The sequence below is a fragment of the Notolepis coatsorum genome (genome assembly GCF_963971535.1).
Source record: "Notolepis coatsorum genome assembly, chromosome: 13".
Classification (NCBI taxonomy): domain Eukaryota; kingdom Metazoa; phylum Chordata; class Actinopteri; order Aulopiformes; family Paralepididae; genus Notolepis; species Notolepis coatsorum.
The window spans coordinates 9485867-9630045 of record NC_140177.1 but is presented as its reverse complement, the minus strand read 5'-3'; the positions used below and the strand labels follow the sequence as shown (position 1 = coordinate 9630045).

General features: G+C 42.9%; 1 protein-coding gene, 1 long non-coding RNA gene and 2 pseudogenes across 4 annotated transcripts; 2 read left to right on the top strand and 2 right to left on the bottom strand.

Moving 5' to 3' along the window:
- Nucleotides 1-39501: 39501 nt before the first annotated feature.
- LOC311238895 (E3 ubiquitin/ISG15 ligase TRIM25-like) lies at nt 39502-41175 on the bottom strand (annotated as a pseudogene). The gene has a single exon. The product of its transcript is annotated as an E3 ubiquitin/ISG15 ligase TRIM25-like (transcript).
- Nucleotides 41176-47251: 6076 nt separating this feature from the next.
- Nucleotides 47252-114256, top strand: LOC311239610. Its single transcript, XR_014620437.1, has 3 exons — nt 47252-47303; nt 110816-110949; nt 114047-114256. It is a non-coding gene; the product is annotated as an uncharacterized lncRNA (long non-coding RNA).
- LOC311238830 (uncharacterized protein) lies at nt 78946-85202 on the top strand (the record flags this gene model as incomplete). Its single annotated transcript, XM_084327031.1, has 3 exons — nt 78946-79605; nt 80682-80878; nt 84948-85202. The coding sequence occupies exons 1-3, from the start codon at nt 78948-78950 to the stop codon at nt 85200-85202; spliced, it is 1110 nt and encodes a 369-aa protein (XP_084183157.1). The 5' UTR covers nt 78946-78947.
- A 24766-nt stretch (nt 114257-139022) lies between the features above and the next one.
- Nucleotides 139023-140702, bottom strand: LOC311238894 (tripartite motif-containing protein 16-like; annotated as a pseudogene). Its single transcript has one exon. The product of its transcript is annotated as a tripartite motif-containing protein 16-like (transcript).
- Nucleotides 140703-144179: the final 3477 nt, after the last annotated feature.

Sequence of the window (144179 nt, the reverse complement as noted above, 5' to 3'; positions counted from 1 at the left end):
AATATATAACATAGAGCTGTGCAAGCTAATTATCCTAGCGCCAGCCTTGAGTCCTAAACCAAAACAGTGGCGCATCTGGAGCTGTGGTGCGTAAGCACGTCACGTCATCACGTAACGTTGGTTGTTGTTAGTGAGTGTGTTGAGCCGAGGCTGAACGGAGCCAAACTTGGAAAATCGATATATCGAAACTTTGCGACCACGTTTCATGTTTATTTCGAGGAAATAATTTATCGCGATATTTATCGTTATCGTTTTATCGCCCAGCCCTAAGCTGGATAACCTAGAGGTGGTGGCTGACAGGAGGATGAGGAAAAAGCTAGAAGCCATCTTGGAGAACCCCTCTCACCCCCTCTACGAGGAGCGGCCCAGAATGAAGAGCACGTTCAGCCTAAGACTCACCCCCCCCCCCCCCCCCCCGACACACCACAAACCGCCTGGGCCGGTCCTTTATACCGGCAGCCATCAGGCTCCACAACCAAGGGCTCGGGCGGCCGGTTCTGCTGCAGAGTTATCACTGTCTCAACTCGGGACATGAGAACTAGAGACTCAACGACTACCTTGGTTCTATCTTGATTCTTTGCGCTAGAGACTCATAACACTGGTCTCTCTTGTGTTTGTACCTTTATATTACTATTTTATATTACTTTATTTATTACTTTTTATAGTACTTTATTATTATTATTATATTTTATATTACTATATTGTACTGTACTGTGAATCTGTACCCCCCCCCCCCCCATGCTGCTCTGACACCTGAATTTCCCCTAGGGGATCAATAAAGGATTATCTTATCTTACATATATTGAAGAGAAATAAACAACAGATTCAAAATATTAGACAGCATATTTAGACAGAAAATAAGAGAGACATGGAAACAATCAAATAAATAATTGTACTTACTGATGTTGTGGTGTCAAAACTCCCCTGGAGCCACAGCCAGCAGAGAAGCCTGTTTACTTTCAAACCAGCTGCAGCCTGAGAACTGGAGTGTGAGGGGCTGTAACACTAAAGATGGCGGCAACGACAAAGAATTGCTGAAAAAAAAACAAATAATTTAATTATTACATCTTTTGAATTAAAATGTTTAGATTTAAATTAGTTTAGGCCCGTCTTAAATACTTCGAAGCCTCGTTCGGTGGGCATGGGATTCGAATTAGTGCACTGCAACCTTTCCCAAGCCCGACGGGGCTCTACCCGACGGGTTCGGGCTGGGTAGGGCTTTGTTTTTAAATAAATAATTCGGGCTCGGCCGGGCCGGGCAGTGCCCTCTTTAAAGGTCAACCTCCACGTTGTATTTTTGTTCAATAAACAATGTGGACTAGGCCAACAGTGACTTTCATGAAGAATTGGAAAAAAAAGTATTGAAATTGACCCAGTTTTAGCGTTTATCAAAACATTTTGTCTGCCCAACACAATCACCACGCACGTGCATATTTTAATCAATGGTTCATAACGTGCGCGTGTAATGTCGTCACAACAGGTATTGGTCACCAGGGGGCTCTGTGACCCTACTCCTGTGCTCTGGGAGTCACAGGCAGTAGCAAGGAGGCAGAGCATTATTTCTGGCGCTGTGATCACACCAGGCAGCCAACGCCGGAAATAATGCCGTTTTGAGCAGTTTATAAAAAATATTTAAAATGTTTATTAGCAACGCAGAGCTTTCAAACCATCCCGTATCTCTGTCCGAAACCCTCGTGCAACTGTGAGTACATTTGAAATGTCTGTGATACTTGTATAACGAACGGTTCGGCCAGAACCAGTCCTTCATGGTAAATCTAGGTTGGTTTCCTATTAAGGAGCAAGTGACTGTGGATTCACTCGGTGCATCAGTCACGAAAGGGGCTATGATGAGCTTGGCAAGCCAGAGTAAAACACAGTTTTCATTCAATCAATAACAACATTAACCAGACTCTCGTTGTGTCCATTATGCTAACGCTAACGTTACCTCATTGTGTCTATTCTACAAGCTTTAACGTTACCTAGCCTCTCGTGTCTATCTGCTAACGTTAGCATTAGGCTAACTAACGTTACGTCCCTAACCCCAACAACGTAACTAATCAGCGATCTTTTTGTCAGACTAAACTCTCTGCTCGGTGGCAAATTGTGTTGATGTGATGTCGGTTTTGTTTCATCAATAAATGAGGCAGAATACACAGTGACTGTATCCTTTTTTATTGCACTTGTTTCTTGCTGCAAACATACATAAGACATCCTACGCGAGACATTAAAGATGGCAGCGTTCTGTTTTCGTTCAGACTCCCCAAACAGTGACGCGTCTCTCTTCTGACCAATCAGTGGTCTGCAGTTTTTCACGTGACATTTCTGGAGCTCTCATGCTGATCACCAGCAGCCCCGCCTCCCCACACGGAGACAAACTGAGTACTTTATTTTAGTGGAAAAGCAACATTAGATTCGGCTCATTAATATGCAAGCCACACCTGTTGTGACGTCGGCGTTTGATAAGCTTTTTTGATTCGCGCGTGCATGTCATTCGTGCGTGGACCTTTTTAACTCTTTCAGCGTGGCATTTCCGGTGTCAAATGGAAAAAAATAAATAATGAAATTATATACCAATGATGTAAACTACCCATAATTGATCCGTAGGGTTTAACCTGGAGGTTGGCCTTTAAAAAATAAATAAAAATTATTGCGTCTTTTTTTTTTTTTTTTGCTCGCTATACTCATATAACTAGGGTTATAGGATAACCTTAAGTTTCTGTTTCATTTTCGCATAACGTAGTGCTGTCATCAGAGCGTGAAAGCCTCGTGTCTGAGGAGTCAAGATGTATAGGTTAACAGATAAAATAGTCAAGGGAAAGTTGCATTTTTGGAAACATTTGGATGTCTCCCTCCGCAGCCTGCAGGGATAACTCGAGGGGAGCGCGCGGCTCAGGTGGATGATGAACAAATTAACCAGACCAGACCAGTTTTGTTAACGTTGTTCAACGCCTTGCTGACATCAACACAGCGAAGTGGTGAGTTTGATTATTATTATTTGCTGGTGTGTGGGGTGACGTCGCTGCTGCCCTGTTCTGTTGCGCTTTCATTATATAAATGTTGCTCTGCTCGAAATCTGATTTATGTTTTCTGTTTGTTTGTATAGTGACTGAGTAGGCTATTGTGTTGTGTGTGTGTGTGTGTGTCAAAGAAGATTCCATATAGCCTTCAAATTACGGGTTTTACGAGGCTGAAGCCCATCATCATATTTATATGTTGTGTCTGTCCATGTTTGTTACTTTGTTACCCCCCCCCCATCTATGTAAAGCGACCTTGGGTCTCTTGAAAGGCGCTATATAAAATGAAGCTATTATTATTAGGGATGCCCCGATCACGTTTTTTGCCACCGATACCGATCACCGTGAGCCATATCGGCCGATACCGATCATTTTTGATTAAAAAGAAATTAAAAATTATTTTATATAAATTTTTTTTTATATAAAATATATATATTATATAATTAGACTTGTACTTGTATTATCTGCGAGACATCGCCACCACGCAACAAGTCAAAATGCTTGCTATCTGCAAACAGCGCCACTGTCTGTGTACTCTAGTAGCCTCCGGCTCCAAAAAGGATTCTCCGGCGCTGCAGCTGGACCCTATTGGTATAACATTACTACTGTCACATTCAGCAAGCCCTCAGCTCGAATACGCATTCAATCAATGTTATAAGACATTGATATCAGGAGCCATCTGTAGCTACTGCTAGCCGGCTAGATGACATTAAGACAACTATTTAGTTCAATCGGACATTTCGTTTTGAACTGTGAACTAACGTCAGCTGACGCAAGCTAACGCAAGCTAACGGAGATATCAACATGGACTACTAGACTTCCTGGGGCATTTGTTGATATCCGGAGTTATCAGTAGCTAGCCGGCTAAATACCGTTAGACAATGCCTACTAAAAGTGAATAGTTGACTGGGTAATTTTGTTTAAACAGTAACGATAGCTAGGTAGCTAACGTTAGCTCAGGTCGAATGCACTATCTAGACTCAGCAGAGGAGCCGCCTCCTCTGTGTTTACAAACTCTACACGGGTGCGGGCGGGGCTAGGGAGGAGGAGCAGTTTGCAGGTCCTGTGCGTCTGAGACAAGCGAGTGAGATATCCACTTGATCAGTTTCCGCGATCGGCGAATATGACTCATTATCGGAATTCCCCGATCTCATATTTATACTCAATATCGGCCGATACCGATCGCTGGCCGATCGATCGGGGCATCCCTAATTATTATTATTGTTGTTATTATTATCACGTCTGTGCGCGGAGCTCACAAAAAAAACTGTCTTTTACTTTTAGTCTCAGTGAAGTTTCAACAGAGGTAATCTTCTATTCTAACCAAGAAATTGAAGTAGAAAGCATTTCGTTGTGGCCAATCTTATTTGGAAACATGACACACAAAATAATAGTATTTAGCTTTTTATTTGAAACAATATTTAATCAGGTTTGGAGGTGGGTGTTCTTCGTCTGCCCCCCCGTGCCAAACAAGCAGGCCAATCTCTTGTTCGCACGTGAGCCCGTTATTACACTACTGTCGCTATTTTACAATGAACTATAATGAATTACGGGTCATACAGAAGTTGAACACGCCAGTGTTGGAAGTAATGCACGGAAGCTTATTTCCGCGTTGCAGACTGAATAATATTCTACCACCGGGCGCCAGCTACGCATGCTCTCCGAGCTGTGCTTAGATATACGCACAAAGTCAAGCACAAGTTCAAATTGATAAGTACCACACTTTGCTTAGAAATGATCGTACGCACGGGTTACGCACATATCTGTGCGTACGCAACGTTGATATAGGGCCCTGGACTTTTACTTTATTCTTAAATCGACACTGTACAATTCCACACTCTTTACTGTACACTTACTGTATATTTTGACTGCATGTGTTATATTAGAATGTATATACATAACAGAAAATGTATATCCTAGACCGTATTTTATTCTTAGTCTTATTTCTATTCTTATTCGTGACTTTTGTTTTTGACTACCTAAATGTTTACCGTTTACTGTGAGCGATCTGTAGTGCCACATTTCCCTCGGCATGAATAAAGTATTTCTATTCTATTCTAAGAATGACCATTCTGCTCTTCCCAGTTCTCTCTCCCCTTACAGTATACAGTTATGGAATTCTGGATTAAATCCTATGTGATAACAAATATATTTTCAGATGAGGGTCCTTGGACGATTAACATTAACATTAGCTCAGCACAGCTGTACCCCTCCACACACTGAGCTAGCTAGCCTGCTAACGCCGGTTGGATGTCCATGCTCCATGTTTTTAAGCTGTGAGTTGTGAGATTTTATGTATTTTAAATGTGTTTTTTTATGGCTTTTTTTACTACACCTGCTTGACATTGCCTTCATTCAGATACTGGCTGGACATAATCTGAAAATCTGCTTGGATTAGCTGCTTTCTGTCCGGTTTGCTGACATGCTTTCCCTGAGCTGAGGCCTACTCCATCTGCTCTACAAGCTGTAGCCTCCATCTGCCCTGCTTTGTGGGCTACGGCCTACTAGCCTTCCAACTAGCCTCCACCAGCCCTACAGCAGCTGCTTGGATTACCTGCTTTCTGTCCTGTTTGCTGACATACCTTCTGTGAGCTGAGGCCTACTCCATCTGCTCTACAAGCTGTAGCCTCCATCTGCCCTGCTTTGTGGGCTACGGCCTACTAGCCTCCTTGCTGGCCTCCACCAGCCCTGCAGCAGCTAGCCTCCACCAGCTCTGCAGCAGCTAGCCTCCACCAGCCCTGCAGCAGCTAGCCTCCACCAGCCCTGCAGCAGCTAGCCTCCACCAGCCCTGCAGCAGCTAGCCTCCACCAGCTCTGCAGCAGGTAGCCTCCACCAGCCCTGCAGCAGCTAGCCTCCACCAGCCCTGCAGCAGGTAGCCTCCACCAGCTCTGCAGCAGCTAGCCTCCACCAGCCCTGCAGCAGCTAGCCTCCACCAGCTCTGCAGCAGCTAGCCTCCACCAGCCCTGCAGCAGCTAGCCTCCACCAGCTCTGCAGCAGCTAGCCTCCACCAGCTCTGCAGCAGCTAGCCTCCACCAGCTCTGCAGCAGCTAGCCTCCACCAGCCCTGCAGCAGGTAGCTCCTCCAGCACCTTAAGAGATCAGGAAGGCTGTTTGGAGTGATAGAACCTGAGGAGGATTTAACAAGTTTCCAAAACTTTGCAGGGTTATTCAAATTGTCATGAATTGCATTAAGATAGTAGGCACATTTAGAGTTTTTAATCAGCTTAGTGCATTTGTTTCTTAGTGTCCTATACAGATTCCAATCTAATGGAATATTCGATTTCTTTGCTTTAGCCCAGGCAGTGTCTCTCTGTCGAATGAGAGAGGACATATAATCATTAAACCAGGGGTTATCTTTACCGCTTATCCTAGATGTCCTAAAAGGAGCATGCTTGTCACATATAGCCAAGAAGGTGGATTTAAAATAATTCCATGCTAACTCAACATCGGTCATAAGTGAAACAATGTGTAAATCACTATTAAAAACATCATGTAGAAACGCTTGCTCATCGAAATGTTTGAATCGTCTCTTATGAATGAAACGTGGCTTTCCTTTAGGGACCTTACAGGTTCTCACACAAGCAATTGCGCAGTGGTCGCTTATATCATTACAAAACGTGCCTACTGCGGAGAAACGGTGAGGTGCGTTTGTAAGAATAACATCAATCAAAGTGGACTTCTCTAAATCTTTTTGGTTTAACCGAGTTGGCGAGTTAACTAGTTGCACCAAGCAGAGAGAGTCACAAGTGTCCTTGAAAGAGTTTTGTAAATCCGTTTGCCAGTCCCAGTTTAGGTCTCCGAGTAGAACCATCTCGGATTTAGTCCAGTTATGGAGAAGATTGGAGAGTATGTTCGTGGCTTCGCTTGTGGCAGCGGGCGGCCGGTAGCATCCGACCACTATAATGTCTGAACCATTTGGGAGCGATAGTTTAATTACAGAGAGTTCAAAGCATTTCGGTTTTGTTAGGGATTCGATGCAGGTGCAGTCTAAATGGTTTTTAACATAAATTGCAACCCCGCCCCCTTTTCCCACACGGTCTGTTTTAAAGACATTGTAATCTTTTATATTTATCATATCATTTGTAATCGACTTTTTGAGCCACGTCTCAGAAAGGACAATGATATCAGAGTCAGTCGAATCGGCCCATATTCTGATGGAGTCCATCTTATTAATCATGCTGCGAACATTAAGGTGAAAAAGACGTAATCCGTCTTTCGTTCTAAACTCCTCTGGCGTTTGCAGCTGACACAGTTCTGGGCCTGGATTCGGTTTCACGTTACCCGACATCAGGAGTAGGAGAATTAGGAGCCAGGTCTTCCTCGCTGGGCTGGTCGGCTTGCCGTCGCAAGTGCGCGCTGCATAGGGGGAAAGTCTCCCATTTCCCTGGGCCCATAGACAACGTATTCCTCGCAGCAGAACCCCGGGTAGATGAGACGTCCATGAGAGAAGGTCCTCCGCGAGCAGCGGGGTTGTCATCTTGGCAAAAACTCTTTCTGAATCCGGGGAAGCCATGGTGCCTGGGGTAGGCCACACATCAAACGCAGGTGTGTCTTGTGGGTGTTCAGCGTCGGGAGCGACACCGGTCCCGGAGATCCCCAGCACCAGGTAGAGTAGCAGGGGAGGTAGCCACATCATGGGATTTTCGTAATACAATGTTTAAAAAAATTAAATAAAATTAAGAGCCCCAAGATCAGAAGAAAAAAAAGTTAGTTATTAAAAAGGGTGTTGAAAGTTGTAAAAAATCCAATAGGATTGTAAAAATCTAATAAAAACTACTAAATGCTACCAAACACTGCAACACTCATCACTGAATAGAGGCCTTGCACAGAATGTTTGTGTAGTTCTGTTCCAAAAACGTGTAGTTCTGTTCCAAAAACGCTAGAAGAAAAACAAGTAGTCTCCTCAGTAGGGCTGACCTTCGAAGCTTTTTTTGGCAATCGAAGCTTCGGGGCCGAGCTTCGATTTTAATTCGAAGCTTCGAGAAAAAAAAAAATTAATTTTTTTTATTTTTTTATTTTATTTTTTTATCTTATGTTGTGGGACTTGTACAGCACTTTCGTAAACGTTGTTGTTTTTAAATGTGCTATATAAATAAAGTGGGTTGGATTAATTAATTAAGTAGCCCCTTTCGTGACTGACGCATCCAACAAGGTTTCACTCGGCTGTGTGATTTTAATTCAAGGTGGATCGCTGTTGTCGTTTGAACAACTTCAGATTTCATGGGAACTACCAATCCCCCAAATCAAGAGTGTTTAAGATGAATGAAGTAAGATTTTGATTATTTGAAATATGGCCTGTGTAGACTAAACTATGCACAGAATTATGTCAGTCTACAAGGTCCGGATTCTACATGGTCCGGCAATGTAGACCTTGTAGACTCCACTACAGACCAATTATCAGTGAATGTTCATGCATTTTTAAGAAGGGCAACTTCCACAAAAAAACAAAGAACTCACCAAAACATCTCAGTAGCACCTTATCTAAATGTTATATTTCATATATGGAGATTCATATTTATTTATGTATTGCATTTCTACATTTTATTTCCTATTTTGTTTATTCATCCCAGTATCTTTCTTTCTTATGTGTGGAATTCTACAAGGTGCGCGCACACACACACACACACACCTACACACACACCTCCACACACACACACACACACACACACACACACACACTTACATTTAGTCATTTAGCTGACGCTTTTATCCAAAGCGACTTACAAGTTCTGTACGACAAGACAGCAAGAAGGGTACAACTCTATCAGCTGAGTAACAATGTTCATCAAAGTGTTGCGTGTTACAGTGTAGGTTAGTTTATTAGGACAAGTGCATGACAGTAAGGTTAGTCACGGTTAGATTTTTTTTTTTTTTTTTTTATCATTTCAGATAATGGTTGAAGAAGTGAGTCTTTAGTCGACGGCGAAAGATTGGACGGGATTCGGCTGTCCTAACTGGGATGGGTAGTTCACACACACACACACACACACATACACACACACACCTACACACAAATCGAAGTAAAAAAAAAAAAATTAAAAAAAAAACCTTTTTTTTTTTTAACTTCGATTTTTTTTTAATGTTCGAAGCTTGTGCCATCGAATCGAACGTTCGAAGCTTCGAAGCATTTAAGACAGCCCTACTCCTCAGTAACAACAACAACAAGTTTGCAGGGCTGGAGGAGGTTAGCTGCTGGAGGAGCTACCTGCTGCAGGGCTGGTGGAGGCTAGCTGCTGCAGAGCTGGTGGAGGCTAGCTGCTGCAGAGCTGGTGGAGGCTAGCTGCTGCAGAGCTGGTGGAGGCTAGCTGCTGCAGGGCTGGTGGAGGCTAGCTGCTGCAGAGCTGGTGGAGGCTAGCTGCTGCAGGGCTGGTGGAGGCTAGCTGCTGCAGAGCTGGTGGAGGCTACCTGCTGCAGGGCTGGTGGAGGCTAGCTGCTGCAGGGCTGGTGGAGGCTACCTGCTGCAGAGCTGGTGGAGGCTAGCTGCTGCAGGGCTGGTGGAGGCTAGCTGCTGCAGGGCTGGTGGAGGCTAGCTGCTGCAGGGCTGGTGGAGGCTAGCTGCTGCAGAGCTGGTGGAGGCTAGCTGCTGCAGGGCTGGTGGAGGCCAGCAAGGAGGCTAGTAGGCCGTAGCCCACAAAGCAGGGCAGATGGAGGCTACAGCTTGTAGAGCAGATGGAGTAGGCCTCAGCTCACAGAAGGTATGTCAGCAAACAGGACAGAAAGCAGGTAATCCAAGCAGCTGCTGTAGGGCTGGTGGAGGCTAGTTGGAAGGCTAGTAGGCCGTAGCCCACAAAGCAGGGCAGATGGAGGCTACAGCTTGTAGAGCAGATGGAGTAGGCCTCAGCTCAGGGAAAGCATGTCAGCAAACCGGACAGAAAGCAGCTAATCCAAGCAGATTTTCAGATTATGTCCAGCCAGTATCTGAATGAAGGCAATGTCAAGCAGGTGTAGTAAAAAAAGCCATAAAAAAACACATTTAAAATACATAAAATCTCACAACTCACAGCTTAAAAACATGGAGCATGGACATCCAACCGGCGTTAGCAGGCTAGCTAGCTCAGTGTGTGGAGGGGTACAGCTGTGCTGAGCTAATGTTAATGTTAATCGTCCAAGGACCCTCATCTGAAAATATATTTGTTATCACATAGGATTTAATCCAGAATTCCATAACTGTATACTGTAAGGGGAGAGAGAACTGGGAAGAGCAGAATGGTCATTCTTAGAATAGAATAGAAATACTTTATTCATGCCGAGGGAAATGTGGCACTACAGATCGCTCACAGTAAACGGTAAACATTTAGGTAGTCAAAAACAAAAGTCACGAATAAGAATAGAAATAAGACTAAGAATAAAATACGGTCTAGGATATACATTTTCTGTTATGTATATACATTCTAATATAACACATGCAGTCAAAATATACAGTAAGTGTACAGTAAAGAGTGTGGAATTGTACAGTGTCGATTTAAGAATAAAGTAAAAGTCCAGGGCCCTATATCAACGTTGCGTACGCACAGATATGTGCGTAACCCGTGCGTACGATCATTTCTAAGCAAAGTGTGGTACTTATCAATTTGAACTTGTGCTTGACTTTGTGCGTATATCTAAGCACAGCTCGGAGAGCATGCGTAGCTGGCGCCCGGTGGTAGAATATTATTCAGTCTGCAACGCGGAAATAAGCTTCCGTGCATTACTTCCAACACTGGCGTGTTCAACTTCTGTATGACCCGTAATTCATTATAGTTCATTGTAAAATAGCGACAGTAGTGTAATAACGGGCTCACGTGCGAACAAGAGATTGGCCTGCTTGTTTGGCACGGGGGGGCAGACGAAGAACACCCACCTCCAAACCTGATTAAATATTGTTTCAAATAAAAAGCTAAATACTATTATTTTGTGTGTCATGTTTCCAAATAAGATTGGCCACAACGAAATGCTTTCTACTTCAATTTCTTGGTTAGAATAGAAGATTACCTCTGTTGAAACTTCACTGAGACTAAAAGTAAAAGACAGTTTTTTTTGTGAGCTCCGCGCACAGACGTGATAATAATAACAACAATAATAATAATTAGGGATGCCCCGATCGATCGGCCAGCGATCGGTATCGGCCGATATTGAGTATAAATATGAGATCGGGGAATTCCGATAATGAGTCATATTCGCCGATCGCGGAAACTGATCAAGTGGATATCTCACTCGCTTGTCTCAGACGCACAGGACCTGCAAACTGCTCCTCCTCCCTAGCCCCGCCCGCACCCGTGTAGAGTTTGTAAACACAGAGGAGGCGGCTCCTCTGCTGAGTCTAGATAGTGCATTCGACCTGAGCTAACGTTAGCTACCTAGCTATCGTTACTGTTTAAACAAAATTACCCAGTCAACTATTCACTTTTAGTAGGCATTGTCTAACGGTATTTAGCCGGCTAGCTACTGATAACTCCGGATATCAACAAATGCCCCAGGAAGTCTAGTAGTCCATGTTGATATCTCCGTTAGCTTGCGTTAGCTTGCGTCAGCTGACGTTAGTTCACAGTTCAAAACGAAATGTCCGATTGAACTAAATAGTTGTCTTAATGTCATCTAGCCGGCTAGCAGTAGCTACAGATGGCTCCTGATATCAATGTCTTATAACATTGATTGAATGCGTATTCGAGCTGAGGGCTTGCTGAATGTGACAGTAGTAATGTTATACCAATAGGGTCCAGCTGCAGCGCCGGAGAATCCTTTTTGGAGCCGGAGGCTACTAGAGTACACAGACAGTGGCGCTGTTTGCAGATAGCAAGCATTTTGACTTGTTGCGTGGTGGCGATGTCTCGCAGATAATACAAGTACAAGTCTAATTATATAATATATATATTTTATATAAAAAAAAATTTATATAAAATAATTTTTAATTTCTTTTTAATCAAAAATGATCGGTATCGGCCGATATGGCTCACGGTGATCGGTATCGGTGGCAAAAAACGTGATCGGGGCATCCCTAATAATAATAGCTTCATTTTATATAGCGCCTTTCAAGAGACCCAAGGTCGCTTTACATAGATGGGGGGGGGGTAACAAAGTAACAAACATGGACAGACACAACATATAAATATGATGATGGGCTTCAGCCTCGTAAAACCCGTAATTTGAAGGCTATATGGAATCTTCTTTGACACACACACACACACACAACACAATAGCCTACTCAGTCACTATACAAACAAACAGAAAACATAAATCAGATTTCGAGCAGAGCAACATTTATATAATGAAAGCGCAACAGAACAGGGCAGCAGCGACGTCACCCCACACACCAGCAAATAATAATAATCAAACTCACCACTTCGCTGTGTTGATGTCAGCAAGGCGTTGAACAACGTTAACAAAACTGGTCTGGTCTGGTTAATTTGTTCATCATCCACCTGAGCCGCGCGCTCCCCTCGAGTTATCCCTGCAGGCTGCGGAGGGAGACATCCAAATGTTTCCAAAAATGCAACTTTCCCTTGACTATTTTATCTGTTAACCTATACATCTTGACTCCTCAGACACGAGGCTTTCACGCTCTGATGACAGCACTACGTTATGCGAAAATGAAACAGAAACTTAAGGTTATCCTATAACCCTAGTTATATGAGTATAGCGAGCAAAAAAAAAAAAAAAAGACGCAATAATTTTTATTTATTTTTTAAAGGCCAACCTCCAGGTTAAACCCTACGGATCAATTATGGGTAGTTTACATCATTGGTATATAATTTCATTATTTATTTTTTTCCATTTGACACCGGAAATGCCACGCTGAAAGAGTTAAAAAGGTCCACGCACGAATGACATGCACGCGCGAATCAAAAAAGCTTATCAAACGCCGACGTCACAACAGGTGTGGCTTGCATATTAATGAGCCGAATCTAATGTTGCTTTTCCACTAAAATAAAGTACTCAGTTTGTCTCCGTGTGGGGAGGCGGGGCTGCTGGTGATCAGCATGAGAGCTCCAGAAATGTCACGTGAAAAACTGCAGACCACTGATTGGTCAGAAGAGAGACGCGTCACTGTTTGGGGAGTCTGAACGAAAACAGAACGCTGCCATCTTTAATGTCTCGCGTAGGATGTCTTATGTATGTTTGCAGCAAGAAACAAGTGCAATAAAAAAGGATACAGTCACTGTGTATTCTGCCTCATTTATTGATGAAACAAAACCGACATCACATCAACACAATTTGCCACCGAGCAGAGAGTTTAGTCTGACAAAAAGATCGCTGATTAGTTACGTTGTTGGGGTTAGGGACGTAACGTTAGTTAGCCTAATGCTAACGTTAGCAGATAGACACGAGAGGCTAGGTAACGTTAAAGCTTGTAGAATAGACACAATGAGGTAACGTTAGCGTTAGCATAATGGACACAACGAGAGTCTGGTTAATGTTGTTATTGATTGAATGAAAACTGTGTTTTACTCTGGCTTGCCAAGCTCATCATAGCCCCTTTCGTGACTGATGCACCGAGTGAATCCACAGTCACTTGCTCCTTAATAGGAAACCAACCTAGATTTACCATGAAGGACTGGTTCTGGCCGAACCGTTCGTTATACAAGTATCACAGACATTTCAAATGTACTCACAGTTGCACGAGGGTTTCGGACAGAGATACGGGATGGTTTGAAAGCTCTGCGTTGCTAATAAACATTTTAAATATTTTTTATAAACTGCTCAAAACGGCATTATTTCCGGCGTTGGCTGCCTGGTGTGATCACAGCGCCAGAAATAATGCTCTGCCTCCTTGCTACTGCCTGTGACTCCCAGAGCACAGGAGTAGGGTCACAGAGCCCCCTGGTGACCAATACCTGTTGTGACGACATTACACGCGCACGTTATGAACCATTGATTAAAATATGCACGTGCGTGGTGATTGTGTTGGGCAGACAAAATGTTTTGATAAACGCTAAAACTGGGTCAATTTCAATACTTTTTTTTCCAATTCTTCATGAAAGTCACTGTTGGCCTAGTCCACATTGTTTATTGAACAAAAATACAACGTGGAGGTTGACCTTTAAAGAGGGCACTGCCCGGCCCGGCCGAGCCCGAATTATTTATTTAAAAACAAAGCCCTACCCAGCCCGAACCCGTTGGGTAGGGCCCCGTCGGGCTTGGGAAAGGTTGCAGTGCACTAATTCGAATCCCATGCCCACCGAACGAGGCTTCGAAGTATTTAAGACGGGCCTAAACTAATTTAAATCTAAACATTTTAATTCAAAAGATGTAATAATTAAATTATTTGTTTTTTTTTCAGCAATTCTTTGTCGTTGCCGCCATCTTTAGTGTTACAGCCCCTCACACTCCAGTTCTCAGGCTGCAGCTGGCTGTGGCTCCAGGGGAGTTTTGACACCACAACATCAGTAAGTACAATTATTTATTTGATTGTTTCCATGTCTCTTATTTTCTGTCTAAATATGCTGTCTAATATTTTGAATCTGTTGTTTATTTCTCTTCAATATATGTAAGATAAGATAATCCTTTATTGATCCCCTAGGGGAAATTCAGGTGTCAGAGCAGCATGGGGGGGGGGGGGGTACAGATTCACAGTACAGTACAATATAGTAATATAAAATATAATAATAATAATAAAGTACTATAAAAAGTAATAAATAAAGTAATATAAAATAGTAATATAAAGGTACAAACACAAGAGAGACCAGTGTTATGAGTCTCTAGCGCAAAGAATCAAGATAGAACCAAGGTAGTCGTTGAGTCTCTAGTTCTCATGTCCCGAGTTGAGACAGTGATAACTCTGCAGCAGAACCGGCCGCCCGAGCCCTTGGTTGTGGAGCCTGATGGCTGCCGGTATAAAGGACCGGCCCAGGCGGTTTGTGGTGTGTCGGGGGGGGGGGGGGGGGGGGTGAGTCTTAGGCTGAACGTGCTCTTCATTCTGGGCCGCTCCTCGTAGAGGGGGTGAGAGGGGTTCTCCAAGATGGCTTCTAGCTTTTTCCTCATCCTCCTGTCAGCCACCACCTCTAGGTTATCCAGCTTAGGGCTGGGCGATAAAACGATAACGATAAATATCGCGATAAATTATTTCCTCGAAATAAACATGAAACGTGGTCGCAAAGTTTCGATATATCGATTTTCCAAGTTTGGCTCCGTTCAGCCTCGGCTCAACACACTCACTAACAACAACCAACGTTACGTGATGACGTGACGTGCTTACGCACCACAGCTCCAGATGCGCCACTGTTTTGGTTTAGGACTCAAGGCTGGCGCTAGGATAATTAGCTTGCACAGCTCTATGTTATATATTTACGTGCCGTGTATGCGTGTGACGTGAATTCTGATGCCACGGTTATAGTAGTGTGTGGTATACGGTGGACGTCGTTGCAATGTATTCTGGCGGAACAGAGTATTTTAGGGATATTTAGGACATTTGGATACATGCGTGGCTAGGATAATTAGCTTGCACGGCGCGATTTTATATATTTACGTGCAGAGTATGTGGCGTGAATTCTGATGCCACGGTTATAGTAGTGTGTGGTATACGTCGTTGCAATTTATTGGGGCGGAACAGAGTATTTTAGGGATATTTACTAGTACATTGTCATGGGATTGTCTCGCTCTGGCTAACTGCTAACGTGCGCGGACGACATCAACTCGAGACATTCGTAGCAGAAAAACAAGTCCATCGGCGCCGGGCATAATAAGTTAATTAAACTTGACAGACATTATATCGACGATAATTATCGATATCGAGTTATATGAAAATAATTTTATAATTTTATCGCGATAACGTTTTTGGCTATATCGCCCAGCCCTAATCCAGCTCACCACCCACTACTGAGCTAGCCTTCTCCACCAGCTTGTTCAGCTTGCTGGAGTCCCTCGAGTTGATGTTGCCCCCCCAGCACACCACAGCAAAAAAGAGGACGCCGGCTACAACCGACTGCTAGAACGATGGCAGGGCTCTACAGTGCCACCAAATTGCTTGCATATGCCCCTAAAAATATGTGTGCGAACCGTAAAACTCAATTACGCGCACGGTGTGCAAGTACAGATTACAGCCTCGTCTTTTTTTTCTCCGCCACGAGAAAAGTTATAAAACTACAAGTCCCACATTGCACTCAAGCCAACGGTCCAATCACAGTAGAGTGACTTGACTGGTTTCAAGAGAAAGAAAGCAAATTACCAAATGACCAATCGGAAGCTCTCATTTGGCTTGTTTACTTCCTGAAACGCCACCATTGCGATATGCGAGAGTTTCCCGAGACATGTAACTTCTAGTCTTACCAATAGCAATATATTTTAGAACACCTAGATTTAGCGATAACAATAGTAATATAACGTTAATGCAACAAAACTTACACATTCAAATTGCGATAATCGATTCTAACATTTTCAAATCGATGCAGTTGAATTCCCCCCTTAGGATCGATGCATTGTTACACCCCTACACCAAAGTCACTGGCCCACTGTGTATCTGTGTGTACAGCTAACTTGGCTAGCGTTATGAACAGCAGAGGTGGGCAATAGGGTCCAGCTGCAGCGCCGGACGGCCTGAGTGCAAGCGGTGTGACGTAATTGGCAGACTCGACTGTCAATCAATGGTCTACCTGACACGCAAACTCATAAACAATGTTTCTGTACTGGAGGTGTACAGTATTTCAATAGGCAACCCTGAATGGATTATTTCTCTAGAAGAGCAACACAGCCAAAACATAGGCATTGTATGCATAAAAGGGGAAAAAGCTAAAGTTAAGTGACTGTTACTTTTGTAGCAGTAGTTTGATTTGATAGTTTATTTGATAGGGACAGCACATGTTAATGAACATCAAGTACAAAATACAAAATGTAAACATGCAGGGTTGTAGCAAGAGCTAATTTACACGCATGCACGCACAGTACAAATATACATTTATTTTTGAAAAAAGAAAATAACTCTTTTACTTGAAATATTTTCACTGTGCTCCTAAATATTTTTGGGTGCTCCTAAATTTCTTTGTGTGCTCCTAACTTTTTTCATTTAGGAGCACCTGTGCCCCTAGTGAAAAAGGTTAGCGTAGAGCCCTGCACTGACAGATTTGTGTTCATTGTGCTGCTTTTATAAAGCCTCAAATGACATACAATATTTCATGAAAGCAAAGTGTTTTGTTTGTCTAAGATTTAAAAGGGTTTAAACTTTACAGCACTGACAAAGTTGAACAAAGTGCTGTACAAGTCCCACAACATAATTTTTCCCCCTTTTAATTCATATTTATATAAAAAAAAAATTATCTCGAAGCTTCGAATTAAAATCGAATCTCTGCTTCGAATTCCAAAAAAAAGCCCTACTGCTGGTAAAGCAATTTTACTATAGACTACCACCAAGGTTTATCCATTTATCCGCTTGTCCCACAAGAGGTTTCTCTAAGACTTCTGCTTGTATTGGTGTAAAATCCAGTGTTTCCCCTAGGATTTTTTTCAGGGGGGGGTGGTAGGGCCCCAAAGACTACTAGTGTTGTCGCGTGGTGCCCGTGTCACGGATACGTAGTGTCGTCATAGACGCGCGCAGTAAGGCGGTTGTTAGTATCGGTTCTCTACACTGAGCTGAAATGAAACAATTGCACATAAATTAGGTAAATAAATATTAACTATTTATTTACAACACATAAATTAACACTTTAATCGCCGAAGACGCTGTTCAGCGTCTTTCCCCGCCATGCTTATTCTGCCGAAGACGCTGGGCAGCGTCTTTGATATCAATATTTCAAAAATCTGTGATCGAAATCATATTTCTCCCCCGGAGACATATGTACTGGTGAGCCCCTGTCAATTCTCCAACGGTTCAAGAGCGCCATCTGGTGGCCGATCGGCCGCTCGCCCAAACAGGAAGTGATGCGGATGAAGTGGTGCTCACCCATATTTCGTCCGGGCACTCGCTATCATTAGCAGGACTCCATCTTGACACAATGGATGCCGATCGGTTACCAATAACTCGATAAACAACATGATTTGGACGTATATACTATTATACAACCTGGAAATGGATCGGATATTTCGACATCCCATAATAGAAAAATTTCTGTTCCACGCTCATCTCCCAACGGCGAGAGGAAGCTACGGTGAGTTTCAGCGTTATTTTTTAATGTCTTCGATACTAACTGCTCTAATGATCATATCACCCACACTAGATGAATGATATAACGTTGCCCACGGAATTATAAACGACCCCCCCCCCCCATCCGGTCATCATCAGATCATACGTAGTAACTCCTAGAAGCACGTCCAGTTGAAATTTTTTATCTCGCACAGATTCCTACCAAACTGTATTTGATCACCAATATAATGCATTTGGCGCTATAAATCAAGTTCTGGAGAAAGCTGCAGAAAACGATAAAAACATACTTATACTTTAGACCGTATTTTAGTATGAATATGTGAATGAAAAAGTATAACGTTGCTACACCCTGAACAATAGATATAGGACGTTGAATGGGCCATAGTAATGTCAATTTAGCAATACAATTTAAAAAGTTATAGCCCTGCAAAGAAGGGGAACTTCTCCATGTTAAATAGGGCTGGCGAGGGATGGTAAATTATGAATTTAACCCTGGCGATCAAAGTGTTAACTTATTTACAATTATACATACAGTAGTGACAACATGCATATGAACTATTTACAATACAGGGAGGCACATACAACACTCATAACTATTTACAACCAGTGTCCGAGCGAGCGCACTCAAGTTGTTCAGAAATTCTGAGTGCACACTGGACGCTCTGATCAAAGAGTCAGTTTATCAGAGCGGAGCAGATTTTCAGAGTGAATTTATTAACTCACCTTAACTAGGGCCCTATGAAATCCATTTAATCGTTTCCTGATTTCTTGGTTTAAAATGTTCGCGTTTTCGCATTTTTTCCCCTTTCAGGGCTCTACGCTAACCTTTTTCCCAAGGAGCACAGGTGCTCCTAAATGAGAAAATTTAGGAGCACACAAAGAAATTTAGGAGCACCCAAAAATATTTAGGAGCACAGTGAAAATATTTCAAGTAACAGTTTATTTAATTTTTTCCAGTAAGTACAATTATTTATTTGATTGTTTCCATGTCTCTCTTATTTTCTGTCTAAATATGCTTTCTAATATTTTGAATCTGTTGTTTATTTCTCTTCAATATATGTAAGATAAGATAATCCTTTATTGATCCCCTAGGGGAAATTCAGGTGTCAGAGCAGCATGGGGGGGGGGGGGGGGGGGGTACAGGGGGGGGTACAGGGTGGGGGATGCATATATTCACAGTACAGTACAATATAGTAATATAAAATATAATAATAATAATAATAATAATAATATAGTACTATAAAAAGTTATAAATAAGGGGGGCTCCAGTAGCTCACCGCATATCTCGACGCTATTTCACGGATCTGGTTGACTCCGAGTTCGATTCCCGGAGCCGCCATCATTTGCCGAATGTCTTCCCCTGCTCTATATCCCGTTTCACCCTGTATCTGTCGGTCATGCTTGACCAGAAAAGCGATAAACGCTAAAAAATGAAGTTTAAAAAAAAATAATAATAATTATAAATAAACAAATATTAAATAGTAATATAAAGGTAGAAACACAAGAGAGACCAGTGTTATGAGTCTCTAGCGCAAAGAATCAAGATAGAACCAAGGTAGTTGTTGAGTCTCTAGTTCTCATGTCCAAGAAACTTGTAGGACTCCACCATCTCTACCTCCTCCCCTCCAAGGATTATGGGAGAAGGGGGACCCTTCCTGCCTCTCCGATAGTCCACCACCAGCTCCTTTGTCTTGCTGACGTTGAGTTGGAGCTGGTTACTGTCCCAACATCCTACGAAGCTCTCCACCAGAGCCCTGTATTCAGCCTCATCGTCATCCACAATGTAGCTGACCATGGAGGAGTCATCGGAGAACTTCTGCAAGTGGCACGTCCTTGTGTTGTAGCGGAAGTCGGAGGTGTAGAGGGTAAACAAAAATGGTGACAGCACGGTACCCTGGGGAGCGCCGGTGTTGCTCACCAGCATCTCTGATTGGCTGCCCTGAAGTCTCACGTACTGAGGTCTGCTGGTGAGGTAGTCTGTGATCCAGGCCACCATTCCCCGGTCCAGCTGCATCCCAGTGAGCTTCTCCTCTAGCCGCAGTGGCCAGATGGTGTTGAATGCGCTGGAGAAGTCGAAGAACATGATCCTCACTGAGCTGCGCGGCCTCTCCAGGTGTGTATAGGCTCTGTGGAGCATGTAGGTGATGGTCTCTCCAGGTGTGTATAGGCTCTGTGGAGCATGTAGGTGATGGTCTCTCCAGGTGTGTATAGGCTCTGTGGAGCATGTAGGTGATGGTCTCTCCAGGTGTGTATAGGCTCTGTGGAGCATGTAGGTGATGGTCTCTCCAGGTGTGTATAGGCTCTGTGGAGCATGTAGGTGATGGTCTCTCCAGGTGTCTGTAGGCCCTGTGGAGCATGTAGGTGATGGTCTCTCCAGGTGTGTATAGGCCCTGTGGAGCATGTAGGTGATGGTCTCTCCAGGTGTGTATAGGCCCTGTGGAGCATGTAGGTGATGGTCTCTCCAGGTGTGTATAGCTCTGTGGAGCATGTAGGTGATGGTCTCTCCAGGTGTGTATAGGCTCTGTGGAGCATGTAGGTGATGGTCTCTCCAGGTGTGTATAGGCCCTGTGGAGCATGTAGGTGATGGTCTCTCCAGGTGTGTATAGGCCCTGTGGAGCATGTAGGTGATGGTCTCTCCAGGTGTGTATAGGCTCTGTGGAGCATGTAGGTGATGGTCTCTCCAGGTGTGTATAGGCTCTGTGGAGCATGTAGGTGATGGTCTCTCCAGGTGTGTATAGGCCCTGTGGAGCATGTAGGTGATGGTCTCTCCAGGTGTGTATAGGCCCTGTGGAGCATGTAGGTGATGGTCTCTCCAGGTGTGTGTAGGCTCTGTGGAGCATGTAGGTGATGGTCTCTCCAGGTGTGTATAGGCCCTGTGGAGCATGTAGGTGATGGTCTCTCCAGGTGTGTATAGGCCCTGTGGAGCATGTAGGTGATGGTCTCTCCAGGTGTGTATAGGCCCTGTGGAGCATGTAGGTGATGGTCTCTCCAGGTGTGTATAGGCCCTGTGGAGCATGTAGGTGATGGTCTCTCCAGGTGTGTGTAGGCCCTGTGGAGCATGTAGGTGATGGTCTCTCCAGGTGTGTATAGGCCCTGTGGAGCATGTAGGTGATGGTCTCTCCAGGTGTGTATAGGCCCTGTGGAGCATGTAGGTGATGGCGTCCTCCACACCAATGTTTGCCTGGTAAGCAAACTGCAGGGGGTCCAGGGAGTCACTCACCAGGGGCTTGAGGTGCTGCAGGACCAGCCGCTCAAAGGTCTTCATGACGTGTGACGTCAGAGCGACCGGCCTGTAGTCATTGAGGGCACTTGGGCGCCCCTTTTTTGGGCACCGGGACAATGCAGGAGGTTTTCCATAGCTGGGGCACCCTCTCCAGTCTCAGGGAGAGGTTGAAAATGTGCTGGAATGGTGCCTCCAGTTGTCCAGCGCACCCCTTGAGCACCTGGGGTTGGTGTCGTCAGGTCCTCTGGCTTTTTTCACGCTGATTTTGGAGAGCTGCCTTCGGACCTGGTCATTAGTGATAATCAGCGGGGGAGGGGGGGTGCGCCTGTCATCGCTGGTGGCGGTGGGGTGGGGGGGTGCGCCTGTCAACGCTGGTGGGGGGTGGGGGACACTGGTGCGGATGGGTGGGGGGGGTTTGTCAGGTCAAATCGGTTGAAAAACCGGTTCAGCTCATTTGCACGTTCAAGGGGCCCCTCCACGGCCGTGCTCTGTTGTCAGAAGCCTGTTATTTTCCTGACCCCTCCCCACACCTCTCTAGCGTTGTTTGCCTGTAGTTGGCCCTCCAGCTTGTCCTTATTGATGTGCTTGGCGGCTCTGAGTTCTTTTTTGAGCTCCTTCTGTACAATCTTGGCCCCCTCATTGTCCCCAGCCATGAAGGCTCTCTTCTTCCTGTTCAGGAGGTATTTGATGTCCCTATTGATCCAGGGTTTGTTATTAGGAAAGCAGCGTACCTTCTTAGTGGGTACGATGCTCTCCTCACAGAACCTGATATAATCAGTTCTACATTCGGTGAGTCCATTGATGTCCTCACCGTGGGTCCGTTGGAACAGGTCAGTCTGTGGAGCTGAAGCCCTCCCTTAGCTCTTCCTCAACATCCTCCGACCACTGTGGGACAAGCCTAGTTGTTGCTGGCTGTCGTTTGATCACAGGCTTATATATTGGATCAAGTCTGACCAGGTTGTGATCTGAGCTGCCAAGCGGGGGGAGGGCAGTGTGGCCGTATGCTTCCTTGATATTTGCATACAGTAAGTCCAGGGTCTTGTTGTCTCTTGTTTTGCAAGTGACATACTGCGTGAAATTGGTCAGGGATCTGGATATCCTGACATGGTTGAAGTCTCCGTTTATAATGATGAATGCCTCGGGGTGTTTTGTCTGTAACCCCGCGACAGTGGAGTGGATGACGTCACACGCCTGCGCCGCCGCTGCACTGGGTGGGATGTAAGCGGTGACTGAGATAACGTGTGAAGATTCCCTTGGTAGGTAATAGGGTCTCATGCTCAGGGCCAACAGCTCAATGTCCGGAGAACATATACGTTCTTTAACCGTGATGTGACCGTGGTTACACCGCTCTGTTTATTCCTGTCAGCTCGCACCACGGTGAACCCTGTTGTTCCACGCTGCTGTCCGGGATGTTGTCGTTCAGCCAGCACTCCGTGAAGCACAATAAACTAGCTTCTCTGTATTCCTGCTGGTTATTAACCAGGGCTGAGAGCTCATCTATTTTGTTGACCAGCGCCCGCACGTTACCCATAACAACGGAGGGCAGGTAAGGCTTGAATCTTCTCTTCTCCCTTGTCTTCCTCTCCTTTACGGTCACACCAGCTCTATTGCCCCGTCTGCGAATCCTGATTTTTTTTTAGGTAAATTCCTCTGTGGCTCTATCCTTGAAACAGAGTAGCTCCTCTCTCGAACACACAACAGTGTTGCTGGCTCTGTTGTCGTTGGCAACAACAACAACAACAATATCGTTGGCGTCGTCTTGTTGTTCCATTTTCTGGCTAGACCTAACTTAAACTAACTCTTAGCTGTCTAACTTCATGGAAGTGTTTAGCCTAAACAAACCAAGTACTGTTACAAAATGTAAGTATCGAAAAAATAAAGAGTATAATCAAAGATAAATGAGTTAAAAAAAAAAGTACCGATGGGGAGAGGAGAGGAGCTGCTCTAACAGGCTGCCACTCTCTCCAGGCGCCATGACAACGTAGATGTATGATGTATATGTAAAGGTATATTTGTACAGTAACAACCACAATGACAAATTGCAGATAACTGTCCATGCAGTTTTCAATATCCATCCATGGAGCAGATTCACTTTCAAAGGTAGAATCTGTAATGCCACCAAACGGTGACCTCTAGGTAACAGAGCCCTGCTTGATACTGCACTGCCCATTTAATGCTCTAAAAATAAAAGATCTCACAAACAATCTGATTATGTATAAAAACATAATTGCTGGACACACCTCAGGCTCTGTCAAGTTACTAAACTCCAACCCACACATCAGACCAAAACTAAATATATAAACAATACGGAATTACAGATCTGAAATCTTCAATGCAATGTTTCTCTCTATTCCAGATACAATTGTTCCCCAACAACAAATACAATAATGGCTGAGTCAAGGCCTCACTGCTGTGACCAATGTGGAAGTAGCTTCAGTCAGTCTGGACACTTAAAGACACACCAGCGTATTCATACAGGAGAGAAGCCCTACCACTGTGACCAGTGTGGAAGTAGCTTCAGTTGCTCTGGAACCTTAAAGGAACACCAGCGTATTCATACAGGAGAGAAGCCCTACCACTGTGACCAGTGTGGGGAAGACTTCAGTCGCTCTGGAACCTTAAAGGAACACCAGCGTATTCATACAGGAGAGAAGCCCTACCACTGTGACCAATGTGGGAAGAGCTTCAGAAACGTTGGTAACTTAAAGACGCACCAGAACATTCATACAGGAGAGAAGATCTATCCCTGTGACAAGTGTGGGAAGAGCTTCAGTCGCTCTGGAACCTTAAAGACACACCAGCGTATTCATAGAGGAGAGAAGCCCTACCACTGTGACCAGTGTGGGGAAGACTTCAGTCAGTCTGGAGCCTTAAAGGAACACCAGCGTATTCATACAGGAGAGAAGCCCTACCACTGTGACCAATGTGGGAAGAGCTTCAGAAACGTTGGTAACTTAAAGAGACACCAGCGTATTCATACAGGAGAGAAGCCGTACCACTGTGACCAGTGTGGGAAGAGCTTCAGTCTGTCTGGAGACTTAAAGAGACACCAGCGTATTCATACAGGAGAGAAGCCCTACCACTGTGACCAGTGTGGGGAAGACTTCAGAGAGTCTGGAAAGTTAAAGAGACACCAGCGTATTCATACAGGAGAGAAGCCGTACCACTGTGACCAATGTGGGAAGAGCTTCAGAGACTCTGGAGACTTAAAGATACACCAGCGTATTCATACAGGAGAGAAGCCCTACCACTGTGACCAGTGTGGGAAGAGCTTCAGTCACTCTGGAAACTTAAAGGAACACCAGCGTATTCATACAGGAGAGAAGCCGTACCACTGTGACCAGTGTGGGGAAGGCTTCAGTCAGTCTGGACACTTAAAGACACACCAGCGTATTCATACAGGAGAGAAGCCGTACCACTGTGACCAGTGTGGGGAAGACTTCAGAGTGTCTGGAGCCTTAAAGTCACACCAGCGTATTCATACAGGAGAGAAGCCCTACCACTGTGACCAGAAGCTTTGGTAACTTTAAGACGCACCAGAACATTCCATATCCTTGTGACCAGTGTGGGAAGAGCTTCAGTCGGTCTGGACACTTAAAGAGACACCAGCGTACTCATACAGGAGAGGAGCCAATGTGAGAAGAGCTTCAGTACATCTGGACACTTAAAGAGACACCAGAACATTCATTCTTTAGAGAAGCACTATCCCGTTGACCAGTGTGGGAAGAGCTTTGTTCACTCTGGAAACAAACAAAAAATCAACAGCGCATTCATACTGGACATAAATCAAACATTCCTCTGTCTATTGTATAAACCTATGCATTTAATTTTGTTTTATCTCTAAATAATCTCATAATTGCATGACTATTATGCTGTCAGAACAGTGTTATGTTTGTAGATTGAATATTTAATGTTCTCTTGGCCATTTTCATGTTTAACAACCAGGAAATGCATGAAAGAACATTGTATATACTTTATTTGAAATCTAGTAATCCATTCATGAAATTGGTATTTTCTGTTTTGTCCTCTAGTTATGGTTATACATGATACAATGATCCCTTTAGTGCAGGGGTGGCCAACCAGTCAGAGACTAAGAGCCACAAAAAAATGACTGTGGTACCACAAAGAGCCACACCATATACCAGCGTTTCTCAACCTTTTTTTCAGTCACGGCACCCTTCATGTGTTTATAGGTCTCACCCTCTCGCCTCTGAAGTTGCTAATGTCTTTTTTATTTGGGCCTCACAGGGTTAAAAGTACCCTGTGAGACCCACGGTTTCAAAATTACAAAATCACTTTTAGCCATTTAAAAAAAATAATGTTTATTTAAAAAAAAATTAAGGGGAACTATTTTACTATTTCTTTCACTATTTGGGCACTTTTACACAATTCCTGTGAGTCTATGGAACACCTAGGTTTTTTTTTTAAAAAATGCATTGTTTTGTATTTCTAATCAAGTACTAAAAACCGCATTTTTCTACCTTAAGATCTTAAGCCGTTTTGAGGCTGGGCTCCAACCACTGTGTGGCCTGGTGCCAACTGCCACATTATTATGCAGCTGAGAAATCTCTGACATCACAGATATGCACATTTTCAGATGACTCAGTTCAGTGAGGGTGAATATTGTGAGAGGAGAATTGGAAGAATTCGCCAATATGAGAATTAGAGACATATATCCTATTAATATAAGTCCACATAGCTAAGAAACAATGGTAAACACTGAAAAAAGCCATTTATAAGATAGTTCCCCTTTAAGCACATGTATAGTCAATTGGTCCTGTTGTTCAGCCTCACAATGCTATTTGATAGTAAATGTGTTTATATGTCCCACCCTCTGGCCTCTGAAGTTGCTAATTTCTTTTTAATTTGGGCCTCACAGGGTTAACCTCTTAAGCCCGAGATATACAGTAAAAGTGTATATTTTCAGCATTATGTTTGTTTACCAATTATTTGAACTGTTATTAGTGAAATATAAGATTATAGAAATTTCAGGGCATTGAGTCGGAAACCGGCGCATATTGACAGGAGGAAGTGGCACAGCCAAAAGTGAGTGTAGTCTTTTGAAGGAAGAGACTCAGGGCTTTCAAATTTCGAAAAACTACCCTACCCAGCTCACACCAGCCCCTGTCAATCATCTGACTTCTGGATTTACTTTTTAATTTCTCTTATTTTTTGGGATTATCTCCCACAAACCTGAACGTTATTGCCATAAAACAGAACGCAGTTAGTTTCTCTACCTTTCTGTGAACGTCTTGCAAAAAACGGTGTTGCAATATGATGAAAAATGGTGGAGAAATTTACATTATAAAAAAGATGGCAGAATTCAGTACTGTATCTACAAAACCTTCTGTTTAATCATCTTCCCTTTATTCATTTGCTTAGATTTTTCAGGTCTGGTCAATTTTAGCATGGTGTTATTTACAGTCAAAGATAATTTTTTTTTAAATAGAATTGATATTCTCCTTTGGTTCATTACAATTTACTCAAGCCTAGTAACAGACACACTATTTCTGACACTGATCCATATATGTCCCTAGATTCAGATACCAAGAACATGCAAATGGACCATTTAAAAGAAAATTGTAAATGTTTATTCTACGTCCTTATGGAATGAGTGACATAAAAAAAAAAGTAAAAAAAAAGTAAAAAAAAATAATTATTTTTTTTTAATTTTTTTTTATGGATGGAAGAGCCGCACATTGACGGGCAAAGAGCCGCATGCGGCTCGCGAGCCGCGGGTTGGCCACCCCTGCTTTAGTGAGACAAAACAAGGCTTTTGCTTTGGGAGAAAGAGAGGCAATACTTTGTTTACAATGGCTCCTTGCTGCCCTCTACTTGTCTGAAAATTATTATTCCAGCTTTCATATAATTTTGTAATGCACATTTCAAGAGGTTAATGCATGTACATATCCAACATTGATTTTCTTTTTGGATTTGTCAATAGTTCGATTAAATCTTTTTAAATGAACATTTCTTCCATTTGAAATGTTATTTTAAATGTGCACTATGCAGTTTCTGAGAAAGTGTTTTTTGTTTGCAGAGCCTGCAAAATACATTTACTGTTTTTCTTTATTTTTTCTCCCCATTTTCCCATTTTTTCTTTTTTAATTTTTTTCTCCCATCCCAATTGAGTCGTTATGCCAATTCCCTTCCTGGTCGTTGCACGCATTTGCCCTCTACTGTCTGTGGAGGGTGAAGACTACCACATGTCTTCCTCCGATACATCAGTCAGCCAGCCGCTTCTTTTCACCTGACAGCGTGGACTCTCACCGGGGGAGTGTAACGCGTGGGAGGATCACACTATCTCCCCCAGATCCCTTCCCTGCTGAACAGGCACCCCGACCGACCAGTAGGAGTCGCTGTTTACAACGGCCAGGACACATACCCCACCGGCTTCCTACCCGCTAACACTGCCAATTGTGTTAGTAGGGACGACTGACCAAGCCAGAGGTACCGCTGACAGCTGGATTCGATCCCAGAGTCTCTGCGGTGGTAGATGAACGCTTAGTCTGCTGCGCTACCCAGCTGTTTTTCTTCTCTCTTGTGTTATTATAAATGAAAACAAATCTCCATAGTGGACCTTTATGCCAAATAACCGTAAGATCACATATTTGAATATGGAAATAGTTTATACCCACAAGTTGTAAGCCTTGTAGATGTAAAATATGTATTTTACAATGGTTTCATTATGTTACTCAAAATATGATGCTTATCATGGGAGAGGCCCTACCACTGTGACCAATGTGGGAAGGGCTTCAGTCACTCTGGAAATGGTTCAAATGTACAGTATTTTTCAGACCATGTGCTATCAGAGGCCAGTCTTATTATTCCATTTATTTTTGTTGGGCCATGCTTTACCTCTGTCTATTTGATGACTGTATGCAAATAAAAAAGTATTACATCAATACTGTCCTGTCAGTGTTATTTTTAGATTAAGTATTTAACATTCTCTATTGGCCATTTTCACCAAATGCCTAAGAGAAGTTTGTATGTCTTCAGGTCTCAGGGTGAAGAGGGTTTGTCACTACAGAATGAGATGCACTCTGCCTTCCTAGGACAGGTGGAGGACTTGTTAAGCCTCACATTTATTCATTATGTAAAATTACATAATTGATTAATGATATGTTCTTGGTTCTTCCATTGAAAAGTCTCAACTCAGTGTTACTAGATTTAGGATGAAAAGATGTTAGTACTATGTTTAACAAGTTAAAGATTCCATTAGATTATTGATGTTTTTTTAAAGCATTTTTATTTGTTTTGGTTTTGTTGAGATGCTTGATGGGGACATGTTCAATCACATGTATTTCATTCTAAAAACACAACAATACTGATGACATACCAGAGCCAATGGCCCGGGCATAACGTAATAAGCATTTGTATAGCAGTGGGATACACTCCTCTTAATTTATTTGCAATTGAAAAGTCAATGGGAGCAGACTGGAGCCCCCTACAGATGGTTTAATGGCACTGAAACCAAACCAGGCTGAAATGGTGGTAGCATTGTTCTCACTGAAAAGCTACCCAAATACCTCTGATGGGCAATAGCTTAACGTTACGCCTCAATTTACATGACGGTCTGCCATCCTTTCCTTCCAATGCTCGCACTGCCTCTGATTGGCTCTGACCCTCATCCCCGGGTGGGATGACAATAGGGAACATATCACGTCCTGTATTGATTCTAAACGGAACTCAAGATTTAATTGGCAAAGACGGACAATTCTGTATTTTATGAGACGGGTGGAAACCCTAAACATCCTTCTCCTGTATTGCCACATGCTTCATTACAGAGTCTTTGGAGCAGAGTGTCCACATAGTTTGCAATAGCAGCTTTCATAAATCTTGAAATTAAATCTGCAACCAGATTACTCCCTGTTGTACTCCCTGGTAGACAATATCTTGGTCTGACAAATTCATTTTTTTTGTAATCTGATGCCATAATCCAAGAATCACAATTTCAGTCACCAGCCAACTGGATGGTCAGTAATGTAAGTAATGTCAGACTCAATGTTTATAAAAAAAAAAAAAAACATGGCATACATCAAATCAATACATTTCCTAAAGACACTTAAACATCCCACTGAGGATTATGTTTGATTTGGAACCTGAAATATGTCAATATTTAAGGATTTGGGCAACATTCTGATCATCCAGTATCTCGTAAGAGAGAATATTGAAATAATGAAAGTACAATAAGTACAAATAAAACAAAAATATATGCAGGTGTAATACTGATTGTACAAAGTGTAGCATAGTTGTCTTCCAAGATGATTATAACTTATAAGAGGACCTATCACCTTGTGTTTGATGGATGGGGTGTATTCTGATTGGCCAATCAGTTCAAAGCAGCTAACTGCTCAACTATTGGCTCAGCTGTATAAGAACAGGCTGTTTTCCAGACTGAAGTAACTCATTCAACCAAAAACACTGGATAGTCTGCTGGTTGACTTGAACCCCTCTCTGTGGCAGAACACATTCTCTACTGGAACAAGACTTTATACTAAAACCATCTGGATCCAAACTTGCTTCTGATAACATATATCAGACTTTTGACACCACAACATCAGTAAGTACAATTATTTATTTTCTTGTTTCCATGGCATTGCAGAGTCTCTTATTTTCTGTCTAAATATGCTGTCTAATATTTTGAATGTGTTGTTTATTTCTCTTCAATATACGTATATGTAAAGGTATATTTGTACAGTAACAACTGTAAAGATTGTAGTCTACTATCAACCAGACAGCCGGTTAGATATTTATGCTTCAGCCAGCTGTTTATTGTCTGCAGGTTGTACACAGGTGCCCTAATTATATAGCCCTACCAGTAACCATAGTAACAGCTTGCATGATGTTATACTGCCACTTAGTGTTAGCAGCTATGATAGCACCTATCATTACACTGTCTTCTTCTTGAAGAGGAGTTTGAGAGGAGCCAGGGCTGCACTTGAATCTGAGCACGATAACAACCGGTTTCATCTCCATTTCAACTGCATTAATACACTGATTATTCAAAAGTCCATTTAAATGTGCCTTTTATTAATTGCCATTAGAAGTTGTGTTATGCTGCCTGACAATGTAGGGTTCTGTGATAATCAGCAGGTAAAGGTCAACAGTTATGTTTTTGTTTCTTATATTTCCTCAATAATTATATTATCAAAGCTTAGCTCCTCTTACTGTAGCTCATCTTAGCTCCCCTTAAATAATCTTAGCTCTCCTTAGCTCCTCTTAACCCCTTAAAGTCCTGCACATTTTGCATAATTAAATCATCTTAACTCTCCTTAGCTCCTATTAACTCATCTTTAATCCTCTTAGCTCCCCATAGATCCGCTTAAATCCTCTTAGCTCCGCTTAAATCCTCTTAGCTCCCCTTAAATCCTCTTAATTTAGGCGGTCAGGTGGCGTAGCGGAGATTGCACTCGTCACCAATGAAGGAGACTGCGGTCTCGACTCCCGGAGTCAGCATTGCTTGGGGCTTGGGTTGATTGCTATACTAACCCGTTTGGCTGGGTTAGGGGGAGGGCAAGTCATGGGTGGTGATCTGGCGTTGTGGACAGCGACGCCTACAGGTCAGGTCTGGGCGCTTGCTCAGCGGAGGCAGGACTTGATGGAGGCAGCGTGCCCTCCCATGCGTTACACTTCACCAATGAGAGTCCTCGCTGCCAGGTGAAAGAAGAGTCACTGGCTGTCGCCGCGCGTATCGGAGGAAGCGTGCGGATGCCTTCAGGATTCCCTTGTACCACCAGTAGGAGAACATGCACACAACAAACAGGTAGGGGAGGGGGGGGGGAATTGGCACAACGACTAAATTGGGACGGGGAGAAAACAGAAAAATCTTAATTTTATGTTCTGTTTACTGCAGAGTGGAGGGACCGAGAGACCCGTGTTACTGACCAGACACTCTGTATCAGTGATGGCTGTCAGACCCATGTTACTGACCAGACATTTTGGCACAATACATTTTAAGTGTATTATAACATTCATACCCAGAACCAGACACTCTATACCAGTGATGGCTGTCAGACCCATGTTACTGCAACGCACTGCTTGCTGGCCTCCCGGCCACTGCCACCAAGCCTCTTCAACTCATTAAGAACGCAGCGGCCCGCCTGATCTCAAACCTACTGAAGTCGGCCCATGTCACCCCACTTCTTAGGGACCTGCACTGGCTCCGCAAGTTTCTACACTGGTTAAGCTTAGGCACTCTTTCGAAGTTGGTTAAGGTTAGAGTTTGTCTTAGAGCGTGGCGATAGAACGCCAGGTAGTTTGCAGGCTGTTAGACCCGGAAATAGGCGCAGAACTTGCTGTCCCACGATTGGCGCACATGTCACATGACCTGGCCAATTAGAGCGCAAAACTCGAAGGCGGAAACAAACATTTGTTGTCGAAAGTATTCACGCATCCCGGAACAGCGTATTGACCGTGCGGGACACTGTTTACATTTACATTTAGTCATTTAGCTGAACGCTTTTATCCAAAGCGACTTACAAGTTCTGTATGACAAGACAGCAGGAAGGGTACAACTCTATCAGCTGAGTAACAATGTTCATCAAAGTGTTGAGTGCTACAGTGTAGGTTAGTTTATTAGGACAAGTCCATGACAGTAAGGTTAGTTAGGGTTAAATTTAAAAAAAAAATCATTTCAGATAATGATTGAAGAAGTGCGTCTTTAGTCGACGGCGAAAGACTGGTCAGGTTTCGGCTGTCCGAACTGTGGTGGGAAGTTCGTTCCACCATTGTGGGGCAAGGACTGAGAATAGGCGACTTCTCTTTGATGACCCTCCCGGAGCTCGGATAGGAGTAGGTCTGAGGCGGCCAGAAGATGCAGAGTGTAGGGGTCTTGAGGGTGTGTAGTTAGAGACCATTGACCTGGATTCGTTTTGCATAAAACGCCTGTCGATTGCATAGCCAAAGTAATTTGCGATTTATTCTTGAACCACTTATAGCACAACAAATGGATGTAATGCATACAAACACCTGTACATAGCTCCTCATGACCATATTGTGGACATTGTGTCTGATGTGGTACAAAACATCTCACCATCTAGTGCAGCAATGTACAAGCATACTAGAGTGCTACCAGAATGGTTTGGTTTTACCAATGATGTCTTTGCTAACATCCCAAATACACCTGATGTTGTTTTTGTTGACACCAGCCACAAGGAGGTGCTGGTCATAGAAGTAGGCTGTGCCTTTGACCTGTACATGGACCAGGCTTTCCGGGACAAGTATATAAAATACCAACCATTGCTCGATGTGATAACCAGCCTTGGGTACAAGTGTTGATATAGTGTACTTGTGTTCTGAAGTCTTGGCCATGTATATAAATGCACCATGACCGGTCTGACAATTGCTGCAATGTCAAAGAGAAGAGTCGAACAAATGGCCAAATATTGCTCTGTCTCAGCTATTACTGGCAGCTTAGCCGCGTGGAGAAGGAGGTGCTATGTGTCCCTTAAGTGTTCAGTGCTGCTTGGCCCGATACATTTGATTCCCTGTTTATGTAATATAATTTGTGGAACCAAATAAAGTATTCAAATGTGTGTGTATGTATCTGTTTGTGCGTGTGTATGTATGCATGCGTGTGTCTGTGTGTGTGGTAATGCGTGCGTGTGTCTGTGTGTGCGTGCGTGTGTCTGTGTGTGTGTGGCTGTGTCTGGGTATGTATGAGTGTATGAGTGTGTGTGTGTGTGCGGTAATGTGTGCGTGCGTGTGTTTGTGTGTGTGGTTGTGTCTGGGTATATGTATGAGTGTGTATGTATGAGTGTGTCTGTGTGTGTGTGTGTGAGTGTATTCTGGTTGAGACAGCAGTATATCAGGAGTGGTGGCAGTCTGTCTGTCTCTGACTGTCACACTGAAAAATACACACTCTCTCTCTGTGTGTCTCTCTCTCTGTGTGTCTCTCTCTCTGTCTCTGTGTCTCTGTCTCTCTCTCTCCTTGTCTCTCTCTCTCCTCTCTCAAATTCAAATCCAAAATAGGCTTTATTGACATGAAATATCAACGTACTTATTGCCAAAGCAAGTCCAACATACAAACAATAACATATACACAATAAAAAATACCATAATCCATAACATTAGCAATAACAGTAAAACAATCAACAGAAACTCATTAAATTACAAAATAATCGTTCAATCAGGTAATAATTTTACAGATGTAGCCACCCAGAATCCATTGAATTGCAATTAAATAAAATTCAATTCAATAGTCTTTATTCTAGTCATGAATGTAATATATACAATGTTGCCAAAGCGTAATAATGACATAATAATGACTAATAACAACTAATAACTAACAATTCTGATGGTAATGAAGCCGCCTATTCTCAGTCCTTGCCCCACAATGGTGGAATGAACTACCCATCCCAGTTAGGACAGCCGAATCCCGTCCAATCTTTCGCCGTCGACTAAAGACTCACTTCTTCAACCATTATCTGAAATGAAAAAAAAAAAAAAAAACGACTAACCTTACTGTCATGCACTTGTCCTAATAAACTAACCTACACTGTAACACGCAACACTTTGATGAACATTGTTACTCAGCTGATAGAGTTATACCCTTCTTGCTGTCTTGTCGCACAGAACTTGTAAGTCGCTTTGGATAAAAGCGTCAGCTAAATGACTAAATGTAAATGTAAATGTAAATGTAATGATTATAATGCACTCATAATGTGTTCACACTGTAATTGAATGAGGAAGAGAAGGTTAAACAGGCTTTCTACTAGAAAGTATCTGTTTACATTATTATAAGTTGGTTGTAGAGCCCCCTCTAGTGGAGAGATGTTACTACTGCTGGGGCTGCATTATGGACCGTCCTGACGTCATCACAGAGGTAGCTTGGATGGGTTAGGGTTCATCACAGAATGAGGCAGCGCACGAACATGCTCAGGCGAATAAGATGAACTTTTAGCTCGACTTTGACAATCGCTCTTTTAATTTTGATCCTGAACTAATTTTTATTTCAATAGTCTTCCTTGTTGAGGCAAAACGGTGCTTTTCTCGCCTCGGACAGTGTTCTGACAGGTGTTCTGACAGGAGTGTCTTCTACACACCGGGCACACCTGCAATCAACCGGCATCATGGCGAGCCCGGTGGAGGTGGCGTTGCCGGTGCAAATCCACCTGGAGACACCGTGGAGGCTATCCAGGGGTTCAGCACTACATTGGATTCTAAGGTGGACCCCATATATACAACCAACTGGATGTAATCCAGACACAACTGGACAGTCTGGGGGATCACGTGTCCGAGCTGGAGACACGGGTCAGCGTCACTGAAGATAATAATGTACAGGATCATATGAATGAAGATAATGTACAGGGTCATATGAATGAAGATAATGTACAGGATCATATGAATGTAGATAATGTACAGGGTCACATGAATGTAGATAATGTACAGGGTCATATGAATGTAGATAATGTACAGGGTCATATGAATGAAGATAATGTACAGGGTCATATGAATGTAGATAATGTACAGGGTCATATGAATGTAGATAATGTACAGGGTCATATGAATGTAGATAATGTACAGGGTCATATGAATGTAGATAATGTACAGGGTCATATGAATGAAGATAATGTACAGGGTCATATGAATGAAGATAATGTACAGGGTCATATGAATGAAGATAATGTACAGGGTCATATGAATGAAGATAATGTACAGGGTCATATGAATGAAGATAATGTACAGGGTCATATGAATGAAGATAATGTACAGGATCATATGAATGTAGATAATGTACAGGGTCATGAATGAAGATAATGTACAGGGTCATATGAATGAAGATAATGTACAGGGTCATATGAATGAAGATAATGTACAGGGTCATATGAATGAAGATAATGTACAGGGTCATATGAATGAAGATAATGTACAGGGTCATATGAATGAAGATAATGTACAGGGTCATATGAATGAAGATAATGTACAGGGTCATATGAATGAAGATAATGTACAGGATCATATGAATGAAACGCTCACAGAGGGGCAGAACTCTGAGGACAGGAGCAGGGCTCTGACTCTGCGTTGTGTGAACATTACCGAGGGTAGAGAGACGTCACCCATCTTATGTCTCAACTGATTCCTGAGCTTCTGGGGAGAAAGAACTTCCCGGAGCCCCTGGCCATTGCAACGGCACACCGACCTGGTCCAAGGCTGGAGTCCAAAGATGACGACGACATGAATTGATGAATTGAAAATGGGGGACCCTGATGTAAACAAGACGAAAGTCTTTCTCTGGTCTGCATCCCCTTAACAATTGTGTGTATTGAGCCGTACTGTATTGTACCCATTCTGCAATTTGCTAATAAAATGTTCAATCAATCAATCAATCAATCAATCACAGGGCCGCAAGAGAGACGCCAACCCCAGACAGCGGCACAGCCTCATTACATCCTCCAGGTACCAGGACAGAGCCAGGAGCAGGAGTCTTGCCAGAGAAAAGAAGGAGTTGGGAAATCTTTCAGTATATTTTTTACTGTATATTTTATTCTATTCTATTCTTACATTTTATTCTATTCTTATTCTTAGGCAATTTGATTGGTTTTGTTATTCTTATTCGTGACCTCTTCTGTCTAAATGTTTAATGTTGAGCGATTTTGCATGCAGTGTCAAATTTCCCTCGGGATAATAAAAAGTATTTCTCTTCTATTCTGTCTATTCACCGTAGTTTCATCATCACTGTGAAGAAGAAACTGCAGGAAGGGGGTTTGAGTCGCCCTGCGTGGAGCACCCCTGAAGTGAAGACTGAGGGCAGCACCCCTGAAGTGAAGACTGAGGCCCTGCGTGGAGCACCCCTGAAGTGAAGACTGAGGCCCTGCCTGGCAGCACCCCTGAAGTGAAGACTGAGGCCCTGCGTGGAGCACCCCTGAAGTGAAGACTGAGGGCAGCACCCCTGAAGTGAAGACTGAGGGCAGCACCCCTGAAGTGAAGACTGAGGGCAGCACCCCTGAAGTGAAGACTGAGGGCAGCACCCCTGAAGTGAAGACTGAGGGCAGCACCCCTGAAGTGAAGACTGAGGGCAGCACCCCTGAAGTGAAGACTGAGGGCAGCACCCCTGAAGTGAAGACTGAGGGCAGCACCCCTGAAGTGAAGACTGAGTCGCCCTGCGTGGCAGCACCCCTGAAGTGAAGACTGAGGGCAGCACCCCTGAAGTGAAGACTGAGGGCAAATGGAAGAAGTCCAACTCTCACGAGGAGGCAGAGGCCGTCTGGATGCCATCATCAGTGAACGCTTCCTTGAATTCCACAGGATAATAATAATAATAATAATAATAATAATAATAATAATAATAATAATAATAATAATAATAATAATAATAATAATAATAATAATAATAATAATAATAATAATAATAATAATAATAATTGTAACTGAGGGGTACAATTCCCTGACTGTATTGATAAGTATGGTATCATTAAACCACTACCGCTTTATGTACTTTAATTACTGGCCATACAGTACACGATATATGAATATGATGAACACTTCCCACAATGAAATCGGTTCCAGTCAAAGGTATTAATCAAGTATTTAATGGAGCAAAAGGTACATAGGATACTTTACATTATTCTTTGAATGCACTTGTAAGGCAAAGGAATATGCGTAGGCAAATCAATAACGAATGTCCATTCTCTGTTTACGCAGGAGCGGAGATACTGGAAGGGGTTCCCCTGGTTGTAAGCCAGCGGGGGGGGTAGAAGATCTGTCGGTAGTAGGACGTCTGGTCAACGATGACTAGGGAGACTTCAGGTACAGAAGCCAGTGCAGTAGCCTCTTGATCCACAGATGAATACAGCTTGGTTCTCTTGTAGACTGTAGCTCCACAGGGAAGAAAGCTAGTCGGCCTCAGGCTCTGGGCGCCGACTCGACTTGACTCCTCTCGGGGTAAATCCAACACGTGCAGCGTTGGCTGGTTCTCCGCTCCATAAATCACAGGACCAAAGCAAATATATTCCAGCCGCAAAGGGCTATGTAGTCGTCGGGTAGATTAATCCAGTGTACATGTCCATACGGTTCTCGCCTAGGTCTCCTCGGGTGAAAGCGCCATGCGGTCGGCCCAGCCTGGATAAGAACTCTAGCTAATACGAGGAAGCGTTGGAGATGCTGGTCACTGTAGAATTCTAACCGCACAATACACTATACACAAATAGACTATTAAAGACTTAATAGAGATATGTCGCACTCGACGGTATAGCGCCAAACTCTGACAATTCAGTTATTAATTCGCACGCGGTCTCGATGCTCTATTCTGAGGCCAAACAGGCCATACTTCACAGCACGTTGTATCGTGGGTGAGGCTTCAACTTATCGGTAACATACTAAGGACGAAGGGTACGGAGGTAAGGGGCTTCTACATTCACCTGCGCCGTATTTATACGCACGGTGCACAAACTAGTTCCAATCTCATTTCTGTCGCGTATCCCTGGGCAAGGGCGGGCATGTTCAGACATGTCTTGACGGTGACTTTGAACCTGGCTCCGGAGGCCGGTCCCTGGCGCCGGTGGACCGCTGTCCAATAGGAGAATGAACTATTATGGTCTGGGCTAAAGGGATATTCCGTGTATATGTACAAGGAATATACAGGGGATATCAAACGATATACAAATACTATGCAATATATATCAATAAATAAATATATATATTCGGTTTAATCTGATCCTTTGTAACAATAATAATAATAATAACTTCGTTTTATATAGCGCCTTTCAGAGGACCCAAGGTCGCTTTACATAAGGGGGGGGGGGAGAGATGACAAATTAACAAACATAGTGGACAGACACGATATAACACTACCTAACTATTCCAATAGCAATGCTGGTTTAAGTATAGATATCCTCCCTCCAATTAGCAGCAATTAGCTTCTCAAATATCTGTTTACATGTTTAAGGAAAAATATGAAACGGTCATGAATTACCATTGAAATCCAATAGTGTTAAATGAAAATGACTTAGAGTTGAAAACGGTGCTGAAGTGTGCAGGTGGGAGGAGCTCCGAGACTCAGTTCTGAGTCCATTTATGAACCACATGAGAGAAAAGCTAGAGGTCACACAGGCTTAAGACAGCTGCCTGCTGTTTATTCTTTTGACTGTTTCTTTCTTTTCTTCTTGATGTTTTTATTATTTGTATATGTTGTTGTTGTTGTTGTTGTATATGTTGTTGTTTAAAAGAAGACTTGCTGAATCTATAATAAATGGTTAATAAAAAAAACATTTGAAACAATAACTTCTTTGAGCAAGGTACATCAATATTTTGTAAAAATATAAAAAAGAGAATATGAAAAGATTTTGTTTTTCAGTGTAACGTAACCTTCAAAATGACTATAGGGCTTAAACCATTACACCATGCATTCAACATCCTTATATTTAATGATTATCGTGTGCAGTATCACAATTAATACAACGATAACAACACATCATTCACCAGGCCAATATACAGATTACAAAACATACATTCAAAACTAAAGATCTCTAGAAAATCTAGTACATTTACAAACCAATGAGCTTCTAGATAGACACTAGAAAAGATATGCAGCCAGTATGAGCTTCTAGAGAGACAGTAGGATCTATCAAATATCAAATATCCACACGGGTCCTTCTGGGTTTAGATGTCCACGTTTATTTAGTAAGAATAAAAGAACAAAAGACAAAATGCACAATATTCAATGAATGGTCATTCTTCCTAAGCAAAGAGACGGAGCCGGTAATTTACTGTATTCTTATGGCATTTACACTTAAAGTAGAAAAACTAAAGTTATCTGTAAAATAGTTATAAAAAAGTTGAAATCCAAGGCAGCTCTACAAATATTAAAATGCCTTTATTTTATGGCTCACGTTATTTAGAGAATTTAAAATAAACAGACATGTTTCGGCTGCATAGGGCCTTCATCAGAGGAGAGACAGACCCAAATCCCACAGTAATGACCAAAATAACCAAAGGTGATCAAATACAAATACAATGGTTGCATATTGTTGTCCAACCTACCCAGAGTATGAAAATAAAGAGTTTGACTTCCCCACATGCAAAAGGAACAGAGGTATTGAAGATGGGAATCAAATATGTGAATATGCAAATATCCATAAACTGTGTCCCTCAGGACAATGATAGAGTGACTGAGTGAATGTAACTCCTAATGATCTCATCTTTCACAACTCAGCATCTTCAAGATCAATTTAAATCCAAAACCCTGGGTAGAGGAGCTGTGAATGTCACTGATCTCTACTTCAGCTCACAGAACTCAGCCTTCCCAGGGTAATATACGCAAAGTCCAGGATAGAGAGGCTGAGTGAATGTGGTGTTGACTCTGTGCAGGAGGGTCATGGTGTCAGAGACGCTGTAGAAGGACAGAGTACCTGCCCTGTGATCCAGGTACACTCCTATTCTGGAGGACCGGGGGCCCGGTACTGTTATGTAGTTGTAATTGTGCCAGAAGAGGTAATCACTTTGTGTGTACTGAGACTCTAAAGCCCAGGATTTAGAATTGTATCCAAATCCACAGTCCTCCCCAGTGCCTGTTCTACTAATGTCTTTGTAGGAGGCTGCTACAGAAACCCCTTCACTCCACTCCACCTCCCAGTAACAGTGTCCAGTCAGACCTTCTCTACCCAGAACCTGACACCATCCACTAAATCTTTCTGGGTGATTAGGATATGACTGCTTTAGCTGCATCCGTGTTGCTTTTCTGTTTCCCTCAGACAAAGACAGAAGTGTGTGTTGTGTTTGGGTCCAGTGTGATCTGAGAGGAATATTGTAAGAAGTCAGCTCTGGTCTTGTGCTCTGGTGGTGGCAGTAAAACATTAATAACTGCATTCACTGTTGTTGAGATTCTGGGCCACTGCTCTTTCAGAACGTCCTCTAGTTTGTCTCTCAGCTCAGACACGACCTCAGTCACATCTGCAAAGTACAGGAGAGGACGGACACTGATGCTGGGTGAGTCTGTAGACTCACTGGGACTGGAGAGGGGGGGGGGGTAACTCTGTAGAAAGTGGATGTGGTCCTCTGTGTGTGAGAGCTGCTCCAGCTCAGTGTCTCTCCTCCTCAGGTCCGCTATCTCCTGCTCCAGTCTCTTCTGCACTTCTTCAGCCTGAGTCACTGTGGTCCTCTGTTGGGCTCTGATGACCTTCTTCAGCTCAGAGCGCCTCGTCTCCAAGGAGCGTATCAGCTCAGTAAAGACTCTCCCACTGTCCTTCACTGCTTTATCAGCAGAGCGATTGAGAGAATCAACAGCCCGTTGGGCCTCTTTGAGTCGCTTCTCTCTCTCCTGGACTCTCTGGTGGACTTTCTGCTGACTCATGCCAAGCTCTTTCTGTCTCTCCGTCCTTTCTGCTGCAGCTGAGACTGTATCATGGCCTTTATGTTCATCCATGGAACATAAATAACAGATGCACTGCTGATCAGTACGACAGAAAACATCCAGAATCCTGTCATGACGAGAGCAGGTGTTCTCCTGAAGCCGTGTGGAGGCTTTGACCAGCTTGTGTTTCTTAAAGGTATCAGATTGATAGTGAGGCTGGAGGTGAGTTTCACAGTAAGAAGCCAGACATACCAGGCAGGACTTGAGGGCTTTCTGCTTTCTCCCAGTGCAGAAATCACAGGCCACGTGGGTCCAGCATAACAGTGATCAGGAGGAGCAGCTTGGAGTCCTGTCTTCATTAGTTGTTCTATCACTTCAGCCAGCATGTTGCTTTTCTTCAGAACAGGCCTCGGAGTAAAAGTCTCCCTGCACTGGGGACATGTGTAGATCCCCTTCTGATCACCGTGATCCCAGCAGTCTGTAATACAGCCCATACAGTAGCTGTGTCCACAGGGAATAGTTACCGGATCCTTCAGTACATCCAGACAGAGAGAACAGCAGAACTGGTCCCGGTACAGATCAACTCCTTGCTGCGCCATTGTATTCTACAAAGACAACGTTTTGTTTTCTCAGGAAGAGTGAACTCTGAACACGTATCGGGTATCGCGTGGGAGGTGCTTCCTGGTTGTAGAGTGAACTCTGAACACGTCACGGGGTGGGAGGTGCTTCCTGGTTATAGCTGCCCAGGGGAGGAGTCGCTTTAAAGAGGCAGTGTCTATTTTACTGTGATTCATAGATAGAATGATGAATGATGAATGAATGAAAACTTTATTTAACAGATTGCAGAATGGGTACAATACAGTACGGCTCAATACACACAATTGTTAAGGGGATGCAGACCAGAGAAAGACGTTTGTCTTGTTTACATCAGGGTCCCCCATTTTCATTTCATAGTGACATTTATGACATACACAACATACATGACATCATGACATTTATTATGACATAGGGACATACATGACATACAGGTATTTAGTACTGTTACATTTGTGACATATACGATATGCAAATATACAGTACTGTTACCCATAGATCCTGACAGAGTATATATAATGGGGAGGGGACTGTACATTAGGAGGGGGTGGGTGGGTGGGAGAGAAATATACATACGGTGGGGAGAGAATATATACATGCGGTGGAGAGGAGAGTGGAGACTGTCTATTAGGAAGGGGTGGGGGGGTTGGACATTTACGGTGGCCAGTTTCGAATTGCAGCCTTCCGTAGGTGCTCTTTAAGAGCGGTTTTGAATGGTGGGGTGGGGGAATGTACATTGGAGGGGGTTGGGTGGGTGGGGTGGGGGGTGATGGGTAGACGGGGTGGGGGTAACTGTACATTGGATTATCGACGAAACCTACTTGGTCCAAGAAAAGGGTCTTGTGTATTACTGGGTTTAAGTCAGTTGTTTATTTATTTATGTTTTACTGTTTGCATACGAGGTGGTCCGCAAATGTTCTTGATAACAATCTAGTGGTCCGCATAAAACAGAAGTTTGGGAACCACTGATATAGACGATCTCTAAATATGCGTTCTATGCTACGTATACAGTACTGCATATCTGTATGTCATGTCATAAATGTCATGATATATATCTGTATATCTGTATGTTGTGTATGTCATAAATGTCATTATGAATTGAAAATGGGGGACCCTGATGTAAACAAGACGAAAGTCTTTCTCTGGTCTGCCTCCTCTTAACAATTGTGTGTATTGAGCTGTACTGTATTGTACCCATTCTGCAATCTGTTAGTAAAATCTTCAATCAATGGCCTGGGCGGCCAGAGTATAACTGATATAATCCATTTCAGACAGAACGCATGCAATAAGTTATAATAATAATAATTATTATTATTATTGAAAAGTTCTGTATTTTTAAAGTCGTATTTGGGGGCAATTAACCAATGGTAAGCTTTTTTTTTATTAAATTTTTTGCGGGTAAGAATTTCTTATTTCGGTAAGAGTGCTCTCGACCACTCTTATAATTTGTTCTTGCCTGAGAAAAAAGCAACAATAAGAAAACTTTGCTGAATCCCAGGTAAGAACAAAGTAAGAGGAAATGCTAGTTAAGAACAAAATCTGTTCTTATATCGCTTCATGCATGAGGCCCATTGAATGGCAAAAGTGAATAAATAAAGTGAATACATAAACATGAAAGAAACATTTTAGAATACACATACCTGCAGTGCACACAATGAAAGGCAAAAGCACCACAAAAGACGGCATTACATTTGTTTCCAGTCCTGAGTCAAATCTGTCGACAAAGAACCATGAATGACTAACTGTATTTGATGGCAAATTTCACCCAAAACATCCAATTGTGCATAAAATTTACCCAAAACATTTGTAACAACAATACTGAGTCAACATTACTCAATTACTAACATAGAATTCTTATCTGAATATTTACAACATATGAATCCACAAAGTGCTACATGTTAATCAATATCGTTACCTCTTAGGTTGAGCGTTCTGGCGTGAAGTGACTTAGAACCGGGAAATTACTCTCTAGACTCTAGACAACAGTGATGCCAGTAACTAGTTACTCTAATCTGATTACTTTTTTCAGTAAATAGTAATCTAACTTGTTACTTTTTACAAGCCAGTAATCTGATTACAGTTACTTTTCCAAGTGGCTGTGCGTTACTATTTAGTTACTATCTCATAATGCTGATGATAAGAGAGCCAGGGGTACAGTCAGCTAGACCGGAGATGGGACGTCTCATGATGACCTGTCTGAGCAGCCAATCATGTTTTATGACATTATGCACTTTCAATAAAGCATTATTTAAAAAAAATAAAAACTGTTGTCATTCTTATGTTGTGGCAGCAGCAGGGGGACGACGACGACTTTGTAGCCTAGTTACTTTCAAAGTAACTAAGTTACTTTGATAATCAAGTAATCAGTAAAGTAACTAGATTACTTTTTAAAGGAGTAATCCGATTATTTTTACAAGTAATCTGTGGCATCACTGCTAGACAATGAGCTGGTCGAGTGAACCGGAAGCAAAGCTCTTGACCGTGAACTTTCTTAAAGTGACGGTTCATATAAAAGTGTCTTTGGTATAAATAAATCATAAACACAAGTGCAACCAACAGTATTCCTAACATTTGTAAACACAGGATTTGGTGACATTTCAATCCTACAAAATAATAAACAATGTACATTTAACACTTGTTACATTTACAAGAATGAGGTTGGGACATACAGGGTTGAACAGTACGTTAGTAAAGTTAAAAAAGCATACTAATGGAAGTATGTGAGTGCGGTGTTAGTCCAGAAACGGTAGAACTGTGTCCATTATATCAACGGCAAAGAACAGTTCTTATCAGGAAATTGCAGAGTGAAAAGATTGCACTTAAAATAACTGACATATTGCAAAGAAATTCTGGAGAAGTTTGTATGAAGAGTTTATTTTATTTTCTGAGAACAACAGGTTTATTTGATAGGATTTAGAACGTTCAGATCCACACTCCTTATCAGTAGATGGTGGTAATGCTCATGGTAAGTGATGCCAACCGCCAATAAAATATAAAAGAAGAAGGAGGTTGGAAGATTTCCATTGCCTCTCTGTTTTGCGACACAGATGTCGTAATTCAACCAAGGGGAGCAGTTTACGGGTTGATCGGAGCGAGTGACGTCATCTAAGATGGCCGCGCGTCGCTGTTAAAACTAGCAGCTAACGTTTCTGCAGCCAGACTGTTTCCATTGAGGAGCTTTTAACTCGCTTCTCTGCTACAAAACCCTGATCAAAGGACCAGTTAAACACAACACACGTGTGATCGGGTTGGGGTTAAGTGTGTTACTTTGTTGTGAGTCGGAGCAGAGACATCATCATGTTGGAGACAATGAAACACTGAGTTTGATTGATTGATTGAAAACTTTATTAACAGATTGCAGAATGGGTACAGTACAGTACAGCTCAATACACACAATTGTTAAGGGGATGCAGTTCACCAGTTCACAGCAGTCGCACCGCGCCACGCTTCAGAGTCCACTGCGCACTCACCCCATCCTGGACTGGGGCATTCTCCTTTGATCAGCGTGTGCTTTAAGGTTTCACAGCTTTACTAGAAGAACTAAACTGACTAGAAGTAATAGATGTGCAGCAACGTTGTACATCGTGATAATTGATTGGTAATTTTTTATTTTTTATTGATTGGAAAAGGTTCATCTAGTCTTAATAGTCTTAACTTAAATTACTATAAGGTGTTCATATGTATAGACGTTTCTTTACCTTAATGGTTCGACTGAAATCTACCGTCTTCCTCAGAAGCATTCCATAAGTGATGAAATATGAAAGTGTGTGTGTGTGTGTGTGTGTGTGTGTGTGTGTGTGTGTGTGTGTGTGTGTGTGTGTGTGTGTGTGTGTGTGTGTGTGTGTGTGTGCGTGTGTGTGTGCGTGTGTGTGTGTGCGTGTGTGTGTGTGTGTGTGTGTGTGTGTGTGTGTGTGTGTGTGTGTGTGTGTGTGTGTGTGTGTGTGAGATCAGGCAGGCCGTCCACAACAACTGATAAAAATAACATGTAAAGGGCTTCTCTTGTGTTGCATCATGTACAGGCCGCACAGTGGACTTCCACTGCATGATCTAATATCCTGCCTGACGCTGTCACAACAAATGTAAGACCATGTGAGACGTGAACGAGGGAGTGAGGGAGGTGGAGAGGGGAGACATATCTGTGATGTGAGACCATGTGAGACGTGAACGAGGGAGTGAGGGAGGTGGAGAGGGGAGACATATCTGTGATGTGAGACCATGTGAGACGTGAACGAGGGAGTGAGGGAGGTGGAGAGGGGAGACATATCTGTGATGTAAGACCATGTGAGACGTGAACAAGGGAGTGAGGGAGGTGGAGAGGGGAGACACATCTGTGATGCTCCACCATGTGAGACGTGAACGAGGGAGTGAGGGAGGTGGAGAGGGGAGACATATCTGTGATGTGAGACCATGTGAGACGTGAACGAGGGAGTGAGGGAGGTGGAGAGGGGAGACATATCTGTGATGTGAGACCATGTGAGACGTGAACGAGGGAGTGAGGGAGGTGGAGAGGGGAGACATATCTGTGATGCTCCACACAGCAGCTGTGCTGTGAGCGTCACCTTCAACCTCTGGAGACAATCAGTGCAAAGTCAAGTGATGCATTTTTTATAATATAATCCACTCTGTTTTTCAGTGATATACATGAAGAACAGTTACTTCTAACAGGGTCACCAGCCTGGCAGTGTTCCTCTCATATCAGTGTTGGTGTCTATATATATATATATATTAATCTCCTGTCAGTTCAAGTAATGTTTGTAACATAATGTCTATTTATTATATTTGTATTTATCTAATATTTGAATTAAATTGGCTCCAGCATTGTTCTGCCCCAGTGATTCCATGCTTTGAATGTCTGTATTGTCAATAATGCAGTTTAGTGAACATGCTGAGAGGTGATTTCTAATAATTAGTACTACTAATATTTGTTTTATACTTGAGGGTTTGTTTTTAGTTTTTTTGTACACATTATTATTATCATGACATATTGAAAAAATACATACAACGTGTTCATTATCTGGGGTGGTTTCGTTGTTCCTTCTGAATTGAAATAAGCGAATTATTTATTTTTTGCCGTTTATTTTATTTCTTGTCCATCTTTATCATATTATAATAGTAAATATATAATTGCAATATTGATATTTTGATGCACAATTTGAATGCAGTATTGTTACAGCTAAATCAAATTATCTATATACAATGGCACATTATTTTTCTTGTTTTTTTGCATTAATATCTATTGTTGTATAAACTTGTGCTAAAATTACTTGTGCTAAAATTACTACCGTATATGAATTTGATATTTTTTTGCCGGTGATCTGTGAAGCGGTAGGCTGTGACACATACAACACCCCCCCCCCCACATCCTATGTACAGTACCCCCCCAACCCCACCTCCTCCAATGTACTGTTTCTACGTCAAATGTGTATACTCTCTTTTTTTAGACTATTTTTGTATCACAAACAGTACTGTATTTGCAAATCTGGTATGTCATAAATGTATAGATGTAGCAGTACTGTCTGTATCTGTATGTCATGTATGTCATATATGTTATGATGAATTGAAAATGGGGGACCCTGATGTAAACAAGACGAAAGTGTTTCTCTGGTCTGCATCCCCTTACCCATTCTGTAATCTGTTAATAAAGTTTTCAATCAAACAATAGTGCTCCCTCTGGTGGCGCTGCGCTGCATGACAGCTCTCGGAATACTTTGGGCAGCCGAAGAGTGCTTCCGCGTTCGAGTTTTGCGCTCCGATTGGCCAGGTCATGTGACATGTGCGCCAATCGTGGGACAGCAAGTTCTGCTCCTATTTCCGGGTCTAACAGACTGCAAACTATAGATATCTATGCTGCAAACTACCTGGCGTTCTATCGCCCTGCTCTAAGACAAACTCTTTCCTTAACCAACTTCGAACGAGCGCCTAAGCTTAACCAGTGTAGACACTTGCGGTCCCACGATTGGGCGTACATGACACATGACCAGAAATGACCTGGCCAATCAGAGACGCGGAAACGCAGTTCTGTTGTAGAAGGCATTCAGGCCTCCGGCGTCACAGGAGACACGTCACGGCTGGAGGGAGAATCAGAAGCAGAAGATATCACATCGCCGCTAAACCTTACGCCAAAAGTACACAGGTAAATCAAACACTGTTATTTGTATTTCAGCTTATTGTTATTGTTTTGTTGGGAGACATGTCGCGGCCTTACAGTTAGCTGTGTGTCGAGGAGATTAGCTTTAGCTGCTAACTGTTAGCTCTGTTAGCTCTGCTGGCTAACTGTTAGCTCTGTTAGCTCTGTTATCTAACTGTTAGCTCTGTTAGCCGGGAGACCAGCAGACGGTGGGCTAAGTGAGATGGACCTGCCGGGTCAGGAATATACCAACACGCGTTCTCAGTTTATAGCTAACGTTACCTCAAGTCGGTTAAATGTTTGACGAATGCAAGCAAACCGTCATCTTAACAGCCGTTAGCACGTTAGCTGCTAGCTAAGTAAGCTAGCTAGCTAACACGAGCTAAATGTGTGCAGCTGGAGTGTAGCAGCTGATCGGGAAGTAAATACAACAGAGTGTTTAGAGTTCTGCCATGTTGTAGACAAGTCAGGTCGTTTACTTCTAACATATCCCTTTGATTGAAAAGTTTATTAACAGATTGCAGAATGGGTACAGTACAGTACAGCTCAATACATACAATTGTTAAGGGGATGCATGCAGACCAGAGAAAGACTTTAGTCTTGTTTACATCAGGGTCCCCCATTTTCAATTCATCATATGACACGCACGACATACAGATAGACAGTACTGCTACATCTATACATTCATGACATACCAGATTTGCAAATACAGTACTGTTTGTGATACAAAAAGAGTCCAGAAAAGGGAGTATATACATTTGACGTAAAAACTGTACATTGGAGGAGGTGGGGGGGGGGGGGGGGAGAAACACTGTACAAGCAAAACTGTACATTGGAATATTGACAACCATACTAGGTAAATTACTGTACATTGGAGAGGGTTGGGTTAGGACATTTACAGGGGCCAGTTTCGAATTGCAGTCTCCCGTAGGTGTTCCTTGAGAGTGGTTTTGAAAGTGGGTAGTAATTCACATTCCTTTACAGCTTTAGGTTGGGCGTTCCACATTGATGTGGCATAATTGCGAAAACGTGTTTAGTCCCTTGTTTGAGCCGAATCTGGGTTTAACATGATTTGTGGAGCAGGGCGGCTACGTGGCGTAGTGGGCAAGGCGCTCGCCACGAATGACGGAGACGCTGGGCTTGCCTGTTCGAGCCCAGCGCTCCACATTGCTTTCAGTTTAGCTGGTCATTCATACTAATACACATTGGCCGTATTAGGGGGTGGGAAACTGATGGGTGGGGATCGGGCATTGTGGACAGCGACTCCTACAGGTCGGTTGGTGCGCCTGCGCAGTAGAATCAGGAAGTGTCAGGGGCAGCGTGAGCCTCCCACGCGTTACTCCTCGCCACTGAGAGATCGAGCTGCGCAGGTGAAAAGATGCGACTGCTGTTACCTCGAGTACCGGAGGGGACATGTGCTATGTATGACTTAGTCCACATTGCAGTCGGCTTGTGGGAGGCAAAAAACAGCGTTCGTGACAGGGGAGGGTTGAATTGGATGATACGAAATTGGGATGGGAGAAAATATAGGAAAATGGGAGAAAAAGTTGATAAAAAAAAACATGGTTTGTGGAGCTCCCTCTGGTGTTGTGATCGTGGTATTCACTGACCTTGGGGAAGTATTTTGACATGTACATGGGTACCTTGGTCGTGTAGTGTATCTTGTAGACCAGGCCCATTGCAAGTTGCTGTACTCTGTCGTCTACTCTAAGCCATCCTAGGTTGTCAAAGTGGGCAGGGGTTAGGTGGGTTCTAGGAGTAAGGTCAAGCAGTAGTCTGACCAGTTTGTTTTGAGATGTTTGTAATTTTGTTTTTAGCGCCTTTGAGGTGCTTTGGTACCATGAGGTGCAAGCATAGTCGTAGTACCCTTGAATGAGTGCTCCTGCCAGAGTCTTCAGGGTATTCTTGTTTACCAGAGAGGAGATCCGGTACACGAATCGAGTTCGTTGGTTGACTTTTTTTATTACATTGGATGCCATTTTGTCACAGGAGAGATTAGCCTCTAGGATGGAACCCAGGTATGTAATTTCATCTTTCCTTGTGACAATATTGTCACCCACTGTAACTGAGAAGCCGTCGGTCTTGCTGGGTTTGTTGTTTGAACCGAAGAGAATGGACTCTGTTTTGCCCATGTGTAATGATAGTTTGTTATCAGCGAGCCATATGCAGATTTTGCCTAGTTCCGACTCAACTAAATTTACATGTTCGAAAAGGAGTAGGAAGAAGTACACTTATTTAATCCTACCCCTTTCCCACTACTCAAATGAGTGTACTAATTTAAAACAAATATATATATATATGCAAAAAAAAAAAACTATATGTAAAACATGAAAGAAATAAAATAGAAATGTAAACACCTGTGAATGTCAAGTCCCTTCCTCATCCCTGTACCTCGTGAACATCATTTCCGTATAAATCAGTTTGAATTGTCTCATATTTGGACATTGCTTTAGCACCACATTCAGACCTGATGTTACATTTTCCTGCTCGATACTGAATTAATTGATTGTTTTTGTTTAAAATCCAGACATCCAACCGGCGTTAGCAGGCTAGCTAGCTCAGTGTGTGGAGGGGTACAGCTGTGCTGAGCTAATGTTAATGTTAATCGTCCAAGGACCCTCATCTGAAAATCTATTTGTTCTGTTTCATTAGGGGCTCTGCTTGGCATCACTACTGCACTATCTCGCGTACGTGCACGCGTACTGAATAAACCACAAATGTACCTCTAATACCAGTATTAGTCTGACCACACCCCTCATCAGCTTACCTTCATAAGCAGGTGTGTGGTCACCTGCTCTCCTCCTTCTCGCTTTCACCACAAGGAAGAAGTGCCTCGGTAGATCCCCACACTTGACACCATGATGGAAGAAAGGTTTAGGAGCAGCTTTGGGAAACAAGGATACGTTGACATCATATCTTTATTTTCTCTCTCACTATTTTCGAGAAAATACGGCGATATTGTCTTCGTACTGGAGTGTCTGGAAGATGATGATCATTCTAAAAACCCTCCACCGGTTTTCGTATTGGGAGCACGCCGCTGCATGCTTCTCAACTGCAGTTCCTTGCTGTGTTTGTTGGGGTGAAACCTGTCAGGCCACGGCTGAACTGTCGGACATGCCGCTGTTGTGAGAAGCGGTGCGTTCCAGGTTGGGTGAGTAGTGTTTGCTGGCGGGCTCCACTTGTCTGTTAGTGCTATGGGGGCTACTTGACAAAGTTTATGGAAACCGGCCCCAGACTAGGGTCCTTTGTTCAGCCACCTAGGCGACAGAAGGCCTTGGTCTGGAGACCATTATAGTTTTAACTAGTGGGCCGCGACCATTGACACTGGTGATCCCTGTGTGTTCTGGACGAGTGGATTCTCTCTGTCACCGTGTTAAGGCCCCATCTTTCATATCCAAATGAGAGTATTCCTTCACGAGGGGATATGTGCATGTAATGTGCGATAGCGGCAGATTCATGTTCAAAGTCAGCTACACAGGCCAGTTGGTACTGTGCTGACTCCGTCGGATGTGGTAATGTCACCGTTGTGAAGCGGTGTTGACATCTTGTTTTCTCTTTTCTCTTAAAAAGTGAGGAGAGGTTCAGAACGGCGGCCTGTCTGGGTGAGTGTTATGTCATTGTTTACATGTTCATAGCTTACGGTTAGCCGGTCAGCTGTTAACTGCTGCGTTAGCCTGCTGGATCGCTGCATGGCCTGCTTAAGGCCTACTATTAGCCAGTCAGCTGTTAGCTGCGGGGCTAGCATGTCGTGGTCGCTAGGTAACGTTAGCTTGCTGCTATGGCCATGGCCTGGCGCGGGGTAGCTTAGCTTCTCGCGCGCCGACGTGAGCTCGCTTCTGATCGCGTGCGTCGTTAGATCGGCGTCTCGCGAGCAGAAGCAATAGCACCCGAACGGTTGGAGCAGCCGTTAGCTTGATGCTATTCTGTTGAACGTGCTTTGATTTTAACATGTTTTACACTCTTGACCACGACGTCATCCTTGACAGGGGATGTTCGTCGACCCTGCCCTGAGCCTGGACGGGGATTGCGTCAACAAAGAGGACTGTAGCGACTGGTTGGAGCGGCGGCGCTGCCCGGATCGAACAACACAGGACGGCTGTGTTCTACGGTGTCTTGTGACTGCACTTCGCTGATCTGCGTTCCGGGTAGGAACGGGGTTGACCAGACCTCATAACACGTCTTCTGGTTTTACTTTGCTAAATGTATTGTGAATAACGGTGTTTTTCCCAAAACGTGTGTTGCTACAATGCATTTAGGATACGTTGCGGGTTATGTGTGAGCTGTTTTTGTCACTGGCAGTTAGCTTCTCCGTGCAAACGGGATGTAATGATCTGGTTGTTGTGTGAGTAACACGGCCGTGTACTCACAACTAAGGTAACTAACCTATGAAGCTATGCTTGGTGACAAGTGAGTAAAAGAATGTTCTTTCTCAGACTGTAATGACAATGAACAGTGTGTTCACACATTAACAGGTTTTCCTGTTTTAACTGGCCGTATTGAGGGTAAAATAGGAGGATTGTGTTTTTCCCCCCCGGTTCCCTGGGGACTTTATCACCTCCTATCAGACATGTTGTGCATTAATTGTGTCTTTTGTGTGGTAGGGATACGATGTAACTCTTAGCTTGATTGCTGAGGTTGTGCTAAATCTGCTGGAGAAACTTATTTCCTAAAGGGAAATTGGTTTGGTTGCTGTCATGTGTGCTTAGCAAGGCCTGTGGTCGATACTAATCAAGAATGATGTATTCTCTCATTGTGAAAAAAACGGCGTTCCTCTGTTGAGTGTTTTTGCCATTTTTTGTAGGTGATGATGGGTTGTGTGTGTCATGTGACCTACAACTGGGTTGTACTGGCCACAGAAGCACATGTGTATGTTGGACCGGGGTTCTTAGAGCCCTCTCTATTCTGTGTTTTTCCTTAGTAAAAATCAGATAGCAGGTTAGCTCATGCGCTGTGTGGAGCTGTGAAACGCTTCATAGAGCTGACTATGACTGTGTCATATTCTCTTTTTGTCGTTACGTCGTATCATGGGTGTGGGGTCGTAAAGGGGTGAACTGGTAACCTTTCCTCTCCCCATTGTTCTGTCGGTCAGGGGTACACCCCCTGTCCTTCAAGGTTCCCGTCACGTGACGGTTCGGCACGTTACGGGGGGGGGGGGGAGTTCCTGGTCCCACGGCCTGCAATATATTCTTTTCAATCTGTACAGCTCGCGTGGGAAGTCTCTCTGGGGATCCCCGTCTCTTTCCTATGGGAGGGTGGTGGGATGTAAAAATGTGAACATTTTTTACCCCGGCTGTGTAGACTGGGATACATACTGTTGATGCTTCCTTCTTTCTATTCCAGAAGTGTTGGAGTTAGGGAGTGTCACACCCCTCTTGTCGTTCCCCTGGGCGCCTTGAGGATTCAATGACAGGTCTAAATAGCCTGTTCATTGATGGGGGTGTGTCCCGACGCACGTATAGTGCTAGCTCGCTGTAAACAGGCGATTGACTGGCACGCCTTGGTTGCTTGTGGTTGAAACAGCGTTTTTATAAAGCAACTGAGATGGGGGTTTTTCCTCTTCCGACGACCACATCCCATGACCTGGGTGGGTTGTCGACGGATTCTCGTTCATGTCTGGGGGATGATGACGGGATGGATCTGAACATATGTAGTGGGGTCTCACGCCCTTGGGGTGGGCCACCAGGCGCGGTTCGTCCGAACGTCTGGGTGGCGCCTTCTTTTCATGTTAAGATCAACACGCATATCTGCCCTTCTCCTGGAGTAGGCATGTCGGCGTGGTTAGGGCACGGGACTGGTTCTGGTCACGCTGGTCCAGATCAGTTGAACCCGTTGTCCGCCGGGGATGCAGATCTGCTGTTCTGGTACCCTGAGGGACTTGGGCTTTTTTCAGGGGGAAGAATGCCAGGTCGGTCTGGGTGTCACAGGGTTAAGCGCTATGGAGACCCTGGTTGGGTATGTTTTTACTCAGCACTGTCGTCATGGCTTACAGCCATGCCATTCTGTACGCGCTCGATCTCGTCGGATCTCGGCCGCTACACAGGTTGGTCCTGGTTAGTACTTGGTTGGGAGACCGCCGGGGAATACCAGGTACGGTGTGCTTAGGGGCTGGTTCTCCATTATTTTTCGCTCCTCTCTCACGCATGGCGAAGAGGGGCCTGTGGGGGTGGTTTTTTGACCTCCTCTGGTGACCCTGTGCTTCCCGTACCGCCAGGCCCGGTCCGAAGTGATGTTTGCGACCCGTAGGCCTGGGTTAACCCTTTTTGGAAACTGAAACACTTGTACTGCGGTATAGCCGGTGTATACCCGCAGGTGTGTTTTTGGAGTTTTTTCTTGAGGGGTTATAGGAACAACCACCGCATTGGGTAACACCGAGGTGGTTGATTCCCTGGTGTGTTGGAGCAGTGTCAACTCCCGGGTTCACCGTTTGAGGGTGCCCCTGCACGTTCATGACGTCTGCCAATCGTGTCAGCCTTCTCTGCCTCGACCCCTCTGGGTGGGGGTTTTTAAATGGAGGCTTGGTCATGCAACACCGCCAGCTTACGCTCCTTCCGCCGGGGCGGCTGTGTTCAGCTGTCCCCTCTGGCGCCTGTCTCGTCCGCAGTCTCCAGGCTAGGGTTAACAGCCTGTTGCCTGGTTTTTCCCCGGTGCGCTGCCTGCTTCCGTTGGTTAACCTTTTTTTTTGTGTGCTTACGGCCATGCTGACTGTCTGTTCTGCAGGGTTAGTGTGCCAGGCGGTGTACTGTTGGGGGGACGGGGCCCGCTCGGTTTACGGCCATACCGACCTGAACACGCCCGATCTCGTCCGATCTCGGAAGCTAAGCAGGTTCTGGCCTGGTTAGTACTTGGGATACCGCCTGGGATTACCAGGTGCAGTAACTGGGGGGCCTTTGTCCGAATACGCTGGCGATGTGGGGGGCGGGGCACTACGTGCCCACCTGGTGGGGTCTTGATGCTGGCATCATGGACTTCTCCGGGCCCCCATTCCAGGGAGTCCAGTCCTTTTGGTGGGTCTGGGTCTTCCTTCGCGCTCCGCTGCTACGGCCTTGCCACGGGGTTGGGTTTGCCCTTGACCCCGTGATTCTGGGGGCAGTAACGAGGTTGTTCCTCCGTTCGTTCCCGGGTGGCATGCGGGTTGTGCGTGTGTGTAGTCGTGGGGTCAAGCCACGGTCTGCTCACCCTGTGCGTTAAGTTGCTTGAGTGCCTCTTCGCACGGTCGGGTCCGTCGCCTTCCCGTGAAGCCTCTAATAGGGGGGATACCCTCCATTAGGGGGGGTCGGGGGGGCTCGGCCCTCCCTGTTCTGATGGTTTTGGGGGGCTGTCAGCGGGGTGTATTTGTCAGCCAGCGGCTCCGCTTGGCCTCCCTTTGTGCAGTAGTGATGCCAAGCAGAGCCCCTAATGAAACAGAACGTTAGGTTATGACTATAACCAAGTTCTGTTAATTAGGGGTGACGCTTGGCATCAGACGGCCGCTGCAGCCCTTGACCTCACCTTGTGGTGAAAGCTTGGGAAGGAGGAGAGCAGGTGACCACACACCTGCTTATGAAGGTAAGCTGATGAGGGGTGTGGTCAGACTAATACTGGTATTAGAGGTACATTTGTGGTTTATTCAGTACGCGTGCACGTACGCGAGATAGTGCAGTAGTGATGCCAAGCGTCACCCCTAATTAACAGAACTTGGTTATAGTCATAACCTAACGTTATCACATAGGATTTAATCCAGAATTCCATAACTGTATACTGTAAGGGGAGAGAGAACTGGGAAGAGCAGAATGGTCATTCTTAGAATAGAATAGAAATACTTTATTCATCCCGGGGGAAATGTGGCACTACAGATCGCTCACAGTAAACGGTAAACATTTAGGTAGTCAAAAACAAAAGCCACGAATAAGAATAGAAATAAGACTAAGAATAAAATACGGTCTGGGATATACATTTTCTATGTTATGTATATACATTCTAATATAACACATACAGTCAAAATATACAGTAAGTGTACAGTAAAAAGTGTGGAATTGTACAGTGTCTTTAAGAATAAAGTAAAAGTCCAGGGCCCTCATTTATCAACGTTGCGTACGCACAGATATGTGCGTAACCCGTGCGTATGATCATTTCTAAGCAAAGTGTGGTACTTATTAGGCTTGGGCGGTATGACGGTATATCAGGGTATTTAGAAATCCCGACGGTATTGAAAATCAATACCGTCCGTCATCGTCAAAATCACAGATGCGCTTCAGTTTCTATAACAGTGAAACAGAGTTTTGAGTGTAGTGCACACACGCGCCAGCAGAGGGCGAGACCAGTCTAGTGGAGCGAGTGGGTCACAACGGTATTCACGTTTTACGGTAATGTTGCAACAGTGCTGTGAAAATACCGTAAAGCGTTGCGACGAGAGTTGGTGTGTGTTGTTGTGGAGCAAGCAAATAATCCGTCTCTTATTATATGTGAACTAAAGAGTACAAGGTTTACACAAACAGCCCCCACCTGCCTTTTTATTGTATTTGTACCGTCCTGTACTATCCGCTGTCAGCTGTTTATCTCTCTCTGTGAGCTACTGAGCTTGAATAACTAGCGTTAGCTCACGTTAACTAGCGTTAGCTCTGCGGCTAATCTTAGATTTCCCTGAACTAAATCAATGACTAGGTTATAAAGCATTCAAGTAGTTTTCACTGCACATAGATAGAAGTAGCCAAACAACGGGAGCATTTCGGGAGCATATGACCAAAACCCATGCAATTTCTAGCCCTTAAGGAATCAAATAGTCTGCCATGGCTATAGGCTAGATGCTAACGCTAAAACGGTGCAGGCTTCTACCGGTGCGGGACTACCATTCTGAGAGCTGACGATGATTTGTTTACTTGGTAACACGGGTTGCCCCCCCCCCCCCCCGCTGATGAAAATGAAAGTCATACCGTCAAATACCGTAAACCGGGGTATTATTTCATATAGGGTTTGACGGTGTGAAAAAAAGGATACCGCCCGAGCCTAGTACTTATCAATTTGAACTTGTGCTTGACTTTGTGCGTATATCTAAGCACAGCTCGGAGAGCATGCGTAGCTGGCGCCCGGTGGTAGAATTATATTCAGTCTGCAACGCGGAAATAAGCTTCCGTGCATTACTTCCAACACTGGCGTGTTCAACTTCTGTATGACCCGTAATTCATTATAGTTCATTGTAAAATAGCGACAGTAGTGTAATAACGGGCTCACGTGCGAACAAGAGGTTGGCCTGCTTGTTTGGCACGGGGGGGGGGGGGGGGGGGGCAGACTAAGAACACCCACCTCCAAACCCGATTAAATATTGTTTCAAATAAAAAGCTAAATACTATTTTGTGTCATGTTTCCAAATAAGATTGGCCACAACGAAATGCTTTCTACTTCAATTTGTTGGTTAGAATAGAAGATTACCTCCCTTGAAACTTCACTGAGACTAAAAGTAAAAGACAGTATTTTTTTTTGTGAGCTCCGCGCACAGGCGTGATAATAATAACAATAATAATAATAGCTTCATTTTATATAGCGCCTTTCAAGAGACCCAAGGTCGCTTTACATAGATAGGGGGGGGGAATAACAAAGTAACAAACATGGACAGACACAACATATAAATATGATGATGGGATTCAAGTTCGTCTTTTTATTGATCACATAGGCAGGCTATACATAGGCTGCATGGCACGCGTAACGATATGTCCCAGTAGGGCTGTCAAAAATTGGCCAAAGTGACATTTGAATATTCCTTCTAAAAAAAATTAAAAAACATGGGTTCGAACTAGGGATGTCAGTTTATCGCGTTAATTAGATTAATTAATTACACAGCAAATTATCGCGTTATGAAAATTAACTAAAAATGTATTACAAAAAAAAATCTTTTTTAATCTCATTCATTCCATAAGAATGTAGAATACACATTTACAGACTTTTTTAATATGGTCCATTTGCATGTTCTTGGTATCTGATTCTAGGGACATCTATGGATCTCAGGGAATGTATTCCCAGTGTCAGAAATACTGTGTCTGTTACTAGGCTTGAGTAAATTGTAATGAACCAAATGAGAATATCAATAAAAAAATGTTATCTTTGACTGTGAATAACACCATGCTCAAATTGACCAGACCTGAAAAATCTAAGCAAATTAATAGATGGAAGATGATTAAACAGAAGATTTTGTAGATACAGTACTGAATTCTGCCATCCAGACACATGCAATTTGAAATATGATTATAGAATATCAGGCATAAAATGGTTATGCGATTAAAATGTGATTAATTAGATTAATTCATTACAAATCCTGTAATTAAAAGAAATTGGAAAGGCTCTTCCAGGAGGGCAAAGCCAGAGATGCCTGGAAAGGTGTCAAGACACTTGCTGGCCTGCAAAACAACAGACCCCCGTCCCATTTAAGAACAGAGGAACAGCTTCTACTGCAGGTTTGATACACACACCTTCACTCAGGAGAGGGAGGAACTGACCACCAATCTCCTGTGTAAAGCAGCGACTAGCACCAACCTAGAGTTTCACCCTAGGGAGGTGGAAAGGGTGCTCAAGAGAACAAACCGTCACAAGGCCCCAGGTCCTAACAACATCAGTGGGCGCTTGCTGAAGGTCTGTCATGAGCAGCTGGCTGAGGTCTTCTGTAACCTCTTTAACCGATCCTTGTCTGAACACTCCATACCAACCATATGGAAGTCCTCCATCATTTGCCCAGTCCCTAAGAAAACGAACCCCACCTGCAATAATGACTACCGCCCTGTAGCTTTAACATCTCTGGTGATGAAGAGCTTTGAAAGGCTCATTCTACCTCAGCTACAGAGGGAGGTTAGTGGGCACACAGACCCACTCCAGTTTGGATACAAGCAGCAGAGAGGTGTGGATGATGCAATGATAACCCTCCTGCATCACACCTACACACAGCTGGAGAAGCCCAAGCCCTTTGTCAGGATGGTATTCGTGGACTTAAGTGCATTCAACACTGTGCAACCTCATCTGATGGGACAGAAACTCCTCCGGATGAATGTCAACCCCCACCTCATACTGCTCATTCTCTCCTTCCTCACAAATAGACACCAGACTGTTAGATTCAACGGCAACTACAGCTCCAACAGAACGGTATCCACCGGGGCACCACAGGGAACTGTCATCTCACCAGTCCTGTTCACTCTGTACACCGACGACTGTAGCAGCTCAGACCCTGAGATGCTCTTCATCAAATACTCTGATGACAGTCATCGTTGACACCACCAACTCCAATGGCCGCATCATTGGAGAAATGAACAGGTTCGCAGAGTGGTGTAAGAACAATTTGCTGGACTTAAACCCCAGCAAAACAAAGGAACTGCTGGTGGACTTCAGGCGTGACCCCACAACTCCCCCAGCTCTGGAGATAAATGGCCAGAAAATAGAGCGCGTTGAGGAGTATAAATATCTTGGCACCACCATCGACCATAAGCTCACCTTCAAGACCAACGCAGATAACATCCACTAGGGCTGGGCGATATGGAAAAAAATCATATCGCGATAACGATATGATAATTTTATTTTATTTCTCGATATCGATAATTATCGAATTGTTATAAGTATATATATATATTTTTTTTTTTATATATATAAACAACAGATGTATGTTTATTTTGCAGCAATTCTTTGTCATTGCCGCCATCTTTAGTGTTACATCCCCTCACACTCCAGTTCTCAGGCTGCAGCTGGTTTAAAAGCTAAAGTAAACCGGCTTCTCTGCTGGCTGTGGCTCCAGAGGAGTTGAACAGTTCTGGCTCTGCTAGTTTATTTTCGATCTTTTGGCGCTTTTTTGGTGGACAAACCACCGCACATGTGCACTGTGCCTCGTGACTGGAGTCTAGTTCTGCTAGCACACATAGCCTACTGTGTACAGACGGTTTCAAAATGTATTTTAAATTAGAAAGCAAACAAAATAAATGGACAAGAGAAAAAGAAATCTGAATTTGGTCAGTATTGTCATTTGGACAAGCAAAGCCATTACTTTAAGTTGCAGGCAAGAAAGACAAGTCTGTCCACTGTCTCTGGTTTTAAAACTGCCCTGTTGCAGGTTAAAAAAAATCCGATTTTTTTTTATTCGATATCTATTATTAAAATATATCGCGATATTTATCGTTATCGTTATATCGCCCAGCCCTAACATCCACTCTAAGTGCCAACAGCGACTGTTCTTCCTCAGGAAGATGAGGAAGCTTCAGGTGCGACCATCAATCCTGCAGGCTTTCTACAACTCCTTTGTGGAATCGATAATGTCCTTTAACATCACATCATGGTTTGGAGTGATGCGTGCCATCAATCGGAAACCTCTCGACAGGGTCGTTAAGATCAGCGGCAAGATAATTGGGAAGGACCAGGAGCCACTCGGCAGCATCCACAAGAAACGCACAGTTAAAGAGGCCTCCCAAATAGTTGTAGATAACACTCACACCCTTCACACCCATTACAAACTAATGCCCTCAGGCCGTCGATACAGAGCTTCCTCACTGAACAAAAGGGGCTTAGGTAGCTTCGTGCCAACCTCCATCAGACTGCTGAACACCTAGGTCTGGTGGAGGCCGGACTGCCCCCCCCCCCCCCCCCCCACCCCCCAAGGACTTTGGACTATTTAAAATAGACTCCCCCTTCCACCTGATGGACACATACTATGTACCTGTACTACTATTATTTATTATTTATATACATACAGAACTGCTCCACATGGTTTTTAATAGTGATGCACCGATGTGAAAATTGTGGCCGATACCGATAACCGATATTAATATTGCTGTTCTGGCCGATACCGATATTTACCGATGTTGATATCTCTGTATAGAAAACACTTTTGTTATGATAATCAAATAAAGAGCTATTTTCCAAAACCCTTTTTCTTTTTTTTTCTTTTTTTTCTTATTTACTTTTGTAACTTATTTTCAGAAATGACTATTTTGAAACTATTTAATATTTTTTTTATATCTGCCCATATCGGCCCTATCTTGATATCGGACCGATACCGATGTGTAAAAAAACGGCCATATCGGCCGATATATCGTGCATCACTAGTTTTTAATATATCATGCTTTAAGTACTGTAGTTTTAATGTAGTTGGTGTTTTTTTATATAGTGGTCTTTTTATTGTAGTTTTAACTATAGTGGTGAGTGTCTGTCATAGGTGTCAAACTCACTGCCCGCGGGCCAAATGCTGCCCGCCACGTCATTTGATGTGGCCCCCCAAGAGCTCTAGGTAATTTTTTTTTTTTAACATTAATCTTGGGTTAAAAAATAGCTGTGTTAAAATAATTGTGGGTTAATGCGTTAATAAAGCTTTGACAGCCTTAGTTATTACACATTCTTACACATACATGTGTGTTGAACATCTGAGGTATTGATGAAGTAACAAAGGAAAAAAGCCAAAAGCACTTACTCCTCAGACATTCTTTGACAATTTTACAGCCCAAAATACAAAAGATCCAGGCGGAATAGGTAACAAAGGGTTGAAGAAATATTGTCTGAACTGTCGGATGCAAGCTGGCTGTGTGACATAACCGAGCATCTCGCTCAATTGAATAAGAAGCTGTAGGGACGCAAACAAGTCCCACCCAAAACTTGACCAATATAGTTGTGAACTGAGACAACCCTTATTTTGTTATTTTTGAGTACAGTTACAGTTGTGTGTTCATGCAGACACATAATAGCAATTTCATTACGAATTGAAAATGGGGGACCCTGATGTAAACAAGTCGAAAGTCTTTCTCTGGTCTGCATCCCCTTAACAATTGTGTGTATTGAGCTGTACTGTACCCATTCTGCAATCTGTTAATTAAAGTTAATTAAACTATCTTCCATTAGTTGGATGTATGGCCTCTGCAAGGTTGTGTGCAGCCATTTGTTTTTGTAACATCTGCTACATCTGTCCCACGTGTTCTTTGCAGCTCAGTTGTTAGTTCTGCCCCTCTTGACTATGACAAAAAGGTTTTGAACAAACTTAATGTCATAGCTTGTATTTGATGATATTCTTCTTTGTTATTTACTTGAATGGTTTGATCATTGATTGATGGAGTAATATGGGGTTCTGATAAACAAAAATTATTTGTTAAAATAACATAAGCTAACATATATTTTTACATCTATGCAAATGCAATATGTATAACTTGAATAAGTAATAAATACAGAAACAACATGTTTAACAATATGTAAATGAGTAGCTACATTTATTTTACATTACATTAACATTTATATGGTCTTTGGCCCTTTGAGGGCAACCATAATGCTGATGTGGCCCTCTGTGAAAATGAGTTTGACACCCCTGGTCTATGTATTGTGACTGTATGTTTGTCTTTCATCCACTGCACAAATGAAGTTCCGAAAGGAAAATAAAGTAATTTGAAGTTTTGATAATCTCAATCTCTGAGAACGGTCTGTCTCTCGGAGCAAGATTAAATTAATGAAAGTTCACGGCATATAGAACGGACATTTATACACAGCAGCGCATCTCCGAAAAAAGCTGTGATAAACAAACAATATATTTCTTGAAACGTGAAATAGTAATCAAAACATTGGGCATCCGTATGATGCTTCCGTCAATTAATTATTCAATATCTGTTCAGTAAGCCTACAGTAGCCTATATACTTGTTTCATGTTTTGTTTACATTTAGTCATTTAGCTGATGCTTTTATCCAAAGCAACTTACAAGTTCTGTACGACAAGTTATCAGGAAGAGGGCACAACTCTATCAGCTGAGTAACAATGTTCATCAAAGTGTTGCGTGTTACAGTGTAGGTTAGTTTATTAGGACAAGTGCATGACAGTAAGGTTAGTTAGGGTTAGATATTATTATTATTATTTTTTATTCAGATAATGGTTGAAGAAGTGCGTCTTTAGTCGACGGCGAAAGATTGGACGGGTTTCGGCTGTCCTAACTAGGGTGGGTAGTTCATTCCACCATTGTGGGGCAAGGACTGAGAATAGGCGACTTCTCTTTGATGACCCTCCCGGAGCTCGGATAGGAGTAGGTCTGAGGCGGCCAGAAGATGCAGAGCGTAGGGGTCTTGATGGTGTGTAGTTAGAGACCATTGACCGGAGGTAGGCGGGAGCGGTTCCCTTTGCCTTAACTTAACCAACAGGAACCAAAGAATATATTTTTTATGCCTATAGGCCGAGGCCGTTTAATATTCAGAATTCTGTATTTTGCCTTTTACGCCCATTTTACCATCAGAAATAGTGTCTAATAAGTGGGAATGAATAAATGTCCACAATTTAATAAGATATAACAGTCCATTTAATGTTTTTAAGTGCTGCAACTCAGAAATACAGTTCAATTTTATACAATATGCTTCAAATAATATTGTGACAAAATAAAAATACACATTTCAAGTGTAAACAAGATACAGCTAGCTACTTTTATCACAATGTCAGTAGCCTAGCTATATCTATTTATGCACCTTTAGTTTATTTAATTTATAAAGGACAGTGTGTAGGCCTACTGACAATCATTTGCAAATAGATGGGTGCACCAGATTTAGCAAGAAGCTATAATTTCCATAACGTTACATAGCTACTTAAATCACAATAGTGTCAGTTAGGGGTGGACGGTATAAACGGTATGAATTTGCTCTACGGTATGGATTTTGACTATACCGTGTAACCGGTAGAGCAGCTCTAAAATAGCAATGACGTCATGTAACCACAGCGCGACTATTTCACTCGCATTTGCCCCTAAAAATAGATAGAATTAGTCATAGATAATAGATATGTGCAAACTGGAAAAAGTTATTTAGGAGGCTTCGTGCAGTGGGCGTGTCAACACGCAATTGTCATTTCATAATAAACACATATCACTGCGGCGCACAGCAAGTTTCAAATTCAGTTCCTGGCATTTTTAACCAGTGGAGAAAGGCTCTTATATGAATTATTCTACGTTAATAAAACATACCTGGTGATCAACTACAGTTTGCTGTAAACATTATGATATGTGTGTAGTGTTATGATAACGACGGCTGCAGCGGGAGCTGGCTCATGCTGGATTTGCGAATAGCATGCAGCTGCAGAGCCAGGGGCGCTTTCAGGTCCGGTCACAGGCCCGCTCAACAGCGCCCCCCACCCAACGGCTGAATTGCCAATGGCTGAATTGGAGTATTGCACAGTGCAATACTCCAATTCAGCCATTGGCAATTCAGCCGTTGGGTGGGGGGCGCTGTTGGCCTGTCTGTCTGCCTGTGACCGGACCTGAAAGCGCCCCTACTCTGCGGCTCTGCAGCTGCATATGCTTCTAGAAAAATCCAGCATCCAGCCCCGCTGTTGGCAATGGTAGCAGCACGGAGTCTCGACTCGGGACTTATTTTATTTGGAATATAATGACTGTATACGCAAAAGTAGCCTAGTTTTAAGTTAAAATATTATAAATCTACGTCATGCCTTGAGGATGTCATTCTTTATATAGCCTGCCTATCGGGCAAAAAAAATTATTCTAACAGAAACACTGATACCTAGGGATGGGTACCTTCACATTTGAACCGGTACCTGTGAATCGATACCGGTACCCAACGGTACCTTTTTTCGGTACTTTAGTCTCAAGAAATTTTATTTACCTACCTCAGTCGTAAAAAAGAAAAATCCAAACTTCAAATAACTACAATTTCGACAGTTTTCGGCTTGTCATTGCTTTGACTGCTTTGTTGTTGAATCAAGTCAAATCCTAGGTAAGCATATATTGTGCGTGTAAACGTTGACATGAAAAGAAAAAATATATATATATTTTTTTCGGTTTCTCACTTGATTCGATACTCGGTAGTACTGACGTGTTTCCGTTCGGTACCTCAAAAGTACCGAATTCGGTACCCATCCCTAATGGGTACCTTTGAACCGATACGGTACCGGTGAATCGATACCGGTACCCAACGGTACCTTTTTTCGGTACTTTAGTCTAAAAAAAATTATTTACCTACCTCAGTCGCGAAAAAAAAATCCTAACTTCAAATTACTATTTAGACCGTTTTCGGCTTGCCATTGCTCCAACTGCTTTGTTGTTAAATCAAGTCAAATCCTAGGTAAGCATATATTGTGCGTGTGAACGTTGACAGGAAGAATTTTTTTTTTCTTCTTCTCGGTATCTCACTTGAATCGATACTCGGTAGTACCGACGTGTTTCGGTTCGGTACCTCAAAAGAACCGAATTCGGTACCCATCCCTACTGATACCGTGATATATACCATTACCGTCTATGCTTCAAATTATACCGTGATATACATTTTAGACCATACCGTCCACCCCTAGTGTCGGTGATTAGTAGGGATGCACCGAATGGGAAATTCTTGGCCGAAACCGATACCCAAAATAGAAAACAATTGGCCGAAAGGCCGAAAATGATTCATAGAATAGATTTTTTTACCAATGTTGTGGAACATTATGATTATGGAAAAATATATGATTATGGCAAAACTTAACTTAAATAATAAATCACTTATGGGTCCATAAAACATTTATTCAGCACTTCTGAATGCATACAGTACATTAATTCCATCTTTTCTCTGGCTGCGCAGCGGACATCTGTGCTCTACTGAGCGCACCTTTCTAGTCCCCAGCTCAATGTGCTCGCTTGACTCGGCACAGTAGACGCGTGACAGACAGACCGCGTCAATGTGAGAAACACAATCCCCCCCCCTCTCGCTCTGAATAATATGCATATTAGATCACTCAGTGATTAACCGCGACAGGCATATGGTTAATGGGGATGTAAAGGCATGTTGAAGACGCATTTGTTGGACGCGTTGCGCGCAGAGTTTACATGGAGGCGGCGTGACTCCCGACAGCGTGACATCATCACAACAACACGCGAATGATATGCATATTGGATCACTCCTACCGCGACGGGCATAATAGTGAATGAGGATATGGAAGCATGTTGGGGACGCATTTGTTGGACTCGTTACGCGCAGAGTTTACATAGGGGCAGCGCGACTCCCGACAGCGCGACATCATCACAACAACACGCAAGGTTGTTAGGTTGTTTCTTTTTCGGTGATATATTTTCGGTGAAAAAACTCTTTCGGCCGAAAGGCCATTTTTTGCCGAAAACTTTCGGTGCCGAAATTTCGGTGCATCCCTAGTGATTAGCCTCGCCCTCTAGCTGTATCTATTGTGATCACCGGAGATCATTGGTAGAGAGCTGGTGTGTTTTGGGAAGCACAGTCCTTGTTCCTGACATGGCTTTTGAAGTGATCTTCGCATGTGTTTTTGCGGGTCCAGGCCCCGCAGTATGTTGACAGAATTTGCAAAACACCTTATCGACTGAAGCATATAAGTCATAGGATACTGCTCTGCTCTGAATTTAGGGCTTATTGCGGAATTTCTTAGCTTCTTGACGACGTTAACACCGAAGCAGCCAGACGGCTGACGCTTGGTCACCGCTGTGTTGTGTGTAACACTCAGCGGTCCCCGCCTCCCCGGTCATGTTTGCTTTGCAACAAACGTTCCACCCAAAAACGGAATTTCAGTCCAGATTAGGCCAAATTCTGCAATATTCCACGTTTTGCAGTTGATTCCATTTTTATTGGTAAATTCCGTGATTCCGTCCACGATTCCGTGAACGCGGATTTCATATGGCTCTAGTCGAGGGCCTTGAAGCGGATTCGTGCCGCAATGGGGAGCCAGTGCAGGTCCCTAAGAAGTGGGGTGACATGGGCCGACTTCGGTAGGTTTGAGATGAGGCGGGCCTCTGCGTTCTGAATGAGTTGAAGAGGCTTGGTGGCAGTGGCCGGGAGGCCAGCGAGCAGTGCGTTGCAGTAGTCGAGGCGGGAGATGACTGTTGATTGGACGAGGAGTTGGGTGGCTTCTTTTGTCAGGAAGGGGCGGATCCTTCTGACGTTGCTCAGGAGGAATCTGCAGGTTCTGGTTGTCGCTGCGATGTGAGCAGAGAAGTTCAACTGGTTGTCGAGGACGACACCAAGGTTCTTGGCGGTCGGGGACGCGGTCACAGCTAGGGGTGCACCGATATATCGGTCGGGTATCGGTATCGGCCGATAAGCTCAAATTTGCCGACGGCAGTGGCCGATAAATATCCGTCAATTTGTGTCGTGTCAATCTGGTCCACACGTTCAAACTTTTAAACAGGTTTCAGTCAAGCGACCTGCACAACCCCGCCCCCACATACACACACATGCTACTGCATCAAAGTTACTTATGATTAACAAAGGCATTAGTTTTGTGGCATTAACGTTATAGTTACACGTTCAATAACATCAGCATATTTACCCGACCATATAGCATTGTTGTTGGTCATTCATATCTCAGTTCCTTCCTTTGCTCAGAGAGCCCGTACTGAATTGTACCCATTCTGCAATCTGTTAATAAAGTTTTCAATCAGACAAATGTATAGAAAAGCTTTTATTATAACATTCGTTTTGGTACTCTTGCGGAGCGCTGGTAGTCTACTCGTGGCCGGCGGGGAGCTAACGTTATTAGCTACGGTATGTTTGTTATTGATTAGGGGTGCACCGATATGCAAATTTGCCACCGATACCGATTGTTCAACTAACACAATCGGCCGATACCGATATTAGTGGCAACATTTTTTAATATATATATATATATATATAATTTTTTAAACTACTGTATATGTGCACGCGCGCCCTTTTGGTGGTGCGTGACATGAAAAGGCTAATGGCGGTGCTATGGTGTTATTTTACTAATAAATATAATCTGTTTCTGAGCATAATTCTCATTTTGTTCTTTCGTGTGGTGAAGTATTTTATTTGTTGCAATTTGAGTAAAATGACTGGAGTTACCAACATTTTCGTTAATAACTGCTGCTTATTGTTGATATAGCTGGTTAATTGTTGTGTGCTCGCTAAGGCGAGGATAATGTTTACTTGTATTCAGGGACCGAAACTAAAGCCTGCCGCCCGCCAGGGGCGGTCTGTTTTTACCTTTGGCGCATGACACTTAGAGGGCTGCCCGCCGTGTGGCGTGTAGACGTGTAGTTCATAAGCAGGCCCCTAAAAATATGTCTATGCGAACGGTAAAAATCAATTACGCGCACGCTGTGCGAATACAGATTATAGCCTCTCGTCTTTTTTTTCCTCCGCTGCGAGATCGTTAAAAAACGACAAGTCCCACATTGCACTCAAGCCAACGGTCCAATCACAGTAGAGTGAAGTGACTGGTTTCATGGGAAATAAAGCAAATGACCAATCGGAAGCTCTCATTTTTCTTGTTTACTTCCTGAAACTCCGCGATCAGGGCTCTCGTTTTCCGAGACACCAACTTATTATAGTCTCTCTTACCAATAGCAATAGATTTTAGAACACCTAGATTTATCGATAGCAATAGTAATATAACGTTAATGCAACAAAACGAATGCCTTGCTTTGTTAATCATAACGTTGATGCAGTAGCGTATGTCGGTGTGTTGGCTGTAACGGACATGACAATAACATAACGTGTACACATTAAAATTGCGATAATCTATTCTAACATTTTCAAATCGATGCAGTTGAATTTCCCCCTTAGGATCGATGCATTGTTACACCCCTACACCAAAGTCACTGGCCCACTGTGTATCTGTGTGTATAATAACTTGGCTAGCGTTATCAACAGCAGAGGTGGGCAATGGGTCCAGCTGCAGCACCGGAGTGCAAGCGATGTGATGTAATTGGCAGACTCGACTGTCAATCAATGGTCTACCTGACACGCAAACTCAAACAATGTTTCTGTACTGGAGGTGTGATTGATTGATTGATTGAAAACTTTATTAACAGATTGCAGAATGGGTACAATACAGTACAGCTCAATACACACAATTGTTAAGGGGATGCAGTAGGAAAGTGTACAGTATTTCAATAGGCAACCCTGAAAGGATTATGAATTATGTTCTCAGTGAGCATAATTTGGTGTAACACAAAAAGAGACGTGTATTATTATTTATTTAATATTTTATTTATTCATTTTATTATTATTTTATTTGTTGACATGCCTAAAAGTCAAGCATAGGGCTAAAACGTTCTTAAAAACAATAATATATTGTTTTGTTATATGAAAGAATGTTATAATAAAAGGAAAGCTTTTCTATACATGATTTGTCTGATTGATTGAAAACTTTATTAACAGATTGCAGAATGGGTAGAATACAGTACAGCTTAATACAACTGCTAAGACTATAAGACTGGAGGATGAAGACCAGCCAAATACTTTCAGCTTGTTTACATAAGGGTCCTCCATTTTCAATTCATCAAAACATTTAGAGCAGCGGTTCCCTAACTTTTTTTTTAATATACTCACTGGCTTTCATAACCTTACAGACTAACTTCTTGTCTTGCTCAAGACTTGTTTATGACTTGAGTTTTAATAAGCGAGAGCACCATCTCTCTCAACCAGAGCTCAGCCTCTCAGCCAATGCAATAGAACCATTTTGATTGACAGTCGATTCTGCCAATTACGCCCCCAACGCTAGCACCCACCTCCTGCTGTTCTTACCACCAATCGGCAAGCGTTTGATCTGCTTGCGAGAGGTAAACAAACTTACGTTAGCTGCCCGCCGACCAGCGCTCGACAGAATGACCAAACGAGAGACAATGATTTTATTTACTGCAACAAATGTTATAATAAAACAAAGCCTTTCTATACATTTGTCTCATTGAAAACTTTATTAACAGATTGCAGAATGGGTAGTTTGGTACGGAATGAGCAACGGAATGGAACAGAGCTATGAACGGACTCGGAGTAATGCCTTGCTGCTATGGGTAATAATAATATGCTGATGTTATTGTCCGTGTAACACTAACTATATAACGTTCGTTAATGCCACAAAACGAATGCCTTGTTAATCATAAGTAGTTACTTTGATGCAGTAGCTTGTGTGTGTGTGGGGGGGACGGCGGGCGTTGTGCAGGTAGGTCGCGAGTGAACTTTTTTTTTTGCCTTTTGACGCTACACAAATTGATGGTTATTTATCGGCGACTGCTATCGGCACATTTGAGCTTATCGGCCGATAGGTGTCAACAAGGCACTTATCGGCCGATACCGATACCCGACCGATATATCGGTGCACCCCTATTATTGATTCTCTCGTGTAAATCAATGGCGGACTTCCCCGAAGTAAAAAACGAATAAGCGCTTGCCGATTGGTGGTAAGAACAGCAGAGGCGGGTGCAAGCGGTGTGACGTAATTGGCAGAATCGACTGTCAATCAAAATTGTTCTGTTGCAGTCTACCTGCATTGCTTTGGTTGAGATAGATAGTGCTCTCTTATTAAAACTCATAAACAAATCTTGAGCAAGACAAGTTAGTCTGTTAGGTTATGAAAGCCAGTGAGTATTGTATGACTCAGACTTCAGCAATAATCATGACTCATGAGCATTATAAAATAAAAACACACATGGCATGGTGGAATACCATAAAGTACCATAAGTAAGTAAAGAGGCCTATGTTCATATCGGTGAGCATAATTTTATTTATTCATTTTATTATTATTATTTCATTTGTTGCCATGCCTAAAATAATAGTTAAGCATAGGGCTAAAACATTTTCATAAACAATAATATAATCTTTTGTTATATGCAGGGCTGTACGCTAAGCTTTTTCACTAGGGGCACACTTGCCCCTAAATGAGATTTAGGGGCAAAACATTTTTTAATAACAATTTTACCATTATTTATATCGATTGTTTTTGATTTAAAGAAAAAAAGAAAAAAAAATTATATATTTTTTTAATAAAATATATATATTATATAATTATACTTGTAGTTGTATTATCTGCAAGACATCGCCACCACGCAACAAGTCTAAATGCTCGCTATATGCAACCAGCTCCACTGTCTGTGTGTACTGAGTAGCCTCCAGCTACGGCCAGGATTCTCCGGAGCTGCAGCTGGGCCCTATACTGTAGCCTCCAGCTACGGCCAGGATTCTCCGGAGCTGCAGCTGGGCCCTATACTGTAGCCTCCAGCTACGGCCAGGATTCCCCGGAGCTGCAGCTGGACCCTATACTGTAGCCTCCAGCTACGGCCAGGATTCTCCGGAGCTGCAGCTGGGCCCTATACTGTAGCCTCCAGCTACGGCCAGGATTCTCCGGAGCTGCAGCTGGGCCCTATACTGTAGCCTCCAGCTACGGCCAGGATTCTCCGGAGCTGCAGCTGGGCCCTATACTGTAGCCTCCAGCTACGGCCAGGATTCTCTATCATGCACTACTAGACTTACTGGAGCATTTGTTGATAGCTATCAGTAGCTAGCCGGCTGGCAGGCTCACCGAGGTCCCAGTGTTTACAACAGCCACGGGTGCGAGAGGGCTGGAGGAGGAGCAGACGCCGCAGCTCGCTGATCATACCTGCTGAGTGCTCACTGCTCAGCTCGCGTGAGTGACGTCATCGCGTCATCACACGCCTTGGATAATTTAGGAGTGAAATGCGAATCCAAGGCTTGAAAGCACTACTCGCAAGCCCGCCCCCAGATAATATTTACCAATCGCAACGGCCAATTAAAGGGGCAATTCGCGACGATATCATCGCACTGTACAGCCCTGATATGGTTATAATATAAGCTTTTCTATACATTTGTCTGATTGATTGAACACTTTATTAACAGATTGCAGAATGGGTACAATACAGTACAGCTCAATACAACAACAGTGGACTGGAGGATGAAGACCAGAAAAAGACTTTGGGCTTTTTTACATAAGGGTCCTCGCGGCAAATGTTCATATGGGTGCATCCCTAGTCACAGCTGCATTCTCCACTGTGATGAAAGGTGGGTCAGGGGGGAGGATTTGGCCGCAGGTGGAGCAGTTCTGTTTAGCTTCTAGTTTGAGGTGGTTGGTCGTCATCCAGGCGGAGATGTCAGACAGACGGGCCGAGATCCGCTCGGAGACGTGGATATCTGAGGGAGGGAGGGAAGGAGAGGAAGAGTTGAGTATCATCGGCATAACAATGATACGAGAAGCCATGAGACGTGATAATGTTACCTAGTGATTTAGTTACGCCTCAATTTACATGACGGTCTGCCATCCTTTCCTTCCAATGCTCGCTCTGCCTCTGATTGGCTCTGACCCTCTGGAGGGGCACAGGTTCACCCACCACCACAGTCTCACTAAATCCTGTGGGAAACACTGAGGATTCACATTTAGTTACGGCTGTGGATAGGGCGTTCCACATTGTTGTGGCATAATTGCTAAACGTGTTTAGTCCCTTGTTTGTATGATAACAAGCCTTTTAGTTCATGGTTCAAAGTAATGGGAAAAGGGTGCTAGCTCGCCATCAATCAGAAGCTAGCCACAAGACTTGCATTCACGCTCTCCAGCACACAGCCTCCCTGCCTGGCACAACAACCACAACAGTAGGGTCTATAGTCACAGTCAGGACAGTAGGCTCTACAAGTAGGCTCCCTTAAAACACTAACGCTATTAAAAAAAATACAGTGGAGGTTAAAATAAGAACAGACTTGGCCACATAGAACTGCTCCTCTCCTTTACGGTCACACCAGCTCTATTGCCCCGTCTGAGAAATCTAAGTATCGAAATAAAGAGTATAATCAAAGATAAATAAAGGTAACCAGGTAACCACTCTCTCGGCGCCATGACAACGTACAACGTAGATGTATGATGTATATGTAAAGGTATATTTGTACAGTAACAACCACAATGACAAATTGCAGATAACTGTCCATGCATGAAATCTTCATTGCAATGTTTCTCTCTATTCCAGATACAATTGTTCCCCAACAACAAATACAGTAATGGCTGAGTCAAGGCCTCACTGCTGTGACCAATGTGGAAGTAGCTTCAGTCAGCCTAGTAACTTAAAGACACACCAGCGTATTCATACAGGAGAGAAGCCCTACCACTGTGACCTGTGTGGGAAGAGCTTCAGTGTGTCTGGGACCTTAAAGACACACCAGCGTATTCATACAGGAGAGAAGCCCTACCACTGTGACCAGTGTGGAAGTAGCTTCAGTCATTCTGGAGACTTAAAGACACACCAGCGTATTCATACAGGAGAGAAGCCCTACCACTGTGACCAGTGTGGGGAAGATTTCAGTCAGCCTGGAACCTTAAAGAGACACCAGCGTATTCATACAGGAGAGAAGCCCTACCACTGTGACCAGTGTGGGAAGAGCTTCAGAGACTTTGGTAACTTTAAGAAACACCAGAACCATCATACAGGAGCGAAGTTCTATCCTTGTGACAAGTGTGAGAAGAGCTTCAGTCAGTCTGGACACTTAAAGACACACCAGCGTATTCATACAGGAGAGAAGCCCTACCACTGTGACCAATGTGGGAAGAGCTTCAATCAATTGAGTAACTTAAAGACGCACCAGAACATTCATACAGGAGAGAAGATCTATCCCTGTGACAAGTGTGGGAAGAGCTTCAGAGAGTCTGGAACCTTAAAGACACACCAGCGTACTCATACATGAGAGAAGCCAATGTGACCAGTGTGGGAAGAGCTTCAGTACATCTGGACACTTAAGAGACACCAGAACATTCATTCTTGAGAGAAGCACTATCACGTTGACCAGTGTGGGAAGAGCTTTGTTCACTCTGGAAACTTAAACAAAAAATCACCAGCGTATTCATACAGGTGTCAAACACTCAAAACAAGTAGAAATCTGCTTAAAAACATTTACATATTCAACAGCGCATTCATACTGGACATAAATCAAACATTCTTCTGTCTATTGTATAAACCTATGCATTTAATTTTGTTTTATCTGTAAATAATCTCATGACTATTATGCTGTTAGAACAGTGTTATGTTTGTAGATTGAATATTTAATGTTCTCTTGGCCATTTTCATGTTTAACAACCAGGAAATGCATAAAATAACATTGTATATACTTTATTTGAAATCTAGTAATCCATTCATGAAATTGGTATTTTCTGTTTTGTTCTCTAGTTATGTTTATACATGATACAATGATCCCTTTAGTGAGACAAAACAAGGCTTTTGCTTTGGGAGAAAGAGAGGCAATACTTTGTTTACAATGGCTCCTTGCTGCCCTCTACTTGTCTGAAAATTATTATTGCAGCTTTCATATTATTTTGTAATGCACGCACTGTTTTTCTTCTCTCTTTTTTGATCTATTTTTTTCTCCCCATTTTCCCATTTTTTCTTTTATAATTTTTTTTTCTCCCATCCCAATTGAGTCGTTATGCCAATTCCCTTCCTGGTCGTTGCACGCCTTTGCCCCCTACTGTCGGCCTGGGGAGGGTGAAGACTACCACATGTCTTCCTCCGATACATCAGTCAGCCAGCCGCTTCTTTTCACCTGACAGCGAGGACTCTCACCGGGGGAGTGTAACGCGTGGGAGGATCACACTATCTCCCCCAGATCCCTTCCCTGCTGAACAGGCACCCTGACCGACCAGTAGGAGTCGCTGTTTACAACGGCCAGGACACATACCCCACCGGCTTCCTACCCGCTAACACTGCCAATTGTGTTAGTAGGGACGACTGACCAAGCCGGAGGTACCGCTGACAGCTGGTTTCGATCCCAGAGTCTCTGCGGTGGTAGATGAACGCTTAGTCCGCTGCGCTACCCAGCTGTTTTTCTTCTCTCGTGTTATTATAAATGAAAACAAATCTCCATAGTGGACCTTTATGCCAAATAACCGTAAGATCACATATTTGAATATGGAAATAGTTTATACCCACAAGTTGTAAGCCTTGTAGATGTAAAATATGTATTTTACAATGGTTTCATTATGTTACTCAAAATATGATGCTTATCATGAGAGAGGCCCTACCACTGTGACCAATGTAGGAAGGGCTTCAGTCACTCTGGAAATGGTTCAAATGTACAGTATTTTTCAGACCATGTGCTATCAGAGGCCAGTCTTATTATTCCATTTATTTTTGTTGGACCATGCTTTACCTCTGTCTATTTGATGACTGTATGCAAATAAAAAAGTATTAAATCAATACTGTCCTGTCAGTGTTATTTTTAGATTAAGTATTTAACATTCTCACCAAATGCCTAAGAGAAGTTTGTATGTCTTCAGGTCTCAGGGTGAAGAGGGTTTGTCACTACAGAATGAGATGCACTCTGCCTTCCTAGGACAGGTGGAGGACTTGTTAAGCCTCACATTTATTCATTATGTAAAATTACATAATTGATTAATGATATGTTCTTGGTTCTTCCATTGAAACGTCTCAACTCAGTGTTACTAGATTTAGGATGAAAAGATGTAAGTACTATGTTGAACAAGTTAAAGATTCCATTAGATTATTGTTTTTTTAAAGCATTTTTATTTGTTTTGGTTTTGTTGAGATGCTTGATGGGGACATGTTCAATCACATGTATTTCCTTCTAAAAACACAACAATACTGATGACATACCAGAGCCAATGGCCCGGGCATAACGTAATAAGCATTTGTATAGCAGTGGGATACACTCCTTAATTTATTTGCAATTGAAAAGTCAATGGGAGCAGACTGGAGCACCCTACAGATGGTTTAATGGCACTGAAACCAAACCAGGCTGAAATGGTGGTAGCATTGTTCTCACTGAAAAGCTACCCAAATACCTCTGATGGGCAATAGCTTAACGTTACGCCTCAATTTACATGACAGTCTGCCATCCTTTCCTTCCAATGCTCGGTGCTGCGCCCCGACTCTGCCTCTGATTGGCTCTGACCCTCATCCCCGGGTGGGATGACAATAGGGAACATATCACGTCCTGTATTGATTCTAAACGGAACTCCAGATTTAATTGTCAAAGACGGACAATTCTGTATTTTATGAGACGGGTGGAAACCCTAAACATCCTTCTCCTGTATTGCCACATGCTTCATTACAGAGTCTTTGGAGCAGAGTGTCCACATAGTTTGCAATAGCAGCAGCTTTCATAAATCTTGAAATTAAATCTGCAACCAGATTACTCCCTGTTGTACTCCCTGGTAGACAATATCTTGGTCTGACAAATTCATTTTTTTTGTAATCTGATGCCATCATCCAAGAATCACAATTTCAGTCACCAGCCAACTGGATGGTCAGTAATGTAAGTAATGTCAGACTCAGTGTTTATAAAAAAAAAAAACATGGCATACATCAAATCAATACATTTCCTAAAGACACTTAAATGTCCCACTGAGGATTATGTTTGATTTGGAACCTGAAATATGTCAATATTTAAGGATTTGGGCAACATTCTGATCATCCAGTATCTTGTAAGAGAGAATATTGAAATAATGAAAGTACAAAAATATATGCAGGTGTAATACTGATTGTACAAAGTGTACCATAGTTGTCTTCCAAGGTGATTATAAGAGGACCTATCACCTTGTGTTTGATGGATGGGGTGTCTATTCTGACTGCAGTGCTAACTGCTCAACTATTGGCTCAGCTGTATAAGAACAGACTGTTTTCCAGACTGAACTACTCATTCAACCAGAAACACTGGATAGTCTGCTGGTTGACTTGAACCCCTCTCTGTGGCAGAACACATTCTCTACTGGAACAAGACTTTATACTAAAACCATCTGGATCCAAACTTGCTTCTGATAACATATATCAGACTTTTGACACCACAACATCAGTAAGTACAATTATTTATTTGATTGTTTCCATGGCATTGCAGAGTCTCTTATTTTCTGTCTAAATATGCTGTCTAATATTTTGAATCTGTTGTTTATTTCTCTTCAATATACATATATGTAAAGGTATATTTGTACAGTAACAACTGTAAAGATTGTAGTCTACTATCAACCAGACAGACGTTAGATCTTTATGCTTCAGCCAGCTGTTTATTGTCTGCAGGTTGTACACAGGTGCCCTAATTATATAGCCCTACCAGTAACCATAGTAACAGCTTGCATGATGTTATACTGCCACTTAGTGGTAGCAGCTATGATAGCACTTATCATTACACCCTCTTTCCAAACAGGTGAGCATAACATTATTATTATTATTATTATTATTATTATTATTATTATTATTATTATTATTATTATTATTATTATTATTATTATTATTATTATTATTATTATTATTATTATTATATTATTATTATTATTATTATTATTATTATTATTATTATTATTAAAATAAACACCAACCACAATGTGTCCACCATACAAACCTTCTCCTTCAACACTATCAACAATTCAACAATGTTCTATGAGTCTCTCAGGTGGTTTCTTAGGTCTAGAAGACCTTCTCAATGTCTCAGCCATCGTGGAAGGTCTGCTGGTGAAGGAGGCTCAGTGTGTTGCATGTCTGCTGGTGAAGGAGGCTCAGTGTGTTGCATGTCTGCTGGTGAAGGAGGCTCAGTGTGTTGCATGTCTGCTGGTGAAGGAGGCTCAGTGTGTTGCACGTCTGCTGGTGAAGGAGGCTCAGTGTGTTGCATGTCTGCTGGTGAAGGAGGCTCAGTGTGTTGCACGTCTGCTGGTGAAGGAGGCTCAGTGTGTTGCATGTCTGCTGGTGAAGGAGGCTCAGTGTGTTGCATGTCTGCTGGTGAAGGAGGCTCAGTGTGTTGCACGTCTGCTGGTGAAGGAGGCTCAGTGTGTTGCATGTCTGCTGGTGAAGGAGGCTCAGTGTGTTGCATGTCTGCTGGTGAAGGAGGGTCAGTGTGTTGCACGTCTGCTGCATCACCACCGTGTTGTGATGGTTCAGATTCCGTGTCCTCGCTTGGTTTCTCTGTGTCCTCCTGAGTCTTCAACAGACTCCTCCCATTTCTCCTAAACACTTGTCCGTTCTCAGTCTCTACGGCGAATGACCTGGGACCTACTTCCCTGAGGACTGTTGCTTTCCTGGTCCAGAAATCAGGACCCTCGATCCTCACAACATCGTTTTTCTGCAGGGGCTCTAGTCCCCTTGTTGTTTTGTCATAGTTCAGTTTCTGTCTGTGCTTGAGTCTCATCCTCTTGTGGGACAGTTCTTTGGTGTCCCTGCCCATGTCCTTTTCATCTGGAATGTGTGGAAGCGTGGTGCGCAGCTTGCACTGCATGATGAGCTCAGCAGGGGGCGCTCCACACTCCAGAGGTGTTGCTCTGTAGCTTAGCAAAGCCAGGCATGGGTCAGTGTTACGGTCTCTTGCCTTTTTAAAGAGCCTCTTAAACAATCTGGACCCCCTTTTCAGCCTGTCCATTAGCCTGTGGATACAAGGGGCTAGAGGTAATGTGTTTAAACCCATACTGCTTTGCAAAGTCTCTGAACTCCCCACAGTCATATTGTGGACCATTGTCACTGTATTTGTAAATCTGATATGTCATAAATGTATAGATGTAGCAGTACTGTCTATCTGTATGTCATGTATGTCATATATGTTATGATGAATTGAAAATGGGGGACCCTGATGTAAACAAGACGAAAGTCTTTCTCTGGTCTGCATCCCCTTAACAATTGTATGTATTGAGCCGTACTGTATTGTACCCAGTTTACAATCTGTTAATAAACATTTCAATCAATCAATCACTTGGTATAATCACCTGGCCCATTCATTGCGTACATAGAAATAGATACATTAGATTACATTACATTACATTACATTCAAAATAATGTATTATGTCATTATACAGCACAAGTACATTACAACGAAAATAAGTTTGGCAGTTTGGCACCAACCAGAGGTGTGAGTGTGAAGCAGGGCGTTCCTGAAAAAGAGCACCAGCTCAGCGAACCTACCCTGGGTAAATAAAGGTTAAACAATAAATGAGTACTACTGAGTAATAGTGCTAATCAGAAGTATGTGTACAGAGTTGTAGTATTAATATGTACAGTGATACTACCATAGTGTCTTTATACCTGTAAGTCATACTGACCAGCAGTGTAACTAGTAAGAGTAGGTAAGGGATATGTACAGATATAGAATCTACAGTTATGTCAAAAGGGTTATATGCAGGTATACATATTATGTGAATAGATATAATTACAGTAAGAATAAATATATATATATATGTGGTCTAAACAGCATTATTGCACATGCTATCATACAGAGTTATGGGTTATATGCAGGTGTAAAAGTATGTATAGAAGGATTATATGCAGGTATATTACGAGAATCTATGCACAGCACAGACCTCGTACGAAACACACACATGTTAATAATGTTAATTATGTAGCGTACTGCTTGGACCCACAAGTCTGTGTTAAAAATTCCTTGCTGTTTGAATGAAAAGTCCCAGCTGGAAAAAGCAAGGGCAAAATGGTGTTTGTCTTGATGTAAACAAGACAAATGTCTTTCTCTGGTCTGCATCCCCTTAACAATTGTGTGTATTGAGCCGTACTGTATTGTACCCATTCTGCAATCTGTTAATAAAGTTTTCATTCATTCATTCATTCGTTCAAAATGTAGCTCAATGACCAGAAGTTAATAGAGTCAACGGAGTATTGACGTTTCATCAAATGGTAGAGACAATGACTCACTGTATGTATAATCCGTGCCACCTGGCTCTAACGTAAAAACACATTTCAATATTAAATCCAGCCAGTTTGTTTCCACACTCTGCTCTCTCCACCATCATTTAAGACTAAATTTCTTGCTCATTTGATGTAGATTTGAAACAATCAACCCTAACCCAAGTGGAGCAATCTTCCATTTACTTAGGTATGTATTTTTAGGCGGATTTTCAGAAAATAGTGCTCCGGGCTCAAGAGGTTGTTAACCCACCAACCATACAATGTTTGTGTTTCTTTATTCCTCAACAGTCTCTCCCTCTCTCTCTCCCTCTCAGGGGCCGAGATGACCCATGTACGTCTGCTGCTCACGTCTGCAGTGTTGCTGCTTGCTGTCGCTCACAGCCATTCCCATGGCGACCACGGCCACCATCATCACGGCCACGCCCACTCCCATGGCGAAGGCGGTTGCCACGGCCACGGTCCTCAGGTAAAAATGCACCACGGAGCAAGTAAGTGGAGCGTGGAGGCCAACCTGCCTGATGAGGCCAACCTGCCTGATGAGGGACACCACGCCCACGGACACGCCCACGGACACGCCCACGGACACGCCCACGGACACGCCCACGATGAGGAACACCACGGACACGCCCACGATGAGGAACACCACGGACACGCCCACGATGAGGAACACCACGGACACGCCCACGATGAGGAACACCACGGACACGCCCATGATGAGGAGGTTGTGCGTGTGCACAAAGAGAGCGGACATGGACACGCGCACGGAGAGGAGCGAGTGAAGCGGGAGGCGGAGGGAGAGAAGAGAGACCTGGTGGAGCTCCTCCTAGAACAGGCTTCATCAACCCTCCTAGAACAGGCTTCATCAACCCTCCTAGAACAGGCTTCATCAACCCTCCTAGAACAGGCTTCATCAACCCTCCTAGAACAGGCTTCATCGACCTTTGAGTCGTGCTCGCGCCCCACCTTTGAGTCGCCCTCCCGTGGCTGCTCTCTGCTGGCGCCCCACCTTTGAGTCGCGACCCCGACTTTGGGAACCACTGGTGTAGATAATACTCTCTGAAGTCTGCAGTTGAACCACTGGTGTAGATAATACTCTCTGAAGTCTGCAGTTGAACCACTGGTGTAGATAATACTCTCTTAAGTCTGCAGTTGAACCACTGGTGTAGATAATACTCTCTTAAGTCTGCAGTTGAACCACTGGTGTAGATAATACTCTCTTAAGTCTGCAGTTGAACCACTGGTGTAGATAATACTCTCTTAAGTCTGCAGTTGAACCACTGGTGTAGATAATACTCTCTGAAGTCTGCAGCTGAACCACTGGTGTAGATAATACTCTCTTAAGTCTGCAGTTGAACCACTGGTGTAGATAATACTCTCTGAAGTCTGCAGTTGAACCACTGGTGTAGATAATACTCTCTGAAGTCTGCAGTTGAACCACTGGTGTAGATAATACTCTCTGAAGTCTGCAGTTGTAGCTCTTGTGTGTCATGTTTCGGACAATGTCCTTCTTAATCTTCAGTGATATGGCTAGCAATGGAAATACATTCAAGATGGTAGTTAAATACACCTGGCAGGTAATTACATGACATGACACGGCAGGAAATGACATCACAACGCAGGTGTGCCGGTGCAATGTGACCAAAGGAATGACCTATCAAAGTAGAGTCCAATCATAAATTATACATATATATATAGATATATATCTAACACCAATCTATATTATAATATAAATGCACCGGCACACCTGCGTTGTGATGTCATTTCCTGCCGTGTCATGTCATGTAATTACCTGCCAGGTGTATTTAACTACCATCTTGAATGTATTTCCATTGCTAGCCATATCACTGAAGAAGGACATTGTCCGAAACATGTCTGCTATTTATTCAGGCTGCCATTAAAAAACATTGAACCTGTGAGTGCTGGTCCGGCTACCCTGCTTTTTGATATACTGAACTTTATGGGATTGCAGCACCCAGTGTGAGAACTTGTGAGCGCGGTCTAACTTGACTATATAGCTCTTGTGTGTCTCATTGGCTGATTCTCTCACTAACTATAGACATCAAGGTGTCTGCGTACCTGAATCTTGCGGCCGACTTCACCCACAACTTCACCGACGGCCTGGCCATCGGGGCGTCCTTCCTGGTGGGTCCTGCGGTAGGAACGGTCACGACCATCACCATCCTCCTGCACGAGATTCCCCACGAGATCGGAGACTTCGCCATCCTCGTCCAGTCCGGATGCACCAAGAAGAAGGTAACGGTTCAAGCAGTAGCTGTGGTGCAGAGAGCAGTGTTTCTATCATCCAGGACACAGAGCTGTGGTGCAGAGAGCAGTGTTTTTATCATCCAGGACACAGAGCTGTGGTGCAGAGAGCAGTGTTTCTATCATCCAGGACACAGAGCTGTGGTGCAGAGAGCAGTGTTTCTATCATCCAGGACACAGAGCTGTGGTGCAGAGAGCAGTGTTTCTATCATCCAGGACACAGAGCTGTGGTGCAGAGAGCAGTGTTTCTATCATCCAGGACACAGAGCTGTGGTGCAGAGAGCAGTGTTTCTATCATCCAGGACACAGAGCTGTGGTGCAGAGAGCAGTGTTTCTATCATCCAGGACACAGAGCTGTGGTGCAGAGAGCAGTGTTTCTATCATCCAGGACACAGAGCTGTGGTGCAGAGAGCAGTGTTTCTATCATCCAGGACACAGAGCTGTGGTGCAGAGAGCAGTGTTTCTATCATCCAGGACACAGAGCTGTGGTGCAGAGAGCAGTGTTTCTATCATCCAGGACACAGAGCTGTGGTGCAGAGAGCAGTGTTTCTATCATCCAGGACACAGAGCTGTGGTGCAGAGAGCAGTGTTTCTATCATCCAGGACACAGAGCTGTGGTGCAGAGAGCAGTGTTTCTATCATCCAGGACACAGAGCTGTGGTGCAGAGAGCAGTGTTTCTATCATCCAGGACACAGAGCTGTGGAGCAGAGAGCAGTGTTTCTATCATCCAGGACACAGAGCTGTGGTGCAGAGAGCAGTGTTTCTATCATCCAGGACACAAAGCTGTGGCAGATTCCTGTGTTCATGAGCCTGGATCCCTGCTTGAGATTGAACGGTTTGAGATAGGGTTGCAAATTGTAAGCACGTTCCTTACTCGATCATTGGTAACGTTAACGATCAATAACCCATTAACTGGTTCTGCGCCAAAAACGTATACTCGTTTTTATGATCGTTATTTCTTTTATTCGCTATATCTATTCATAATTCATGGCTGCAGCCTCTGCAGACCCTGGTGAATGTGTCTGAGCTGGCAGACAGTCAACGTTGATCTGATATTTCTTTCTCCCGCGATCAAAGCTATCTGTGTGGACCGTGTTGTGCTTTCTACCGTTGGCTGCGGTGGAAGGGGGGGGGGGGGGGGGGGGGGGGGGCATTTCATGTATGCACGAGGAGACATGATAATAATCTAGCGTAGATTTCAGGATGATTAGATAATCAGCCGAAAAATTACAACGTGATAACTGGATTACACTCAAATGCCTTTTCCTCGTCTTTTCCTGGAATTACTCAGAATCACTCAAACTATACTCATATTCAAAACGGTATAAAACGGAAATTTGCGGATGAAAAAACAATCCGTTTCTTGCATGTTGACCAGAAGCAACTCACTGACAGTCGACGGCGTTATTAGATCCATAGCTATAATATAAAATATAATTTTAGGACTCGCAAGTTTGGCATTCTGGCAAAACTATATCCATTGAATAAAGACCTGGCGCTGAAGGGGGATCAGCGCCCCCTGCTGCTGGCGGTCAATGTGTTCATTGTAACAAAAGATACCAAATTTACCAAACAATAATGTATTTCTTTCCTCAATCAAAAGGTTTATTTCCACAGCATTGCATGGCATATGAAACACATAGAAATGTAGAGGCCTACACATGCTTTGTGTCAACTTAAAGAGGGCGAGCTGTATGTGGCTACAAAAAAAGAAGACGTCAGTCGCCACTTAAATAATCTAAAGCATGTATTTAACAAACTCAAACATTTTCTTAACCCCTTATGCTGAGGGCACATTTTGCATAAAACGCCTGACGATTGCATACCCAAAGTTATTAGCGATTTATTACTTGAACCACATGCATGAGTCTGGTCTCTTTTGAAAGGAAACATTCTGAACTTTCTTCCACAAGGTTTGAACACTGAAATAAAAATACAAGTGACTCACGTTGTGTTGACTTGTTGCCAGATGCCTGTTTGAGTTCCAGCTGAGAGGTAGGAGCTGGAAAACATAACTTGTCCATAACCTGTAGTCTTATCTACAGTACAGGTCCAAACATAACAATCCCTGGGAAAATTAGTGTTTTACAGATGTTTTTGTAATCCTTGTATCGGTAATAATTCGTCCAAAATGGCGGACTGCTCATTGATTTGGACGGCGAATGAGGAAACATCTTCTTCTCTCCGTTTACCATAGGAATCAGCCCTCATGTAAGATACCGTTGGCTCCAGAATTTCATTGGCTACAAAGGTGGTCGGTCAATCATTTTCGCCATCAGCGGTAACCGATCCATTCAGGACCCGGCCAAACCGGACGTGGTCACTTGTCCGAATGGCTCGTCAAATGACACTCGTCAGAGGTTTCGTCTTGTAACTCGAGACAGGAAGCACGCAATAGGTTGAGTAGGGTGACGATCGAAAGGCGGCAAATTCATCTTTCCATCAACAATATACAGCGCTGTAATGTAAACCCCTAGTTATGGTTAGGGTTAGGGTTAACCCCTAGTTGGCAACACAGCAGTGGTGACTCGCCAGTCCTCATGATGTAGTGGCTTCTTCTCCAGACTCCTCCTCGTCATAGTTATCTGTCCATTGAAACATGCTTTGAAAAGACATCATTCTACTGACAGCTACAATGTGATAAGAGACAGACAACATTCTAACACGTCATTGTTTGATAGTAGATGTAGTAAATGTCATGTGTTCGAGTAAATCCTTAACGATCAATCAATCGATCTTCGATTAATTGTTAACATCCCTAGTTTGCGAACATGTCGTTTAGAGTCGACGTTGGGATGTCCTGTCTTTGAAATGAAACTCCTGCCACTGTGTTGTTTTTAGTACGATTCTGTGGATATTGTTGGTTAACCATCTCATGACTTCTGAGATTAATATGAACACAGTTTATTTATGAATGATTCCCTATCTGCTTCATATATAGATGGTAACTGTGGCCTCTGTCCCAACACAGGAGTACGATACGGACTGGGGATGAAAAAAGCCCAGTAGCTTTACATTTTAAAAAGGCACACCACAATGTCTCATCACTAAGATACCTTGGAATAGAGGGAGTGCATCTTCCAAGACGAGGGGGAGATATAGATAATCTCCTACTGAGGAGAGAAGTATGGTGGATCCATTATCTTAAAACTATGGCACCAACAGGACTCAATGAGGACTTTGACATTAGACCTTATTTGTAAATGTAACTCATAGAGGGAGACAGTCGATAGATAGACTTTGTTTTTTCGTTTTAGTTTGTTTTCAGTGGCTAGGACCTGGACCGGGTCCAAAGAAAGTACCTCACTGCTGCCTATCTTTAAATTATGTCTAATACTGTGTTTAATATATATATATATATTTCTCTAAAAAAATTCTCCTTCTAAAAAATGTCAAATGGAAAAGATAAATTGTTACTAGTGCTGCTCAGGCGATTAAAAAATGTGTATCTAATTAATTACAGGATTTGCAATTAATTAATCTAATTAATCGCATAACCATTTTATGCCTGCTATTCTATAATCACATTTAAAATTGCATGTGTCCGGATGGCAGAATTCAGTACTGTATCTACAAAACCTTCTGTTTAATCCTCTTCCATCTATTAATTTGCTTAGATTTTTCAGGTCTGGTAAATTTTAGCATGGTGTTATTCACAGTCAAAGATAAAAAAAAAATTAAATAATGTAATTGATATTCTCATTTGGTTCATTACAATTTACTCAAGCCTAGTAACAGACACAGTATTTCGCGATAATTTGCTGTGTAATTAATTAATCTAATTAACGCGATAAACTGACAGCCCTAATTGTTACTTAATCGTGTATAAAATGTATAAATCACGCAAGTCTTGGGACCGCCCCTGATCACCAGGTGGGGCTGATATGTAATCTATTTAATTTCCTGTATTAAAAGATGTCATTTTTTGTGTTGTATTTATACTTGAAAAAGAACGGAAGGGTCGTCGAAACGTTGTATCCACTGCTATTATTTAGTCAATTAAAACACCTTGGAGCATCAAGTGAGTTGCGAGCCCCGCTCTGTTCTCTGTCCCACCAGGCCATGTGTCTACAGCTGCTGACAGCCGTGGGCGCTCTGGCCGGCACAGCCTGCTCCCTATTGGCTGAAGGTGTGGGCGCCGCGGCGACCGCCTGGATCCTGCCGTTCACGGCCGGAGGATTTGTTTACATCGCCACGGTGACCGTGCTTCCAGAACTGTTGGTGGGACGCGCCAGCTTAGGCCAGTCGGTGATGGAGATCCTGGCCTTGCTGCTCGGCGTGGCGATGATGGTGCTGATCGCAGAGTACGAGTGAGGAGGAGGAGCGGGGGGGGGGGGGACTCGTGGGGGGCGTGGTGGTGGGAGGAGAGGAGGAGAGGAGGAGGAGAGGAGGGGGGACTCGTGGGGTGGGGGAGGAGAGGAGGAGAGGGTGGGGAGGGACTCGTGGGGGGGGGGGGGGGGGGGGAGAGGAGGTGGGGGGGGCAGAATTGGGATGGGAGAAAAAGTGGATCAAAAATGTTTTTAGCATTAAGAAATGTACCTTAAATCTCAAGTTCAATAGTTTAAAGTTGATGTCAGGAATAACTATTGCCAGAATATCAGCACTTGAGGGGGAAAAGGGTTTTGGCCAAACCTGGCTCGGGTCAAATGGAAAAGTTTGAGTTTTATTAAATGTACATACTGTCGCATTTGTGGATCAGAATACTGTAGGTCTATTGCTTTGTAACTACAGACATTCCAATGAAATGTTCTATGACACTGTATATAGTGATACTGTGCAAGTCTTTAATTGACTCATGTCGGACATTTGACAGCAAAGAGACCAAAATGCCATTGTTGCTTCGTCATCAACTTGGGGAATGGAATCTGGGTTTGAAAGGAAGATGGGAGGATTTAAAGGAAAACTCCAACATTTTGGGAAATTAGCTTATTTGCCATCTACCCTGGAGTTAGACAAGAAGATACATACCTTTTTTCTTCTCTGTGCAGTAGGAGTAGGAAGACACGCACCGTTAGCCTAGCTTAGCGTCAGTCACTGGAAGTAGGTTCCTCCATTAGCCTAGTTCTCAATGTCTTCCTACTCCTACTGCATGCACAGAGAAGAAAAAGGTATGTATCTTGTCTATCTCCAGGGTTCCCAAAATGTTGGAGTGTTAAGATACATACCTTTTTCTTCTCTGTGCATGCAGTAGGAGTAGGAAGACGTGCACCGTTAGCCTAGCTTAACGTCAGTCACTGGAAGTAGGTTCCTCCATTAGCCTAGGTCCCAACGTCTTCCTACTCCTACTGCATGCACAGAGAAGAAAAAGGTATGTACTGTATCTTCTTGTCTAACTCCAGGGTAGATGGCAAATAAGTGTTCCTTTAAAGCTCCATCTCCGAATTGCCACACATTTGTAGTTCTGCGTTGTTGTAAACATTATGATAAAACTGTCAACCAAGAATGTTGTGTGCTTTTCCCTTCTCATAGAAATATACTGTATGTCAATGTATACATGTAAGTAAAAATATGTTGGCTGTAAATTGAACAGAAATTGTGATGAATTAGAAATGCGTACTATACACAGAGAGAGAGAGAGAGCTTCCTGTCAGCTTCCTCTGGACATGGAGACAGTGTTAATTTTGTCAACTAAAATGATGACGAAAGATGTTCGTCAACGAAGGTTTTTTTCATGACGACAACGAGACATGACGTCACGCTAACGAGACTAAATAGTTTATTAAATATCGTTGACCACAACTGAGGACACAAAAATGTAATTTACAAAAACCAGGACGAAATTTCTCTTCATGTATGTTGATATTGTTGACTAAAACAAGACGAGACAAAATAATTATAACTTTTCTTAATGCCATCGTCCCGACAGAGCAGTGTGACGGGGAGCTCTGTTATTAGCATTAGCTGAAGAGCTATTTGAAAAGCTAGTTTTAGCTTAACGTTACCTTGGCTAAAATTGGGACTATTCATAATCCAGCTGCAGACATGCAAGCAAAGTACAGCAAGTTGGCAAAGGAGTATTCCAAGGTAAATCACTTTTTCACCAGTAACGTTACATCGTTTGTATTTCCATCTAGCTCGCGTTAACTAGTGGCTAACCTAGCTCATGCTAACGTGGTCACTGATCGACCTCTGCTCTCGCACACAATTAATGACGTAATGCTGCAGACACCCATACCGGTGACAATGTTTAGCTTTTAGTGCCAAATGATAAGAGTCTGAGGCGGAGTCTCAAAAGAGAATGTTGAATATTTATTGTGCATTAAAAATCACAACAGAGCCTCTGCTACTAGCTGACCTAAACAGAGCCTTCTGGAAGCAAGTGCAACAACGTATAATGTCCGTGTGGAACAACCTTTCTGTGGGTGAAGCATAGTTGAGCATAGTTGTCATTTAATGATACTAATACTAATCTATACAATCACCTGTTGTTGAATAAATACCATTACTTTCTAGTTATTACTAAAAAACAGTATATATAAAACTAGCTGTAAAAAAGAAGAAAAGAAAACGTTTTTTTTAGTACATTAACTAAAAATAGACAAATGTCAAACGTTTTCGTCGACAAAATCTAGACTAAAACAAAAGAGACAAAATTGAGACAAAAACTGACTGAGACTAAAATGCTCAGACCTGTAGTTGACTAAAACTGACTAAACGAAAAATAAATGAAGATGACTAAATATGATGAAAACAAAAAAGGAGCACTTGACACATGACTAAGACTAAAACTAAAATGAAAATAGCTGCCAAAATTAACACAGAGAGAGAGAGAGAGAGCAGAGCTTCCTGTCAGCTTCCTCTGGACACAGAGAGAGAGAGAGCAGAGCTTCCTGTCAGCTTCCTCTGGACACAGAGAGAGAGAGAGAGCAGAGCTTCCTGTCAGCTTCCTCTGGACAGCGTGATTTTTTTCCCGTAGCCTCTGTTTGCGAAGACGCTCTCTGATTGGCTAGCCCGCGTACAGCGAAGAAGAAAAGACCCTCTCTGATTGGTTTAGCTCCGAAGGGTCTCTTTCGCCTTGTACATATATTCTCTGCTTCGAAGTGGTTATGCTTTGGCCCTCTTTCTCTAAGCATAACCCACTTCGAAAGAGGGCCAAAGCATAACCACTTCGAAGCAGAGAATATATATGTACAAGGCGGACATTTCTATCCCAGAGACCCTTCGGAGCGCTAAACCAATCAGAGAGGGTCTTCGCTGTACGCAGGCTAGCCAATCAGAGAGCGTCTTCGCAAACAGAGGCTATGGAAAGAAATCACGCCTCTGGACACAGAGAGAGAGAGCAGAGCTTCCTGTTAGCCTCCTCTGGACAAGGACATTGGGATTGGGCAGCACAATTAACATTTAACAGTGTTTAAATCGTTGATCGCCATTGGGTCTTTTGATTGATTGATTGAAAACTTTATTAACAGATTGCAGAATGGGTACAATACAGTACAGCTCAATACACACAATTGTTAACCGGCTGTCGTGTGGCAGTGAAAGGGTTAAGGGGATGCAGACCAGAGAAAGACTTTCGTCTTGTTTACATCAGGGTCCCCCATTTTCAATTCATCATAAAATGTATGACATACGCGACATACAGATAAATAGTACTGTTACATCCAGACTGTTATGACATACAAGATATACAAATATACAGTACTGTTTAAGAGACGGCTTCTAAAAGAGAGTATATACATTTGAGGGGGAAGAAACTGTACATTGGAGGGGGTTGGGTTTGGACATTTACAGGGGCCAGTTTTGAATGGCAGCCTCCCGTAGGTGCTCTTTGAGAGCGGTATTCACTGACGGTACAAGCTTGGCAATAAGGTTGTTGTGCACAATCGCCGTAACAAATGTGTGCGATGTCGTGGCGTAAGTATTAAACATGTTCAATACGTAAATACATATCACTAGCTTTTGAATGAAAGCCGTGGGTTGCCAGGTCGATGGAAAATCTCATGAAATATTTTACGTCATTTTAAGTCATATGGGGTTGAACGACTTATTGGTGAGTATGTATAAACCATGCTTCAAATTATATATGCTGTATTCCGCCCGCATACCGAACTGAAAAGTAGTGGTAGTATGTGTGCCTAAGTCATAAGGGGGTTATGTACCCATGTACATGTCAAAATACTTTCCAAAGGTCAGTGAATACCACGACCACAACACCAGAGGGAGCTCCACAAATCATGTTAAACCCAGATTCGGCTCAAACAAGGGACTAAACACGTTTCGCAATTATGCCACATCAATGTGGAACGCCCTACCCAAAGCTGTAAAGGAATGTGAAACACTACCTACTTTCAAAACCACTCTCAAAGAGCACCTACGGGAGACTGCAATTCGAAACTGGCCCCTGTAAATGTCCTAACCCAACCCCCTCCAATGTACAGTAAATGTCCTAACCCAATAATACACGAGACCCTCTTCTTGGGACCAAGTAAGGTTTTGTCGATATTCCAATGTACAGTTCCCCCACCCCACCTACCCAACCCACCCACCCTCAATGTACAGTTCCCCCACCTACCCAACCTCCTCCAATGTACAGTTTCTACGTCAAATGTATATACTCTCTTTTTTAGACGCTTTTTGTATCACAAACAGTACTGTATTTGTAAATCTGGTATGTCATAAATGTATAGATGTAGCAGTACTGTCTATCTGTATGTTGTGTATGTCATATATGTTATGATGAATTGAAAATGGGGGACCCTGATGTAAACAAGACGAAAGTCTTTCTCTGGTCTGCATCCCCTTAACAATTGTGTGTATTGAGCTGTACTGTATTGTACCCATTCTGCAATCTGTTAATAAAATGTTCAATCAATGAGCGGCACAGTGGTGTAGTGGTTAACACTGTCGCCTCACAGCAAGAAGGTCCAGGGTTCGATTCCCGCTTGGGGACCAGGTTTCCATGATGCCAGTTACCCAGGTGGGGTATCTCCCAGGCCTTTCTGTGTGGAGTTTGCATGTTCTCCCCGTGCTCGCAAGGGTTTCAACCCCCGATAAGATAAACCCAATGGAAAAACATGCACAATAACAGATCGCTAATGCTGTGGCGTCCTTGACGAAGACGGACAGGAGCACTTGGATTGGTCCCCTAGTTATTATTAGTAAGACACAACATTTCCGTAGTAATTGACCACCAGACTCTTTCTCTTAAGGCATTAACTGGGTTAATTAATATAAATGTTATATTGTATATTGTCTAGTTACACATTGGTTCCGAAACATGTATGTTCCAGGCTGCAATTAAAACTTTGAATCTGAGAGAGCTCTGGTCAGCGAAGCCGGCGCCGTTCGCGACCTCCATGTTTTGGGGCTATTCATCAGAAAACTCGGATCCGCGATTCGGCTCCCATCCGTCGGGCAAGAACTGTGGGTTTTCAGCCTCTCTCTCTGGAGCTTAACGGAGTTTCGAGTTTGTGATTAACCGTGTTGAATGGGGCGTCTGAACTAAGCGAGGACCTCATGCGCATGCGCGGCGAAGAATGCGGAAGCGCTCTTGCACTCTTCGGCTGGGATTAATATAGACGCTTCCTGTCGACTTGATTTCAGCGGGACAGAACGGCACGGCTCTGGGCAGAACTAATTATACGGCTCTGCTACTACTGTTACAGCAATTTTTGGTACTTATTTACACAATATGCATTGATCACTGTTGCGTTATATCATTTACATGTCTTTATATATATATATTACTTTATATCACTAGGCGATGACTGCAATTTCGAACGTTAAATGCTAGCTACTGATGACTTATTTTACATTAGCCATATCACCAGTTGTTACACACTCAAGCATAATTGTATTAATCAGCCCACATTACAGTTATATGTTGACAACACTTTATATTCAATATATATAATAGCATTTCAGGGGAGTGGCAGAGAGACTTGTGCTTCTATGGTCATAAATACACACATCCTAATGCTATCTATAAGACATTCATACATGCACATGTGGAAATGCAGTGAATATCATATCTCAAGCTGTTTACTCTGCATTTCTTAGCATTTACATTTCATACTGTAACCATTGATACTACTCAATTAAGCCAAGAAAGAAGTTTGGTCAACAGTACAAAATATACAAAGCAACCAATTGCATTCCACACATTTTTTATTATTATAGGCCTATAATATGTCCAATGTCCATGTAGAGGTCCAGTCTTCCACTCCTGTTGTTTGTAGTGCTAGGGCCTTTCTGTCACGACTGCTGCTCACCTCAGACTGGACACATGCACGTCATTATAGTGGTAATTTATCCTAGAAAACAAAACAGGGAGATAGAGAGTTATGGAGTTGCTCATGCACTCTACAACAACGCACATCTTGTATCTTCTCATCTCTAACATTTCCATTCTACAGCATGCAAGCATCCTGCTTCAAGAGGTGTATGATTGTGTATGTGACAATAAAACTATTTGATTTCAATATTTTAGAGGGTTTAGAGTTCACCCACCAGTTTTTAAATCGTAAATTTTTATCGTTAAGGGTTAAAATCGTATTGGTCGGATGTGTTGTTTTTTTAATCAACACGGCTAGCACAATTAACCCCTTTAATCCAGAAAGCCTGCAGAGATTTGAGTTATCTTGGCAGGCTTGCACATGGAAAGAAGTCAGAGACATTTGTGCCTCGAATGCAAATGGTTATCTTCTAATCTATCAAAAAAAAACATATATATAAAACATATATATTTTCAGTATATATATATTTATTTATATATACTGTATTTCAGAATAAGGGAAAATATGTTTAATATGCCCTTGTGCCATGAGATAAGATGTCGCTCAACACAAAATTTGATTAGATTAGATTAAAATGCATTGTCATTATACAGCACAAGTACAGTACAACGGAAATAAGTTTGGCATCCAACCGGAGTGCAAATATAGCAGTAAAGTGCAATAGCAATATTCAATGTACAGGTGATTAGACTGGATACAAAATATATAAAGAGTACTACTGAGTAATAATTATAACCAGATGTAAAACAAAAATGTATTATCTACAGTGATACAGGTTTAAAGACACTATGGTAGTAAGTCATACTGGCCAGCGGTATAACTAGTAAGAGTACGTAAGGGATATGTACAGATATAGATATAGTAACTACCTAACTGCTACCTAACTAAGGGGTAGCAGTAAGGGATATGTACAGATATAGATATAGTAACTACCTAACTGCCCTACCTAAAGCTGTAAAGGAATGTGAATCACTACCCACTTTCAAAAACACTCTCAAAAAACACCTACGTGAGACTGCAATTCGAAACTGGCCCCTACAAATGTCCTAACCTAGTTGTACAGTAAATGACCAAGTAAGGCTTTGTCAGTATTCCAATGTACAGTGTAAAATGTGTGTGTGTCCCCTACCCAACCCCCCCCCACCTCCAATGTACAGCCCTCCAATGCTGGACCTACAAAAGGCCTTCGACACTGTCAATCACACCATTCTGATTGACAAGCTAAAAGCAATTGGTTTTGATAGTTTATCAGTGAGCTGGATACAATCCTACCTGGAGGGGAGGGAACAGATGGTGGAAGTAAACGGTACCCTATCCCCCCCCCCTCACAGTGTGAGCTGTGGTGTTCCACAAGGAAGCATACTAGGACCGCTACTATTCCTAATTTATGCAAATGACATGTCGTCAGCTTGTGACTGCAACTTGTTCCTGTTTGCGGACGACTCAGCCCTGCTGGTCTCTGACAAGAACAAGTTACAGGTTGAAAAAGCCCTCAGCTCGGAACTAGGCAAAATCTGCATATGGCTCGCCGACAACAAACTATCATTACACATGGGCAAAACAGAGTCCATTCTCTTCGGTTCAAATAACAAACTCAGCAAGACCGACGGCTTCTCGGTTACAGTGGGTGACAATATTATCACAAGGAAAGATGAAATTACCTACCTGGGTTCCATCCTAGAGGCTAATCTTTCCTGTGACAAAATGGCATCCAATGTAATAAAAAAAGTCAACCAACGAACGCGATTCTTGTACCGGATCTCCTCTCTGGTAAACAAGAATACCCTGAAGACTCTAGCAGGAGCACTCATTCAAGGGTACTACGACTATGCTTGCACCTCATGGTACCAAAGCACCTCAAAGGCACTAAAAAACAAATTACAAACATCTCAAAACAAGCTAGTCAGACTACTACTTGACCTGACTCCTAGAACCCACCTCACCCCTGCCCACTTTGACAACCTAGGATGGCTTAGAGTAGACGACAGAGTACAGCAACTTGCAATGGGCCTGGTCTACAAGATACACTACGCGACCAAGGTACCCATGTACATGTCAAAATACTTCCCAAAGGTCAGTGAATACCACGATCACAACACCAGAGGGAACTCCACAAATCATGTAAAACCCAGATTCGGCTCAAACAAGGGACTAAACACGTTTCGCAATTATGCCACATCAATGTGGAACGCCCTACCCACAGCTGTAAAGGAATGTGAATCACTACCCACTTTCAAAAACACTCTCAAAAAACACCTACGTGAGACTGCAATTCGAAACTGGCCCCTACAAATGTCCTAACCTACAGTAAATGACCAAGTAAGGCTTTGTCAGTATTCCAATGTACAGTGTAAAATGTGTGTGTGTCCCCTACCCAACCCCCCCCCCCCCCACCTCCAATGTACAGCCCTCACCCAACCCACCCAACCCCACCCCACCCATCCACCTCCTCCAATGTACAGTTTCTACGCCAAATGTATATACACTCCTTTTCTGGACACTTTTGTATCACAAACAGTACTGTATTTGCAAAATCTGATATGTCATAAATGTATAGATGTAGCAGTACTGTCTATCTGTATGTCATGTATGTCATATATGTTATGATGAATTGAAAATGGGGGACCCTGATGTAAACAAGACGAAAGTCTTTCTCTGGTCTGCATCCCCTTAACAATTGTATGTATTGAGCTGTACTGTACTGTACCCATTCTGCAATCTGTTAATAAACTTTTCAATCAATCAACTACAGGTATGAAAAAAGGATTATATGCAGGTATATACCGACAAATGTGTATAAATATATATACGGTAAATATATGTATACGGTATTGATATCATACAGAGTTGTATGGGTTATATGCAGGTGTAGTAGTAATATGGTAGGCATATTCACCTTATCAGTCTTCTAGTTGAACCTGGAATGATGTGACAAATAAACCTCTTGATTCTTGGTTGTAATCAGATGTACTAATACGAATACGATCGAAACTAGTGTTGCTCACTTTACCAACGTCAGTATGGTTTTGAATTGATTGATTGAACACTTTATTAACAGATTGCAGAATGGGTACAGTACAGCTCAATACATACAATTGTTAAGGGGATGCAGACCAGAGAAAGACTTTCGTCTTGTTTACATCAGGGTCCCCCATTTTCAATTCATCATAACATATATGACACACACGACATACAGATATACAGTACTGCTACATCTATACATTTATGACATACCAGATTTGCAAATACAGTACTGTTTGTGATACAAAAAGTGTCCAGAAAAAGAGTGTATATACATTTAACGTTACATGGTAACGTTATCTAACTGCATTTAGAATCTAACAAGCTATTAACTTATGATAAACATTAACTAAAGATTGCTACATAAAATACCACTATTGACTACATCCATGAGTGGTCTGCTAATGCGTTAAAATGTAAAAAATGCAGTAAGTAAGTAAAGTAAAGTAAACTTATGAGCGAGTGCCGCCTCGGCAACAATGAAATGAATGGCGATGTCGCGAGCGATGAGCTGAAAGCTTGAACTAGTACCCATAGATATATATAGAACACTAGATAGCTTAAGGCGGAGTCACCAGCGTCACTGAACCGCCGCCATCTTGCGTAGGTCAGCCTTGAGTGAGAGAGCTGCACAGACAAAAATACTCATAACTCGCTGAAATATTGACGGATTTACAAACGGGTTGGTTTATTACAAGCATTATTAACGTGGCTATGATTCAACATCAAACATCTTTAATTTCTCTTTTTTTTTTACAAGTATGCAGTATCATAACTACATCTTTGATGTTTATAGCAAACCAACCCGTTTGTAAATCCGTCAATATTTCAGCGAGTTATGAGTATTTTTGTCTGTGCAGCTCACTCACTCTCACTCAAGGCTGACCTACGCAAGATGGCGGCGGTTCAGTGACGTCGCTCTCCATTGGCCGGCAGCGCGGGCAAGCTATCTAGTGTTCTATATATATCTATGTACGTACCCCCACTGAGCGCTTTACTTCCGCATTCCACGATAACAACACAAGCTGGTGGGAGTGTCTTAACTTTCTCTCTACGGCTTTGTACCAGAAGAAGGCATTCAGTCTCCGGCGTCTCAGGAGACACGTCACGGCTGGAGGGAGAAGCAGAAGCAGAAGATATCACATCGCCGCTCAACCTTACGCCAGAAGTACACAGGTAAATCAAACGGGACTTTTGTTTCACTAACTAACACTGAATATTAAATTGTGACTTATTTGTATTTCAGCTTATTGTTATTGTTTTGTTGGGGAGACATGTCGCGGCCTTACAGGTAGCTGGGTGTCGAGGAGACGAGCTTTAGCTGCTAACTGTTAGCTCTGTTAGCTCTGCTGGCTAACTGTTAGCTCTGTTAGCTCTGCTGGCTAACTGTTAGCTCTGTTATCTACTGTTAGCTCTGTTAGCTAACTGTTAGCTAACTGTTAGCTCTGTTAGCCGGGAGACCAGCAGACGGTGGGCTAAGTGAGATGGACCTGCCGGGTCAGGAATATACCAACACGCGGTCTCAGTTTATAGCTAACGTTACCTCAAGTCGGTTAAATGTTTGACGAATGCAAGCAAACCGTCATCTTAACAGCCGTTAGCACGTTAGCTGCTAGCTAAGCCAGTTAGCAACCACCGTGGAATTTCCCTCGGCATGAATAAAGTATTTATTTTTTCACGAAAGCGTGCTAACGTCGGCTACCAGCGCAGTGTTATCGTTTGAACTTTGGATGCAACACACCTCCGTCTGTTATAATAACGTGATGTATAAACGCTATAGATGTTCACTTTCCACAACGGTACGTACTTGTCTTTAGTATAGAATAACGGTTAGCTCCTTGAAACACACAGACTTTCGGCATAGAGGAACATTGTGAATGAATGAATGAAAACTTTATTTAACAGATTGCAGAATGGGTACAATACAGTACGGCTCAATACATACAATTGTTAAGGGGATGCAGACCTGAGAAAGACGTTTGTCTTGTTTCCATCAGGGTCCCCCATTTTCAATTCATATAGACATATATGACATACATGACATACAGATAGTCAGTACTGCTACATCTATACATTTATGACATACCAGATTTGCAAATACAGTACTGTTTGTGATACAGAAGGAGTCAAGAAAAGGGAGTATATACATTTGACGTAGAAACTGTACATTGGAGGAGGTTGGGTGGGGGGGGTTGGGTACATTGGGATATTGACAACCATACTGGGTAATTTACATTGGAGGTGGTTGGGGGGGCGGGGGGCACACTGTATAAACAAGTAACACTGTACATTGAGGGGGGGGGGAGGAGACACTGTACAAACAAACACAATTGTACATTGAACTATTGACAAAACCATACTAGGTAAATGACTGTACATTGGAGGGGGTTGGGTTAGGATATTTACAGGGGCCAGTGTTGAATTGCAGTCTCCCGTAGGTGTCCCTTGAGAGAGGTTTTGAAAGTGGGTAGTGATCCACATTCCTTTACAGCTTTGGGTAGGGCGTTCCACATTGATGTGGCATAATTGCGAAACGTGTTTAGTCCCTTATTTGAGCCGAATCTGGGTTTAACATGATTTGTGGAGCTCCCTCTGGTGTTGTGATCGTGGTATTCACTGACCTTTGGGAAGTATTTTGACATGTACATGGGTACCTTGGTCGTGTAGTGTATCTTGTAGACCAGGCCCATTGCAAGTTGCTGTACTCTGTCGTCTACTCTAAGCCATCCTAGGTTGTCAAAGTGGGCAGGGGTGAGGTGGGTTCTAGGAGTAAGGTCAAGCAGTAGTCTGACCAGTTTGTTTTGAGATGTTTGTAATTTTGTTTTTAGCGCCTTTGAGGTGCTTTGGTACCATGAGGTGCAAGCATAGTCGTAGTACCCTTGAATGAGTGCTCCTGCTAGAGTCTTCAGGGTATTCTTGTTTACCAGTGAGGAGATCCGGTACACGAATCGAGTTCGTTGGTTGACTTTTTTTTATTACATTGGATGCCATTTTGTCACAGGAGAGATTAGCCTCTAGTATGGAACCCAGGTATGTAATTTCATCTTTCCTTGTGACAATATTGTCACCCACTGTAACTGAGAAGCCGTCGGTCTTGCTGAGTTTGTTATTTGAACCGAAGAGAATGGACTCTGTTTTGCCCATGTGTAATGATAGTTTGTTATCAGCAAGCCATATGCAGATTTTGCCTAGTTCCGACTCAACTCAATTTACATGTTCGAAAAGGAGTAGGAAGAAGTACACTTATTTAATCCTACCCCTTTCCCACTACTCAAATGAGTGCACTAATTTAAAACAAAATATATATATATATGCAAAAAAAATAAACTATGTAAAACATGAAAGAAATAAAATAGAAATGTAAACACCCGTGAATGTCAAGTCCCTTCCTCATCGCTGTACCTCGTGAACATCATTTCCTTATAAATCAGTTTGAATTGTCTCATATCTGGACATTGCTTTAGCACCACATTCTGACCTGACGTTACATTTTCCTACTCGATACTAAATTAATTTATTGTTTTTGTTTAAAATCCAGACATCCAACTGGCGTTAGCAGGCTAGCTAGCTCAGTGTGTGGAGGGGTACAGCTGTGCTGAGCTAATGTTAATGTTAATCGTCCAAGGACCCTCATCTGAATATCTATTTGTTATCACATAGGATTAGAGATGTTCCGATACCATTTTTCCCTTTCCGATCCGATTCCGATACCTAAGCTTTGGGTATCGGCCGATACCGATATTTATCCGATACCAGTGCATAAAATTAAAAAAAAATTATATAAATTATACTTTTTTTTTTTTTTTTTTTTTCAGATACGGTTATACTGTTTTTTAGTAATAACTAGAACGTATGGTATTTATTCAACAACAGGTGATTGTATAGATTTGTATTAGTATCATTAATCAATGAGTATGGGCTGCAGCACTGCAGATATACCCTACTCCAATGATCCACACGGACATTAAACGGTGTTGCACTCGCTACTCAGTGGCTCTGCAGATATACCCTATTCAGTCTGTAAGCTAGTGGCAGATAGAACGTTGATGTTGTGGTTTTTGATGCAAAATAAATATTCAACATTCTCTTTTGAAACTCCGCCTCAGACTCTTATCCTTTGGCACTTGCTGTACTTTGCTTGCAGGTCTGCAGCCATTATTGCTGGATTATGTGAATAGCACCAACTTTAGACACGGTAACGTTATCAAGCTAAGCTAACTGACCTAGCTCGCCTTCCCGCAGATAACGTTAGTAATAGTCCGTAGCTACTTAACTTAAATACAATTCACCGTGGGTGCATTATTGTTGATAGACGGTCACGGACAGTGTTAGGTCCTGGAGAAAGGACAGGCGATCATCTGATTATCGATATGAATTACACGCCAGCTGGCGGGCAGACTATTATTTTTAGACGCCAGATGGTAAATCTACACGCATTTGGCGATGGGCGCCCAGTTATTTTGTTCCCTGTCCACAAGAAACGCACAGTTAAAAAGGCCTCCCAAATAGTTGTAGATAACACACACCCTTCACACCCATTACAAACGAATGCCCTCAGGCCGTCGATACAGAGCTTCATCACTGAACAAAAGGGGCTTTACATTACATTACACATGGGCAAAACAGAGTCCATTCTCTTCGGTTCAAATAACAAACTCAGCAAGACCGACGGCTTCTCAGTTACAGTGGGTGACAATATTGTCACAAGGAAAGATGAAATTACCTACCTGGGTTCCATCCTAGAGGCTAATCTCTCCTGTGACAAAATGGCATCCAATGTAATAAAAAAAGTCAACCAACGAACTTGTTTCTTGTACCGGATCTCCTCTCTGGTAAACAAGAACACCCTGAAGACTCTGGCAGGAGCACTCATTCAGGGGTACTACGACTATGCTTGCACCTCATGGTACCAAAGCACCTCAAAGGCGCTAAAAACAAAATTACAAACATCTCAAAACAAACTGGTCAGACTACTGCTTGACCTTACTCCTAGAACCCACCTCACCCCTGCCCACTTTGACAACCTAGGATGGCTTAGAGTAGACGACAGAGTACAACAACTTGCAATGGGCCTGGTCTACAAGATACACTACACGACCAAGGTACCCATGTACATGTCAAAATACTTCCCAAAGGTCAGTGAATACCACGATCACAACACCAGAGGGAGCTCCACAAATCATGTTAAACCCAGATTCGGCTCAAATAAGGGACTAAACACGTTTCGCAATTATGCCACATCAATGTGGAACGCCCTACCCAAAGCTGTAAAGGAATGTGGATCACTACCCACTTTCAAAACCTCTCTCAAGGGACACCTACGGGAGACTGCAATTCAACACTGGCCCCTGTAAATATCCTAACCCAACCCCCTCCAATGTACAGTCATTTACCTAGTATGGTTTTGTCAATAGTTCAATGTACAATTGTGTTTGTTTGTACAGTGTCTCCCCCCCCCCCCCCTCAATGTACAGTGTTACTTGTTTATACAGTGTGCCCCCCGCCCCCCCCCCCCCAACCACCTCCAATGTAAATGACCCAGTATGGTTGTCAATATCCCAATGTACCCAACCCCCCCCACCCAACCTCCTCCAATGTACAGTTTCTACGTCAAATGTATATACTCCCTTTTCTTGACTCCTTCTGTATCACAAAAAGTACTGTATTTGCAAATCTGTTATGTCATAAATGTATAGATGTAGCAGTACTGACTATCTGTATGTCATGTATGTCATATATGTCTATATGAATTGAAAATGGGGGACCCTGATGGAAACAAGACAAACGTCTTTCTCAGGTCTGCATCCCCTTAACAATTGTATGTATTGAGCCGTACTGTATTGTACCCATTCTGCAATCTGTTAAATAAAGTTTTCATTCATTCATTCATTCAGGTAGCTTCGTGCCAACCTCCATCAGACTGCTGAACACCTAGGTCTGGTGGAGGCCGGACTGCCCAACAGGAACCAAAGAATATATTTTTTATGCCTATAGGTCGAGGCCGTTTAATATTTCAGAATTCTGTATTTTGCCTTTTACGCCCATTTTACCATCAGAAATAGTGTCTAATAAGTGGGAATGAATAAATGTCCACAATTTAATAAGATATAACAGTCCATTTAATGTTTTTAAGTGCTGCAACTCAGAAATACAGTTAAATTTTATACAATATGCTTCAAATAATATTGTGACAAAATAAAAATACACATTTCACGTGTAAACAAGATACAGCTAGCTACTTTTATCACAATGTCAGTAGCCTAGCTATATCTATTTATGCACCTTTAGTTTATTTAATTTATAAAGGACAGTGTGTAGGCCTACTGACAATCATTTGCAAATAGATGGGTGCACCAGATTTAGCAAGAAGCTATAATTTCCATAACGTTACATAGCTACTTAATCACAATAGTGTCAGTGATTAGCCTCGCCCTCTAGCTGTATCTATTGTGATCACCAGAGATCATCGTTAGAGAGCTGGTGTGTTTTGGGAAGCACAGTCCTTGTTCCTGACATGGCTTTTGAAGTGATCTTCGCACGTGTTTTTGCGGGTCCAGTCCCCACGGTATGTTGACAGAATTTGCAAAACACCTTATCGACTGAAGCATATAAATCATAGGATACTGCTCTGCTCTGAATTTAGGGCTTATTGCGGAATTTCTTAGCTTCTTGGCGACGTTAACACCGAAGCAGCCAGACGGCAGACGCTTGGTCACCGCTGTGTTGTGTGTAACACGCAGCGGTCCCCGCCTCCCCGGTCATGTTTGCTTTGCAACAAACGTTCCACCCAAAAACGGAATTTCAGTCCAGATTAGGCCAAATTCTGCAATATTCCACGTTCCATTTTTATTGGTAAATTCCGTGATTCCGTCCGCGATTCCGTGAACGTGGATTTCATATGGCTCTAGTCGAGGGCCTTGAAGCGGATTCGTGCCGCAATGGGGAGCCAGTGCAGGTCCCTAAGAAGTGGGGTGACATGGGCCGACTTCGGTAGGTTTGAGATGAGGCGGGCCTCTGCGTTCTGAATGAGTTGAAGAGGCTTGGTGGCAGTGGCCGGGAGGCCAGCGAGCAGTGCGTTGCAGTAGTCGAGGCGGGAGATGACTGTTGATTGGACGAGGAGTTGGGTGGCTTCTTTTGTCAGGAAGGGGCGGATCCTTCTGACGTTGCTCAGGAGGAATCTGCAGGTTCTGGTTGTCGCTGCGATGTGAGCAGAGAAGTTCAACTGGTTGTCGAGGACGACACCAAGGTTCTTGGCGGTCGGGGACGCGGTCACAGCTAGGGGTGCACCGATATATCGGTCGGGTATCGGTATCGGCCGATAAAGCTCAAATTTGCCGATGGCAGTGGCCGATAAATATCCGTCAATTTGTGTCGCGTCAATCTGGTCCACACGTTCAAACTTTGAAACAAGTTTCAGTCAAGCGACCTGCACAACCCCGCCCCCACACACACATGCTACTGCATCAAAGTTACTTATGATTAACAAAGGCATTCGTTTTGTGGCATTAACGTTATAGTGACACGTTCAATAACATCAGTGTTCTGAAGGATCAGATTAAACCGAATATATATATTTATTTATATATATTTAATTGTATTTGTATATCCCCTGATATCCCTTGTATATTCCTTGTACAATATGCACTGAATATCCCTTCTAGTCTACTGAACATCCCATAATAGTCTCCATTCTACCATTGGACGAGACCTTGGTGCCAGGTCGCCATACCCCTCAGACCAGGTTCAATCGTACCGCTCAACATGTATGGACAAGTCCTAGTTCCGCGTAGGAATATGTCTACCGCACCACTAATGGTACTATTTGTTCATAGTGCGTATATATACTGCGCTATTAAAGTAGAGCTTTCTTTTAGTCCAGTTCCTTACCCTCCAACAGAGCGACAGACGCAAAAGCCTCCCCGCGAACCACGTGTGGGCAGTAAGGCCAATTCGGCCCAGTATCGGCATTGAGACATCGTGTATATTAATATTTGAATAGTCATATTTGGCACTATATCGTCGAGTTGGACGTATTCTATTAAGCTAATAATAGTCTATTCATATATAGTGCCTCGTGCGGTAAGAGTTCTATAGTAATCAGCACCCCCATCGTTTCGGGCATCAGCTGGACGCTTATCCAGGGTGGTTGACCCCACGTGAAGCTGCACCCGAGGAGCTCCAGGCCAAAGAGCGAGTGGACCTGTATATTGGATTATTCTACCGACGACGGCTAGCCTTCCCCGGCTTGGATTATGCTTTGAGTACTTTGATTATTCTATGGATAAAGGCCAGCACTGCGGTGTGTTGGAAATACCCCCCCCGGAGAGGACGACAGGTGAGAAGACGCTCTACACGACGAGGTCGCCTCACGTCTCTCCATCGTGGACCGGAGGACGCCGGCCACAGAGAGTCCAACTGCTTTCATCTGTGGATCGAGGATCGCTGGGCACCGGGTCGCACGACTGTGGGCTCTCCCAGGATACCCTCGGCCAGACGGGATACAGCCAGACTCTATACCCCCCCCCCTCCAGCTGTCCTACAAGCAGTCGAAACCTTCCCCTAGTGTATCCAGCTATATAATCATTCAAGTATCATTGCTATTGTTCCCTAAATATTCCAGGTTGTATATTTGCTTCCTGCGCAATCAGAGATTGGACATTCGATATTGATCTACCTACGAATACTCATTTGCCATAAAAGTGCATACTATTTCAAATCATAAATGTAATTAAGTGATCGTTGTACATACCTTTTGCTATGTATTAAAACTCAAACTTTCGATTTGGTACATTTGTGTTGGATCCGTTTCATCAGGTGGGAGTGTTTATCATAATTATTTATACCTAGTACTGGGTGGCCAGAGTCTAAAGTACAAGAGGTAGTGGTAGTAAGTATCATATCTAACAATACAGTCAGGGAATTGTACCCCTCAGTTACAATCAGCATATTTACCCAACCATTATAGCATTGTTGTTGGTCATTCATATCTCAGTTCCTTCCTTTGCTCAGAGAGCCCGTACTCAATTGTACCCATTCTGCAATCTGTTAATAAAGTTTTCAATCTGACAAATGTATAGAAAAGCTTTTATTATAACATTCGTTGCAGTAAAATCATCATGCCTCGTTTGGTACTCTTGCGGAGCGCTGGTAGTCTACTCGTGGCCGGCGGGGAGCTAACGTTATTAGCTACGGTATGTTTGTTATTGATTCTCTCGTGTAAATCAATGGCGGACTTCCCGGAAGTAAAAAACGAATAAGCGCTTGCCGATTGGTGGTAAGAACAGCAGAGGCGGGTGCAAGCGGTGTGACGTAATTGGCAGAATCGACTGTCAATCAAAATTTTTCTGTTGCAGTCTACCTGCATTGCTTTGGTTGAGATAGATGGTGCTCTCTTATTAAAACTCATAAACAAATCTTGAGCAAGACAAGTTAGTCTGCTAGGTTATGAAAGCCAGTGACTTACTTGAAGTAAGTAAAGAGGCCTATGTTCATATCGGTGAGCACAATTTGTAACACAAAAAGAGAGACGTGTAGCCTATTTATTTATTTAATATTTTATTTATTCATTTGATTATTATTTCATTTGTTGCCATGCCTAAAATAATAGTCAAGCATAGGGCTAAAACATTTTTATAAACAATAATATAATCTTTTGTTATATCGTTATAATAAAAGCTTTTCTATACATTTGTCTGATTGATTGATTGAACACTTTATTAACAGATTGCAGAATGGGTACAATACAGTACAGCTCAATACAACAACAGTGGACTGGAGGATGAAGACCAGAAAAAGACTTTGGGCTTTTTTACATAAGGGTCCTCCATTTTCAATTAATCAAAACATTTAGAGACATACAAATATACAGTAGTTTCATTTAAAAAATCGGTATCGGTTTCGGCCGATTGTGTTAGTTGAACTATCGGTATCGGCGGCAAATGTTCATATGGGTGCATCCCTAGTCACAGCTGCATTCTTCACTGTGATGAAAGGTGAGTCAGGGGGGAGGATTTGGCCGGCAGGTGGAGCAGTTCTGTTTAGCTTCTAGTTTGAGGTTGTTGGTCGTCATCCAGGCGGAGATGTCAGACAGACGGGCCGAGATCCGCTCGGAGACGTGGATATCTGAGGGAGGGAAGGAGAGGAAGAGTTGAGTTTCATCGACATAACAATGATACGAGAAGCCATGAGACGTGATAATGTTACCCAGTGATTTAGTGTAGAGGGAGAAGAGAAGGGGTCCTAGGACTAAGCCCTGGGCGATAAAACGATAACGATAACTATCGCGATAAATTATTTCCTCGAAATAAACATGAAACGTGGTCGCAAAGTTTCGATATATCGATTTTCCAAGCTTGGATATGAGCACACGCACTAACAACCAATCAGTGAAGGAGATGGCCGACAGCGGAAGGAGACCTCTGGGTAGAGAGGTAGGACTCAAGTAGTAAACAAGGCTGGCTAGGATAATTAGCTTGCACGGCGCTATTTTATAGTTTGTGCCGAGTGGGTGTGTGGCGTGAATTCTGAGGCCACGGTTATAGTAGTGTGGGGTATACGGTGGACGTCGTTGCAATGTATTGGGGCGGAACGGAGTATTTTAGGGTCATATTTAGTACATAGTCATGGGATACACTGCTCGCTCTGGCTAACTGCTAACGTGCGCGGACTGATGACGACATCAACTCGAGACATTCGCAGCAGCAAAACAAGTCTATTAATAGCCCGTCCATCGGCGCCGGGCATAAGAAGTTAATTAAACTTGACAGACATTATATCAACGATAATTATCGATATCGAGTTATATGAAAATAATGTTGTAATTTTATTGCGATAACGTTTTTGGCCATATCGCCCAGCCCTAATATATATTATTATATATTATCGGAGCTATCAATAATGTTATCGGGTTTATCGGGATGACGTCATAATTGCTGATATCGGCCCGATAATTATCGTGCATCCCTACTTAAAATGTATTATATATTATAGAATAGAATAGAAATACGTTTATTTATCCCGTAGGGAATTTGACACTGCAAATCGCTCAACATTTAAACATTTAGACAGGACGGGTCACAAATTAGAATAATAACACAAATCAAATCAAGTTGCCTAGGATAAGAGTAGAGTAAAATAGGATAAAATGAAATGAAATAAAATATACAGAAATAAATACAGTAAGAATATACTGAGCATGGGGTAAACAATTTGGTCAATATAATTTAAATCTAACTAAATGAAATATGAAATAATATATATTATATATTCACAGTGTCACAATGTGCAGTGCTTCAGGTAGTGTATTGTCCTCCTTGGGTTCCAATAAGTCCTAGATCTATGTCTGGCAGCTGTCGCTGCCCCCTGTTGTGGAGCCTGGAGGCCGCTAGTCGCGGCCTCCTGCCCCTATTGAGCTATCAATAATGTTATCGGGTTTATCGGGATGACGTCATAATTGCTGATATCAGCCCGATAATTATCATGCATCCCTACTTAAAATAGACTCCCCCTTCCACCTGATGGACATATATCACCTGTACTACTATTATTTATTATTTATTTACACATAGAACTGCTCCACATGGATTTTAATATATGCTTTAAGTAGGGCTGGGCGATATGACCAAAAACGTTATCGCGATAAAATTATAAAATTATTTTCATATAATTCTATATCGATAATTATCGTCGATATAATGTCTGTCAAGTTTAATTAACTTCTAATATGCTGCTGCGAATGTCTCAAGTCATCATGTCGTCATCAGTCCTCGTACGTTAGCAGTTAGCCGACAAGCGGAGTATCTCATGACAATAAATATGACACTAAAATACTCTCTTCCGCCACAATATATTGAAACGACGTCCACTCCCACACTACTATAAACGTGGCCTCAGAATTCAAAACACACACATACTCGGCACGTAAATATATAAAACAGTGCCGTGCAAGCTAGTTAACCTAGCCAGCCTGTTGCTTCTACGCGGTGTATTCCATGACAATGTGCTAAATATCACACTAAAATACTCTCTTCCGCCACAATATATTGAAACGACTTCCACTGTATACCCCCACTACTATAAACGTGGCCTCAGAATTCACCACACATACTCGGCATGTAAATATATAAAACAATGCCGTGCAAGCTAATTAGCCTAGCAAGCCTTGTTGTTGAGTAGGGCTGCAACTAATGACTAATTTGGTAGTCGACTAATCTGCCGATTATTTTTTCGATTAGTCGACCTTTTTTTTTTTTTTTTTTATTACCTATCTTTGTGAAAGTGGCTTCTCAGCTCTGGTCCAGCTGAATACAGAGCAGAGGAACAGATTGGACATTGAGCATGACCTCAGAGTTGCTTGTCTACCATCACCCCAGACTTTGAGACTCTTGTCAGGACCAAACAACAACATCATAACATGATGATCCCATAGCAAATTAAAATAATGACTCATGAAACATTTGAATTTGGATCTTTAAGCCACTTTAAATGAAAATGTATTTGAAGAACAATACAGCAATCACTCATAACAAGATAAATAAATTAAATAATACAAATTAAAGTGGAAGTGTACTTTAAATAACTTTTGTTTGCTGTGTGTGAGAGGAGTCCGTGTGTGTGTGTATGTGTGTGTCTTACTCTGATCGCTGTGTGAGTGAGAGGCAGGGTTAGAAATAAAAAAAAAAAAAATCAAGGGCTTTTTTTGCCCCCCTTAATTGCTTTTCGGGGGCTTTTTTTTGTATTTCACAACATTTTTATAATGAAAATTAACATAAAGATTATAAAACATTGTTGACACTTTTTTTACAGTCTTCGTCCCTATGTTTGATAACGTAATGTTAATGTCTCCATATATAGGGCTCTACGCTAACCTTTTTCCCAAGGAGCACATGTGCTCCTAAATAAAATGTTAATAAATAAAATCTAAATACAAATTTAGGAGCACACAGAAATTTAGGAGCACAGTGACAATTGTTCAAGTAACACACACACGCACACGATGTGTGACATCATGGCTTGGTTTCATGTTTTGAGGTACCTTCAATTATCTGTAAATAATACATACATACTCTATCTAAATAGATTAAATATTATTGTCCCTGAGTGAGGGCAAGTTGTGTTGTTGTCTTGATATAATAACCGGTTGCCTCTGGATCAACGAATGTCTAATATTGAATAATATTATTAGATATTTTATTTTTAACATCCCTAATTCCAACAGTCAAGAAGCTTGTTTCAAATTGATGAAAAACCCCACACACGCAACGTTTGTGAGTATAGGCTCTGGCCAGATCGATCAATGAAATACGTTGCGCGCTCAGCGCTGTGGAATGAAGGAAATGCGCATCGGGATCGGATTTGGATGTTATTCTTTTGGAGTTGTGTTACAAATGGAATGGTCTTTCCCCGCCGAACACAAGTTACTTAACGTTACACAGAACACAGGTCGCGCTATGCAGATGCTTAGCTTGCTAACGTTAAGATAGCAGTGTAATGCTTGATGAGAGCAGAGCGCTCTCTCTGTGTTCGCAGGAATCGCAGCACCTCAAGTGCCTGTAACACGCAGCGGGCCCCGCCTCCCTCCTCCTTGGAACAAACATTCCACCCAAAAACTGAATTTCAGTCCAGTTTCAATCTGAACTATTAACAGCGGAGCTGTTTTGTAATCTTCACAATCACTCGTCTGTCTCGCACACTGCAAGTAAATGATTTTTCCGGTTTGCACACACACATATTATTAGGGGCAATACGAGGGAAATGCTCGCACTGTAGAGCATATATATAATTATATATATAATTAGTAAACTGTCTGGGGCTTTTTTTGCCCCCCTTAACTGATGTTCGAGGGCATTTGGTAAATTTTCGAGGGCATTTTGCCCCAAGCCCCCGTTAATTTCGAACCCTGGTGAGAGGAGTGTGTGTACTGTGTAATTTGTGTGTGTGTCTTACTCTGATCGCTGTGTGAGTGAGAGGTGTGTACTGTGTAATTTGTGTATGTGTGTGTGTCTTACTCTGATCGCTGTGTGTGAGTGAGAGGAGTGTGAATGTGTCTGTGTCTTACTCTGATCACTGTGTGTGAGTGAGAGGAGTGTGAATGTGTGTGTGTCTTACTCTGATCGCTGTGTGTGAGAGAGAGGAGTGTGAATGTGTGTGTGTCTTACTCTGATCGCTGTGTGTGAGTGAGAGGAGTGTGTATGTGTGTGTGTCTTACTCTGATCGCTGTGTGTGAGAGAGAGGAGTGTGAATGTGTGTGTGTCTTACTCTGATCGCTGTGTGTGAGTGAGAGGAGTGTGTATGTGTGTGTGTCTTACTCTGATCGCTGTGTGTGAGTGAGAGGAGTGTATGTGTGTGTCTTACTCTGATCGCTGTGTGTGAGTGAGAGGAGTGCGTGTGTAATGTATTGTGTGTCTAGTCTGATCATCATCTCCTGCAGGGGAACAATGTTTTCAATGTCCAAAATTTGCTATGGGATCATCATGTTATGATGTTGTCTGGAACCCTGAGAAGCCACTCTCACAAAGATAGGTAGTGCACAAAAAAAAAAAAAAAAAATTAAATAAAGTTTTTTTTTTTTTTTTTTTTAATGACTAATCGACGCAACAATTTCTTGTCGACGATTTTTTATAATCGACGTCGTCGATTATGTCGACTAATCGTTGCAGCCCTATTGTTGAGTGAGTCCTACCGCTCCGCTCTGGGTCTCCTTCCGGGTCTCCGTCGCTCTCGGCCATCTCCTTCACTGATTGGTTGTTAGCTGTTGTGCGTAGCACGTCATCACGTAAGGTTGGTTGTTGTTAGTGAGTGTGCTGAGCCGAGGCTGAACGGAGCCAAGCTTGGAAAATCGATATATCGAAACTTTGCGACCACGTTTCATGTTTATTTCGAGGAAATAATTTATCGTGATCGTTTTATCGCCCCGGGCCTAGCTTTAAGTACTGTAGTTTTAATGTAGTTGGTGTTTTTTTTATATAGTGGTCTTTTTACTGTTTTAACAAAGCTTGTGTTTTTATAGTAGTGAGTGTATGTATTGTGACTGTATGTTTGTATTTTAACCACTGCACAAATGAAGTTCCGAAAGGAAAATAAAGTAAGTTGAAGTTGAATCTGTCAGTGCCGAGTCCGACCTCATCTTAAATAACAAAGGCATTGCTTGTTGTAGTTGACAAAGAGAGCAGGGCGACCATATTGCGACCATATTGCAAAAGCACACATAAAAATGTGTGCGAACCTGCAAAATCAAGTACTCACACGGCGTGCGAGTGGGGCCGGCGAGTGCAGAGTACAGCCTCATTTGTCCTTTTTTTTTCTCCGCTACGAGAATCGTTAAACTACAAGTCCCACAGTTCACAGCCGCATAAACGTTCCAATCACAGTAGAGTTTCCTGTGGTCACGCGACTGGAAACTGAAAGTAACGATCAGCGTCACTGTCTGAGTCAGACAATACAGCCATGTCGAAGCCCATTCACTTTTATTTTGCGCGAAAGATACCGGAGAATGAGAAGTCAGGCGAGGCAGCTCATGTTACAGAGGTGATGGTTAACGTTAACGTTAACCAAGATACTGACGCTAGCCAGCATGCTAGCGAAGTTGGCCAAGCTAGCAAGGCTACACCCACTGTAGCACCCAATGTAGCCACTGTAGCTAGCGAAGCTACACCCACTGGAGCCGGAGGGAAGACATACAAATTTAACGTGAATTGGCTAAACATTTTCCCATGGCTAGAGTTCGAAAACAATGTCATGTTTTGTAAATATTGCAAAGTAGGATCGATGCATTGCGATGCATTGTTACACCCCTACAACTGGCCCACTGTGTATGTGTGTACAGCTAACTTGGCTAGCGTTATCAACCGCAGAGGTGGGCAATGGGTCCAGCTGCAGCGCCGGACGGCCAGAGTGCAAGCGGTGTGACGTCGTAATTGGCAGAATCGACTGTCAATCAATGGTCTACCTGACACGCAAACTCATAAACAATGTTTCTGTACTGGAGGTGTACAGTATTTCAATAGGCAACCCTGAAAGGATTATTTTTCTAGAAGAGCAACACTAGCTCCCCCCTCTACTGATGGCCCTGGTTGTAAAGCCAGTGTCTCCTTTTTGTTCAATGTCACTGCCTTTCTTATTAGGCCTAGTTGTTGGCTACAACTTTGCCACAGTAGGCATTAATCACTTAATTAATCGTTCAAATGTCTGTGTCCCATTCCCGTTTGCACACAGTGGGCCAGTGACTTTGGTGGTATGTGCTATTGCACAGATGTGTCCCGTTCCCGTTTGCACGCACAGTACAAATATACATTTATAAAAAAAAAAAAAAAAACTCTGTTACTTTAAATATTTTCACTGTGCTCCTAAATATTTTTGGGTGCTCCTAAATTTCTTTGTGTGCTCCTACATTTTTTCATTTAGGAGCACCTGTGCCCCTAGTGAAAAAGGTTAGCGTAGAGCCCTGGAGAGGCAGTTAATGAGGCGTATGACGTTCGTTGCATTGTATCTGGCATTGCAAGATACATTTAAAAAAAAAAAAATTATATATATATTCGAATTTTATTTTCCCATTCGAATCCCATGCCCACCGAACGAGGCTTCGAAGTATTTAAGACAGGCCTAAACTAATTTAAATCTTTGATTTTTAATTCAAAAGATGTAATAATTAAATTATTTCTTTTGTTTTTTCAGCAATTCTTTGTCGTTGCCGCCATCTTTAGTGTTACAGCCCCTCACACTCCAGTTCTCAGGCTGCAGCTGGTTTGAAAGTAAACAGGCTTCTCTGCTGGCTGTGGCTCCAGGGGAGTTTTGACACCACAACATCAGTAAGTACAATTATTTATTTGATTGTTTCCATGTCTCTCTTATTTTCTGTCTAAATATGCTGTCTAATATTGAATCTGTTGTTTATTTCTCTTCAATATATGTAAGATAAGATAATCCTTTATTGATCCCCTAGGGGAAATTCAGGTGGGGGGGGGGGGGGGGGGGGTACAGGGTGGGGGATGCATAGATTCACAGTACAGTACAATATAGTAATGTAATAATAATAATAATAAAGTACTATAAAAAGTAATAAATAAAGTAATATAAAATGGTAATATAAAGGTACAAACACAAGAGAGACCAGTGTTATGAGTCTCTAGCGCAAAGAATCAAGATAGAACCAAGGTAGTCGTTGAGTCTCTAGTTCTCATGTCCCGAGTTGAGACAGTGATAACTCTGCAGCAGAACCGGCCGCCCGAGCCCTTGGTTGTGGAGCCTGATGGCTGCCGGGATAAAGGACCGGCCCAGGCGGTTTGTGGTGTGTCGGGGGGGGGGGGGGTGGTGTGTGTGTGTGAGTGTCTTAGGCTGAACCTGCTCTTCATTCTGGGCCGCTCCTCGTAGAGGGGGTGAGAGGGGTTCTCCAAGATGGCTTCTAGCTTTTTCCTCATCCTCCTGTCAGCCACCACCTCTAGGTTATCCAGCTCACCACCCACTACTGAGCTAGCCTTCTTCACCAGCTTGGTCAGCTTGCTGGAGTCCCTCGAGTTGATGTTGCCCCCCCAGCACACCACAGCAAAAAAGAGGACGCTGGCTACAACCGACTGGTAGAACGATGGCAGCAGTCGGCTGCACACGTCGAACGACCTGAGCCTTCCCAGGAAGAACAGCCTACTCTGTCCCTTCCTGTAGAGGGCCTCAGTGTTGTCCGACTTGTCCAGATTCTTGTTCATGTGAACTCCAAGAAACTTCGGACCTGGTCATTAGTGATAATCAGCGGGGGAGGGGGGGGTGCGCCTGTCATCGCTGGTGGCGGTGGGCGGTGGTGGGGTGGTGCGCCTGTCATCGCTAGTGGGCGTTGGGGGGTGGGGCACACTGGTGCGGATGGGTGGGGGGGGTTTGTCAGGTCAAATCGGTTGAAAAACCGGTTCAGCTCATTTGCACGTTCAAGGGGCCCCTCCACGGCCGTGCTCTGTTGTCGGAAGCCTGTTATTTTCCTGACCCCTCCCCACACCTCTCTAGCGTTGTTTGCCTGTAGTTGGCCCTCCAGCTTGTCCTTATTGATGTGCCTGGCGGCTCAGAGTTCTTTTTTGAGCTCCTTCTGTACAATCTTGGCCCCCTCAGTGTCCCCAGCCATGAAGGCTCTCTTCTTCCTGTTCAGGAGGTATTTGATGTCCCTATTGATCCAGGGTTTGTTATTAGGAAAGCAGCGTACCTTCTTAGTGGGTACGATGCTCTCCTCACAGAACCTGATATAATCAGTTCTACATTCGGTGAGTCCATTGATGTCCTCACCGTGGGTCCGTTGGAACAGGTCAGTCTGTGGAGCTGAAGCCCTCCCTTAGCTCTTCCTCAACATCCTCCGACCACTGTGGGACAAGCCTAGTTGTTGCTGGCTGTCGTTTGATCACAGGCTTATATATTGGATCAAGTCTGACCAGGTTGTGATCTGAGCTGCCAAGCGGGGGGAGGGCAGTGTGGCCGTATGCTTCCTTGATATTTGCATACAGTAAGTCCAGGGTCTTGTTGTCTCTTGATTTGCAAGTGACATACTGCGTGAAATTGGTCAGGGATCTGGATATCCTGACATGGTTGAAGTCTCCGTTTATAATGATGAATGCCTCGGGGTGTTTTGTCTGTAACCCCGCGACAGTGGAGTGGATGACGTCACACGCCTGCGCCGCCGCTGCACTGGGTGGGATGTAAGCGGTGACTGAGATAACGTGTGAAGATTCCCTTGGTAGGTAATCGGGTCTCATACTCAGGGCCAACAGCTCAATGTCCGGAGAACATATACGTTCTTTAACCGTTATATGACCGGGGTTACACCGCTCTGTTTATTCCTGTCAGCTCGCACCACGGTGAACCCTGTTGTTCCACGCTGCTGTCCGGGATGTTGTCGTTCAGCCAGCACTCCGTGAAGCACAATAAACTAGCTTCTCTGTATTCCTGCTGGTTATTAACCAGGGCTGAGAGCTCATCTATTTAGTTGACCAGCGCCCGCACGTTACCCATAACAACGGAGGGCAGGTAAGGCTTGAATCTTCTCTCCTCCCTTGTCTTCCTCTCCTTTACGGTCACACCAGCTCTATTGCCCCGTCTGCGAATCCTCATTTCTTTAGGTAAATTTCTCTGTGGCTCTATCCTTGAAACAGAGTAGCTCCTCTCTCGAATACACAACAGTGTTGCTGGCTCTGTTGTCGTTGGCAACAACAACAACAACAATATCGTTGGCGTCGTCTTGTTGTTCCATTTTGTGGCTAGACCTAACTTAAACTAACTCTTAGCTGTCTAACTTCATGGAAGTGTTGAGCCTAAACAAACCAAGTACTGTTACAAAATGTAAGTATCGAAAAAATAAAGAGTATAATCAAAGATAAATGAGTTAAAAAAAAGGTAACGATGGGGAGAGGGGAGGAGCTGCTCTAACAGGCTGCCACTCTCTCCAGGCGCCATGACAACGTAGATGTATGATGTATATGTACAGGTATATTTGTACAGTAACAACCACAATGACAAATTGCAGATAACTGTCCATGCAGTTTTCAATATCCATCCATGGAGCAGATTCACTTTCAAAGGTAGAATCTGTAATGCCACCAAACAGTGACCTCTAGGTAACGGAGCCCTGCTTGATACTGCACTGCCCATTTAATGCTCTAAAAATAAAAGATCTCCCCAAAGCGCTGGTTCTAGGACCTGGCAATTCAAGCTGCCCACTACTGGAACCTCTAGTGTAATGCTCGTGCACAGTATTACTAAAAACAATCTGATTATGTATAAAAACATAATTGCTGGACACACCTCAGGCTCTGTCAAGAAACTCACACTGTAATAAGTTACTAAACTCCAACCCACACATCAGACCAAAACTAAATATATAAACAATACGGAATTACAGATCTGAAATCTTCAATGCAATGTTTCTCTCTATTCCAGATACAATTGTTCCCCAACAACAAATACAATAATGGCTGAGTCAAGGCCTCACTGCTGTGACCAATGTGGAAGTAGCTTCAGTCAGTCTGGACACTTAAAGACACACCAACGTATTCATACAGGAGAGAAGCCGTACCACTGTGACCAATGTGGGAAGAGCTTCAGTCGCTCTGGACACTTAAAGACACACCAGCGCATTCATACAGGAGAGAAGCCGTACCACTGTGACCAATGTGGGGAAGACTTCAGTCAGTCTGGAGACTTAAAGAAACACCAGCGTATTCATACAGGAGAGAAGCCCTACCACTGTGACCAATGTGGGGAAGACTTCAGTCGCTCTGGAACCTTAAAGAGACACCAGCATAGTCATACAGGAGAGAAGCCCTACCACTGTGACCAATGTGGGAAGAGCTTCAGTCAGTCTGGAGACTTAAAGACACACCAGCGTATTCATACAGGAGAGAAGCCGTACCACTGTGACCAATGTGGGAAGAGCTTCAGTGAGTCTGGACACTTAAAGAGACACCAGCGTATTCATACAGGAGAGAAGCCCTACCACTGTGACCAATGTGGGAAGAGCTTCAGTCAGTATGGAGACTTAAAGTCACACCAGCGTATTCATACAGGAGAGAAGCCCTACCACTGTGACCAATGTGGGAAGAGCTTCAGAGAGTCTGGACACTTAAAGACACACCAGCGTATTCATACAGGAGAGAAGCCCTACCACTGTGACCAGTGTGGGAAGAGCTTCAGAAACGTTGGTAACTTAAAGACGCACCAGAACATTCATACAGGAGAGAAGATCTATCCCTGTGACAAGTGTGGGAAGAGCTTCAGAAACGTTGGTAACTTAAAGACGCACCAGCGTACTCATACAGGAGAGAAGCCAATGTGAGAAGAGCTTCAGTACATCTGGACACTTAAAGAGACACCAGAACATTCATTCTTGAGAGAAGCACTATCCCGTTGACCAGTGTGGGAAGAGCTTTGTTCACTCTGGAAACTTAAACAAAAAATCAACAGCGCATTCATACTGGACATAAATCAAACATTCCTGTGTCTATTGTATAAACCTATGCATTTAATTTTGTTTTATCTGTAAATAATCTCATAATTGCATGACTATTATGCTGTCAGAACAGTGGTATGTTTGTAGATTGAATATTTAATGTTCTCTTGGCCATTTTCATGTTTAACATCCAGGAAATGCATAAAAGAACATTGTATATACTTTATTTGAAATCTAGTAATCCATTCATGAAATTGGTATTTTCTGTTTTGTTCTCTAGTTATGTTTATACATGATACAATGATCACTTTAGTGAGACAAAACAAGGCTTTTGCTTTGGGAGAAAGAGAGGCAATACTTTATTTACAATGGCTCCTTGCTGCCCTCTACTTGTCTGAAAATTATTATTGCAGCTTTCATATTATTTTGTAATGCACATTTCAAGAGGTTAATGCATGTACATATCCAACATTGATTTTTTTTTGGATTTGTCAATAGTTCGATTACATTTTTTTTAAAGGAACATTTCTTCCATTTGAAATGTTATTTTAAAGGTGCACTATGCAGTTTCTGAGAAAGTGTTTTTTGTTTGCAGAGCCTGCAAAATACATTTACTGTTTTTCTTCTCTCTTTTTTGATCTATTTTTTCTCCCCATTTTCCCATTTTTTTATTTTATTAAAAAAAAATCTCCCATCCCAATTGAGTCGTTATGCCAATTCCCTTCCTGGTCGTTGCATGCCTTTGCCCCCTACTGTCGGCTTGGGGAGGGTGAATACTACCACATGTCTTCCTCCGATACATGTGGAGTCAGCCAGCCGCTTTTCACCCGACAGCGAGGACTCTCACCGGGGGAGTGTAACGCGTGGGAGGATCACCCTATCTACCCCAGATCCCTTCCCTGCTGAACAGGCACCCCGACCGACCAGTAGGAGTCGCTGTTTACAACGGCCAGGACACATACCCCACCGGCTTCCCACCCGCTAACACTGCCAATTGTGTTAGTAGGGACGACTGACCAAGCCAGAGGTACCGCTGACAGCTGGATTCGATCCCAGAGTCTCTTATGTTACTCAAAATATGATGCTTATCATGAGAGAGGCCCTACCACTGTGACCAATGTGGGAATGGCTTCAGTCACTCTGGAAATGGTTCAAATGTACAGTATTTTTCAGACCATGTCATCAGAGGCCAGTCTTATTATTCCATCATTTATTTTTGTTGGACCATGCTTTACCTCTGTCTATTTGATGACTGTATGCAAATAAAAAAGTATTACATCAATACTGTCCTGTCAGTGTTATTTTTAGATTAAGTATTTAACATTCTCTATTGGCCATTTTCACCAAATGCCTAAGAAGTTTGTATGTCTTCAGGTCTCAGGGTGAAGAGGGTTTGTCACTACAGAATGAGATGCACTCTGCCTTCCTAGGACAGGTGGAGGACTTGTTAAGCCTCACATTTATTCATTATGTAAAATTACATAATTGATTAATGATATGTTCTTGGTTCTTCCATTGAAAAGTCTCAACTCAGTATTACTAGATTTAGGATGAAAAGATGTAAGTACTATGTTGAACAAGTTAAAGATTCCATTAGATTATTGTTGTTTTTTTAAAGCATTTTTATTTGTTTTGGTTTTGTTGAGATGATTGATGGGGACATGTTCAATCACATGTATTTCCTTCTAAAAACACAACAATACTGATGACATACCAGAGCCAATGGCCCGGGCATAACGTAATAAGCATTTGTATAGCAGTGGGATACACTCCTTAATTTATTTGCAATTGAAAAGTCAATGGGAGCAGACTGGAGCCCCCTACAGATGGTTTAATGGCACTGAAACCAAACCACGCTGAAATGGTGGTAGCATTGTTCTCACTGAAAAGCTACCCAAATACCTCCGATGGGCAATAGCTTAACGTTACGCCTCAATTTACACGACAGTCTGCCATCCTTTCCTTCCAATGCTCGGTGCCGCGCCCCGACTCTGCCTCTGATAGGCTCTGACCCTCATCCCCGGGTGGGATGACAATAGGGAACATATCACGTCCTGTATTGATTCTAAACGGAACTCCAGATTTACTTGTCAAAGACTGACAATTCTGTATTTTATGAGACTGGTGGAAACCCTAAACATCCTTCTCCTGTATTGCCACATGCTTCATTACAGAGTCTTTGGAGCAGAGTGTCCACATAGTTTGCAATAGCAGCAGCTTTCATAAATCTTGAAATTAAATCTGCAACCAGATTACTCCCTGTTGTACTCCCTGGTAGACAATATCTTGGTCTGACAAATTCATTTTTTTTTGTAATCTGATGCCATAATCCAAGAATCACAATTTCAGTCACCAGCCAACTGGATGGTCAGTAATGTAAGTAATGTCAGACTCAATGTTTATAAAAAAAACATGGCATACATCAAATCAATACATTTCCTAAAGACACTTAAACGTCCCACTGAGGATTATGTTTGATGTGGAACCTGAAATATGTCAATATTTAAGGATTTGGGCAACATTCTCATCATCCAGTATCTTGTAAGGGAGAGAATATTGAAATAATGAAAGTACAATAAGTACAAATAAAACAAAAATATATGCAGGTGTAATACTGATTGTACAAAGTGTACTATAGTTGTCTTCCAAGATGATTATAAGAGGACCTATCACCTTGTGTTTGATGGATGGGGTGTCTATTCTGATTGGCCAATCAGTTCAAAGCAGCTAACTGCTCAACTATTGGCTCAGTTGTATAAGAACAGGCTGTTTTCCAGACTGAACTACTCATTCAACCAAAAACACTGGATAGTCTGCTGGTTGACTTGAACCCCTCTCTGTGGCAGAACACATTCTCTACTGGAACAAGACTTTATACTAAAACCATCTGGATCCAAACTTGCTTCTGATAACATATATCAGCCTTTTGACACCACAACATCAGTAAGTACAATTATTTATTTGATTGTTTCCATGGCATTGCAGAGTCTCTTATTTTCTGTCTAAATATGCAGTCTAATATTTTGAATGTGTTGTTTATTTCTCTTCAATATACGTATATGTAAAGGTATATTTGTACAGTAACAACTGTAAAGATTGTAGTCTACTATCAATCAGACAGCCGGTTAGATCTTTATGCTTCAGCCAGCTGTTTATTGTCTGCAGGTTGTACACAGGTGCCCTAATTATATAGCCCTACCAGTAACCATAGTAACAGCTTGCATGATGTTATACTGCCACTTAGTGGTAGCAGCTATGATAGCACTTATCATTACACTGTCTTCTTCTTTTTTTTTTTATACTTTATTGTGTCAAACAAAAACATTTTACATTTAGGTATAGTAAGTGTACCCACATACACATACACAACTGCACCTGTACATACCTACATACGTACATACCCACACAAATGTACATATGCATATTCCAAATCTTGACACTTTTTTTTTTTTTTTTTTTTTGTACCCATCACCCATACAAAAAACAGGAGACGAAAACACAAACAAAGGGGCGAGCACCAGCATAGATCCCGGACCGGCACACATCCAACATCCATCCCTACCCGTCCCCACACACACACAAGAAAAACAACAAACAACAACAACAATAATAACAGCAAACAAATAAGAAATTAATAGAAAAAAGAAACCAACCAAAAAACAAAAAATTTAAATAAAATAATAATAATAAGTAAAAAGGCTTGAATTTTCATTGTAGGTATACAGTAGCTGTAGGCCTAAGGGGTGTTCCCCAACAATTGATCAGTAGATCATCACTGTTTCCTGTTACTTAAAATCTTCCTTAAAGACTGATCTGTCTGTCAACTAGTACCCCTCCATAGTTTAAAGACAGGTCCTGAGAGCGGCTGAGAGGAAGTATAGAAAGTCACGCCTCACTGCTGACATCGACACATATCACAACCTCTTGTTAACATTCTCCAAAACCATTACTAATGCCAAAGCTTCTTTCTTTCACCATAGGATCGAGGCCTCTGCCAAGAATCTTCGCAAACTGCATGCTACCATGTCCTCCCTCCTCACTCCCCCCCCCCACCTCCTCCTCCCTCATCTTTTTCTGCCGAAGACTTTGCGATCTTCTTTGAGGAAAAAGTGGAGAACATCCGCAGCTCCTTCTCCCAACCCCCACCCATTCCAAACGCTGAATCGAGAACCTCATCCTTCACTCTGTCATCTTTCTCTCCCATTACAGAAGCCGAGACCCTGACACTGGTAACGTCGAACCGTCCGACTACATGCCAGCTGGACCAGCTACCCTCCCCACTCCTCCAGACCATAGCACCGGACATCCTCCCATTCCTAACTGCAACCATCAACTCCTCACTCAACTCGGGGGTGGTCCCCACCTCCCTAAAACAAGCCAGAGTCACGCCCCTCATAAAAAAACCAACCCTGAACCCCACCGTCATAGCCAACTATCGTCCTGTCTCTCTTCTCTCCTTCCTTTCTAAAACACTTGAACGTGCTGTATCCAACCAACTTACTGCTTATCTCTTACAGAATGACCTCCTAGACCCCAATCAGTCTGGCTTCCGGACTGGCCACTCCACAGAAACGGCCCTCATTGCGGTCACAGAGGCACTTCACTTCGCAAAAGCGAAAGGCCTCTCCTCTGTCCTGATTCTCCTAGACCTATCTGCAGCCTTCGACACAGTCAACCATCAGATCCTCCTCGCGGCCCTCGCAGGAATGGGAGTGGCTGGATCTGCGCTGACATGGCTGACATCATACCTCAATGACCGCTCCTACCAAGTGTCATGGAGAGGGACTCTGTCGGCCACCCGCCCCCTCCGGACGGGTGTCCCCCAGGGCTCGGTCCTAGGACCCCTTCTCTTCTCCCTCTACACTAAATCACTGGGTAACATTATCACGTCTCATGGCTTCTCATATCATTGTTATGCCGATGATACTCAACTCTTCCTCTCCTTCCCTCCCTCAGATATCCACGTCTCTGAGCGGATCTCGGCCTGTCTGTCCGACATCTCCGCCTGGATGACGACCAACCACCTCAAACTGAACCTAAGCAAAACAGAATTGCTCCACCTGCCGGCCAAATCCTCCCCCCTGACCGACCTCTCCATCACAGTCGAGAATGCAGCTGTGACCGCGTCGCCGACCGCCAAGAACCTTGGTGTTGTCCTCGACGACCAGCTGAACTTCTCTGCTCACATCGCAGCGACAACCAGAACCTGCAGATTCCTCCTGAGCAACGTCAGAAGGATACGCCCCTTCCTGACAAAAGAAGCCACCCAACTCCTCGTCCAATCAACAGTCATCTCCCGCCTCGACTACTGCAACGCACTGCTAGCTGGCCTCCCGGCCACTGCCACCAAGCCTCTTCAACTCATTCAAAACGCAGCGGCCCGCCTGATCTCAAACCTACCGAAGTCGGCCCATGTCACCCCACTTCTTAGGGACCTGCACTGGCTCCCCATTGCTGCACGTATCCGCTTCAAGGCCCTCGACCTAGCATACCGTGCGGCAAAGGGAACCGCTCCCGCCTACCTCCGGTCAATGGTCTCTAACTACACACCCTCAAGACCCCTACGCTCTGCATCTTCTGGCCGCCTCAGATCTACTCCTATCCAAGCTCCCGGAGGGTCATCAAAGAGAAGCCGCCTATTCTCAGTCCTTGCCCCACAATGGTGGAATGAACTACCCATCCCAGTTAGGACAGCCGAATCCCGTCCAATCTTTCGCCGTCGACTAAAGACTCACTTCTTCAACCATTATCTGAAATGATAAAAAAAATTAAAAAATCTAACCCCGACTAACCTTAATGTCATGCACTTGTCCTAATAAACTAACCTACACTGTAACACGCAACACTTTGATGAACATTATTACTCAGCTGATAGAGTTATACCCTTCTTGCTGTCTTGTCGCACAGAACTTGTAAGTCGCTTTGGATAAAAGCGTCAGCTAAATGACTAAATGTAAATGTAAATGTAAAGAGACCCCATCTTTTTCCCAGCATATTTTCATTCTTATTGATTTTGTAGGTTACCTTTTCCATACTATATATGTCCTCTACAGTTTCTAACCATTTGTTTACTTTCGGGGGTTCAAGTTTTTTCCAAGCTCTTGTAATTTGTTTAAGTGCTGCAGCTCCCAAAATAAAAAAAAGGTATAGTTCTTCTTTTTGTAGGTTTTTGGGGCGTGTTCCTACACTGTCTTCTTCTTGAAGAGCAGGCCTGAAGAGGAGTTTGAGAGGAGCCAGGGCTGCACTTGAATCTGAGCACGATAACAACCGGTTTCATCTCCATTTCAACTGCATTAATACACTGATTATTCAAAAGTCCATTTAAATGTGCCTTTTATTAATTGCCATTAGAAGTTGTATTATGCTGCCTGACAATGTAGGGTTCTGTGATAATCAACAGGTAAAGGTCAACAGTTATAATGTTTTTGTTTCTTATATTTCCTCAATAATTATATTATCAAAGCTTAGCTCCTCTTACTGTAGCTCATCTTAGCTCCCCTTAAATAATCTTAGCTCCTCTTAACCCCAACTCTTCGGCGACTCTGATATCGCGGGCGCGATAGAATGACGTCAATTGTTTGACGTGGTCTGCCTGGGAATTGGAGTCATTTTCCAGTTTTTTTTTATGTAGTTCCAATGGTTAGACCGGTAGTTAAACGCTACTTTTTATTTGGTGTTGATAAAACAATAAATAACTGATACAGGATCATTTCGATTTGTGCTAAATAAACGTTTACGCGTGCTTAAAATGTGCCACATTTATTTTTTATTTGTTGAATAACTTTGGCTAGGAAGGTCGTATCGTCACACGGTAAACGGAAGCTGTAGACTCAGGCCTACCCCCTTCTAGAAGATTCTAGACTTTTCCATTCACTCAGCCTCGTGTTTTGCATGCTACCAGTCGGCAGATTGTCGGAGCAAGTTTGTGTATAAAATTAGACTTTTTGGAGAAAGAAATTGGCATCATGGCGAGGCGAGATGAACCGCGTCCTAGATGGGATGATTATTTCGAAGATGACGAGGAACTTGATGCAATTATTGGCATGGATTCTGGCTCGGATATATGTGCTGAACAATCTGGCTCCTCGGACGTGGATGACCCATCGTTTGTCCTCGACAGGTACAGCTATATTGTCTCACTGTTCTGTCTGGGAAACACCTCACACATGTACAACGTTTGAATAAAACACTTAGTATAGTTGAAAATAATGTATTTCTACATGGAATTGTACACAGAGACGATGAGCCTGGGACTAGGAGAGGAAGGAGAGGAGAGGAGGCCATGCATGAGACCGACAGGTGAGATACAGACTGTTATTGTTTTTTATTTTTTATTTTATTGCTTGCAGACTTTGTGTGTGTGTGTGTGTGTGTGTGTGTGCTTGTATTGTGCTTTGGTTTCTGCATATTCATTCATATCCATGCTGCTGTGAGTAGTGTGCTTTTGCATGGATATATATACTGTATGTTGCATGCAAGTGTATCTATGTTTGGTTGTAAACAACTATGTGTGTGTGTGTGTGTGTGTGTGTGTGTGTGTGTGTGTGTGTGTGTGTGTCTTTGCGTTGATGGCCACAAGTGGGGTGGGGGGTGGGGGGGGGGTCACTGCTTTGTGTTGATCAGGACCAGGTAAGAAACTAAATAAAAGGGTTGCTTGCTGTATGATGTACTGTTCAACTGTTCATAAAGGTTCATTGTCTACACAGCGATGAGATACCAGAACAACTTGGGACCGGAAGGACAAGGCGAAAAGGCCCGGCTAGGAGGGGCCCGGCCAGGTCAAATGACCCAGACAGGTGAGACGGACTTATTATGGAAGTTAGTGCTTTTGAAAAAGAATAAAAATAAAAAATAAAACTGTTCATAAAAGTTGAAAATAATGTGTTTACATGTCATTGTCTACACAGCGATGATGATGATTTACCTGGAACATCGACCGGAAGGACCCAAGCCAGGTCCCAGTCCAGGTCAGACCCAGACAGACTTATTATGGCTGTTTATAGCCTTTTTTTTTTATTACTCAGTTTGCAGACTTTGCAATATATACAGAATGGAATGTTGAGAGCGTATATACAGTGTGTGCACAGTGCAGAGTGTTGTAGTGTGATAAATGAGCAATGTTTTATATGTACAATGTGTGTGCCATTTATTTGCAGACGTGCGCAGCCTACAACCAAGGCCAGGCGAAGACCCCCAGCCCAGGCAGATCCGACACCCTGGAAGACTGAAAAGGATCCTGACCAAGCCCCGCCAGTCAGCCGGTTCATGCCTCGCAGGCCCCCAGGACCCCAGCTGGATGCCCACGCAGCATACTCACCGAAAGATCTGTTTATGTTGTTTTTCTCCCTAGGTTCAATGAAGACCGTGGCTGACGACACGAACAGGTATGCTGCGAGACGGACAGCTCTGGGCCAGAAGCACAAGTGGGTGGATGTCGACGCGGAGGAGATGTCCAAATTCATCGGCCTGCAGTTGTTCACGGCGCTCCTCCATCTGCCTGCCATCCCGGACTACTGGAAAGTACAGCACATGTTCCGGGACCGATACAGGTATAATATATAGCAGGGGTAGGCAACCCTAGGCACGCGTACCTGCATAGGCACGCGGGGGCATTTTCATAGGCACAGGGGGCAGCATAAAAAAATAAAAATAAAAAATATTATATATATATATTTTTTTGCTTTGAAATATTATAGTGAAATATTTTGCACTGTTGTCGCATTTATCTTGTTGCAATCCTCCCACAGGTTCTTTTTACTACCACATATTTAATTGAGACCCTTTATTTGTTTATTATTTCAATTTAGCTGGAAATACATTGCTACATCATTCAGTAACATTTGCAGAGCCTTATAACAAAAACATTATTACGGTCACCATTGTGACCAGTGGGATTAATCAACACGTTTTATAATTTATTTTTCTATTTCATTGTACATTGCACATGTTAAAAGCAATTTTTTTTTACTCAATGTGAGTATTACCAAGTCAACTTGTGTTCTTAAAACAATGACAATAAACATAGTTTTATTAGGTTGAAATAATGTGGTTGTGTACTTATATTTCTGTTAACTTATTATGGATTGAAAACTGAAAACTTTAATGCACAGTAACTGAACTCAATATTTTTAAGTTCTGGTAACTTATTATTTTTATTTTTTTACATTGTAGTCTTGCAATCAATCAAAACTTATTTACACGATATACCTCACATTCACCCTCCATTCACATCCTGGTGTTCTCCTGGTGTTCTCCATTAGGCCTGTAGGTGGAGCTATGACAGCACACGTACAGTACACACACCGATGGTGTGTGATGTGTCAAAAAATGAATGGGCAAATGTGAGTGAAATGGTCGCACTGTATGCAGCTGTTTGTCTGCATTGCATCCCCCCCCCCCAACTAAGATTTAGGGTTGATACAACCATCATAATAATATTGTTAATAATAACAATAACAATAATGATGTAATAATGTAAAAATTATCATTAAAAAGACCTGATTATGAGAAAAAAAATTACGATGCATGGAATATTGTTGAGGCACACTAGTTACAACTATATTTCAAACAGGCACTCCATGTCAAAAAGGTTGCTGACCCCTGATATATAGTGTATGTACATTGCGTCCGATATGTTACTTATGTTTATAGTGTCCTATGTTATGAGAAGCGACAATAAAGCTGACTTTGACTTCAGGTCGATCCGATGGAACCTCCACATGAGCGACCCAGAGGATGATGACACCAATGACGCCAAGAAGGGAAGCATGACAAGCTGTCCCGGTACGTACTCTATTATTATCTTATTCTTAGGCCTATTTTATTCTTAGGCAATTTGTTTTGTTATTCTTATTCGTGACTTTGTTCTGTCCAGGATCAAGCCTCTGATGGACGAAGTTCTTGATTCCTGCGAGGCCCATTACCACCCAAAGAAGGAGCTGGCGGTGGATGAGCGCATACTGGCATGTATATATGTTATTCCATTCTAAATCAATAAACTATTCTATCTATCTATCTATCTATCTATCTATCTATCTATCTATCTATCTATCTATCTATCTATCTATCTATCTATCTATCTATCTATCTATCTATCTATCTATCTATCTATCTATCTATCTATCTATCTATCTATCTATCTATCTATCTATCTATCTATCTATCTATCTATCTATCTATCTATCTATCTATCTATCTATCTATCTATCTATCTATCTATCTATCTATCTATCTATCTATCTATCTATCTATCTATCTGTCTACCCAGTACATTGAAGGACAAGCCAACAAGACGGGGGATCAAGCTGTTTGTGCGGCCGACTCCGATAACGGCTACACTCTGAACTTCAACGTCTACATCGGCAAACAACACGCGCCGACAACTGAACACGGGCTGACCTATGATGCCGTTGTCGATCTCATTCAGGTATAATATTTTTTCTACTAAAACTGTATTGTTTATTTTGCTCTGTAAAGTGTCTTTGAGCATTTGGAAAAGTGCTATACCTAATTGATGTATTATTATTATTATTCAGCCAGCGCACCTTGGGACTGGATACCACATCTATGTAGACAACTTCTACACCAGTCCCAAGCTGTTCCTGGCCTTGCATGCCATGAAGTTTGGAGCCTGTGGTACGTACAGGCAGAGCCGGAGAGGGTGTCCCAGGGGCAGACCAAATGCCCTCACCAAGAAGTCTGAGAGAGGCTCCATTAGATGGATCAGAGAGGGGTCCCTGGTCTTCACCAAGTGGCTGGACACAAAGCAGGTATGTACTCCTCTACTCCTCTACTGTGAGCGACTTGTAGTGTAACATGTCCCTGTGGATGATTTATTTATTTTCTATTCTATTCTATTCTGTCTAGGTGTCCGTGTGCTCCACCGTCCACCCAGCGGTCCTTCAACCTACAGACACGGTCCAGAGGAGAGGAAAGGTATATTGTAGCTAAGGGGCGACACAACCCGGACTGTATTGAAATGTTAGATTAAACCACTACTAAAGAATATTAATTAGCCAGACATTATAGGTACACAAAATGGCGGACACTCTATTAACGGCGCGGGGACAGTGAAACCAAGTTGAACAATCACTTTAATATTAAAGGCAAACATACATTATTATATATAGCACCCAGATCTCCTGTTATTAATGGAATGTCAATGCAACAATGTCAGAGGTAACGATAGTCTTGAACTACGAGTACTCCACCATTGAAACTTGGAGTGGATTGAGAAGAAGCACGCAGCACAGGGAAAAGCAAGATGGTGGATGGAGACGGTAATTCTCTGTAGATCCTACTCCATAGAACTGCAGACACACTTGGGATAATCCGGTCGTCGCTGGGGAGGAAAGGGTCTCGTACGGACCGGTCCTTGTATTCCTAGCGCCCGATGGCAGGATTAATAGCTATTAGTCCAAAAGCCCGTTGGCATGGGTGATAGCTAGTTAGCCCCTTTGTACTTAAGGCTAACCCACAGGAAGTCTTCAATAAGTAGTTAGATCCAGAACGTCGCTGGGTTCAACTATAAGTCTCTCCACGTTACATCGCTCACACAAGTCACTATACTGTGCCAATAGTGGCTCGACAATATTATGGTTGTATCTAATTAGCCGTTCGGCTCTCTATAACGATACGTTGCCTTGCCGTCTGTTTACAGCTGCGCCAAACGTCTTCTCCACAACACACTCTATGTTAGTTACCTGTGGAATGAGTCTGTTCATCCCCACAGATCAATATGGTCTCTCTGGTCTTTGCCTGGGCGTGTTCCAAACACCTGTCTGTCTGTCTCTCTGTCTGTCTGTCTCTCTCTCTGTCTCTCTGTCTGTCTGCCTGGGCGTGTTCCCAGCACCCTGCGCCTGCGCTCACGCTGTCTACGGCGTTAAGAGTGGAACATATACAAATAAGCGAATGATGAATACTGTCATCAGATGACGTGAAGATATATATCTTATATATATAAGTTATACAAAATAATAAACGCAGACTCTGTTTTAATCTGGACCTTCAGAACATATATGCTTTATGTATTTTTATACCTGTTTATTATGTCTATTTTATTATTTTGTATTATTGCACAATCGAAGCGGGCATGGCCACCCGCATTTCACTGTATGCCTGTTATGTATGTGATGAATAAAACTCTTGAATCTCTTGAATCTTGAAGGAGGATGGGCACTGGATGGTCAAGACGTTTCGTTGTCCCAACCCCATCATTCACTACAACAAGCACATGGGCGGAGTTGACCTTTCAGACCAGCTGATCCAGTACTACTCCACACACCGCAGAACTTCCCACTGGTACCGGACCATGTTCTTCCACTTTACGGACATCGCGAGCACCAACGCCTACATCCTCCACTGTGAAATCAGTAAGTCAAAACAGGAGGCACACAGGACTTCTTGTTGTGTGAGTTGTGTGGCGTGGACATCACACTAGCTCCTCTTGACAGGAAGGTAGAGCATCTCCCTGTTCCCATCGCTGCACCTACAGAGGACGTGAGACAGAAAGCCACACATGGCCGCAGGATCTGCCAGCAGTGTCACTGTGCTGCTTTACTCCCGCAGCTCAGCTGGGGTGAAGGGATGAACAGGATGCCACTCAGTATTTACACACACAGACTAAAGTGCACCTAAACTCCACCACCACAATAGAAAGCTGCACAGTCACAAAGGGGGGAAAAGGACCCTGACTCCCTGGAAATGCAAGCGCTGTGATGTAGCCCTCTGTCTCGTCATTGGCAGAGACTGTTTCGAAGCATGGCACAGTTGAGCACATACAGGACAGCACAGTACAATGTCACACACACACACACATATATGTGTGTAGTCTATATAGTGTATATGTATATTGAATATTCCTCTTTACTTTTCCTTTTTTTTTTTTTGTTATAAGTATTTTTATTGCACATTACTTTAGTTACATTCCACTGCGTTACCGTTTGACAGGTGCAATGTTTAGTGCAACATGTTTATTCGTGTTGATACACAGGGTCTCCATGTATTTATTTTTTTAGGATCCGCCTCAGGCATCCTGCACTCTATATGACTGCACTCTAGTCATATGTGTACTGTATATATGTATATTGAATATCCCACTTTACTTATTTTTTCCTTTTTTACTGTAAAACCGTTTTTTTTTAACTTTTTTTGTAAAAAACGTACTTTTACTGACTTTTTGTAAAAAAAAAAAAACATGCTGGTGATAATTTCCAGTTGAGAATCAAAATTTCGTATGTGTTTATTACCTGTGTATGGAGAAAATAATGCTTTGTAAATTGAATTCTGTTCTGTTCTCTTTTGTTTATGTAAATATGCTACCTGAGGGTGCATTTCCACTGTTTTATATGCTTGATTGAATATGTTTGCATTGGTTCATACTAGTAAAAAGAACACATTTTCTCAATCCGATTTTGTGTTTTGTGTTGTACATTATACAGTATATACAGTATGAAAACTAACTCAGGTCATATATGTGAGGCTGTGCTGAAAAAAAGGATACCAAACATACCATGGTAAAACATTTAAAATGGGAATTATACCATTTAAATCAAAATTTGCTAAAATATCCCAAAAAGTCCTGCACATTTTGCATAATTAAATCATCTTAACTCTCCTTAGCTCCTCTTAAATCCTCTTAGCTCCTATTAACTCCTCTTTAATCCTCTTAGCTCCCCATAGATCCGCTTAAATCCTCTTAGCTCCGCTTAAATCCTCTTAGCTCCCCTTAAATCCTCTTAAATTACGCGGTCAGGTGGCGTAGCAGAGATTGCACTCGTCACCAATGAAGGAGACTGCGGTCTCGACTCCCGGAGTCAGCATTGCTTGGGGCTTGGGCTGATCGCTATACTAACCCGTTTGGCTGGGTTAGGGGGAGGGCAAGTCATGGGTGGGGATCTGGTATTGTGGACAGCGACGCCTACAGGTCAGGTCTGGGCGCTTGCTCAGCGGAGGCAGGACTTGATGGAGGCAGCGTGCCCTCCCACGCGTTACACTTCACCAATGAGAGTCCTCGCTGCCAGGTGAAAGAAGAGTCACTGGCTGTTGCCGTGCGTATCGGAGGAAGCGTGCGGATGCCTTCAGGATTCCCTTGTACCACCAGTAGGAGAACATGCACACAACAAACGGGTAGGGGAGGGGGGGGGGAATTGGCACAACGACTAAATTGGGACGGGGAGAAAACAGAAAAATCGGAGAAAGAGGATTTAAAAAAAATATATATATATCTGTTTACTGCAGAGTGGAGGGACCGAGAGACCCGTGTTACTGACCAGACACTATATCAGTGATGGCTGTCAGACCCATGTTACTGACCAGACATTTTGGCACAATACATTTTAGTGTATTATAACATTCATACCCAGAACCAGACACTCTATACCAGTGATGGCTGTCAGACCCATGTTACTGCAACGCACTGCTTGCTGGCCTCCCGGCCACTGCCACCAAGCCTCTTCAACTCATTAAGAACGCAGCGGCCCGCCTGATCTCAAACCTACTGAAGTCGGCCCATGTCACCCCACTTCTTAGGGACCTGCACTGGCTCCGCAAGTTTCTACACTGGTTAAGCTTAGGCACTCTTTCGAAGTTGGTTAAGGTTAGAGTTTGTCTTAGAGCGTGGCGATAGAACGCCAGGTAGTTTGCAGGCTGTTAGACCCGGAAATAGGCGCAGAACTTGCTGTCCCACGATTGGCGCACATGTCACATGACCTGGTCAATTAGAGCGCAAAACTCGAAGGCGGAAACAAACATTTGTTGTCGAAAGTATTCACGCATCCCGGAACAGCGTATTGACCGCGCGGGACACTATGTTTACATTTACATTTAGTCATTTAGCTGAACGCTTTTATCCAAAGCGACTTACAAGTTCTGTATGACAAGACAGCAGGAAGGGTACAACTCTATCAGCTGAGTAACAATGTTCATCAAAGTGTTGAGTGCTACAGTGTAGGTTAGTTTATTAGGACAAGTGCATGACAGTAAGGTTAGTTAGGGTTAAATTTAAAAAAAAAATCATTTCAGATAATGATTGAAGAAGTGCGTCTTTAGTCGACGGCGAAAGACTGGTCAGGTTTCGGCTGTCCGAACTGTGGTGGGAAGTTCGTTCCACCATTGTGGGGCAAGGACTGAGAATAGGCGACTTCTCTTTGATGACCCTCCCGGAGCTCGGATAGGAGTAGGTCTGAGGCGGCCAGAAGATGCAGAGTGTAGGGGTCTTGAGGGTGTGTAGTTAGAGACCATTGACCTGGATTCGTTTTGCATAAAACGCCTGTCGATTGCATAGCCAAAGTAATTTGCGATTTATTCTTGAACCACTTATAGCACAACAAATGGATGTAATGCATACAAACACCTGTACATAGCTCCTCATGACCATATTGTGGACATTGTGTCTGATGTGGTACAAAACATCTCACCATCTAGTGCAGCAATGTACAAGCATACTAGAGTGCTACCAGAATGGTTTGGTTTTACCAATGATGTCTTTGCTAACATCCCAAATACACCTGATGTTGTTTTTGTTGACACCAGCCACAAGGAGGTGCTGGGCCCTGTTTCTTGTACCTGGATAACTGAGTTAGCCGGATAACTTTAACTGGATAACTGGGTTAGCCGGACTTTCCGGTTTCATGTACGTGGATTTTCCAAATCACCATGACAACATATCCAAAAGTTTGAGCCTGGTCGAAAGCAGAGTTCAAGTTCAACTTAGCCTGAACCATCGCCACGCCCCCGCAAAGAAGTGACGGCCCGTTTCCTGAAACTATTCCCACAGTCTACGATCTGCATTATACCATTCTGAATTACGTTCTTGTGCTCCATTCTTCCAGAGGGGGCTTTTGAAATGTAAAATAGACCCAAAATGCTGATACTAAATTCACTTTGTCCTAAATAATGCACGTTATATATACCGTGGCGACGGTGGCGCTCGCTCGTGCGATGTACACATTATGTGGTTATTTCAATTGTAACTGGGATTAAGATGTCTGATGAGATGCGCTGTTTGACGGATTTGAGAAATTGAATGAGCCGTTGACGTCACATTAATGAATGAGGATAAAGAGATAAACTTCATTCATAACAAAGGATATTCTAAACACGGGTCTCTCGTTCATTAATGTATAAACAATGAATTTATCCCATCTGGCACAGTGGTCCAGCGGTAGTGCTCAAGCCTGCCAACCCAGCGACCGGGGTTCAAAACCCGGTCTTTCCAATATGATTTTTTTGAATATAATATTAATGATTATACGCCAAAGTAGCCTGGTTTTAAGTTAAAATATTATAAATCTACATGCATTGAGGATGTCATTCTTTATATAGCTCTCAACGTGCACCAAATTGAATTATTCCTATATTGCAAAAAGAAGGAGACGACTAGGGTCTTGAACCCCGGTCGTCTGTGTGAAAGTCAAAAGAACAACCCGTTAGACCACATTGGAGATAAGTTAAAGATTGACTATACATCAATCAATGGGTAAGAGAGCCGTATCGTAATTCTGTATAACAGTTAACTAATTATTTTCGCTAGCAAGATCTCATTTGATTATTCAATCCAGCAGGCAAGTTTAAAGAAATATAATCTGATTGATTGAGGTAATGAGGGACTTAAAATTAGCCTATAGATAACGCATTTAACTTGTCGGCGAGGCGATTGAGCCGTACTGCAATATGTTAATAAAGTTTTAAATCAATTAATCAATCAATGCCGCTAGAGAATCAGGATTTCTGCGATCGACACCTGCTGTCTTCTCAGCTGAGGCGGGCGCGCGCACTGATCCTGAGAATCAAGTCTGGCTTGAGTTAACGAGACTGAATCCACCTTCTTGGAACAGGAAAATCCCGGCTTCAAACATCGGGTTAACTGAAGCTGGATAATGACATCTTGATCGACTTAGTTGAACCACGTACAAGAAACAGGGCCCTGGTCATAGAAGTAGGCTGTGCCTTTGACCTGTACATGGACCAGGCTTTCCGGGACAAGTATATAAAATACCAACCATTGCTCGATGTGATAACCAGCCTTGGGTACAAGTGTTGATATAGTGTACTTGTGTTCTGAAGTCTTGGCCATGTATATAAATGCACCATGACCGGTCTGACAATTGCTGCAATGTCAAAGAGAAGAGTCGAACAAATGGCCACATATTGCTCTGTCTCAGCTATTACTGGCAGCTTAGCCGCGTGGAGAAGGAGGTGCTATGTGTCCCTTAAGTGTTCAGTGCTGCTTGGCCCGATACATTTGATTCCCTGTTTATGTAATATAATTTGTGGAACCAAATAAAGTATTCAAATGTGTGTGTATGTATCTGTTTGTGCGCGTGTATGTATGCATGCGTGTGTCTGTGTGTGTGGTAATGCGTGCGTGTGTCTGTGTGTGTGTCTGTGTGTGCGTGTGTGTGCGTGCGTGTGTCTGTGTGTGTGTGGCTGTGTCTGGGTATGTATGAGTGTGTGTGTGGTTGTGTCTGGGTATGTATGAGTGTATGAGTGTGTGTGTGTGTGTGTGCGGTAATGTGTGTGTGTTTGTGTGTGTGGTTGTGTCTGGGTATATGTATGTGTGTGTGTATGTATGAGTGTGTGTGTGTGTGAGTGTATTCTGGTTGAGACAGCAGTATATTAGGAGTGGTGGCAGTCTGTCTGTCTCTCTCTGTGTGTGTCTCTCTCTCTGTGTGTCTCTCTCTCTCTGTGTGTCTCTCTCTCTGTGTGTCTCTCTCTCTGTCTCTGTGTCTCTGTCTCTCTCTCTCCTTGTCTCTCTCTCTCCTCTCTCAAATTCAAATCCAAAATAGGCTTTATTGACATGAAATATCAACGTACTTATTGCCAAAGCAAGTCCAACATACAAACAATAACATATACACAATAAAAAATACCATAATCCATAACATTAGCAATAACAGTAAAACAATCAACAGAAACTCATTAAATTACAAAATAATCGTTCAATCAGGTAATAATTTTACAGATGTAGCCACCCAGAATCCATTGAATTGCAATTAAATTAAATTCAATAGTCTTTATTCTAGTCATGAATGTAATATATACAATGTTGCCAAAGCGTAATAATGACATAATAATGACTAATAACAACTAATAACTAACAATTCTGATTGTAATGATTATAATGCACTCATAATGTGTTCACACTGTAATTGAATGAGGAAGAGAAGGTTAAACAGGCTTTCTTGTTACAAAGTATCTGTTTACATTATTATAAGTTGGTTGTAGAGCCCCCTCTAGTGGAGAGATGTTACTACTGCTGGAGCGGCATTATGGACCGTCCTGACGTCATCACAGAGGTAGCTTGGATGGGTTAGGGTTCATCACAGAGTGAGGCAGCGCACGAACATGCTCAGGCGAATAAGATGAACTTTTAGCTCGACTTTGACAATCGCTCTTTTAATTTTGATCCTGAACTAATTTTTATTTCAATAGTCTTCCTTGTTGAGGCAAAACGGTGCTTTTCTCGCCTCGGACAGTGTTCTGACAGGTGTTCTGACAGGAGTGTCTTCTACACACCGGGCACACCTGCAATCAACCGGCGTCATGGCGAGCCCGGTGGAGGTGGCGTTGCCGGTGCAAATCCACCTGGAGACACCGTGGAGGCTATCCAGGGGTTCAGCACTACATTGGATTCTAAGGTGGACCCCATATATACAACCAACTGGATGTAATCCAGACACAACTGGACAGTCTGGGGGATCACGTGTCCGAGCTGGAGACACGGGTCAGCGTCTCTGAAGATAATAATGTACAGGGTCATATGAATGAAGATAATGTACAGGGTCATATGAATGAAGATAATGTACAGGGTCATATGAATGAAGATAATGTACAGGATCACATGAATGAAGATAATGTACAGGGTCATATGAATGAAGATAATGTACAGGATCATATGAATGAAGATAATGTACAGGGTCATATGAATGAAGATAATGTACAGGGTCATATGAATGAAGATAATGTACAGGATCATATGAATGAAGATAATGTACAGGGTCATATGAATGTAGATAATGTACAGGGTCATATGAATGAAGATAATGTACAGGGTCATATGAATGAAGATAATGTACAGGGTCATATGAATGTAGATAATGTACAGGGTCATATGAATGTAGATAATGTACAGGGTCATATGAATGAGGATAATGTACAGGGTCATATGAATGAAGATAATGTACAGGGTCATATGAATGAAGATAATGTACAGGGTCATATGAATGTAGATAATGTACAGGGTCATATGAATGTAGATAATGTACAGGGTCATATGAATGAGGATAATGTACAGGGTCATATGAATGAAGATAATGTACAGGATCATATGAATGAAGATAATGTACAGGATCATATGAATGAAGATAATGTACAGGATCATATGAATGTAGATAATGTACAGGGTCATATTAATGTAGATAATGTACAGGATCATATGAATGAAGATAATGTACAGGGTCATATGAATGAGGATAATGTACAGGGTCATATGAATGTAGATAATGTACAGGGTCATATGAATGTAGATAATGTACAGGATCATATGAATGAAGATAATGTACAGGGTCATATGAATGAAGATAATGTACAGGGTCATATGAATGAAGATAATGTACAGGGTCATATGAATGAGGATAATGTACAGGGTCATATGAATGAAGATAATGTACAGGGTCATATGAATGTAGATAATGTACAGGGTCATATGAATGAAGATAATGTACAGGGTCATATGAATGTAGATAATGTACAGGATCATATGAATGAAGATAATGTACAGGGTCACATGAATGAAGATAATGTACAGGGTCATATGAATGAAGATAATGTACAGGATCATATGAATGAAGATAATGTACAGGGTCATATGAATGTAGATAATGTACAGGGTCATATGAATGAGGATAATGTACAGGGTCATATGAATGAAGATAATGTACAGGGTCATATGAATGAAGATAATGTACAGGGTCATATGAATGAAGATAATGTACAGGGTCATATAAATGAAGATAATGTACAGGGTCATATGAATGTAGATAATGTACAGGGTCATATGAATGAAGATAATGTACAGGGTCATATGAATGAAGATAATGTACAGGGTCATATGAATGTAGATAATGTACAGGGTCATATGAATGAAGATAATGTACAGGGTCATATGAATGAAGATAATGTACAGGGTCATATGAATGAAACGCTCACAGAGGGGCAGAACTCGGAGGACAGGAGCAGGGCTCTGACTCTGCGTTGTGTGAACATTACCGAGGGTAGAGAGACGTCACCCATCTTATGTCTCAACTGATTCCTGAGCTTCTGGGGAGAAAGAACTTCCCGGAGCCCCTGGCCATTGCAACGGCACACCGACCTGGTCCAAGGCTGGCGTCCAAAGATGACGACGACATGAATTGATGAATTGAAAATGGGGGACCCTGATGTAAACAAGACGAAAGTCTTTCTCTGGTCTGCATCCCCTTAACAATTGTGTGTATTGAGCCGTACTGTATTGTACCCATTCTGCAATTTGCTAATAAACTTTTCAATCAATCAATCAATCACAGGGCCTCAAGAGAGACGCCAACCCCAGACAGCGGCACAGCCTCATTACATCCTCCAGGTACCAGGACAGAGCCAGGAGCAGGAGTCTTGCCAGAGAAAAGAAGGAGTTGGGAAATCTTTCAGTATATTTTTACTGTATATTTTATTCTATTCTATTCTTACATTTTATTCTATTCTTATTCTTAGGCAATTTGATTGGTTTTGTTATTCTTATTCGTGACCTCTTCTGTCTAAATGTTTAATGTTGAGCGATTTTGCAGTGTCAAATTTCCCTCGGGATAATAAAAAGTATTTCTATTCTATTCTGTCTATTCACCGTAGTTTCATCATCACTGTGAAGAAGAAACTGCGGGAAGGAGGTTTGAGTCGCCCTGCGTGGAGCACCCCTGAAGTGAAGACTGAGGCGCCCTGCGTGGAGCACCCCTGAAGTGAAGACTGAGTCGCCCTGCGTGGAGCACCCCTGAAGTGAAGACTGAGGGCAGCACCCCTGAAGTGAAGACTGAGGCGCCCTGCGTGGAGCACCCCTGAAGTGAAGACTGAGGCCCTGCGTGGAGCACCCCTGAAGTGAAGACTGAGGGCAGCACCCCTGAAGTGAAGACTGAGGGCAGCACCCCTGAAGTGAAGACTGAGGGCAGCACCCCTGAAGTGAAGACTGAGTCGCCCTGCGTGGAGCACCCCTGAAGTGAAGACTGAGGGCAGCACCCCTGAAGTGAAGACTGAGGGCAGCACCCCTGAAGTGAAGACTGAGGGCAGATGGAAGAAGTCCAACTCTCACGAGGAGGCAGAGGCCGTCTGGATGCCATCATCAGTGAACGCTTCCTTGAATTCCACAGGATAAACTACACTACCTAACTATTCCAATAGCAATGCTGGTTTAGGTATAGATATCCTCCCTCCAATTAGCAGCAATTAGCTTCTCAAATATCTGTTTACATGTTTAAGGAAAAATATGAAACGGTCATGAATTACCATTGAAATCCAATAGCGTTAAATGAAAATGACTTAGAGTTGAAAACGGTGCTGAAGTGTGCAGGTGGGAGGAGCTCCGAGACTCAGTTCTGAGTCCATTTATGAACCACATGAGAGAAAAGCTAGAGGTCACACAGGCTTAAGACAGCTGCCTGCTGTTTATTCTTTTGACTGTTTCTTTCTTTTCTTCTTGATGTTTTTATTATTTGTATATGTTGTTGTTTAAAAGAAGACTTGCTGAATCTATAATAAATGGTTAATAAAAAAAACATTTGGAACAATAACTTCTTTGAGCAAGGTACATCAATATTTTGTAAAAATATAAAAAAGAGAATATGAAAAGATTTTGTTTTTCAGTGTAACGTAACCTTCAAAATGACTATAGGGCTTAAACCACTACACCATGCATTCAATATCCTTATATTTAATGATTATCGTGTGCAGTATCACAATTAATACAACGATAACAACACATCATTCACCAGGCCAATATACAGATTACAAAACATACATTCAAAACTAAAAATCTCTAGAAAATCTAGTACATTTACAAACCAATGAGCTTCTAGATAGACACTAGAAAAGATATGCAGCCAGTATGAGCTTCTAGATAGACACTAGAAAAGATATGCAGCCAGTATGAGCTTCTAGAGAGACAGTAGGATCTATCAAATATCCACACGGGTCCTTCTGGGTTTAGATGTCCACGTTTATTTAGTAAGAATAAAAGAACAAAAGACAAAATGCACAATATTCAATGAATGGTCATTCTTCCTAAGCAAAGAGACGGACCCGGTAATTTACTGTATTCTTATGGCATTTACACTTAAAGTAGAAAAACTAAAGTAATCTGTAAAATAGTTATAAAAAAGTTGAAATCCAAGGCAGCTCTACAAATATTAAAATGCCTTTATTTTATGGCTCACGTTATTTAGAGAATTTAAAATAAACAGACATGTTTCGGCTACATAGGGCCTTCATCAGAGGAGAGACAGACAGATGCTAGGTGAAGAACTTGCAGGGGTCAGCAGGTGGCTTTCGGACAACAGGCTTTCTCTTCACCTAGGTAAAACAGAGGCAGTACTATTAGCCTCCAAGCCCAAGCTCAGGAAAGCACGGGAGTTTAATATCCAGCTAGGAGCTGTAACCCTAAAACAGCAAAAAAAAGCGAAGTATCTAGGCTGTATGATAGACGGGAGCCTAGATGGGGAGGCTATGGCCTCCCAAGTACTGGGCAAAGTCAACGCCCGCACCAGGTACCTAGCTAGGAAAGCCAACCTCCTTGGCAGAGATAGCCTCAGGCTATTAGCAAATAGCCTAGTACTCTGCCACTTTGACTATGGTAGCGTATCGTGGTTCGAGGGCCTGTCAGTGAACATAAAAAAGAAGCTTCAGGTTTCCCAAAATAAGCTAGTAAGGGTGGTAATGGGTCTTGGCCCTCGCACCCACATAGGGAGGAGTCACTTCCAGGAGCTAAACTGGCTTCCTATAGAGGCCAGAGTTACCCAGCTCAGACTGAACATAGTGCACAATATTATAAACCAAAGGTCCCCTAGATACCTCCAAAACTACTTCACCCCGGTCAACGAATCCCACAACCACAGAACTAGAGCAAGCATAGCAAACCTGAAGCCTGCTTCTTTCCGATCGAAACTGGGCCAATGCTCCCTTACTTTCTCTGGAGCCCAGGATTGGAACAAGCTGCCTCTCCCCATCAAGCAGAGCTCGAGCCTCCACAGCTTCAAGAGAAGTGTCAGGAAGTGGCTCATGGACAGAATAGAGGAATAGCCCCCTATAGTTTGAATGGGTTTCCAATCAGTTTTTAGTTATTGTGGGGTATACAATTTTAGCGTTAGGTTAGTCTTATAATGTTTTAAATGTATGAGTGTTGTGTTATTGTCAGTTTTTAGTTATTGTGGGGTATACAATTTTAGCGTTAGGTTAGTCTTATAATGTTTTAAATGTATGAGTGTTGTGTTATTGTCGTGTTTTTTTGTTGTGGCCTAACAGCCCTGGGACCATGACGGAAATAAGGGTTTTACTCTTTCTCATGTTATCCTTTGGATCCTTGTTGTGTGTTTTTAATCCATCAATAAAATCAAATCAAATCAAATCAAAAGACCCAAATCCCACAGTAATGACCAAAATAACCAAAGGTGATCAAATACAAATACAATGGTTGCATATTGTTGTCCAACCTACCCAGAGTATGAAAATAAAGAGTTTGACTTCCCCACATGCAAAAGGAACAGAGGTATTGAAGATGGGAATCAAATATGTGAATATGCAAATATCCATAAACTGTGTCCCTCAGGACAATGATAGAGTGACTGAGTGAATGTAACTCCTAATGATCTCATCTTTCACAACTCAGCATCTTCAAGATCAATTTAAACCCCAAACCCTGGGTAGAGGAGCTGTGAATGTCACTGATCTCTACTTCAGCTCACAGAACTCAGCCTTCGCAGAGCATGAATAAAGCAAAAGTCCAGGATAGAGAGGCTGAGTGAATGTGGTGTTGACTCTGTGCAGGAGGGTCATGGTGTCAGAGACGCTGTAGAAGGACAGAGTACCTGCCCTGTGATCCAGGTACACTCCTATTCTGGAGGACCAGGGGCCCGGTACTGTTATGTAGTTGTAATTGTGTCCGAAGAGTTAATCACTTTGTGTGCACTGAGACTCTAAAGCCCAGGATTTAGAATTGTATCCAAATCCACAGTCCTCCCCAGTCCCTGTTCTGCTAATGTCTTTGTAGGAGGCTGCTACAGAAACCCCTTCACTCCACTCCACCTCCCAGTAACAGCGTCCAGTCAGACCTTCTCTACCCAGAACCTGAGGCCATGCAATGAATCTTTCTGGGTGTTTAGGATATAAGTTATTTTCATACACATATGTTGCTTTTCTGTTCCTCTCAGACAAAGACAGACGTGTGTGTGTTGTGTTTGGGTCCAGTGTGATCTGAGAGGAATATTGTAAGAAGTCAGCTCTGGTCTTGGGCTCTGGTGGTGGCAGTAAAACATTAACTGCATTCACTGTTGTTGAGATTCTGGGCCACTGCTCTTCCAGAACGTCCTGAAGTTTGTCTCTCAGCTCAGACACGACCTCAGTCACATCTGCAAAGTACAGGAGAGGACGGACACTGATGCTGGGTGAGTCTGTAGACTCACTGGGACTGGAGAGGGGGGGGGGGTAACTCTGTAGAAAGTGGATGTGGTCCTCTGTGTGTGAGAGCTGCTCCAGCTCAGTGTCTCTCCTCCTCAGGTCCGCTATCTCCTGCTCCAGTCTCTTCTGCACTTCTTCAGCCTGAGTCACTGTGGTCCTCTGTTGGGCTCTGATGACCTTCTTCAGCTCAGAGCGCCTCGTCTCCAAGGAGCGTATCAGCTCAGTGAACATTCTCTCACCGTCCTCCACTGCTTTATCAGCAGAGCGATTGAGAGAATCAACAGCCCGTTGGGCCTCTTTGAGTCGCTTCTCTCTCTCCCAGACTCTCTGGTGGACTTTCTGCTGACTCATGCCAAGCTCTTTCTGTCTCTCCGTCCTTTCTGCTGCAGCTGAGACTGTATCATGGCCTTTATGTTCATCCATGGAACACAAAGAACAGATGCACTGCTGATCAGTACGACAGAAAACATCCAGAATCCTGTCATGACGAGAGCAGGTGTTCTCCTGAAGCCGTGTGGAGGCTTTGACCAGCTTGTGTTTCTTAAAGGTATCAGATTGATAGTGAGGCTGGAGGTGAGTTTCACAGTAAGAAGCCAGACATACCAGGCAGGACTTGAGGGCTTTCTGCTTTCTCCCAGTGCAGACATCACAGGCCACGTCTTCAGGTCCAGCATAACAGTGATCAGGAGGAGCAGCTTGGAGTCCTGTCTTCATTAGTTGTTCTATCACTTCAGCCAGCATGTTGCTTTTCTTCAGAACAGGCCTCGGAGTAAAAGTCTCCCTGCACTGGGGACATGTGTAGATCCCCTTCTGATCACCGTGATCCCAGCAGTCTGTAATACAGCCCATACAGTAGCTGTGTCCACAGGGAATAGTTACCGGATCCTTCAGTACATCCAGACAGAGAGAACAGCAGAACTGGTCCCGGTCCAGATCAACTCCTTGCTGCGCCATTGTATTCTACAAAGACAACGTTTTGTTTTCTCAGGAAGAGTGAACTCTGAACACGTATCGGGTATCGCGTGGGAGGTGCTTCCTGGTTGTAGAGTGAACTCTGAACGCGTCACGGGGTGGGAGGTGCTTCCTGGTTATAGCTGCCCAGGGGAGGAGTCGCTTTAAAGAGGCAGTGTCTATTTTACTGTGATTCATAGATAGAATGATGAATGATGAATGAATGAAAACTTTATTTAACAGATTGCAGAATGGGTACAATACAGTACGGCTCAATACACACAATTGTTAAGGGGATGCAGACCAGAGAAAGACGTTTGTCTTGTTTACATCAGGGTCCCCCATTTTCATTTCATAGTGACATTTATGACATACACAACATACATGACATCATGACATTTATTATGACATAGGGACATACATGGCATACAGGTATTTAGTACTGTTACATTTGTGACATATACGATATGCAAATATACAGTACTGTTACCAGTGATGCCAGTAACGCGTTACTAAGTAACGTGTTACTGTAATCTGATTACTTTTTCCCGAAAATAGTAATCTAACGCGTTAATCTTTACAAGCCAGTAATCTGATTGCAGTTACTTGTCCAAGTGGCTGTGCGTTACTATTTCGTTACTATCTCATAATGCAGGCAGAATGCAGTATTTTCTTTCGTTTTCGAGCTGTTTTTCTTATTTGGAAGTGACGTTGTGTGGCAGTGAAAGGGTTAAATACACAAGAATGTGTCCCGCGGCGTGACTGGACCCTCTGTCTGTGAGTGACTCTGCTTTGGTCCAATCACATTCCCCATCCACAGTCTGCGAATCAGAGGCAGAGTAGGGCGGGTCTTCACAGCACGTCATGTGACATATGCGCCAATCGTGTGACAGCGGGGCTCCGTCGTTACAGCCTCATTTGCACGGAGAATTCCACCCCAAAACGCTTGTCTAAACGCAAAATTAAAAGTGAAACCACAAGACGACCTTTGCGGTTTCTGTTCAGACTTCCATCCCAAAACGCTTGTCTAAACGTAGCCTCAGTCACTACTTCACGTTTGTGTCAGCTAAGCCGGGTGAAAAAAACATTCATATGCGGAGGAAACAAAATACTGTCTACCGCTAAAACAACACATCCAATTGCATTGAAAGCATCTGGAATCACAACACTAGCCGACGCTTCGACTAGGTACAGGAGGACTCGGAGGTCCACCAGCCAAACAGCAAAAGCTGGATTTCTTTACTGGATTTAAACCTGTGGCATCACTGACTGTTACCCATAGATCCTGACAGAGTATATATAATGGGGAGGGGACTGTACATTAGGAGGGGGTGGGTGGGTGGGAGAGAAATATACATACGGTGGGGAGAGAATATATACATGCGGTGGGGAGGAGACTGTCTATTAGGAGGGGGTGGGGGGGTTGGACATTTACGGTGGCCAGTTTCGAATTGCAGCCTTCCGTAGGTGCTCTTTAAGAGCGGTTTTGAATGGTGGGGTGGGGGAATGTACATTGGAGGGGGTTGGGTGGGTGGGGTGGGGGGTGATGGGTAGACGGGGTGGGGGTAACTGTACATTGGATTATCGACGAAACCTACTTGGTCCAAGAAAAGGGTCTTGTGTATTACTGGGTTTAAGTCAGTTGTTTATTTATTTATGTTTTACTGTTTGCATACGAGGTGGTCCGCAAATGTTCTTGATAACAATCTAGTGGTCCGCATAAAACAGAAGTTTGGGAACCACTGATATAGACGATCTCTAAATATGCGTTCTATGCTACGTATACAGTACTGCATATCTGTATGTCATGTCATAAATGTCATGATATATATCTGTATATCTGTATGTTGTGTATGTCATAAATGTCATTATGAATTGAAAATGGGGGACCCTGATGTAAACAAGACGAAAGTCTTTCTCTGGTCTGCCTCCTCTTAACAATTGTGTGTATTGAGCTGTACTGTATTGTACCCATTCTGCAATCTGTTAGTAAAATCTTCAATCAATGGCCTGGGCGGCCAGAGTATAACTGATATAATCCATTTCAGACAGAACGCATGCAATAAGTTATAATAATAATAATTATTATTATTATTGAAAAGTTCTGTATTTTTAAAGTCGTATTTGGGGGCAATTAACCAATGGTAAGCTTTTTTTTTATTAAATTTTTTGCGGGTAAGAATTTCTTATTTCGGTAAGAGTGCTCTCGACCACTCTTATAATTTGTTCTTGCCTGAGAAAAAAGCAACAATAAGAAAACTTTGCTGAATCCCAGGTAAGAACAAAGTAAGAGGAAATGCTAGTTAAGAACAAAATCTGTTCTTATATCGCTTCATGCATGAGGCCCATTGAATGGCAAAAGTGAATAAATAAAGTGAATACATAAACATGAAAGAAACATTTTAGAATACACATACCTGCAGTGCACACAATGAATGGCAAAAGCACCACAAAAGACGGCATTACATTTGTTTCCAGTCCTGAGTCAAATCTGTCGACAAAGAACCATGAATGACTAACTGTATTTGATGGCAAATTTCACCCAAAACATCCAATTGTGCATAAAATTTACCCAAAACATTTGTAACAACAATACTGAGTCAACATTACTCAATTACTAACATAGAATTCTTATCTGAATATTTACAACATATGAATCCACAAAGTGCTACATGTTAATCAATATCGTTACCTCTTAGGTTGAGCGTTCTGGCGTGAAGTGACTTAGAACCGGGAAATTACTCTCTAGACTCTAGACAACAGTGATGCCAGTAACTAGTTACTAAGTAACTAGTTACTCTAATCTGATTACTTTTTTCAGTAAATAGTAATCTAACTTGTTACTTTTTACAAGCCAGTAATTTGATTACAGTTACTTTTCCAAGTGGCTGTGCGTTACTATTTAGTTACTATCTCATAATGCTGATGATAAGAGAGCCAGGGGTACAGTCAGCTAGACCGGAGATGGGACGTCTCATGATGACCTGTCAGAGCAGCCAATCATGTTTTATGACATTATGCACTTTCAATAAAGCATTATTTAAAAAAAATTAAAAACTGTTGTCATTCTTATGTTGTGGCAGCAGCAGGGGGGACGACGACGACTTTGTAGCCTAGTTACTTTCAAAGTAACTAAGTTACTTTGATAATCAAGTAATCAGTAAAGTAACTAGATTACTTTTTAAAGGAGTAATCCGATTATTTTTACAAGTAATCTGTGGCATCACTGCTAGACAATGAGCTGGTCGAGTGAACCGGAAGCAAAGCTCTTGACCGTGAACTTTCTTAAAGTGACGGTTCATATAAAAGTGTCTTTGGTATAAATAAATCATAAACACAAGTGCAACCAACAGTATTCCTAACATTTGTAAACACAGGATTTGGTGACATTTCAATCCTACAAAATAATAAACAATGTACATTTAACACTTGTTACATTTACAAGAATGAGGTTGGGACATACAGGGTTGAACAGTACGT